This window comes from Falco cherrug, chromosome 14 (genome assembly GCF_023634085.1).
Source record: "Falco cherrug isolate bFalChe1 chromosome 14, bFalChe1.pri, whole genome shotgun sequence".
In the NCBI taxonomy this organism is placed as follows: Eukaryota; Metazoa; Chordata; class Aves; order Falconiformes; family Falconidae; genus Falco; species Falco cherrug.
In genome coordinates this window covers 8,233,092-8,377,270 of record NC_073710.1, presented here as the reverse complement: position 1 = coordinate 8,377,270, position 144,179 = coordinate 8,233,092, and the positions used below count along the sequence as shown (strand labels likewise).

General features: G+C 38.5%; 2 protein-coding genes and 2 long non-coding RNA genes across 8 annotated transcripts; 1 reads left to right on the top strand and 3 right to left on the bottom strand.

The window, feature by feature from the left end:
* Positions 1 to 35,610: 35,610 nt before the first annotated feature.
* LOC114017381 (uncharacterized) lies at positions 35,611 to 42,819 on the bottom strand. Its single transcript, XR_008735161.1, has 2 exons — positions 42,773 to 42,819; positions 35,611 to 41,496 (listed from the first exon to the last, which is right to left on the bottom strand). It is a non-coding gene; the product is annotated as an uncharacterized LOC114017381 (long non-coding RNA).
* Positions 42,820 to 42,860: 41 nt separating this feature from the next.
* LOC129737358 (uncharacterized) lies at positions 42,861 to 73,051 on the bottom strand. The gene is made up of 3 exons (XR_008735126.1): positions 72,825 to 73,051; positions 69,861 to 69,921; positions 42,861 to 42,880 (listed from the first exon to the last, which is right to left on the bottom strand). It is a non-coding gene; the product is annotated as an uncharacterized LOC129737358 (long non-coding RNA).
* Positions 73,032 to 116,255, top strand: LONP2 (lon peptidase 2, peroxisomal). Its single transcript, XM_055726766.1, has 15 exons — positions 73,032 to 73,320; positions 74,175 to 74,409; positions 75,191 to 75,322; positions 75,903 to 76,025; positions 76,703 to 76,863; positions 77,568 to 77,662; positions 79,650 to 79,908; positions 87,745 to 87,886; positions 93,843 to 93,993; positions 94,515 to 94,641; positions 95,707 to 95,840; positions 104,929 to 105,071; positions 112,453 to 112,660; positions 113,924 to 114,114; positions 115,875 to 116,255. Exons 1-15 carry the CDS (start codon positions 73,088 to 73,090, stop codon positions 116,094 to 116,096), a joined length of 2,556 nt encoding a protein of 851 aa, XP_055582741.1. The 5' UTR covers positions 73,032 to 73,087; the 3' UTR covers positions 116,097 to 116,255.
* A 2,408-nt stretch (positions 116,256 to 118,663) lies between these two features.
* On the bottom strand, positions 118,664 to 141,385 carry SIAH1 (siah E3 ubiquitin protein ligase 1). Of its 5 annotated transcripts, none has more exons than XM_055726768.1 (2): positions 141,238 to 141,385; positions 118,664 to 122,200 (listed from the first exon to the last, which is right to left on the bottom strand). In XM_055726768.1, the coding sequence occupies exon 2, from the start codon at positions 122,196 to 122,198 to the stop codon at positions 121,350 to 121,352; it is 849 nt and encodes a 282-aa protein (XP_055582743.1). In that variant the 5' UTR covers positions 122,199 to 122,200; positions 141,238 to 141,385; the 3' UTR covers positions 118,664 to 121,349. The 5 variants fall into 5 exon arrangements, with proteins under 5 accessions (XP_055582743.1, XP_055582742.1, XP_005444664.1 ...); XM_055726767.1 differs by lacking the exon at positions 141,238 to 141,385 and adding an exon at positions 140,810 to 141,082; XM_005444607.3 differs by lacking the exon at positions 141,238 to 141,385 and adding an exon at positions 125,438 to 125,790.
* Positions 141,386 to 144,179: the final 2,794 nt, after the last annotated feature.

Genomic DNA, 144,179 nt, shown 5'->3' with positions numbered 1-144,179 from the left:
CTAAAAATGCAGCTCAAGAAATTTATTTCAATACATCTACTGCAGGTATATGTATCTATATTAGCACACCATGATCTGTTGATGCTTACAGATGAGCACCTGATAAACAGTTTGCAGTTATAATTTTTTTTATGGCCAATCCTTGTGCTGAGTAATTTTTTTCCTTGCTAAGCTATTTCTTTGTCTTCCCAAATTCTATTTGAAAAGTTGAAACCACAGAAATAGGGGTACTGTTCCTTCTTTTCTTGTTCTTTAAAGGTTGCTTGTTATTTTCTGTTCTTAAGTACAAAAGCATGTTGGGGAGTGAATTTGGGATGAATTTGAATTGAAAATGCCTTGGTTGGATGCTTTGGCCTTATGTATTGCAAAGCCCTTTTATCCCTGTTTGTGGTTTTATATGGGAGATAATAATTCTGCCTTTATTACACACTTGAAAGGGCAAAATGCTCTTGTCACAGGGTAGTCAGATGCAAGGAGTATCTTGCCCCAGGACAGTATTTCTGCCACAAGGCAATATCTTAACAGATGGACTTCTCATTAGCTATTCATGTCACATCCACCAGGACTGTCACCTTTGGATCAAGAATGAAATTCAATTCTGGCTGCAGATAATTACTTCCTTACCAGACAGAACTGTGAGATCAAAGATCAGAAGTTGAAACTTCTCAGATACTTTCCCTTCTGTATCATTCCTTCTCCTCTTCTGGTATTTGCAACAGCCAAGAAATTATGCAAATTCAGCTGCATTTATACAACTTCATATAAATCAAACATATTAAAAATTTCAGAAGATAAGATAATGCCAAGTATTATCACAATCTAAATAATAAGGAATAGTGTTGGTATTAGGAAATGTTTATCTTGTTCCTTGCTTTACTAAGAACTTTGCTTCACTTGTATGAGACTTTCTCTTCTGTTCATCCTGTCAAAATATAAGTTTTTCATGCCTGGATTCTCTGTTACTTGTATATCTATGATGGAGACATTGCTGTGACCACAATGTAATGTAGCTCTGCCCAGACCAGATACCTTGTGGGTGTGTATATCTTATCTGTCTGTCTCACTGTACTGCAGCCAGAAACTCACTGTGTGCTGTTTGAGTACTTATTCAGCTTCATAGATTTTGCAGCTTGCACTGAGTTGACTGATCCTGTGCCTAGGTTGGTACTGGTGTCTAAGCAACCCAGTTTAAAGCTAGCTCGTGTAGTTTCGTACTGCAAAGTAGTCACAGAAGATAAGTGTTGCATCCACTCCATTAAACATTTCATTTAACTAAGCTCTCAGCTTAACAATATGTTAAGTCCAGACCTTTCTTATTGTTGTGTACTTAATAAATAGCAGCGATATCCCAGGCTTAGGTGGATTGAAGGTTTGGGCCTTTAATAAAGATTCAGTAGTCCCTCTTGTAGAGCAAATGCCAAGTCACATTGTGATTTCCTTGCAACAGCTATGAAACCACTTCTTCAGTCCTTGACACAGACAAAGCTAACATAAGTCCCTTGTTTGGGATATGTTTATTATTTGAAATGCAAATATGATTTGTTTTTCCTGTGCATTTTCTCACTGGGTTTTTATGAAGTTTTTTCTTGTTCTTCCTCTATTTATTTTGTCACCTATTGTTTTCCATTTACCACTCCCTCCAATCCAGATGATATGTCATTCATCTAACAGGTATTTTTCAAGGTTAAAAAAAAATATATGAAGTAACTATCTTTAAAACATTCTACGCTATGTCGCAAAGTGGTCTGGGGAGAGACAGTTATTCTTAGAAAATGTAGAAGCCTAAAAATAAGCATTAATTTGGCAGGAGTTATAACCTAATTTATATTATCCTGTACTAAATTCCATTGTGCAGCTGGCTGATCAGCTGTGGCCTGATGATGACTAAGAGGCACAGTGCTGTGCGATGGACCATATTTCCATCTTTTCCTTGAGTCTCCTCATTCTTTTTCAGAATGCTTTGCTCCTAAGGGACAGAGAAAGGGCTGTTCTTTTGTTTTGGATTGAATTTGCCTCTCCTTGGACTCCCACACAAGAATTAGATATTAGAGGATCTAACACAGTGATGTCAAGAAACCTGTAAACCTCCTAATTAGACATGTCTTAAGTGCGAAACGATCAGCTTGGGGTTCTGCCCACCTCCGGGGAGCAGGGAGATAGAGAAGCTGCTGTTTCGCCACTTCATTATCACCCAGTGAACTGAATAGGAAAACTCTTGTCGCCCAGTTGCTATAGCAACATCATCCTTGCTTATCTCTGTTTCTCTGGCAACAATCCCTTACTTTCTGCTATATTCACACTCTCTTTGTTACTATAAAATTCCTTCATTGTGGTTTGTATATTCACAGCTCAGGTCAGGTTGCTCCTTAGAGGCAGACTCAGTGTCTTCCTCATACAAAGAAATACTGGACTTCTATCATTTCACATTAATTTTGGTGGGCTTTGAAACTGGAAAAGAATACAAAACTATTTAGGAGGCTATAGAGAGGTGTGGTAAGAGTTGTTTGAAATGAAATTCCAATTTAGAGGGTATAGAATTTATTCAAGTCTGTAGGGTCTGTGTTTCATTTGGGAATTACCCTGCTTTGAAGTTAGAGACCTGGAAGTCCTTGGGAGAGTTTAATGTCTGGGTTCCAACTGGTTGGTCTCCCTCAGAAACAGATAAAATTGAAATCACAAGGTACTTAAAGAAAGCAGCCAGAAGTGATACTTATGGGCTAGGATTCTCTGAGGAGTTCCAATGTGAGTCAAATCAATTACAAGATAAGAATACTTATATAGAAATTTAAATCTGTAGCATATTTTAAGTTAGAGACCTCCAGAGGTCCCCATCTGTTCTAACCCCTTGCTTAAGGCAGATCTAAGAAGAAAAAATTTTTTTCACTGTTCCAATTTGTCTGTTGCATTGAACCTCTTGTCCTATTATTTGTGCACCTCCAGGAAGAGTTCATCTGTCATCTTTGTATCCTCCTACCAGGTTCCTGTCTCCCTGACCATCATGATGGCCTTCCACTGAACTCACTGCAGTATGTCTTGTACTGCAAAGCCCAAAACGGGACACATACTCCAGATGCAGTCTCACAAGTACCAAATGAGAGGGAATGGAAACCTTTCCTGGACCTGCTAGCTACACCATTACTAACAGCCTGGGATGTAGTTGGCTTGCTTTGCTGCAAGTGTTTCTCAAGCATAATCAACTTAGCATCCAACCAAGACTCCCAGCTTCTTTTCTGTAGATATGCTTCCTAGTCAGTCACCAGCTATATTGTTGCGTGGAGTTCTAGATGAAACGTTGCATTTGCTCTTGCTGAACCTTAAGGTCCTTGTCATCATATTTTTCCAACCTCCCTGGTTCCTCTCAGCAGCGACCCTGCCCTCCCAATGTGTCGATCACTCCCCAAATCTGTGGTCATCCATAACTTGCTGAGAATGTCCTCTGCATAGTCATCCAGGTTGTTAATGGAGACATTAAACAGATCCCTGGGGGAAGCCATTTGTTACTGGGTGCCAGCTGGACTTTGTGCCTGACACTTTGAGCCTGGCAATCCAGACAATTTTTGATGTACCTTGTTGTCCACCTAACTAGCTGGTATGTGACTAATTCAGTGATAAGAATGCTGTGTCAAAGACCCTGATAAAGTTTAGATACACATCTGTAGATCTTGCTTTGTTTGCAATACTTGTAACCTCATCATACTTAGCAATGAGTTTGAACAGGCATGACAAACAACTACCTCTGAACCAGAATGCTGCAAAACCAGGATCATTTGCTTATTTCTCTCCCCTTCTCTATTTACAGTATTCCATAACTGAGTATTAATATTTGCAATGAACTAATTATAATTAACTGGTTTGGTAGCTGAAAAGAAGGTAAAGAAATTTGATGTTGTTGGTAGCAGCTACTTTGGTCATCCCTTCCCAAAGGCCCATTTGATCAAGGACTTATAGAAAAGTAACCCTTTGCTAACATTCATGTGAGTCTTTCATGTAAGTATTTCTGTTAATTTCAGTGAAAATTTATCACTGTGTATTCCACAAGTAGAATTACAATCTGCATTGTGTCATGTATCTGCAGAGACAGACATGTTTATGTTCACATAATATAGCACAGTATTAATAATTGGGGAAGTAAAAGGAGTATTCCTAAAGCTCTTGTTCACAGCTTTTACATTAGCTTTTTTCAGGTTTATGGATTGATGTTTATGTATTGTGTCAGCACTGGAGCAGTTTATCATTTAACACTTACCTTGCTGAAGAGTAACAGGCTTTCTCCATATTAAGTAATTCTTGAAACACTTGTATGTAATAAAATGCATATACCATATAAACTTATAAAGATAAATTTGAGTGAGCTTCAAAATTGATTACTTCCTTTTAGGCAAAGCAACTACTTTGCTTTTTTTGCTATTATTGTTGCCTGATTCTTCAGTATTCTGTCAATGTATGATCGTTGTGGCCTGCATGATGGTATAAAGGAGGAAATATAGACTCATAAAATTATTTAGGCTGGAAAAGACCTTTAAGGTCATTGAGTCTAACAGTTAGCCTAGCACTGTAAAGTCCACCAGTAAACCATGTCCGTAAGCACCACATCTACATGTCTTTTAAATACCTCCAAGAATGGTGACTCCACCACTTGGGCAGCCTGTTCCAGTGCTTTACAGCCATTTTGGTGAAGAAACCTCCCTTGGTGCAACGTGAAGCCATTTCCTTTTGTCCTATCACTTTTTGCTTGGCAGAAGAGATTGACAGCCACTTCACCACAACCTCCTTTCAAGTAGTTGTAGAGAGTGGTAAGGTCTCTCCTGAGCCTCCTTTTCTCCAAGCTAAACAACCCCAGGTCCCTCAGCTGCTCCTCATTAGACTTGCACTTCAGACCCTTCACCAGCTTATTTGTCCTTCTCGGGGCATGCTCCAGCACCTCAATGTCATTCTTGTAGTGAGGGGCCCAAAACAACCACAGTGTTTGAGGTGTGGCCTCACCAGTGCCAAGTACATGGGGACAATTGGTTCCTTTGTCCTGCTGGCAACACTATTTCTGATACAAGAATTAACAAAAGATAGTTTGTTTTTTTGTTTGTTTTTTGTTTTTTTTTTTTTAATAAAATAGATACTTGCTATCAATGTATTTTTAAGTGATTGGTATCAGGTAATTTAACTACGCTAGAACTCCTCTTTAAATTTAAATACCTAGGTAACAGTTAGGGTTCAATATAAATACAGGAAATGAACAGTACCTTTACATAATATTCCTGACACTCTTTGTCTATAAATTCATAATGAGCATCTGAGGTCTCAGAGAGAGATCAATGTCATCTTTCCTTTGAGTTCCTCTTTGCATCATGAGAAGAAATGGACTGTACTTTTCCAATTTTCATTGTGGAATTAGAGAATTCAAAGAACAATTTAAGTGTGGGCTGGATATTTCTTGCTGATAAACTGGTTTGTTTTTTCATTTTTGTAGATATTCCCATGTTTGTGCCTGTTTCTCTCTTTGTGGATGTCATCACTGATACTGTATTTTAAACCACATCATGCTATTCCTGTTACTTCAACCTGTAGCTCAGCAAAATGCCAACCTAACTGTTGAGAGAAAATGAGTTGTGTAATGCCACCTTTGTTTTGTGACACTGGGAGTCGGGACAGTTAAGTTCTGGCCACCTCCTTTGCAGAGTTTATGTATCTGCCTTTTGAGATGCTTGGGTGAGATGGTATAGAAAACATTTCTTACATGCTTCAAATTTACTAAAAAACTGAAAAAGCAGAAAAAAGAAAGTTGCCATTGATAAATTGCTAGAGATGGCCAAGAAATGGATCAAATAAATAAGATTTTCTGGTGAAAATATGGGTTTATTTAGTAGTGAGAACAACAAGAATATAAAGCAAGTTGTAAATACCTTCAAAAGTAATGAGGTTAGATCATGAATACTTTGAAGAGGGTAGAAAATATGGGTTAAAGTTTGTAAAGCATGCACTTTTTCATCAATACAATAATTCTATAAAAATACTTCCTATCAATAAGACCTTAAAATTACATAATCTTGATTCTTATTTATGTTACATTTCTACATTATTCAATTAAAATGAGTACAAATGCTGTGGGAGTGGTCTATTTAGAGGAGGGAAGAAAGGAAGGATAAGAATTAGGAAATCCTATTGCTGATTTAGCATACGGCACTCAGATGTGACAAATTTGCTGTGAATTTTCACTTTCTAGGTCAGGCTTGAATCACTTGGCTGGGTTTTGTTTGCACATCTTGTTGGTGACCTGCTGCTTCCATTTAGCACATACTCTAGAATGCACTTAAAAAATATAGCAGTTTCCCATCTGCTGTTCTCACAACAGACTTTATAGCCCTGTCATATACTTGTATCTTTTAGGGAAAAGTAGTTGCCTGCATTCTTTTCTATTGTCACTGCTGTCAGAATTAACTGCTTGGGTTTCTTCTTCTGTCCCGTAAGAAATGGGCAATGCAGGCATTGTGAAATCATCTCCTTTTTTGTGGCTATTGCTGTTTTAAGGCCTGTTCAGCAATCAAGGAAATGTAATGTTAAATGCTTCTTGTTATCAAATAGATCCTGGTAGTAATCTCTGTTGTGGAAAAATAATCAACATATTTAAATATGGAATGTTTTTATAAAGAAACAGGTGACCACAGTTTATCAGCATATAAAACACACGAATCTCTTAGCATGCTAATTTTAGCATCTTTTGCTCCTTTGAGTCTATTTATGCAGTGTTGATGCACAACACCTATTTTATATTATTCCAATATTTTTATCAGTTTCTACATAATCTTTTAATGACATCAATTTATAAAAATAATCGTATTCTTTGTAGCACAAAAAACATTAAACTGATTCAATTCAACTTCTTTGTTAGGCTCTTCACCTTTCTGAAGAATATTATAACCTACTTGTTTAACAAATACATTTTTAAGTGGCTTGACAAACTTGGTAGTAATCTCTGGTGGTTCAGTGTAACAGCAGCCATATGGAACTATAATTTCAAAGTCCCACAGATCTCATTTAGTTTTATGCTATGTTGGATTACATGTCAAAATTGTCTGCATGCCATCTGTAAGAGTTCTTACATTCTAAATTGTTTTATTGTATTTTTACTGTACTGCTTGCTATCTAGAGATTCCTTCTTAACATCAGTTACCAACATTTGATTTCTTAAAGGTCCTGTACAGCTTAATTTTTCCCATATCATGTCTTGTAGGTCATGCTCTAGGAATTTCCTGAAAAAATCAAAGCAACTCTAAAGATGATGTAACAGGCATGTAAATGACTGTGGTAAAAAGCAGGAATTTATATGGCTTAGCTTCAACACTTGAGAGTGCTGTTTTGGTTGCTTACCTTTCTGTCTTGCTGTACTACACCAAGATCCCTTCCCTTTCAAGTGTAATTGCTTGGCCTTTCCTACTGAAAGTGTCTCCTAAGGACACCACGTTTAAAGGGAAGAGATGTGAGGAGAAAAAGAAAAAGTACATAGTCCTTAAAAGAAATAAGAAGTTAACTGCCTTAAATGTCATGTTTGGCTACCAAAAGAGGAAGGTTTTCTGAGCCAAATAGGTGGCAACTATGGCTTCTGTAGCCTTCAAGTTTTGCTTTATTAGCACAGTCTTTTTTCTTTTACATGAATGCCCCTGGTTGCCCACTGCAGTGCCTTGCTAGCTTTGCCACCTGTCCCTGCTTGTATGTGCAAACTTATTGTGGTCAGAGATAGGGTAAGAATTTTCAGACTGTTTTCCCTGTGGAACTGCTGCAGGCTACACATCATTTTGGAATACTTTGAAAAGGGCAAAGTGGGACAATCAAAACAAAATCTCAAGTTAGCTGTTTAGCAGATTTTTTAATTCTTGATTCATGGTCAAGTCTTTTTGTCCTTCAGATGAATATCTTCTGCTTTCTTTCCATTTCACTGTCCTCTCATCAAAGCTCCATTGAAAAAATTAAGCACATCAGCATACTAAGTGAGGGGTAAATTGCAGCACTATCATGACAATTAGAGCCCTTCCTAGTCCTTTAGCTTATGTTCTATTTTTTTTTTTATGTCTGTTTTTTCTGTTGGACTATTAAGCAAATTCACAAATGTGCTACATCTTACTTCATGTTTGTACAGCATTTGATACTGTGGGTCTCATGTCAATTACTGCCCTTAGATGCAGTTATAACACAAAAAATAACATCTAGAATTTGGCCTTTACAGTATCTTCATCTTCTTTTTTGTGTGGTTTTTTTTGTTGTTGTTTTTTGTTGGTTTGTTTATGAATGTTTTTTCTTTCTAGGAAGCAGTTAAGAGCATAGGTCAAACATAAGCAAAAACATTCTCAACAGTATTATCTAACATATGTCTGCATACATATTACCTCACTGTAATACCGTGTTTTGTAAGGTTTTAATAGTTCTTTTCACTTTTGCTGATAGATCTACCATATATCTTTAGTCTTACCAGGACTCAATAACGCTGTTGATACCATCACTTCCAGTGTTCAAGTTTGAGGGGTTTTTTTTGTGGGGTGGTTTGTTTGTTTAAACTTACAGGTCTTTTGCTTGTGTGTCAGCTGTAAAGGCACTATTTTAGGTTAAAGCTGTGAGACAAATAGCAACTTGTGGTTCTGGATGACTTATTTTTCTATTGCATTATATACAAAGCATTGGCTGCTCTAGGGGTTCAGTCAGGCTCTCCTGTTTGACATCTACACTACCCACAGTCAAGTAATTTATAGAGATAATATGTGGATGCGGTTTTAGGTTCTGAGATAGATAATAAACAGTTTTAATGATATGTAAATCAGCAAAGCAAAATAGTCCATGATTGCACAAGGAGAGGCTACGTGCCTACTGCCAGAATGACATAAGACTACTGATGTAATTTATAGCTAGTAAAACTACATGCATCAAAGACTTGACACATAGGGCAACCTAAGCTTGTGTAGCGGCCTTAATTGATACATGTTAATTCTGAGATCAATAACCTCTGTCTTGGGTTCTTCCTGAACTGAAACTTTGTCTAGAAGCGGATGAGGGATACCTTGTCACCAAAATTTAGGCCTATGCGTTACGTATCCTACTGCTTACACCACTTACAGAAGTTTCCTTTCTGGATAATGTTATATGTTAGAAGTCAGGTGATTCAGCTTAAACTGTGATGTATTCTGGTGGAGTTTTCTTTACCCTGTCATACTGGAGTCTGGTATCAGCTGTACCTCTAGCATGGCTTTTGTGGAAACTCATTTTTTCATAACTTGATGTGTTTTGGAGTGGTTAGAATAGCAAGATACACTGTGCGAAAGTAGGACAGACAGAATAATAAGGTCATTTAAAGAATTTGTACAATTTTTGTTTGTTTTACTTCGGTAAGAACATTTTGTAATACTTAAGTCAGAGACATAAAACCTAAACTTTCTTTGTTTTAATCCTTTTTTTTTTTTTTTTTTTTTTTGGTAAAAGTGAGAAACCAAAATTTTCATGGCTAGTTTCACTCCAAAATGAATATACCCAAGTGGTTACGGATACTGGTTTTGTTCTTTAGATAGACAAAATACTAGACCCTGCTGCACAAAAGAAATGTCAGAATATATGGGATATTTTAAACACTCCTGGGACAATGAGAATGGATCCAGCTTTATCTGACCGATAGCATTTAAAGAGTGGTACTGAAATCACTTGACTGTCATTTGATTTTTGCACTTTCACAATCCTTAGGGCTATCCTTTCTGTACTGTTTCAGCTACACTTATAATAGATGTTTTGTCTGCAATTGCAAGCTTTAAGCACTATCTCTAAATAACAGTATTTATTAAGAACAAACTTGGTCTTAAACGTCACCACTTTGTTAGAAATATGAACTTAAAATAAGCATTTGTAAAGCATTTAAATTTAGTCTTGAATTTACAGATATAACACATACATTTCTGCCTCACTGAAACAGCTTATTTCCTTTGTTTTGACAACTTGTTGAGGGGATACTATCTTGTTTCCCTTAACATTAGCAACAAAGAGGATAAAATGTTGTCTCCCTCTGCCCAGAAGGGTTTTTATATTTTAATGACAACAGATTAATATTTAATCTGACTCCTTGCTCTATGGGGCTACAGTATCACCTGGCACTGCTTTTTCCTGAAAACTGAAAAGGTATATTTGAGGAACTCAACAGGGATTTTCTGAGGAGTCTTGACCTATATGTGTCTATAGAACCAAGTGGGATGTGTCTGAGTGTGCTGGGAGAACTGGCGGATGTCATTGCAAGGCTCTGGGTATTGGGAAGGCTGGAGATTGGGGAAGGTGGGAACACATTGCCCAGAGGGTTGTGGAATCTTGGGAATTTTTCTGACCCAGCTATGAACAGACTTAAGCAACCTGGTCAAAATTCAATGCCTGTCTTGTTTCAAGGAGAATGCTGGACTTAGATCACATACTAAGGTCCCCTCTGTCCTGAAAGTTTCCAGGACAACAGATTTGAAATATCTATGGGAAAATGCTGGATTTTTTTCCTCACTCATGAGGTAATCATGTTTTATTTTATAAATTCTTTCTACCACTAATGCAAAAAATGAAACAAGACACTTACAGAATTATAAAAACATGTTATTGCCTCAAAATCTTGGTTTATATATTTGTCTTTTGGAGAATCTTTTGGGTGTGGTGTGGGGATTTTTTTGTCATCTCGACACACCCCCACACATCCACACACATACATCAAATTATTTACTGGCTCATTTAGGCAAAAGAAGATCTTGGTGTCATCTCAGATTTCTGTGATTTATAAAAGCCATATGTATACAAGGATATCTAAATGCAGATTAGGTACAAAACAAGCTTTGAAATTATAAGAGAAGAAAGTGAATACATAACTGTGGATTTGATGAAGTACTCTTCTTTCTTCACTTTATAAGACTAGGCTGAGAGATAATTCATCAGCAATCTTCTGTGAAGAGAATTATGAAGATTACAGTCTTGATGGTTTTAATGTTACACCATGCTGTAAGACAAGCTACTGTATTTGCTGAATTTCAGAACAAAACTAAAGATATTTTGAGTTGCAGAAGCCAGACACTAGCTAGGGATATAACAGGTTCCTGCCATATATATGTAAAAAGTGGAATAAATGCATACTCTGCACTTATTGCTGACTGATAATCATTAGGAATTTGTGCAATGCAATGTATGAGCTATCAAGAGTTCATTTGTAAAGTTACTGGAAGGAGGGGAAAAGTCAGAGGGGTCAGGAGGGTGAGTAAAGAGAACCTGTGTTTCAGACAGTGAGAATTTTAGAATCTTGACTGAGTAACATTCCTTCTGCTAATTTTGAGAACTTTGCTAATATTTTCCTTTCACTGGCCTTGGGTCCCACAGTTATTTCTAAGATATCAAGAATATTGATTAAAAATACCTTCACTTCATATGCCTGCATTACCCTGGTGGCTAAATGCATTACAGTTTCATAGCTGTCATGACTGTTCACTCTTGTTTCCTCCTGTGATACAGACAGTTCCTGTGGCTGTGTTAGAACGTGTGACCTCAAGGGTTCCTTACCTTTCTGCATTTCATAAGGTTTCATTCCATTTTTGTGTGTACTTTCATTGCTCTAAAACTATATTCACAGTATCTTTAAATCTTGTTTTACTTCCTCTAGGATTATTATCAGTGTTGTGGTCTAAAATCTTACCTGAAGCTGTATTTTTATCTTTTTACTAAGCTCTTGTAATACTTCATATTTTTCCTCTCTGAACAAACACTTTATGCTCATTGCAGAACCAAGGAACTAAGTTATACATTGATCAATTTGAAAAATAAACGCCTGAGGCAGTGTAAAAAGTATTTCATGAGGCTGAAAGCCAGCTACACAAAGGAGTTCAATTTATGGTTTACTGTGTGATATTTCTGCACCATGACACAGTGCAAAAGGCATTAAAGGACAGAAGATAAATATTTGTAAGTGAGTCTGCAATATATTTCAAATCATATTAGGAAATGGAGGAAATTCTGTTTCTCTCTGCTTCAATATGCATATATGTAATACCCATTGCTTTTTTTTTTAATTAAATGCTCAGTTTAAATTTTACATTCATCTTGTCAACTGCATAAATGTTGAATCTTTTACTACTGTTGAGTGGAAAACCCAATGACATTACTGAAAGTTCATTGTATTGAAAGGATGGTTTTTAAGTAATAATCTGAAAAGCTGCTGAGGAAAGGGAATATTCATTAAGCTGTTGCAGTGCTGCCATTTATTTTAAAGCACTGAGGAAATAAGGTGTGAATATATATGCATTCTGTATCCCTGGCTATGTATCTTCTTGCTTGCTGGGGAGTGACTAAATATCATCAAGATACTCACAACTTCCCCCAAGGCTTTTTTTTTTTTTTCTTCCCTCTCCATTTTTCTGTCCTGTCATGCTGCCTTAGCCACTTGCCCGCGGATCTATGGAGATAGCTAAATATTTGGAAGAGCAAAGAAAAGCATGGAGATCTGTACCATATATGCCTCTGCTTCTCCTGATTATTTTGCCATAATTTCAGTTTATTTGATTTTTTTCTGCCAGAATTCTGATGAGTGCCTCTAAAAATACAGAGAGCAAAGAAGTTTCTGCAGCAAATTTTGAAGAATTATACCTGGATGGCTTTAGAAAGGTAAATACTAATCCACTGACTGTGAGTTAATTGCTTTCATCATATGAACATAAAAGAAGCACAGACTGATCTCCTTTCACACTGCTCCAAAACCATACCCCTATTTATAAAGAAGATACTAGAGTTTTTCTACTGGTTTAAAGTAGAGAGATATATATCAGTCAAATGCTGTACTGTACAGTAAAGTGGTTAAAACAACACATTGTTCGTGAAAGGAGGGTTTGGAAGGGCAGCCAGCACTGCCTTTGCGTTACCAAGCACTGCCATGTGGCAGTTCCTTGAGGCAAGCGTTATTTTAAGAGTGCCTAGTTCACTGGCTGAGATGGAAAGAAATGGCTGATTGAGACATATCTGTTGGTATCCTTTAACCAGACACCTTTATCAAGAAGGATTTCTGGTAGTCCACAGGTTACTACAGCAGCTGTACCAGAGGAATTCTAAGAGAATGCCCTCTGTAGAGCTAGTTTTGCATCTGATATAACTACTGGCTATCTGATTGTAAGCAGTTTTATAACAGATTTCATAACAAAGAAAGGACTTGTATATTAATGATGTAACTGTACTGGCAACTTTGGCAACAGCTGTCATGATACAGTTTCTATGAATTCTGTGAATTATTATAGTAGTATAACTTTATCCTCAGCATTTTCTTTTCCTTTTGGAAGGCATGAACTCTAAGTTTCTATGGGAATAGGGACTTTCTCAGCTTTTAGAAAGCCTGCACAGGGAACAACTGAATCAAAAAATCAACAGTCAAAACCTTCCTTATTCTCACTAGACATTTGCAATCCAGTTGTGTAGTGCGCTCTGTAGTTTTATTAATAGAATGAGAGAAATTGACATAAAGGGCTTTGGATTTTTTTGCCTTTGGAGCATCAGCTGGAATCACAGGTAGCTGGAATGAGTATCAAAACAGTCCTGGTCTACATAACAGAACCCCAAGGGTATTGCTTTTTTGCTATTTGCTGTTTCAAGTCAAGTTGCTAATTTTACTTAGCTAATCAGTGAGATGTTTGGATGCCATGTCTCCTATACCACAGGAGGTAATTTTCAGTTTCTGCTACAAAGTCAATCTCTGTGGAAGCCTGGTATGAATTCAGTTCTGAGTTTGATCAGTGCATAAGACTTCTATAACAACCTATTGTTAATAAAAATATCTTATATGCAGAAATGGTAGAGTGGAAACATATTATTGGTTTCTCTGAATTTTATAATTACATATATAATCTTAAAATATATACGGGGGGTGTGTTTTCATATTCCATTTCCTGTCCCAATGAACATAAAGCATAAAAAAAAAAAGATAAGCAAGCATGTAGCAAATAATGAGGTACCATTTTCTTACAGCTTGGTTAGTGTGTTCCTAGGTAACAAAATGTTTGTTGATGCTTCTAGAACATCATAAATTGTAGACCAGTATTCATATCACATGATAAACAGAAAACGTCTAATATTCAGACAGAATAGCTATAATTGGATATGATTTTAAATAAAGGGATTTCCCCACACTTGCCTTAATGACCTTATAAACTAACTGAAAAATCCTATATACTTCCTAGATAGAGGTTTCCTGTGAGGTTTTAGGCAATGATTCTGCTCATGGCGCAAAAGAGAAGACCTGAAAACCTCAAAAGTATACTGTTTGATTCATTATTATTATTATTATTTCTAGCTCAACAGCTCTAGTGATCTTGGAGGTGGTTATTGAACATGATATCCTAGTTTCATTAAGAGAATGTCAATAACATGTCAATAGTCATATTGTCTTGGGAATACTTGCTAATTGATCACACCAGTTTTTAGAGGCTCAGTGTCTGGAGGCAGACATTCTGTGTATGTCTTCCCAAATACTCCAATTCCTGGACAAAGTTGGTGGAGCTCTGTCAGAAGTCTGTCAGGGTTATATTAAAAGTTGATGGAAGTTGAGTTACTTCAAGTGAACCTGCCTCAGTCTCAGTGAGGCAGTTTCTCATCAAAGCTGCTTTGTTGAAAGATTTCATATTGGGGTTTCCATTTGAGTATCTTCTGTTCTTGTATATGTGATACTTTTAAAGTGCAAGAACCGTTCAGATACATGATTCTGTTACATCTGTACAACATAGCATTATAAGGAAAGCAAGGAAGAATGGTATGAAACATAGGCAGAAAAATAGTATATATTAGCATATGTATGTCATGGTTTAACCCCAGCCAGTAATTAAGTGCCACGCAGCCACTTGCTTGCTCCCTCCTCACTCAGGGAGCAGGGAGGAGAATCAGAAAGGAATGTAAAACTCAAGGGTTAAGATAAGAACAGTTTAATAACGGAAGTAAAATAAAAACAATAATAATAATAATAATAATAACAGCAGTAACAGTTATAATGAAAAAGAAGGTGAAAGGGAGAGGAATGAAATCCAAATGGAAGGGAGAAAACTGGTGACGCACAATACAACTGTTCACCACCTGCTGACTGATGCCCAGCCAGTCCCCAAGCAATGATCCACTGGCCCTGGCCACACACCACTACCCCCAACCCCCCAGTTTACATGCTGAGCATGATGTCCCATGGTGTGGAATATCTCTTTGGCTAGTTCAGGTCTGTTGACCTGGCTGTGTCCTCTCCCATCTTCCTGTGCCCCTCCAGCCTTCTTGCTGGCAAGGCCCCAAAAACTAAAATGTCTTTGACCTAGTACAAACACCACCACCCAGCAACAACCAAAAACATCAGTGTGGCATCAACATTGGTTTTACACCAAATCCAAAACACAGCACTGCACTAGCTACTAAAAGGAAAATCAACTCTGTCCCAGCCAAAACCAGGACAACATGCCATTACAGATGTGACTTAAAACACTTTCAAATTTAAATGTTTGCCATGTTACTCAGCTACTGTTTTGTGGGTCTCTGTGGGTGGTGTTTTCCTGGGGATTTGTTCAGGCACTTAAAGTAAGTCAAGATAATTCTTACTACCACTGCGGTTCATTTAAATTGCTACCATCTCATGCAGGATGTTTCTGTTAGTCAAAAACAAACATATATTGGATGACTGACTTAATGAAAACTCCCAAAAGTGGCTAAGTGCCACATCTCCTCCCGAATTTCAGTGAAGGCTCCAATGCAAGAAACAGAAGAGGTGTAGGTTGCCATTTGCCTACAGCACGAAAGCCCCCTCCTGCCAAACCACTGTGCTTTGTTATATAAAATACATTGCTCCTGCTGTGTCTTTTTATACCAGACATTCCCTGTGGTTGGGCACACAGGCTTTAACTACCTTATCACAATTGCATCAGAGCAAATCAGCTGTGACACTACTTGCCTATTTTTAAATAAGCTCAATGTTGTCCATCTAATGAAATGCTAAAGCATATTCTGCCTGTGGGAAATGCAGGCTTTGCATGGAATAATAGTTTGAGAGAAGGTTTGTGGTTTATATTGAAAAAAACAAAAAAACACCGAGTATGTGTTCTGAACGTTTCAATAAACAGCCACTGTTTAACTTGAGTAAATCCTGAGTTGCTGATTTTTAGTTAGAATGGGTGACATGGATAATCTTGAAGAATTGTGTATAGACTGCGATAAATGTGCTAAGCACATTTGGGAAGGACTTCTGGAATTGTAAGCATAGAAGTTCTCGTTGTACATGGAAGTGACTATCTTTGTAACGGGAGCGTATGGAGGGTGCTGTAGATAGTAGGTTAATGAATATGTGAAGATTGGAAGATCATCACTGGTATTATGTAAATCGAATTTGCTTGATTGACATAGTATCCCATTTAAATGAATGATAAAATTTAATTAAGAGAAGCCGTGGTTTCTATTTAATTTAATGTTGGGTCCTGAGATCATGATATTTTTGCCTTCTTTACTGATGTCTGGGTTTTGGCTGCTTGAGATAATCTTATTCCTCTTCAGGTTTGGCAACTTCTTATTCTGTTTTAAAATATTTTTTTCATTAACCTTTTTATTTTGTTTGCAAGTCTACTGATAATCTGTCATAGAGTATGAACTCATTTCTCTCCCTGAGTACAGATCGTGCACTAACTGATTCAAGGACTACTTTTTGGCTGTAACTGATGCAGCTGACTGACATGCATGGGATCAGTTTGTGATAACATCATAGGGTATTCAGAGCACTTCACAGAAAGAAATGCAATCATGTGTTATATTTGTGCTGTTTATATACCTTGTTTTAGGATACTGCCTCAATTTGTGGTCATTTATGTTTGTAGAGAAAAAAGATGCAAAACTGATAATGGATCAGTAACTGCCCTTAAATTTTGTTATGTTAGAAAAAAGCATGTTGCAGTAAACAAAGTTAACTTTTTTTAAAAAATAATATAATAGGTGCCCTTTTTAGAGCTTTACAGATAAAAATTACAAGAGCAGTAATAAGTTCTCAAAATCACAAATATTTAAGCTACGTATAATTTTTAATGTGAATAAGTTAAAGCATATTTAAATAAATGAGACAACTGCAAGTCTTCTAAAAAGTCAGGTCAGACCTGGGAATAGAAAGTTTTTTTTCCCATATTCCTATTGTGAAGAAAGTTTTGTAGAACAGCATAGTTTTGTAGAATTACAAAGAAGGAGGAATGAATGATACTGGAAAGTGAATGCAGAGAGCCCAACCTTTTCATGGGCCAGCATACCCTAAATTACTTCATGACAAGGAAATATTAAGAGTATAATACATCACCATATTATCAGGAGTATAATAATATCACTATAAAGAAATTCAGTGTTACAGGCCCATTAAATGACCAGTATTAGATCTTCGGAAAAATTATTTAAAGTATTTGCAATCATCTAAAATAATGCAGCTTTGGCTTGAAGTAGAATGCAGACAAGAAGGTGCTGCTTGCCAGAGACTATGTCCTCAAGCTGGCCATGGCAAGAATGTCACAAGCAGAGACAGAAACAAACCCTTAGAACAATGACGTTAACAGTAACAGCCCATTGTTACTCATCACTCTATGTTCAGAGAATTTTTTCCAGACAGCTTCAGATTTTCAGATGGGTACATTCATACTGTTATACTGAGAGTAATTAAAGCTGTGGTGTGACAGCTATACAATCTAAGATGGGAAGTCTTTCATGTGTTCTGCATATAACAGCTGATTCTTCAAATTGTTGCACAATTGACTTGCATTCTTGACTGCCTCACTTATATGCATTATTTAGGCAGCTGTATGAAATAGTCCTTGGGTAGTCTTTGCCCTGTGAAAGTTAGACATGCATTTTGAAAGTCAGTCACCTGATGTTCAGTGTGCTTCTCTAAACGTGTCACTGATTTCTTACTGCTGCTGTGGCTAGATGGAAAGCTTAATTGATAAAGATTTATGTAATCGGGTGCAAAGCAGATGCCAGGAAGAACACTGAAAATTCAACAGGTCAGGCCAGAGATTATAATCATATTTCTCAGCTCATTAGTACCTTTATTCCAAGAGATACAGAGCATTTTAAACTTTACTTATTTTTTTTAATATCTTTGTGAGCTGTGAGTGCAGTACTAATTCTGCATTTTGTATGGAAGAAACCAAAGGAGAAAAAGATTAACAATATCACCCAACAAGCTGCTAAGCCAGAAACAAATTTTTTACTCCTACTATTCTTTAAGAAGTAGCCTAGCAGCTTTCAGCATGTGTTTGGAGACCTCAGAAGAAAGTGGTATTAGTGCCCTGTTCCAAAACAGACCATGACTCGTAAACAAGAAAACAAAGTGTATTCCTCTTAGGCTTTAGTTCACTTGATAGGATGCTACTTTTTCTTTCAGGAAATATTTAGGGGTCTGCAAACAGAGAAATATTGAATAACAACGAAGTAAGCTATGTCCAAAGATATTCTGGCAAAATTAGTATGCTTTATCGCAGAGTAGTTTATTCACACTCAGAGGTTTTATATTATGTCAGCTATTTTTATGGGAAAATCACAGCTTTTGAGACTTAAGCAGCTTGTCTTTTCATTGGTTATTCAGTCGCACTCTGTCCAGCTTGAGTACAGCTTTAAAAGCTACAAATGGATTTCACTAGGTAGCAGGATTCCACTAAGTATTAAAATTTCACCTAGATCTTACTTAACTTGGTACCTTATTTAGGATCTCTAGTATTACACTAGATGTAAGTATTACACCTGAAAAAAAATGCTGGATATGTCCTGCTACATCATCTTAAATCAATTATTCTTGTTTGGTTTACTTAATCATAAAATGGAATCATAGGATGCTTTGGGTTGGAAGGGACCTTTAAAGATCATCTAGTTCCAACCCCCTGCTGTCGGCAAGGATATGTTCAATCCAATCTGAAGGAAAGAAAAATATCACAGCTTCTAATAAAAGCCATTGTTAAAAATGTATAGAAATGAAATAAATGTATATGTAAAACACTGGTTATTGTAAGAGCTTCTAAATCTTCAGGTTTTTCTGATGCATCCTCCTTCACTTCCATAAAGACAAGTAAGAGTGTAGCTTTTAAAGAGAGAAATTATAAGAGATAGTAAAGAACTTTAAAAGATAAGAGTTCAGTTAACGGAATTAGTGTTTTCAACATTTCTTATAGTGAAACCCAAAAGTTTTACAGGAAAATCCCCCTCTTCAAAAGATGCATGAATATACTTTGCACTTTGAGACATCGGAGGAGTTAAAGTCTGAAAGGGATTAAAATGTCCTCAACTTACATTGCTTACAATGTAGAAAATGTTCTCCTACTGTAAAAAAGATCATATAGATTCTTTTTTAGTTGTTTCTGGTTTGGGGTTTGTTTTTTGTTGTTTTGTGCTTTGGGTTTTTTTTTTATTTTAACTGCCTGTATTAAGACATATGCACAATATTTTTTCTTTACCTGTTACAAGAGATGTGTGTATTATATGTTGGGCCAACATATAATTAATATTGTGTGTGGTGGCAGTGTTAATACACTGGGCTACCATATAGGAGTTGTGGATATCATGATAAGGGGTAGATAAACTGAAACGAGATGAAGAAAATAATAGTATTAAAAAAAAGAGATGAGGGATGGGTAGAGAGCAAAGAGAACAAATGGTAAATGCTGAAAAGTGCTGGGAGATTCAACAAAGGAGGAGAAAAATACAAAATAAAGAACAGTATAAAATAAAGAAAGTATTGAAACAAATTTTGTGTTGAGATCTTTATATAATCACGGAGTTGATGTTTGATGTCAAACATTTCAATAAAAAGATAAGAAACCTTGTGCAATTAATTTGCTGTTGTTAAACTGAAATCTTTAGGAAAAAGAACTCTGTAATGGTACTTCTGAATTTTACATCACTCTCGTTCTTTAAAGCGGAACATTATTTCTGTAAGTAACATGTGTTTTCCAATTCTAACCTTGCTACCTTAATTCCTACAAGAAATTTAGAAATGTCAGTTTTGCATGATTTGGAGTCGCGAATGGTTGGTTTTATTGACACAAGCAGTAAAGTTTGTGCATTTTCCAGAATTGTTTACTTCAGTGACTATTTCAACTGAGTGAGTATATTTTTCTTAAATTAAGAAGGGCAACTGATTTCGTATAACAGAATAGCTATGCTAAGTGTTTCAGACTTTCCTTGAAAAGGAAGCCTTAGTTGTTTCTTTTACCTAATAATTTGGTAGCTGAAATCTGAACTGATACTACTGTCATAGTAAAATTTGTTATTAAATTGCTACATCAGTTAAGAAAATAATTTAACTACAAGTTTGATAATGCTGTAATGTTGTGCATCCTTTGGATAGATTTGATTTATTACTGTAAGAATAAATGAAAATTAATGTCATCTAGTAATATTCTGTAGAATTCCACTGCAGTTTTTCACATGCCAGTTGATACCATGAAAATAAGCTTCTTATTAGAAAAAAGTTGCAGTATTCCAAGAAGCAAACCATTTATTTATAATCATAATGATTCAGAACATTTAGAAAAGTTTCAAAACATTCCTTAGTAGATGCATGTATCAAAAGCATATTCAGATGGATTATAACTAGTATTGCGTTCGGATGTTAGTGCACGTCATGAATTTACAATGCATTTGTGGGTGAATAGTGTGTGTGTATGCTGTTCACAGTCTGTACAGTTCAAACAAGTTTTCTAAACCAAATCTGTGTGCCTTCAGATTTTCTAGCATAAAACAGTTTCAGTGTTTCTATCACAGTGTTGGTTACAAATATTTCAGATATTCTTTCCCCTGCTCTTTTTTTCAAAGCAGCACAGTGACTTTTAACACGTTTTTGTAGTTACTTTTACCAGAAACACAATTACAGAATTGGGTTGGGAAACGTTCAAGGAGTCTAAGTTTCTGCTTTGATATTGTGGGGCTGAGTTTTTTAAGAGAATGATTCTGTTTTTCTGGCTTGTATTTTCTTTTCATAATTTATTTGTATTAAAAAAAAAAAAAAGTGAAAATTGCCAAGTGGCATACATGGAGAATACGCATCACATCCTTTTAGGAAAGTTATCATCCCATCTAACATACTTATGTTCCCAACCCCTGTTTTTGTTTAAAGTTTAGGTTTTGGATGTGTTCAGTGAAAGACATAGTTGGACTTACCTTTCTTGCAGCAAGTCAGTGTTAGCTGAGGGTGTAGAATGAGTACCAAGTTTGTCCCTCCACTGCTGATGGGTGTTAAATGTAAATTATGGGATATTGCCATTGCTTAATAAGAGCTAGATGGTGAGCTCCAGTCCTGCTCATGTACAGCAGACTTTTTCTTCATATGGGAAATACATCTTATTTTCAGAGTACATCCGTCATTCTTTTTGAAAACAGAACTGAAGAAATAATTATATATCAGGCAACAGGATGAAATACACATATGCAGACATAGCAAAAATTGCTGCAGATGAACACAAAATCTAGTCAGGTGTTTGTTTTGCAAACAAACTTGGATTCAATTTTATCCTTTACATCTTGCAGATTCACACAAGTAGTATTTTGTGTGGTGTTCCCTACCCCCACCCCCCCAAATTATATTTAAAATTGAAGGCTAATGGGAAAGGGCCTTGTATGTTTTCTTTGTAAACTGTATATGCGGAGAATCCTTTCTCCACCAAACTGCTGTCCTTGTCCTTTATCTGACCAGCTCTTTGCATTTTTTAAAATTGTCCAGCCTTTTTCTAAGACTTGAATAGACTGTAGAGTTTTCAGAGCATGGCCCTTCTAGTTTTCTGTGCCTGGCACATTTGTGTTGCTATATAAGGGATATACTGCTATGGGATATACTGCTATGACTAGCTTCATTGTTGAAGGACAAGACAGGGATAGACTAAGAAGATAGTTTCTGACACAGGAATTAGCAGATAAGGTGATGGAGATGAAATAAGTACAGTCTACCCCAGGCTTTCTATTTTCAGAGCCATGGAAGGCCCCTCCTTATATTACAGTACATCTAAATGCAAAGATTTCAGTCTCAGATTTTTTTTCCTTCACTCCCTAGAATGTATGTTACATGTACAAAGGCTGGTTGAAATGGTGTTGTTGGTGTGAGTTTTTTAAATTTGCTCTATCCTGTGTAGTGACTCTGGATGAGACTGCATCAGTGGTAGAGCGATCAGTGTTGCCTGGTCAGTAGCTCTGTGATTCTGCCAATTACTCAAGAGGGTGCTTCAGTGATGTAAAATAGAATATGAATTCTTAATTGTTGTTTCTCTTGCTGGTACTCTTTTTAGTGCAGCAACCAAGTTATTCACAAAGAACCTTGAATCCCAGTAGACAGTGGAATTTATTCAGGGTGTGCTGTTTATGAACAGAAGAAAATAATGTTGTATGTGTTTGTTTTAAATGTGCCCAGATATTTTACAGAGATGTATAAAAGGCCATTAAATTCTCAAGAATCAAACTGGTTAATTATTGCCTGATATCTTTCTCGTAGACATCTAACATTTAACAGCTTTAAGGACTTATGTGCATACACTTAAAGGCATAACCTGGACCTGTTATGTTTTTCCCACTTCTTCAATGCCCTTCATGAATGTTGCCAATGAATGGCTCTGTTCTGGGAGTATGCTCATACTTTTATCTCTTGGGTTTGTGTTCCCAAAAGACTAAAGCAAGCTGTTAAATTAGTGTATGAAGTATGTAAATGGCAGCCTGATGTAAATTAAATCCTGTAAATATTTATGATATATTCTATGCGACTATTTCTGCTTTACGATTAAGTCTAATTTGAGACCTGTGTTGAAGAAAGAGCTAAGCCACTTTTTTTGCTCCACAAATTCTGAATTCTGGTACTACATACTAGTCCAGCTGCTGAAGGATGCAGATTTAGAGCGGTGGATAGTGAATTTGGCTGGCTGTTGGAGGTGTCAGAATTCTATAGCTGCAGGTTAGTCCAGCTACACTTGCAGGCAGCTTCTAGGGGATCATTAGCTGTACATTTATATTTAATGTGGATCTCCTTGTGCTAGGTTGGGACAGTCTATGTAAATAATCCTGGAAGAACATGCCTTTTTTTTTTCCTTTAATGTGTTGCTTTGCCTGTTGTGATTGTAAGTCCATCAGGAAGCCCATATAATACAGTAAGAATATTGCTCAATAAAGTATTCTGAACATTTTTTCAGAGATACTATATTTTTAAGCTATAAAGTAACATCAGGAAAAATAGAAATAGAGACATTCTTCCTTTTAGTTCTGTGAAGGGATCATTCACTGTGCCTCAAAGAAAAGCAGAAAAAAACATTCAACAATTTTGATACAGTCTTTCAGTGTATGTCCATATCTGGTGCTCAAAAGGTTAACATGTTTGAGGAAAAAATAATCAGTGTGGAGGATTCAGTTGTTCTAAAACAGTGCACTTTATAGGCGAAGCTCTATGCCCTTGACAGAATTTTCCAGAGTAAAAAAGTGAATTTGATGGTATATGTTCTAGCTGAAGGTTGCAACATTTCAAAAGTTAATCACTTCTGCTTTAAAAGGTGACTTTTTCTTCATTCTTTCCACACACTAAACTCTTAACTGATCCAGTCAGATTTCTAAATATTATATGCACACGTGTAAACATTTTTGCCTACAGATTTCCTAGGCCGATTTACAAATGGGAATTCTGTTCCTGCTCTACCCATCTCAGTGTCTGAAAAAGCATGGGAACTTGAACATATATATAAGCAAATGATATAATTAGCAACATAGACTGTGAGTATTACTGCAGTCATCATGCTTTAAAAAAAATCTTGAGGAAGGAGTTGCCTCTTGTCATAGTTTACCATCCTAGAAATGTAAAGTTGGAGGTGATTTTACATGGTGTTTGCTTGGAGACAGTTTGTGTGTGCCAATACTTTCTTTGACAGATGTTTAATCTAGGTGATCTTTAGCAACCCAACAGTGAAGGAAGATGCTTTGAACAAATCAGTTAATTTGACCAGTGCCTTAATTTCTCCATCTGCAGTCATCTGCCTGTCTTTAAGTATTTTGTGAATTACTAGAGTGAATGCAGTAATGATTGAAAAGAGGTGTTGCTGTGCAGGGTCCCAGCCACTGGTCTCATTCTTCTACTTTATGGAGGGAAGTCTTTTGTGACAACTAGGTCATATTACTGCATCTTTCTTTCACATCACAGGGAGCTACAGTAAATTGTGCTGTTCCTAACCAACATGCATCTTCAGAGTCTTTTGTTTTTTCTGTCATCTTTCATTCTTTTATCACTCCAGACAGTTGTAATGCATTTATGGCTTCTTCCAACTCAACAACTGTACTGTAGCCTATCTCCAACATTGACACTGTTTCGTTATTCATTTTTGGATACAGGTAAAAATTATACTTCTTGTGATTGGAATTCTGTTGTTTTATTCCAGTCCAGTTTACAGATTCCCTCACTTTCTCTTTCCTCTGTAATTCTCTCTGAGATTTTTCTCCTAGTCTGTCACTACATCTTCTTTGTCTGTGCATATCATTTTCCAACTGTACTGTAAAAGGGAAGGTAAGCCCTTATACACCTTTGTATCACAACAGTTTCACCTTGAATGTCTAATCTGAAAACTTAATGGTGTAGGATCATGTCTTGATGCAAAGTTCTTAAAAATCAATTATTTACTTTGGAGTATGCTTCTGTCTGATGCTTTGAACATATCACATAGCAGTTCCCTCTTCTTGTTTGTAAAATGTTTACTATTTATCTAGATAAGGATACAGAATGAATCATGGTGTCCGTTTACTTTGCAATGGCTGCTTTAATGATGGAGCACTACGTAGTCTGAGTTATCACAAACTAGATTCTGTTATACATCCTACCACTAAGCAGAGTTTTACCTTCCAAATAATCATATAAGCAGGCTTTTCATGTAGCATGCAGACTTAAGGACAAGAGATTCAGGAACAAATTGTAAAGCTCAAGATCTAACTTGACTATTTCTAATATCAAAGCACCTGATTTTTAAATAGAATTCTCCAGTAGTATTTTAATACAATGATTTCAACCTTCATGTAGAATTTAAAAAAATAATTGTTTAGTTATAACTAAAAATGTAATGAGCTATGTGTTAGGTAAGATCGTTCTTTGGTTAGGGTTGACAGGGGAGGAAAGTCTAGGGCGGTTTTAAATTTTCTTGGTGTGATTAAAAACAGTGACCAAGCAATTCCGTTGGAGGCAGTGATGTGGGACACATCACTTGAAACTAACCCCAGGCTGTTACTGGATATTTTCAACAGAAAACAGGAGATTAGGGGAAACAGCTCCTTTAAATTGCTTGCATTTGTACCTTTTCCAAATGATTCTCTTACTGTTGCCTCCGGCTAGGCAGTTTCCTGAGATGTGCACAGACTTTATGGAGGTCAAAATAGTTTAGAAGGAAGAAATAATTTTAACAAGAGAATGGGCTCTAAGTATGTAACTTAACTTGAACTAAAAACAGCATTCTGGAGTACAGAATTGGCCCTTCCTATCTGAAATGAATAGCATCGAGGTTGACAGAAAATTTGGGTTATCCTATCAGATCATTAATTCGTTTGTGCTTCACAAACATAGAAGTGATCATATTAAATTTATCTAGTAATAATGCAGGGCATAGAGATTCTCATATCCACACCACCCCAAACACAAGCCAAGTATTTGTAGAGGTACTAGCTGCTTAAACAAAGTTCAGCTGTTGACAATCTGCATTTTATAGATATCCTTTTACCTAAAGGTCATAAACATGAGTTCGTGTTCTTTCTGTGTGCTTGTCTTCTGTGCAAGAAAGAAGTATAAAACACCTTTCTCCCTCTTTGCCTGACCTTTTCTTTTGCCAGTGGAGTGCAAGAAAACCACCTTTTATTGTGTTTCATGGAGTGTTACAGACACAGTGTGACTGAAGGACTAATGCTACCTTTAATGGATATATACAGTGAATGCCTGAAGCCCTAAATGTTTCATAGTTCTTATAATTTGCACAATTTTGATTATCTGATCAAAAGAGCAGAAAGTAAAAAAAATCTAAAATTAGGATTTATGGATTTTAAGTGCACAAATATTAATTTATTAGATTATTAATTATTAGGGAGGCTTTATATTAGTATGTAGCTTTTAATTTGAAAATCTAAGCCATCTAGATTTGGATGAAATTACCTGCCTCATGTCTATGAATGCTGTCACTGTTGTTTTAAAAAAAAAAAAATCTCCTGTGTCTCTGCTACCAGCTGTTTTCCATGCTTTCTTGTGTGCTCATCACAGGCTTGAAGGCAAATGTTGGAAAAAGTGGATCGATGAGGTGAAAATCTTAAGTTACAAGTTGCAATCAGCAATTGCAGATGACTTCTAGGGATGTTTCTGGGCTTTCTTATTTGTTAATGAGCCTTCGAAGGGTCTCCAGTTAGTTACTAAATCAGCTCATTGTTTCTCCATTTTCTTCATCTTGTTCTTGCACTCAAAAGCAACAACCCCCCCTCCCCAATCACCAAAAACCTGGTTTAAAAAAAAAAAAAAAGCTCATAAACCTCAGGCAATGGTACACGGAGACTGGGAAATACAGATCATTTTGACCATGAGCACCAGTGAAGCTGGATGAGGCCAGTCATGACAAAAGCTTAATTTTGTAGATGTGCTGTTTATTATTTTGTATAAGGGGATCCTGGAAGCAGCAAATGGTTCTTTCAAAAACTCAGGGTAGAATGAACTGCTTCAAATTAGACAGGGGCAGGGGCTTGAAGGTAGAGTACAAGAGATATGCAAGAAGGCCATCCTTCTCAAGTTCTGGCATATTTAAAAACACCAAACAAAAAAAAGCACCCCAAAGAGGTAATGAGATTAAATCTCAAAATCCACATTGTTGTGTATTTTGGTGAAGCAGCCAGGAGAAGAATGAGGCTTTTTCCCCAATAGGGCTTTGTCATGTTCATTTTATTTTATTACCATGCTCTCAAATACATGTAATCCTATATGGGTATAAGAACACGACAGATCCCTCTGAGGCATCCTTTGTAGAATGGAATGTAGACGCTAGGAAAAGGAAGCACTTCATGGAGTCCCAGACAGCTCTTTCCAGTTTTCCTCTCCAAAGTGGATGGAGCTGCCACTTCAACATAATGGACAAGGATAAATAAAGTGATAAAGCTGTCTGCATCCACAGCCATGTGGTTCCTATTCCCATAGGCTCAGCAACATCAATCAAAGGTGAATTAGAGAGACATGTTATACTTCTGTTGCATATCAGATAGTTGCTCAGGCGTTACAGAATGTAAACTCATTTTAAAAACTTGAAATGAGGCAAAAGCCTGGTAACAGTGTATCTGAAAACTGTCTGCTGTGTCCTAAATTAAATGAGTGTAACATGAGAAATGTGCCACAGCTCTTCCTCTTGCAGTACAAGTCAGTGGCAGATGAGGGGTGCTTCAGGGGTGACTGAAAGACAAACATTGATAGTCAAGTTATTTGAGAAGTTATTCACAGTCCTCTAGCTTCAGCCTTCGGTGTGACATGCTTATGCATCCCTGGTGGACAAAGCTATCTTAGCAGTGATTTATTTAGCTGACCATCAGATAATTTTCCTTCTGGAAAGTTGTGCGGACACAGCATAGGTATATACTCTGCTGCTTCTAGTTTACTCGAGAATGATGGTAGTCAGGATTCAGGTAAAGGCTTGAAGCAGCTGCCTTGGATATCCTGAAATGCTCTAAAGTTGTTCTTGCCTGGTACAAACTTGTCTCTTCTTGAGAGAGAAACTTGCAGAATTAAATTGGCTGAAGTTCTGCTCAGAACATGCTCCAGGTCTGGCTTCTAGGAACAAACACTCCAGGTAATTTATATGCTGAAAAAACATTTACAGCTTTCTAGTATTTGATTGTGACTTTTTAATCTAAAACTGTGTCAATGCTACTGGGTTGCTGGTGTACTAGATCCCATAGGATCTCTTTTGTGGATTCAGCATACCAGCAAAGTTGTAATTTATATTGATATAGCAAAACAGATCAGTGAAAACTCACTTTTATTAATATATAAGTGTATGAGCATTAGGGGCTTCTACTAGCACAGATATGCATTGCAGAAAAACACCTAACTGGCACGGATTTTTGATGGCTTTGTTTTGATTTGGGAATGAGGCTGCTTGTCTTTGCTGTTGCTTAGAGGGTCTACCCAGGTTTCATGGATGCTAACCCCAAAGCATCCAGTTAACATGTTACAGTTTACTATATAGATGTACAGTTACTGTAAGTATACAATCTTGGCAGAATATAGCTCCCAGGCACAGCATTACTATTTGTTTGCCCACCTTTATAAAATGAAATGTTAATCTCCATTTTGGAAGATATCGTGCATTTCAAGTGATTAAATGAAATATCTTTGATTGGTTTCTGCACTGTGCTTCACTTATTTCTAATGAAGTAGCAAGGATGGTACTGAATGCAGTTCCCATACAAAAATAATTACATGGTGTCCTCATTTAATACTCCTTCTGTTGCTGTTATTTCTACTTATTCCTGATGCTTGGCTGGTTGCACCCTGACATTTTCTTCTCCTGAGCCCAAAATGCAGTCTTAAAATAAACTGGTGACATGCACAAGCTCGTCTGTAAGAGCCACAAACTGTAATATAGTTTTAGACTGAGTAACAGTGGACAACATTACTGTCTTTACAACTCTGTTATCCTAGAACATTACAGTGGAGTTATATTTAGGTAATATACAGAAATATCTGGATTTGAACTCCCATGGAAATGCAAGGTGAGGCAATAGCCCATGAAAAAAAACAACACTGAAATATGTGGCACATAGGGTTTGTTTGCTAATCTGTAAGGTAATTCTTGGCCATTTACTTCAACTCTTATTTTCTTTCATCTATTTCCCTTTATCTGTGTTTAGTTTAGATTGTAGTTCTTTGGGCAGGAACAATCCCCTTTTTAATGCCAAGCCCTGCCAGCCTGTGGCCTCAGTCCAGAGCCAGGTTCTTCCACTTTGTACAAATTGGAGTAGATTTAGAGGAGCCTAGCACAGATGAGAGATGATTGTGTGTTATCATCTGGATTCAGAGTGCTATTGATCCAATATTAGTAGGAATTTTCTCATTTTATGCTGTATTTTGTTTTAGTTTTCCACACACTAAATGTATACATAGTAAGGTACACTGTGAGATCCAAGGACCAGTTACTCCAAATGTAAAGACTGTGAAATTTGGATTCACATCTTAGTTAATATACCTGATATGTCTATTCTGATAAGTATGATCTAGCTATTTAGATAGATAGATATACACATTATTATATAAATCTATGCATATATATATATATATTGATGCATCCTTATTTGGGTCTCAGATTTAAGTTATGGCCAGTAATTTAAAACTATAATGGTAGAACTTACTTTTACACATAAACAGGAAAAACCTCCCAAATCTGGGGAAACACAGAGGTGTGATACCATTGGTGTTCATAAACAAAATGAAAATAGTGTATTTTGTTTCTAGTACAGAGTCCCAGGTTTATTTCATGTGTTTTACTTTATTAACATATATTTATTTTTTGTTTATGGAGCAGTAAGTGCTTTCTCTGAGGTGATTATTGGTACAGGTGATTTTGTTCTCAGTGCCAAATGTGGAGCTTGATTTTTGAGATATGAATGCTGATAATTGCGTATGAAAAAACACCACTTATCTAGCTTTCTACTGTACAATTTGGAAGGGACAGGTGTGTGAAGGTTCTTCATCAAAAGACAGAACTCATTTGACAACATCAGGAAGACAATGAGAAACATTTGTCTTCCTTTTTTTTAATTGTGTGGTGGCTTTTTCCTAGAAAAAAATGTTACATTACCTATGCTCTTTGCCAATTATTAAATCTGTCATTTTTCTGTAGATTCCCTAAGACTTCCGATAAAGCAAGAATATTATTCTTTTTATGTACAATGAATTCTAACAGGGAAGATTTTTGCGATGAAAAAGTCAAGAAGTTGGAATGACATTACAGGACTTCTGCTGATTTTACATAAAAATTGAAACTGGCAAGAGATAAGAAACTACTTTAAACTGCTTTTTAAAATAAAGTTATATAATCTCTGAAAGTGCTGATCAGGCTGGTGGATTTTTGCTTAAAAACTCAGTGCATACACAACCGCTAAGTCCTTTAAAATATGGGAATTCAATACAAGGTTTTTTTATATATATAAATATTTTTGAAATATAAAATTCAATATAATAGTTTTACACATTGCAATGCAAGCAAGCGTTAGAGCGCCGTCAGGTTTCATGTCATCGTTCTTAGCACCTCATGAAAGATCTGTCACAGCCTAGACTAAAAGAAACCAGTGGAAACAATCTTCAGTCTGAACCTGGGGTAAAGTTTTTAAAGAAGCTGTTTGACTAAGGAAACAGGAGTAGACAGTGAATACTGGAACTACACGTTCATGTCATGAAACGGTCACCGAGTTCCCTTTGTCGTGGCTCTGGTTTGTTTCCTCTAACGCGAGCAGCACCTAGCGGCTGGCGCGCCCCACCTCTGCCAACACGGCCGGGACCTGGAGCCTGCCTGGCCGGAGAGACACTTCCTGATCATGCATGGAATAATTCCCTAGCAATGACTGTAGATTACTATGGCTCACTTAAACGCTACAGTAATCTACATAATTTTTTCTGCTGAAGTATCTTAATTTTTTTTTTGTTTGCGAACAGCAAAATAAGACTCGTAGAATCTTCAGCTCACAATTTCAAAACACGTTGGGACAAACCCGAAGCATCTAATAAGCACTTTGAATTCAGTGATATTTATAAAATAAAATAAAAAAGTAGCAGATGCTCAACATGGTTTAGGATTTATCTTTTCTATGTAAAAATAGATTAGGTTTGAAAAGTGATGTTTAAATATTAAAATATTATTTCATGCTTGTATTCTGCCTTTGGCCTTTGTGAAAAATATACAACAGCTCTATTTATAGTTTGAAACCAGTATTCACTTTGATCCTGGAATATCTTCCTTCCCTTTTTCAGTTAAGACAACATTAAAATCCAGGTGCTTATCTGTTTGTCTAGATATTATGTTTGTTTACAGTAAAGATTTGTAATTTTGTAAACTGTTGTGCATCAGTTCTGCACTGGAATGCAGTCAATGCAGTCACTATATACCTCTCTCAAACTCAGGACGATTTGAGTGGTTGTACTGGGGGAAGAGTTGGAAAATGTCATTTGTATCCTATTCCTTTATTTGCTGCTTTTATCTGATGTGACGGAGCTTGTATCTGCTTGAGGTTGTAGAAAGTCTTGCAGATTTTCATGTTAACAATTTACAAGACTAAAAAGCAAGACCATTTCAGTCTGTTTTTATCTTGGCAGCTTCTAACACTTTAGCAAGATAGAGGACTAGGAATAGATTATTTTTTTTCCCAAAAGAACTCAGAAAAAATCATACGCTGAACTCTTAAAGACCTGGCATTGACTGTCGCAGTGGCAGCTGATGAGTTAGTTGTGGAAGTTTGACTACAATTATATGTTAAAGTTGAAACCAAGGGGTTTCCTTTTTCAATTTATTCCAGTTGTATATACATGAACATAGGTGTCAGTAATTTTGAAAATATGACCACATGTGAAAAAAATAGAATCAAGACAGGATTTTGGGGCTGCATTAGATTCCTTTTTGAAATTAATTTGCTAATGAAGTGTAGTCTACCATATTGGTTATTAATAAGGAAAAAATGAACGTATCAGTATTTATTTCCTTCTTCAGCTCAACAGTGATTTGTTAAAGGCTCTTTGGCATTGGTCTTTTCTGAAGGTTTGCACAATTACAGTTTTGTGCACTATAAAGAAGTAACTGCTTATTTACAATCCTTTTTGAGGGAAATTTACATTTTGAGTAGTGGAATGATAGCTCTTGATCTACTCTTAATTAACACCGACATTCACATTTATTCAAATACAGCTAAACACAGAGATGCGTAATTTTTATGCCAATTAGTCTGGTCAAGTGAGGTTAGTTAATTAAAGACTATTTAACTGATAAAGGAATTGCATATTTGTTTATTTTTTAAAAAAGTCTCTCACAGTTCAGCCCCTTGCATCATTTTAGAACATGCAGCACTGATTACAAACAATATGAAGGTGCTACACAACACATATCTGGAATCTTGGGGGAAACCAGGACACGGCAACAAACCTGCTTTATAAATTAATGGGAACATAAAAAAGGTCTTTTTAATGCCTAGTGGCTAGCCAGCATTGTATTACTGTTGGTTCTAGTTGAGGAGAGGTCTGGTGTTCTCTGTAAAAGCCTGAGAATATGGAATAGGTGTAGTTGTCAATTTTGATTATAAGCAGAGGAAAACTAAAGAAGCAGTGTCTGCTTGCTAGAACAGTGGGAGAGGCTTGGATGTTCAGATTGACTGTGTTAGTGTTTTGTCATAAGACATTGCCTCAAACTTAGTTTTTGAGAATCTGTGCCCACAGGAATTATTTAGAAAAACTGAAATGTGGAGAATGATCATCCACAGGAAAGCAAAGGACTCAGTATTCTGGATACTTGGGGTTGAAATTAACTAAATCTGGTCTGTGCCATTTGTCAAATTCTGGAAATGCAGAAACTAAGACAGAATTGATCCAATCATTGTTACACAAATTGGTAGAGAAATTCAGCTTTGTGTGTGAGCGGGACTCAGGCTGATAAATGGCAAAACCTGTCAGTAATATTCGTACATATTATCTGTGTGCCATCTGGTCACATCAGTCTGTATACGTGTAGCAGGTTTCTAGCATTCATGTTTGTCTTTTGGGGGGCTGATTTGTAGTTAAGGAATGTTCATTTTGTTGAAATTTGACTTTTCTTCCATAACTGCTAATGGATTGATAAAGTGAATTATTAAGTTACATGTAGCATACCTTTCAGGTGATTCGTATGAGTAGAAAACCAAAAAATAAAACTACAGTGTTAAACAGAAGTGCATTAAAACAATACAGCTGGCTTTTGAAATCTAAAAGATACATTGTACATCTAAAAAGACTGCCTCCACAGCCTTATTATAGTTCAGAGACAAAATTAACTTTAACTTTAAAAAAAATATATATCTATTCCTTGCACACTACCTCCTGCTCTGTATCCAGCAACAGAGATCTGCTTCAACGGTATGTGTACCAGACTAGAAATGGTGCCACCTTAATGAACATGAGTAATTTGCTGTTTCCCAGAGATGGTAATACTGTGGGCTGTTTGCCAGGCAGCGCCATAGGGAAAAGCCATGCTCCACTTTGGACTGAAGTACTAAATATCAGGAGAAGATTTCAGATGTTCAGTGGAGGGGGCCTCCCTGATCTGAAGCAGACTGTTCCAGCTATGTCTGCTGAGGCTCAAAACTTGAAAAGGGCTTGAGTAGCCCTGAGGGAGGATAAGGAAAAATCAGAAGAAGAAATGTAATAATGGTTCTGTTTGCACGGAGTTTACAGGCTGCACAGCTGCATGAAGGGAATATAGTTGGAGGCTTTGCCGGTCTGTGTGTCAGTTTGGTTGAACAAATGTCCTGTAAATAAACAAGAAGCCCTAGAGAGCTTTTGCTAAACCTGGTTTTCCTATGAGCCCTCTTGCTAGCTGCTCAGAGCATGACTATTACTGTCTGTGCAGCTGATGGGGGCTTGGCTGGTAATCCATGTATCCCAACCATAAAAGAAACAGGGCAAATATTGGCATCTGGAAGCATTAAGAGGATTTGGAGCAATCAGCAGTGAATTTCAGTTTGATTAAACAATTTTCATATTTAAGAAACTTGTGTTGTATAATTTTAATCCTACATAATTCGTGCAGTTTAAGAAAAATACTGTACATGAGGTGATAACCAGTGCTGCAACACTGCACACCTTTCAGTGTGATTAAACTGTGGAATTATATGCAACATTGATGTGGAATTTGATTTGAAGCTTCAGATATTTATAGTGGTCAGATTTCTTACTCAAATAAATTCAAATTCTCTTCAATTACTTTTGCATTTTAAGTGGTGCTTTTGCCAGGCAAAGTAGCTGCTGTGCCCCTCCATTTTCAATAGCTGATTGTAGGTTTCCTGGCAATTTTAACAACTAGAGTGTGTTTAAAAAAAAAAAAAAAAAAAAAGAAAAAGAAAAAAAGGCAGACTTTTTTAATGTTCTTTTTACTGGTTGTGCTCCACTGTGTGTGTGTTTGATTTTATAATTTGTTGTGTCATATATCTCTAGCTATATTGTACCACATAAAAATGAAAGGAGGAAAGCACATTTTGGTTATAGGATACTCACACTAGTGAGAGTACTCATTCAATATTGTTGTTATAAGCTTTATGAATAATTATATGGCACAATTCATTTTAGTACATTTATCAGAAACTAAACTCTCTGAAATCCCAAAATACCTCCTGTATCTTTCATAAAAGTTCTTTGAAGTGCTAGCCAGATCTGATCATCTGTACAGTCACTGAAAGGATCTGAACTGTAGCTGGGAGAGAGTGCCTTTACAATAAGTCAAAATGCAGTATAGTAGAGCCAGATTGCTACCAATTATCTTTGCATATTTGTTGGCATGGTTATTTGACCAGTCATTTTAACTTTTATAATGCAGTATTTTCATTAACATTTTTCTACCCCAAATTTTTCTGTTCTCAAGTACTTACAGAACCTAATAGGGGAAAAGTCCTGTTTTTCCAGTGTCTCAGTATAAACACTTTGGGAATCATTACTATTCTAAGGAAAAAGCTATATTTTTAAAAAGTATACTAGCTTCCTATAAGCAATCTGGCTGCGTTTACCTGTTTAATTATTTTTCCGAAAAAGATGGCGTATTATGAAGGTAGATTTACAAAGGTCATAATGGTAACTTTGTTAACAAATTGCGTAGGGTATTTCAAGACTAAATAATAGTATGAAAGGTGACACTGATTGTCTTGAAAATGAAGTGGGTACTGAGGGTAACTGGAGAAGAGGTTAAGGAAAAAAAAACCCCAAACAAAACACTAGTAAGTAGAGACCAGGCATTCATTAATTCATTATGTGTTCAGATGCTTTACTCAGGGTTCAGGAACAGTTGTGCTCACCCTGAAGCTACTGAAAAGAAAAGCCAGAGATTGTGCTAGAGTAACATTTTGGATAGGCTAGTACAGTAGAAGAGTGAGCATCCGTTGTAATGGGAAAAAAGGCTGCTAGAGAAGATGTGAGAACTCAGTTTGAAATAATATCTATTCACCCCAATTTTTTGTAGTACATGGTGACATATTTCTTACTGAAGAGAGAAATCTTTTTAAAATGGTTCACTCATCCATAATTAAAAGAGAATTTCACTATTAAAAAGAGGTTATTTCAAATATTTTAAAATAGTTTGTGCTTTATATAGTTGTCAAAAAATGTAATGCATTGTGGATGCCTAGGCCAATTGATCATGAGATTTAGGTATAGTTTCCAGTTTTGTCTTGACCACATCACTTGATCTGTCCCTGTTTCCAATCTGTAATGAGAATTAGTACTTCCTTTCTCCAGCCTTTTATTTGCTTTGATTTGTTTTTTCACACTCAGTCTTCATCTTAGAACTGTGTAAATGAGTTTGGATCTCAGTGTTAGCTGAACTATTAATAGAAAAAAAAAATGGTACTCACATCTCAGAGTTTTAAGCTTCTTTAATAGCAGTGGAAATTTTAGCATAAGATAAAAATATAATATTACAAATGTTTGTATTCCTTTGGGAAAAAATATGAGTGTTTAATCACAAAACCAATTACCTTATTGTACCTATGAACAGAATGGCGTATTGAGGAATGACAGATGATCTTGTTCTTAGGTCTTGCAAAGTAATTGTACAGACGTTCACAACCAGCAGTTGGCTCTACTAGTCAAAGCAATGCTTACACATACTGAAGACTTGTCTGCAGGAAATATGTAAAATATTGTTGTAAAATATGTTATATAAAAAATAGTTATTTCTAGCACACACAGGCCATACTTGGAGGGCAGCTACGCTGGCAGACCTCTGACTCTGTATCTGTGCTCTGTTTCCTACAAATAGACTATAATTGGCATGACTGCAAGATGTTAACATTTATGTCTCTTTGCCATCCTATCATTATGACACATTGATCATTTGGAATGTGTGAGAGGCATGTATGATTTAAAGGTGTATGAGATTTGTTCATGCTACTTATTCCTTTTGGGCTCTCTGAACATGTTAATAAGTGCACTAGTAATATTAAATATGGTTAAAAATAAGGACATTCTTTGAAATTTTGCTGAAAGTTACTCAGAAGGTTTCTAATTTTAAGAACGGAACATTGATGTATTAGAGGACCAATGTAAAAATTGACCCTATCCAGTTAATTCTGCTGTTACAGGACAATTTACATGTTGGATTAGCCAGTTTCACTACTCATAGAGTTTATAAATGTCCATGAAAATGCACAAGTTCTTAAACTTTTTTTATTAACCAAAGATAATAAAACCTGATTTAACCTGTGATGATCATTCAGCTGTGAGTGGACAAACAAACACCAATGTGCTAGGATAATCTTGTTACTTGCTGAATAGGCAACATTCTTTGTGGTTTGCATGTGATTAAAGATGAAGCTTCTAGACTGAATGTTATTTAAAGCATGCACAGTATCTTTAATAATACTATTACTTTTTAACAGAATTTAAAGTATCTGTATGAACTGTGGTCTTGCTGCTACATCTACATGTAGGTCTTGCCAAGACATAATCCATTATATCTTCAACTGGAGTAAATTTTGATTCTGTCTCAGTTCCTGTTCTCACACACACACCTGGAGAACTCATAATTTAACAAGAAAAAAACCCACTGATATAATTATTGGAAAATCATCTTTTGATCTTTTTTGTCTGTAATGGCTCTGTTGAGGAAAAAGAAGTGACTAATCAAAGTAAAAGGCTGTTTAAGAATGAAGCAATACAAAAGCTCATCAACAATAGAATTCAGTGATAGACCCAGAGGCAATTTCTAAGCTATTAGAACTGCCTGTGGAGACTGCCAAGCTGCAGCAGCTAGGAAAGTATCTTTCACAGTTTGATGTGAAGCCCTGTGTTTTTCTGGCCTCTCTTCTCATTTTAAGGAGATATTGCATAGTTATTGAAGGCAATAGACAGTTTACTGTGAAATTTTAAGTAAATATATGTATATTGTAAGAACACTGACAATCAAGTAGTAATGCTACTATAGTGTGTTCATTTCTCTATGCTAATTTTGAGTAGGTGTTTGAATTTTTATTAATTTTATATGGAAGTAAGACAGGTGAAAAAAGGCCAAGATAGAAAAAATGCTTATTGCATATCAGGTTGTTATTATGATTTGAAATACTTGCAGACAGAAAAAATATTAAAAAAAAACCAACAACAACTCCCAAAACAAACCCTAAAACAAAAACTGGAAAAACCTCAACTTGAAGCACTAACCTGAGACTGTACAATGATGATGATGAAGACAAAACTAACACACTTTATTTATTTTGAAGGAAGAATTCTAATTCCTTTTATTCAGTGAAGCAAACTGAGATTCATATTTTTCTTATGCATTCTAAAAATATCAGTTATATTTACATGCACTAAACATCCATGTTTAGAACAGCTACTTTTTTTTTTTTTTAGCAGTACACAAAGTAATCAGATTTGCGGCATACTGTACTAAATGTGATACAGATACAAAAAGAAAATACAGTCTTTGCATTATCCTTAGTGAAATTCTTCCAGGCTCATTTTGGGAAGATATTACAAGTGAGTTTAATAAGCTATAGAAGGGCATTAATGTGAAATGAAATATATATTCAGTAACAATGGCATATACATTAGCTACATGTATAACTTTGTGTTGTACAAGAGCTCTCTGCAAAGTACAGACTTCTATACCCCTCCTTTTTGTTGCTGTACCTTGGCATGCCTGCAAAATGCTGTCTGAATATAAGTAGGATAGAATGTGGCCCAAGAGAATTAAAGTCTTGAACTGCGTGGTATAAACAGTGGTTAGAATAAGAAATTACATGTGACAACATAATTTAACAGCAAGGTTAACCTGTGAATAATTTGTTTTACCTGGATGATATAAGGTAATGTCAAATATTTTGATGCAGCACTTAAAGAAGGAGAGCTCCAAGCAAAAACAACAAATAATGCCACAATCAAAGTCATAAAGCTCACCAGGTTATCTGTTTTAACTGCAAACCAGAATAATGCATGGTTGAATAACAGCATGTGTTTGGCATTTTCATTAGCTAACTTTTTAAACCTGAAATGAAAACAAAAATGTACATTCAGTTTTACATAAAATGGTTTTTAACCTGAGTAGAAGTTTCATGTCAAATGTTCAAGTGCTGATTTTTAAACATAAGCTTCATGAACATTTTCACTCAAAATACTGTGCAAGCACCGTTTACTGAGCAGGCATGTTGGTTACGAACTTACGAAGAATTAGCTTAGATTGCCACATTTTTGTAAGGGAAGTACTAAGTTCTGAACAGAATCTGGCAGGTCAGGTGTTCTTACTACTGTGCTCCCTTATGATGAAGATATTTGCATTAGTATGTGCTGCTTGGGGAATTTTCTGAAGGACACTCTTTGTTTCCAGCTAAACCAAACCAGTTTGGGAGGCATTCTTCTTGGGCATACTTGATCTTTTCTCTTTTTACCGAATGCAAATGCACATGTGGAAGACCAATATTTAATGTGGTAATAAACCTGTTGTTTGCTAAGTCTGGCAGACAGGTGGGTAAACTTCAGTACACACATTGAAAGATAAATTCTGTGCAAGCATGGAAATCAAAGCTGAAGTTTGTTCAAATGTAGGAAAGATAATTATGTAACTTATTTCTGTCTCTGTATACAAATTCAACAAGAGGTTAGCCAGGGACCTCTGGAGAGGGTAAGTTTCGTAAGAATGATCCTGTCTTGCTGAAATTGTTACAGGCCTCTATAAATTTCACTTACACAGACAGAAGTGCATGTGATATCTTCACTGTATTTGGATAGGATCCACAGTTCTTGAAGGGGCAAATAGTGTACAAATTTGAGATTTTTACAAGTATAAAGGACTACAACTGAATATAATAATGCAGTTTAGGGTCTTTTTCTTATTTCTGAGAATCAAATTTCTGCATGGATGTGAAACTACCCTGTGTAACATATCTGTCAGATAATGAGAGCACCTCTGATCTGCACAGCATACCTTGGCTGTATTGATATCTCACTGTTTAGAATCCTGTTAGGTCAGCATGTTTTAATTAGCCTAATGATCTCTGGTTACCAGTTTAAACTACAGTACTTTCTCTACTCCGTTATGCTGGGTTCTGGACAAACCTTCTTACTATGCTTTTTTAGATAGCTTCCCTGAGGATACACACAGCAATACCTGTTGCTTTAAGAACTCACTAATGAGAGTCACTGAACCTTATCTTTTTAAAAGGGTTCTAGAGATTGCTTAAAATTCAAAGGTAAAAGTATGTACTATGTTTAAGAACTGGCACAGTGAGATTTGATTTAATGATGTTTGTTGAATTCTTTTGAGGGTCTGTAGTGAAACCAGCAGCATTCCTGTGGTTGCTCGTTTTCTAAATATAAAAAGCTCCAGGATCTTTGCTGTTTGTGGCATGGTATCTTTGATGGAAAAATTCTTTTATCACTCAATCAAGGTTTCATCAAAGTCAGTGGAGATAACAGCCTACAGCATCCACAGCTGAATTTAAAGGCACCTATCTAAATAAGAGCAAAAATGAAACAAAGAAAGTTCAGTTGTCTGTCTTACTGGTTGATAGTTCTCTTTTTTGTCATGAATGTGAATTACACTGAGACCTTGCACAGAGGAGGCTATATGAGACAGCAGTGGTGATCTGCTGATTTTTGTTCTTGCTAGTTCTTGCATAGTTCTCAGAAGAAAACCTGCAACACAGTGGAAACACAAGGTACTAATTCCATGTGTCATTAAAACTCCTGTGTGTGAACCTCAACTGATAATTTAGTAAAGGTACTGCATCATGCAGGTGATTTGAACTGAAACTTTGCAATCTGTGTACAGTGACAGTTCTCGGATGATTTGTGCTGTAAAATTGTGCCTGAATGTCCCAAGAACGCAGAACTCTATATATTCTTCCAGCCTCCGCTTTACTTTTTCTTATCAGCTGAGTTCTGCTTTCAGTTTAGAGCAAACTGAGTCTATGGGCTTATCTCTCTTACTTTAAAAAGATTTAATCCTTTGAAGGCTACAAGAAAGTAGTCCCTATATTTCCTGAGCAGAGCAACAACAATTTTATCTAGGTTTGGCATAGTAGTAGAAATTTTGGACAGCCTTCTGACTTCCACTTTCAACAAACACCTGTTTTAGGAGTCTAGCTTAGGACATCTTTAAAAGCCTGTTTGAGGGAGTAGCTACCAGTATTTGAAATGGTTGCCTTTAGGTTATCTCAGGTCAGTTGAAAACTCTGGCCACACTTGCTATTTCTGTACCTACTTTCTCCTCAGGTCCTCCCTGAAGGTTTTGGCATAGAAAAATATTACTAATACATTTTTTGTGTTCAGAATCTCCTGTCAAGTTTCGGTACTCATGATGCATTAGTAACAAAATAACGCAAGGCCCTCTTTTGCAAAATTGCAAAATCTCTCTTAAGATTATTTTGTGTCCTTTCATTAGTGATGCATTATTAATATTGAAGTATGACAAAACATACATGAAAAACAAGGAAAGTGCTTTAATTGGTACTGGCAGAAGGGGAAAGAAGCTTGAAGAATAGCTACACATCTAATCAAGCATATGCCCTTCAAAAAAACCCTGGGTTCTCTGGGGAGCTGGTTGAATGTGAGAAAGTATCTTTGAATTTTCTAAATTCTTGCATTGCTGGATACTCTCTGTTAAGTGCTACAGCAGCGAATTTCCAGTCACTTCAATTTGCCATTCCTGCTAACCTGGCCTATTTCTGGATCTTTGCTAGCTGTAGGACTCTGGGTGAACAGTAGTGGTTGACATGTACGTCTGTAATCACACTCTGCACAGATAAAGAGACTTGGCTACATTCAGCAAAAAATGGTTTTACCAAAGCCTGAACGCAGCACTTTATACAAAAACCACATAATAATTGACAGCTTGCCATGCTGGATGTGCTTGCTATTTAAGATACTTCGTTCTACAGTTCTCAGCTTCTGATAAGCCTTTATAAAAGAATCTGCAAAATTGGAGTTTAAGAATAAAATACAAAAACATACACTATGAATCTCTGTAGGTCAAAAAAAAGGGTAATTCAAATCGCTTAAAATATCTTGAAAGAATAGTATGTCAACTTAAAAAGAAAAACCCAGAAATAATAGCTGTGATAGCAACTGCAATTAGCAGAAAAGGAAAAACAAGGGCTATTTTGGCAAGAATAAAGAATTGAAACTGCTGCAAAAAATTCCCAGCATGAAATGGAAGGCTTACATCCAGTTCATCCATATTATTAGAAAAAAAGCTTCATTAGTCTGCCAGTGGGAGTTGTATCAAAGAAACTCATTGAAGTCTGTAAGATCTGTGGATAAATGGAAAGAGCAGAATCATATGGTAGTCTTTGTCTTTTACTGCAGTTAGAGTTTATGTAGTAATGTATACAATAGCTTTAAACTTGCCTAAGGTTAAAATATAGGAGTAGCAAACAACTTTATTACAGCTTGTACAACATCAGCATTTATAAAGCAGCTTTTACAAGTAACACTGTTGAAAGTAAAATAAATTTCTTAAAGTCTTTCTGTTGTTTTCCTAAGTAAAGCAAAAAAACCCCAAAATAAATGCATGAGAGTCAGGATATCAAGGATTTGATGATTTCATAGCAAAGCCTACTACCTCCACTCAACTCTGTGACTTGTACATGAAAAATAGCAACTTAAAGCAGATTATAGGTGGTGTTACAGATTTAGGTTACACAGAACAGCAGTTTTACTTAAAGACCTTGTCAGAGGTTTTTGACATTTTATGAAGATTAACTGATTAAGGGGCTTTTATAGGTAGTACTTTTTGTAATAAAATAGAAAACCTGATGTAAAAGACCAAGATTCGTATAATCTGCTTCACATACTTATAATGCAGGTGTCTGCACCCAAGCCTTTTACAAACAGTGGAGCTAACTACACACTTCTAGAGGACTGTTCATCTGACACGATTCATGCATTTTATCTCAGGACAGGACAAATCTCACTTGAGTTGCTGGTTTTCCCCTTCAGTTGTTAAGGAAATAAAGATAAATATTAAATAACTATTCCCCACTAACTGTAAAGAACAAAGTAGTTGCTTTACCTTGTAAAATAAATTATCAGGTAACACAGTGTCCTGGTTTCAGTTGCGTTAGAGTTAATTTTCTTTTCAGTAGCCAGTACAATGCTGTGTTTAGTGGATTTAGTATGAGGATACTGTTGATAGTGCACTGATGGTTTTACTTGTAATGTTTATACCAAGTCAAGGACTTTTCAGTTTGTTAGGTCCTTCCAGCGAGAAGGCCGGAGGGACACAAGAAACTGGGAGGAAATACCTCCAGGACAGCTGACCTGAACTAGCCAAAGGGATATTCCATACCATAGAACATCATGCTGAGTATATAAACTAGAGGAGTTGGCTGGGGCCAGGCGATCGCTGCTTGGAGGCTGGCTGGGCATCGGTCAGCGGGTAGTGAGCAATTGTATTGTGCATCGTTCGGGTGGCCATTTTTTCTGTTTGTATTTTATTTCTCTTTCCCTTTCTCCTTTTCATTACAATTGTTGTTATTATTTTATTTCAATTACTAAATTGTTCTTATCTCAACCCACATGTTCTACCTTTTTCACAATTCTCCAAGGGAGAGGGGGAGTGAATGAGCGACTTCTGTGTGTTGTGGTTTAACCCCAGCTGGCAAATAAGCACCATGAAGGAGCCTTTAATATTGCCTTTGTAAAGAATAAAAGAATAAACCCTTTAATGATGCTTAGTATGATCATAGTCACTCTGCTGATTCCATAGACAAAAGTATGTTATAGGGTTATATAGATACTTTCTAGCACAACAGTTTTTGTTATCCAAAATGTTGTAGTTCTCCTTTAAAAACACAGGAACAGAACCATGATTTAAATCTTCACTGATCTTCACTCATACAATGATAGACAGGAGTGGACAAAGACAGGACAGCTGAAATAGATGGCACCTCTTCTACACTGCTTTATCTTTCTTCTCCCCCACCCCCCCACCCCCCCCTTCTTTTTTTCTTTTTATTTTAAATTGGAAAATGGGTCTGAGGAAGACTGGTGTTGTATAAAGCAGTTTTAGGACATCTCCTGTAGTAAATCCTTCTGCTTCATAGAGAAAAGGCTTTGGAACTACAGGCTTTATGCAAGGCTCTCTTGTATCACACAGATGCCACCTTTACTGTATTGAGTTATAAAACTTTTGTAACAATTTTATTGGTGTATTAGTTAAGTACTGTCTATAAGTTTTTATAGTGTTTAGTTTCACTGTCTGAAAATTGCATTTTGACCCTTCATACTCCCTTCTTCTTCTAACACGTCACTTTCTATTTGATATAACTTTCAATTTTCCTTTTTTTAATGCTTTCAGACTTTTGTTTTAGGTTTCTGGATAGCTTGGAAAATTGTAGCTGCACTAAACAGAATTACGTTTTTTCACAGGCAGTATAAAGTTAAGTTACAGAGTATGATTTTCTTGAGTTTTTCAAGGTATGTCTGAGGTCCATATTATTGTAACCAGATTCAGGTGACTGTGATGTGCTTCTTGTTGGTACATCTCTTCCTCTAGAAATAATATATTTAAAGTTCCTGTACCCTCTATGCATCTGTCAATTCCTTGGATTGGAAGGGACCTTTAAAGGCCATCTAGTCCAACCCTGCTGCAATGAGCAGGGACATCTTCAACTAGATCAAGTTGCTCAGAGCCCTGTCCAGCCTGACCTTGAATGTTTCCAGGGGTGGGGCATCTACTACCTCTCTGGGCAACCTGTTCCAGTGTTTCACTGCCTCACTGTAAAAAAATTCTTCCTCATATTTACTCTGAATCTACACACTTTTAGTTTAAAGCCATTACACCTTGTCCTATTGTGATGGGCCCTACTAAAATGTCTGTCCCTGTCTTTCTTCTAAGGCCCTTTAAGTACTGAAAGGCTGCAGTGAGGTCTGCTTGGAGCCTTCACTTCTCCAGGCTGAACAACCCCAACTCTCTCAGCTTTTCCTCATAAGAGAGAGGTGTTCCATCCCTCTGATCATTTTTCTGGCCCTCCTCTGGACCTGGTCCAGCAGGTCCATGTCTGTCTCCAGAGATGGATGCAGTAGTCCAGGTGGGATCTCACCAGAGCAGAGTAGAGGGGTAGAATCATGTCCCTGAACCTGCTGGCCATGTTTTTTTTGATGGGACCAGGATATGATATACATATCTTGAGTTAAGAGTTTTGCATGGTTAAAGCTCTAGGTGTTTTCTAAAACCCACACTTGATCAATTTAAGATATTTACAGTTAAGATAGAAGTCAGAATTGTCACTTTGATTCTTTGGGAAAAGGGGTAAAAATGTTGCAAAGTACATGAAATATTTCTTAAAATTAGTGGTTTAGAATTCTCAGTTTGATTAGTGTAGCGGCTATAGTAACACCAGTGGTTATTGTGAAATGAGGTTGACAAAGACAATAGAAGAGGGATGTGCAATTACTGAGATAAGATGAATAAAAAGGTAATCTGCAGGAGGATTTGAGAACAGGATTATATGTCATAATTCTCTAATAGTCAATATATTATAAATATGCTAAATCTGAGCTTTATGGCTTATATACTTCACATGTATCTACAACTATCCCTCTAAGAATCAGAAATGAACTAGAATATTATTGATATACTTGTGCATATACCTCTGAGTGTTGCTTTACCTAGGAAGTCAGCCACCAGTTGCTGAAGGCTGAAGAGCCCATCGTCAGCGCACAAAAGGAGTATTACAAAACACAGTGAAACCTAGAGATGGAATCTTAAGAACACATTGAGGGAGTAGAAGTAATTTAAGACATGAAATATGTTTAATGTGCTGTGTACCTTCTGAGCAAGGGCATTACTACTTAATCCTTACTTGGTTTTCATTCCTCATAGGTACAGAGCATATGGGAATGGAGAGTATAATTGTTTTTTAATTAGTGACATTAACGTAAACTTGGCCTAAATAAAATTGGAGTAAGAACATCAAAACTTAGTTCCTATACAGGGGAATATCTAGCTTGATGTTTAACAGCAACATACAAAAGGGGAAGATTCACATTAAACAAAATTATTCCTGTGTAGATATGTCTCATGCATGATGTCTGAGTGACTTTTTATTAAATTAATGAATGAGAGAAGACTTATTATGTGTTTATAAAGAGGAACGACTTGAGACTGCATAAACAATCTGGACCTTTTTAAAAGAACTGGCATTCAAACAGTCAGCAACACACATTGGGCATAAATCCAAGAGGGACTGTAAACATTCTTAATGCACATGTAAAAATTTCGGTGGGTCTCAGCCCTTTTTTTAGAGAGTGATCAACAGAATAAAACTATTGATAAAGGTATAAAACAACAACAAAAAAATTCCAATAATTCTAGAGAGCAATTGCCATTAAAACTAATCTTTTATTTAAATAGCCTGGAAATGCCCCCACCATTTCTGAGTTCAGCTGCTGATTTCTTTTGACAATGTGCTTAACAGCAACCAAGATGTTCCAGATTTTCTAAGTCTAAAAGCCTAGTGAGATCCCCAAGTGTTAACTGTTTTACCTGCACTTTGTCTATACACTGTTCCTTTTTTCTTTTCTTTCTTTCAATGATTTTCTCTACTAAAAAACTTTTTGAAGAGGAAAAGGAAACAATCTGCATCTTTAGCTTGTAAATCTTTCAAAAGTTTACTAAGTTTTGTTTTTTAAAAAATACATTCTCTAATGTAATGCCTTTTTCTCATTTCAAAGTTAAAGCAGGGATATTTATCTGAAACAAAGAATAACTCAGTCTGATACTGTGCACCTTAGTTTTGAAAGAAAGGAGGAGAACTCTTGTTTTTCCTCTTTGTGAACAAGCTGGTTTATAGGAGCTGCAATACAAATTTCTTTGTAAGACTAGACATAGTCATTTTTGTGCTAGCATCAGCCAATATTGAGCATGTTTTAGCACAATAACCAGACAAAAGAATCTTTGTGTTAGTTATTTCACAGGAACGTTTTATCAAATGTGCTTAGTTGTATGTTGGATCCTTGCTTTTGCGAAATGCTGCTGTATGGCAAATATTCCTTCCAGTTTCATAGCAGTTATTGAATGACTAATGAATTGTGACAAATTAGATGTACTTACTAAGAATGATGAGTAGTTTTTAGGTCTGCATACAAAGCTGTATTGATATTCTATTTTTCCCTTTTCATCCTTGACAAAGCAAATTGTCAATAGGAAGAAATGCAAAACCCGGATTTTGCACCATGAAAAAGTAGTTGTAAATCCATACACCTCAGTCTTTTTTCTTTTTTTTTTTTTTTTTCTGAATCGAACTAGGAGGGCAGAATTTTTATAGATTAAAAAGTGATTTGTCATCTGTGAAATGAACCTTCAAGCTATAAAGAAAATAACTATGTGATGGTGTAATAGAGATCTGCAAAGAAGAGAATGAAATAGAGATGATGGGTAGGAATTAGGTGGTCAGTGTCTAATACGGTAACTGGGATGCCAAAGATGAAGCCAACTGAGCCAAGGGTAATGGTTCTTCATACCATATGCAGTAAATCTGTACAGCTTACTGTGGTTACTTTACATGGTTTCAAAAGTAGACTGGACAAGTTCATGAGGAGGAAACCTTTGAGGATTACTAAATATTCAGAAATTACAATTAGTTCAGGAATTTCATGACATGACATTTAAAGAGTTAAACTCAGTCCCACTGTCTGTGTCATTAATGGAAATGTTAAAATAATACTGGTCCCAGCTAAAGACTTGTAGGGCTTTTTTGCCATAGGAAATTTGAAGTAGATGAAGTTAAAGTATGGTTCTGCATGCCCATTGGGGCTGTAGGAGTTTGAGTCCAGGAGTGTGGGGGACAGGAGGAATCGGGTCAAGTTAGTACACTAGTTCAAAAGAAAACAGCGAAGACAATTAGCTTAAGCCTTTGCTTAAATTGTTCTGGAATGTTCATTGGGCAGAACCCACATAGATGATGCAACTATTAACTATTTGCTGTTATTTGGAGACCTTCATTTACATTGTGGATACAAGATAGTTAGTTAGCTTGCAAAAATAAAAAGTTTCTTTTTATGTGATGATTCGCAATTATTTACTTTTCAAAACAGTTGGGCACTTAGATATTTATACATCAGGTAATATTTTTTTATAGCCACTCCTTGTATTTCCTGAAAGGCACTTGCTCTTAACAAACAACCAACAGGTTCCCAGTCTTTAATGCTTCTAAGAAAACTCAAAATCAAAAGAAAGAAATGTAAAGGCATGCAAGTTGGTCTTTTTTTTAGATGAGACTGACAGAATTCATAAGCTCTGTTTATCTCAATAGATGGTAAGTGTGAATTTAAAAATTATGTTTTAGTGTCAACATTATCTTGCTACTGATCTTCATAGCGGATTTGCCACAAAAATATCTCTCTCCCCTTGAAAACATAGTCACTTTATATTTACTTGTTTTTACTTCTTTTCTACCCTCAATGCACCTACAATAATCTTTAGATGTATTGCTCATTTTCTGTTCTATTTCTAAAAAGCAAGCAGTGTCCTTCTGATACTTATTTACATATATTGTTTGAATAATTATTACTATTTTGTAAAAATTCATATATACATTTTATACTACAGTATTCATAAGTGGAAGAAAAAAACCCTCTATTTTACCTCCTGTAGTTGATGCATTACCAACAGTATTGGTTTTTTTCCTTTAAGGGACTCTTTTATGTATTGTTAAAAAATATGCTTTCCAACATGTGCGTTAGCCACTGGGAGGGGATCATCCAACAATAAATATCTTTGTTGCCATAAACAACAGGCACAAAGATGATCCTTTGTTTCTGATCACCAGAAAGAAAGTTAGAGACCTCTTTCATCCATTTAAGAGAGAACTACATAAATTAGAAGACAGGCACCTAGACAAAACACAGGATTATAGAAGTTAGCTCTGCATTCATAATTACAATTGTTTCATAATTACATTGATTATAAGACTTTTGCTAATCGGATAAGGATTTACTTACCTAATATAGTTTTAGCTTTCCATGGAGCAAAAACATCAAATCACACACAAATTCTGTGAAGCTTGATTCTGTGACTGTCTTTTCTGAATTAGTGTTGCAGTTGCTGGCTTTCACACATTATTCACTCACAAAGGTAGGCGTAACCTGAACCTTCAGAGAATTTGTAGCAAATTTAGGCCTCTATTTCATCTGTTTTGTTATTTCAGGTATCACAGTCCAAGTCACTGAAATGTTTTTTTTTTAACTAAACAAGCCATATGTCTTCACTACAATAAATTCTGAAAAAAAGGAGTGTGGCTGTATAAAACCACTAAAGGACTATCCTAACTAAGGGGGAGGAAAAAGGTAGTATGGAATTTTGTGTACAGTAGTAACTTGTGCTTAAAATTACTTCAGATCCTTCTACAAAATGGCTAAGTTGCTAAGCAAACTCCTATGTATTTACTAAAATTCTGCATGTTGTTGGTCTGTTTCAGCTGAATTGCATGAGTTTTTTAGTTTTCTAAGTGGGTAAGTCAGTGCTTTTCTGAGATGACCACCAGGTGGTAAAAAGGGCAGAAACAAATTGGGTAGAAAGGTTCTTCATGCTTTCAGCTGCCCCCCAGATTTAACATTTTTCTGGCTACAGTATAGCATTTGATCCCAAATCTTTCTGAAGAATTTAATCCTGTCTTTCCCAAATCTGAAATAAGAATTGCAGTTATCAACAGTTTAACCACAATGTACACCTGAAGAAATTAGTGTATGAGCTTCAATGGGTAGCCAAGAGGAGCATAAATTTATAAAAACGTCTGTTTAAATATATCCTTCTGACAGCTACTTTTCTAACCAAGGAAGAGAAAAAGACCTTTCTCAGAACAGGTCAGGTCAGTGAATAACTGATCTATTATAAGCTGGCATAGAGATGTTTCCACTTGTGAAGTTTGGAAGTGGGTCATTCTCATTCCAAGATTTTTGAAAGAGGAGAATGAAATCTTAAGGGGAACAAAGTGACTGTGTAACAGGGTGCTCTGACTGCATCATCTTTGTGACTGATCACATTATCATTTGCTCTGATTATTAGGAACAACTATATGATTTGAAATGCATACCTCTGGAGTAGCTGAATTAGCTTAATCAGTTATAGTATAATTTTCTACCATAATTTTTTTCATCTGCATTTTGAATCCCTAAATGCAGATCACATTAAAAAAGAAATTATGACTAATTTCAAAACATTTGAGAATGCTCATTCTTACATGTATGATCAGAAAAAAAAAAAAGGACATAACTCAGTAATTAAATCACCATTTGGAAATAACTGACTTAAACACTCAGTAACAGATGCTTAGCAGTTATAATATAGTACAGCTTCATTCACTTCGGTCTACCCCTGCTGAGACACTGGCCCTTGTTAATGGACTATAAATGACTCGCACACAGTAACCACACTGAGATGGCAGAAGACAATACAATAATTCTCCTGAGTCTGCTGATGAGAGTTTCTTATTATAAAGACGTTCAGTGAACCTCTTCATATTTCATTGTTTTACCATCTTGATTTCTTAATCTGATAGGATGTAATGTAGCTTTTCTGACAAGCGTATAAGAAAAATATTAAAAGAAGGTAAAACTTGTAGCTCTTTATATGCAGTATTAACTCCAAAAGACATATATACCAAATAGTTTATTTGATTTTTTTTTTTAGAGACAAACCCACAAAACCAAGGAAAATATATCACAAAGATGATGTGTGCTTAGAACATATGCATACACACAAAAGGCATGTTGAATCCTTAGGCCTAGTAAGATGGCAAGATCTCTGACAAACTAGAGTCAGTTCTGTCTGAAATTGACTTTGGTGAAATTGAACATGTGCTGCTGTGCAGAATTTTTTAGAAACTTAAGTGTATAAAAGAAAACCTGGGATACAAAGTGAGTGACTATGTTTAAAGCCTTTTCTTCTGAGTAACAGTTCTTCGGGTTAATTGTGTTAATAAACTTGCTATAGTAAGATTGCTCCTACCATACAGTTTTGGGGTTTCTCCACCTAAAAAGATATAAGCATTTTACAATCTAGTCTTTCTTTTTTATTCTTTCTCCCTTTTTCTTAAATGACAGCATAATTTCTTACATTTTAGTATGAATTGTAATACTTACTTCAGTCGTATCTCCATGAGGAAGAGTAGGGCGATAAATAGCATTGCAACACTTGACTTCAGGAGAGCTAACTTTGGCCTCTTCAAGGACCTACTTGGAGGAATCCCTTGGGTTAGGGCTCTGGAAGATAGAGGGTGGTCTAAGAGAGGTGGCTAACATTCAAGCATCACTTCCTCCAAACTCAAGATCGGTTTATCCCTGTGAGTAAGAAATCAAACAAAAGGGACAGGACACCTGTGTGGATGAGAAGGCACTTCTGTCAAAACTCAAATAGAAGAAGGAAGTTTACGGGATGTGGAAAAAGGGACAGGCCTTTTGGGAAGAAATAAGGGTGTGGTCAGAGCATGCAGAGAGGTGATGAGGAAGGCTAAGGTCTATTTGGAATTAAATCTGGCAAGGGATGTCAAGGACAAGAAGAAGGGCTTCTTCAAGTACATCAGTAGGAAAAGAGCGACTAGGGAAAACATGGGCCTCCTGCAGAATGAGGTGGGTGCCCTGGTGATGAAGGACACAGAAAAGGCAGAGTTACTGAATGCCGCCTTTGCTTCAGACTTCACTGCCAAGGACGGCCCTCTGGTTTCGCAGACCCTCAAGGCAAAAGAGGAAGCCTGGAGAAAGGAAGATTTTCCTTGGTCGAGGAGGATCGTGTTAAAGAGCACTTAAGCAAACCTGACACCCACAAATCCACGGGGCCTTATGTGATACGCTCCCGAGTGCTGAGGAAGCTGGCAGCTGTTATTGCCAAGCCATTCTCCATCATCTTTGAAAGGTCATGGAGGACAGAAGAGGTGTGTGAGGACTGGAAGAAAGCCAACATCACTCCAGTCTTCAAAAAGGGCAAGGAGGATGACCCAGGAAACTACAGGCCAGTGAGCCCCACCTCCATCCCTAGGAAGGTGGCAGAACAGCTCATCTTGGAGGTCACTTCTAAGCATGAGGAGGAAAAGAATGTTATCAGGAACAGTTAATATGGATTCCCCGAGGTGAAACCATGCCTGACCAATCTGATAGCTTTCTATGATGGAATAAGAAAGTTTGCTGATGATACAAAACTGGGAGGAGTGACAAACACACCAGAAGGCTGTGCTGCCATTCAGTGAGATCTTTGGCAGAGAGGAACCGAATGAAGTTCAACAAAGGCAAGTGTAAGGTCCTACACCTGGGGAGGAACAACCCCATGCACTAGTACAGGTTGGGGCTGACCTGTTGGAATGCAGCTCTGTGGAGAAGGACCTGGGAGTTCTGGTGAGCAGCAAGTTGCCCATGGGCCAGCAGTGTGCCCTGGTGGCCAAGAAGGCCAATGGTACCCTGGGGTGTGTTAGGAGGAGTGGGGCCAGCAGGTTGAGGGAGGTGATCCTCCCCCTCTACTCTGCCCTGGTGAAGCCACATCTGGAGTGTCATGTCCAGTGCTGGGCTCCCCAGTTCAAGAGACGGGGAGCTACTGGAGAGGGGCCAGCGGAGGCTGTGAAGGTGATCAGGGGACTGGAGCATCTCCCGTATGAGGAAAGGCTGAGAGAGCTGGGGCTGTTTAGCCTGGGGAGGAGAAGATGAGAGGAGATCTTAGCAATGTCTACAAATACCTTAAGGGCGAGTGTCAAGAGGACGGGGCCAGGCTCCTTTCAGTAGTGCCCAGCGACAGGGCAAGGGGCAACAGGCACAACCTGAAGTTTGTGGAACAGAAGTTCCTTCTGAATATGAGGAAAAACTTCACCTTACTCCAGGCTGCATACATTGGCTGCATAATTGTATTGGAAAGTGAAGAGTTCAGTGTTTCTCATTTTTCATTATCTGGATAGAATCCCATGCATTTTTATTAATTGTGGCATCTGTGCCACAAACAGTACTTTGATCCATACAGATACATGACTAAAATTCAGCCCTTCATCTAGCTCTCATGTTTTCTCTCTGTAAAATGGCAGCTGTTTCATGTTATGAGACCTGTGTCATTTTCTGTAGTTCTTATATGGTATTTTTTTATGAGAAGAATTAAACTGTTGTACTTTTTTAGCTTAAATCTTGGAGAAGCAGCACTGCATCCATGAAATTTTGAGTGGTTACAGACCAACAAGTTATGGATTTGACGTAAGATTTTATTGAGGGTATACACTGCACAGGATTTTTCTTCTCTAATAAGCCAGATTGCCTTAAGTCAGGATGCAAATTTGCCAGGTTGATTATTTGCCTGTTCCATCACATTTTCACAGATGCTGTTACCTTTGTTCATTGCCATAAGCCAATATGGGTATGCTAGTCAATTCTATAAATTCCACTTTATTTTTATGTATACGGCATATTCAATTTTTCTTCCAAGGTGAATCCCTTTCTACTACTTTCTTTCATGTTTTTAACTTTTTAAGTACAGGTATATGAATATCCTGTTCGCTCTGTGTATATACTAGTTCTGCTTTAAACTTAAAAACTTTTAAATGAGAGAAGTATTAATACCATCCTTTCCTGCATATTCCCTGTTATATATCATTCTTTATCAATCCACTGAGTATTTGGCACTCCATCCCATTTCAATGTAAGTAATCATATTTGCAAGTGAATACAAATTAATACAGGCTGATCCTGTCACCAAAATTTTGAGGCATAGTGTTTACTCCTGAGGAATCATACATTCAATACCTGGTATCTTCCTGTAATTTAGAAGAAGTTGATTCCAACAAGACTGAGTTGCTCGTTATCGATCAACGTTTCAAGATTGATGCTTGATAGGGAAATTAGAGTAAATTTAGAAAACTGCATGAAAAGTGATTTGGAGAGTAAGGGAATAATTTATGAGAAAAGATTAAGCAAGTTAAATATGCATGTCCTAGTTGAAACACCTGTGTTGTTCTGTAGACTGTTAAAAGCCTACAGATTTAACAGATATAAACATCAAGGAGAGTGTGACTGTAATTATCAAGGCTCTGTCAGTCATCTGACTAGAATAAGGAAATTAAGTGTGTTTTTTCAAGTGTTGTCTGAAAATCAGAGGAAAATAAATGATACAAAAAATTAAAACTTTGGGCCAGCACATGTAACCTTTAGCATGCTCTGAGATCAGTCATGAAATGATAATGTCTGAAGATTCTTGGCAATTTGAGACTGTTATGACATATCATTATCTATCATGGTTTTTAAGACAGAATTTTGATTTTAAAATGGTTGGAATTACAATTATAATTAGTTTAAGTGCTTGGAAAACTTAAATTGGATGTGAATCAAGTACTAGATAACATATGCTAGGAAAAATCATGCATTGGGAAAGCATTAGCATAAATTACTAAGGTGTTTTAGGGGGGGGTTGGTGTTTTTTTTACTCTAGGAGTAAAATTGTAAAAAAGCCCCCAGTGATTTAGAAAACTAAATTCAGAGGAATGGAACTGTGAAGAGAAATCTATAGTACCTGAATCTCCGCTATTGGCTTTTCACATAGTAGAAGATTATTTCTAGCTGATGCAGAGGACTTTTGTTCCTCTGGGATGAAGCAAAAAGAAATACAACTCTCTTGAGATAATTTCTGGTATTTTGTTCTCTTTGATTCTTATTAGGAGAGAGAACTCAGAAGAGGAACATGTAAAGATCCTTCCAGAAAAATTGTTGTAGAAACTACAATAATTCATATTGTCTCTGTGAACTCCTGATATTGGAAAGTAAACCACAATTACAATTGTGTTTGCTACTTCGAAATAATAATTTTCTATACCTTAGGTGGTGGTTGTAAAAATTATTTCCTAGTAGTACTTTGAAGTCAATTTGATGTATGTTAAAATCTCATTCTTTATTTGCATACGCTTATCAGTTTCTGAAATTGTTGCTTGTTGAAATTCAGTTGTGAATTTAGCCATCTTCATCTTTAATCAAGCTGTAAAAATCTTGTTAAAACATTTCCTTAATACTAAAATACCTGACAAAAAATTAACAGAAGCAGTGCTTACTTATGAGTGTTATAAAGTAGAAATGTTACAAACCATTTGCCACACTTTAAAAAGTGATATTTGTTACCTCTTTTTACGTTTATTTTTTCAAGCATATATGCTTCCACATTCCCTACTGAATATTCATTTATTCTTGTGACTTCTATTACATGTTATTTCTTATTACAGTATTCTGTTGCTCACTAAGAACATTACTCAACGTTCCCTTTCTCATATACGTTGTTGTATGCTAGCAGATGAACATGGGAAGAAAGCTTTGAAAAAAAAGTCTAACTGAAGAGCTCTATTTTAATCACTGCTTGATTAGGAGTATATATATATAATCTATATAGAGATATATATGATATATTAGAGATATTTATGCTTTAAAAACATAAAAAAGGACATAGAAAAAGAACTTCTGAAATATGAAGTGATTCTTTGCACATTAAGTTCTTCTTTGTGTTCCAGAAATTTCTTAAAATTTTATCCTGCATCTTATTCTTAACTGAAGGGGTTGTCTAGATATTTGATGTAACTGGCTACAGTGCCTTTTATGACCCAGTTGAGTTTGTTGTATGTTATTGACATCATCTTTGTTGTTGCCCTAGAGAACAGCTGACATGGGATTAATTGCTTTGACAGATATGTGAGCATTTAATAAATAGTCTGGTAAATAATCATATTCAAATCATATGATACAGCCTGCCTTTTAATACTGTGCAAAGTTTTAAGCCATGGAACAGGATTCCTTTGATTTAGCTGATGCAGTCACTGTGGATCAAGTGGAACCTTTAAAAGTGCTGCAAAGCACGTGTAAATGCTTAGGTGGGCAAAAGAGTATTTGATTAACAACACATATTAGTGCCTCCTTTCTTAGTAAAAAATAAAGATTATATACTCATATTAAATAACAGAAGTTCCATTCTACTGCAAAAAGCTTTATAAACTATAAATAAATAAAATATGTTCTTTAAATGAAAAAATATAAGCATTGGAGTATAGCTTAATTTCTTCAGAAAATTTTTTTTTTGCTCCTACCTAAAACTTTTGCAGTGATGTGAAGCTGAAGAATTATTTTCCTCTGACTATTGTACCCAAGATCTGGCCGCATCTTTTCTTCAAATTATCTACTCCAAATTGGATGTGAGGTGGATGAAAGTGGAAATCTCTTGGTTCACTCCTTACAGAATTGTCCCTAGTTGCCATTGCTGAGTATTAAACATTGTTCACTTTAGTATGAAAAAGCCATCTATTTCTTGGAAAGACATTTTTATTTAGATTCTTTCAGATGTTGTAGGGAGGAATAGATCCATGAAAGGACTGGGGAGGAGAGCAGTCACTGAACTCTGGGAAATGCAGGTACTGAAATTTTGTTCCTGGCAGAGGAGGCATGCCATGGGTTTGCCTTTTCCTGCTCATTAATCAATTACAGTGGCTGATGTTACCAAGCAGCTAAGTCATGATTGATGCCCACATTCTCTTTGTAAGACAACACCAAGCAGTTTTCCCTATGAATGATCCATATATTTTTGTGTGGTGTTTTTACCTGTTTGTAAGCTGGTGCTAAGCACAATCATTCTTCTGAAACATATTATGTCCAGTCATTAGGAGCAAATTTGCTATTTTTCCTTGGTGAAATAGACGTATACAAAAGCATTCATTTTCTAGTAGAAATACTGAAGTGAAGTTTAGAGAAGGGTTCCTGTGGCACCTTATACAGATAGTGGCATAGGAGTTATTCTTGATTCAATTATTATTACTATGTATACCGAATGTTTGATAGTAACTTCAATAAAAATGCTAAATGTCTTTTATAAAAGAATCACATGAAAACTTACAGAAGTACAGTAATTATTATATTAATTTTTAATAAATTCAGGGGAAACTTTTTAGAAGTTACATGCAGTATAATGTTTTACTAGGCTTTTATTTTTCTAGCTTTTTGAGTTATAGTTCTTTGAACTTGAGCACTTCAAATCAGTATTAATTCATCAAAGAAATGGAATGTTAACCCTATACTTAGTTGCCTACTACTGCTGATCTCTGTAGCTTGTAATGCTTAAGTGCCTTTGAAGAGCTGGACATCAGATACTGTAGCAATGTAAGAAAGACCCTTTTTAGGATTAAAAAAAAAAAAAGTACTGCTAGAGCCTTTGTGAAAACTGTGCTTTAACATTAAAGGTTACTTTTCATTCCCATTGTTTGGTCACACATAAAATACAGACATTCTGCATGACTGAAGTCCTCACTGGTCCTCAATCTGCCTGTTAAAGAATCATATTATGTGTTTTTAGAAATCTTCCTTAGATTTGGACTAAAACACCAATTTTCATTCATGGCTTCCATATCATAACACAAAAAAAGACTTTTGTAATCTACAATGAGATGTCACTTTATGGAAAATGTGGAGAAATAGATTTTTTATTTTTTTTTTGTTCAGGGCAATCCCAGGCTTCTCTCTTTACATACACCTTCCACAAGACCAGGTTGCTCAAAGCCCCATCCAGCCTGGCCTTGAACGCTTCAAGGGATGGGGCACCCACAACTTCTCTGAGCAACCTCTTCCAGTGTCTCACCACCCTCAGAGTGAAGGATTTCTTCCTAATAACTAATCTAAATCTACCCTTTTTCAGTTTAAAGCCATTTCCCCTTGTTCTATCACTACATGACCTTCTAAGAAGTCCATCTCCAGCTCTGTTGTTGGCCCCCTTTAGGTACTGGCAGGCTGCTGTAAGGTCTCCCCAGAGCCTTCTCTTCTCCAGGCTGAACAACCCCAACTTCCTCAGCCTGTTTTCACAGAAGAGCTGCTCCAGCCCTCTGATCATCATCGTGGCTGCCTCTGGGCTCGCTCCAACAGACCCATGTCCTTCTTATTATGTTGGGGGCCCCAGAGCTGAACATAGTACTCCAGGTGGGGTCTCATGAGATGATGTAGAGACAAAGATACTCTCAGCATCTGTTTTCCACCATTTCATGTAGACTTAAGGAAACGCTCAGGTTAACTGAGTTGGAGATTGAACAGGAGGGCCTTTGCATCAATTTGAATGCATTGGGGGTTTTCATATTTATTTAGTTTTGGTGGTATGATGTGGTGTAAAGCAGGCAGGCTGAGAGATGGACCATTTCTTTGTGGAGGACAAGCAATTTGCGTTCATATAGCTGAGGAAACTGGAGAATACTCAATCTTCTGTAGTCTCTGTATTGTGGTCTCAGTCCATACATGAGAGCAGATGGGCATGTGGATAAGAGAAACTTCCGTAGAGCAAATGTTTCTGTATTTAGTGGTTTGAGGTTATATTAAGTGGTCAGATTCTAGGACCATGAAAATACGGAACATTAACTCAATTTTCACGTGAGGTTCAGTTTCCTATAACAATTCTGCAAATACATCTGTGGAAAAATGAAGGGTAATTATTAAGAAGTGAACAGACACTGGAGGACATGTTGGGACAACATTTCCCATTGTGCTGTTATTTATTCATCACAAGTGTGATATATTCATCTGTGTTGTTTGTCTTGCTATTGCTTGAGCAAACCCTCAATTGTAGCTGAGGATAATATTAATCTACAAGAAAAAAACCCCTGATGTATATTAATATTCATTCCTAGGCCATATAGTTTACCTTTCCAAAAATAGACTGTATTTTGAAGGTTTAAAATACCTTATTTTATGTGGTACTGAGGTATATCATGAGAATATTAGTTACATTTTTCATGAATATGAAGTAGATTTTTCAGGTATTAAAGCAGAAAATGTAATGCTAACTAAACATGTTACGTTATCCACCAAAAGTCTTGTTCTTTGACTTGTTCCATATGACTTTGCCCAAAGAAGCCTTTTTCAGGCCCAACACTTGCAAGCTGTACTTTCCAAAAGTGTTGAAATTTGTAAATAAACAAGTAAATTTCCCTAATTTAACAAGTGAAATATTTAATGGAATTTTTTCCAGTCCCAAAAATTCGTAAGACGCTTGTATAAGAAACTGCTTAAGTAACAAAATTCACCCTCTTGCTCTGTCAATCAGTTTATTTGAAGAAATCTTTAGAAGTAACATACAGAGCACATTCTCACAGAACAATACCTCATGAAACAAATTTATTATGCAAAATGACTCCTCTAGCAAATTATTAAAACAAAGCATTAATTGAGAATTTGTTTCATGAGGACAGTCTTAATTTTTGAATGTAGACCACAGGGGAATAGGATGAAATCATAGGTTTTTTCAACCCCTAGAGTGAAGCCAGAGTGTTAACATTAAGTTGAAAAGAATGTGAGCTTCTAGCACAAGAAACTGGAGTTTTATGGGGTTGTTAATACCAATTGTAATACTCATTTCTTTTTCACAAAGCTTTGGACTGGATACTATAAACTTCTGAGCATTCTGACCCCACCCTATGGTGAACATGAATTTAAGGTTATAAATACATTTTACAGTATTCTTAAGTATTCATGCTGATCATGAGCAGAACATTTGGATGGGATTCAATTTGAAAACATTTGCAGTTTTTGCTGGTTTTTGGTTGGGACTGTACGCTAATTTGGCTGGAGACACATGCAGTTTGACGAATTTTGAGAATAATATTTCACAACTTTTTTCATTTTATGGGTGAAGACTATATCTCGCATAATGTTTAAGGTGGGATGTAGCAAATCTCTATTTTTGCTTTTATGTTTGTTTCTCCGTTTTTCTGTATATCTACACAACTCTACTTTGATTTTATTATCTGAGAATCACGTATGAAGTTAAACAATGGGAACAGCACAAAACTTTCTGCAGCTAAGAGCTATGTCTATAACCTTTCATCATTAAATGTGAAAGTCAAGAATATGTAGCAGATGAGAACAGCCTTGCATTGTCCATTGGATTAACAGCCAACCCAAGGGAAAAGAGGAGATACCGTTATGTACTCACCAAGATCATTTTATAGTTTTTGGACTGACCTTACAAAAGTTAACTGTAGAAAATTATGTGTTCTGAAGCTTATAAAGATTTTTTGACACTTTTAGACAGAGATTACCATGCATTTTTTAGAAGCATGCGAGACAACCCGAATACACCACTTCCTAATAAATCGTAAGTTAAGGTCACACTCATGGGCTAGGAATGAAGCCCTTCTTTCCAGTGAATGCTGTCTGCTCTGTTTCTGAGCCAAAGGAGACTGCCCTTGAAGAAAACTGGCATTTGCTATACATAACCAGTATCCTCCTCATACTGCTACAGGGCATGCACAGAGTATTAGGACATAAGTTCACATTACCTTTCAACAACGCTGAAACATCATATTCTGTGAGTTTAACTCAGCTCAGGTTGGGGTTAAATATTATCTTGACAACATACTGACCCAGTTAAAAAAGCAAACTGAAGAAAGACTATTCCATAATAATGTAGCTAATGAAATTTCAACTGTCCTGTATGTTTCTGCATTTCATTTTTCAGTTACAAACAGATGTGACTGACTTTGTTTTGATGTGGATAGGAATAATTGTTTTTAAACTGAGTTTATATTTCTGAAGCAAGGAGCTTTTATTTAATTGTCTCTGCCTCATGTGGTGCTGAATTAGTCATTATGCCAATATTCCATTTCCACAGTTTCTTATCCCTGTTCAGACTTTTCTTTGGAGCAAAAATTGGAACAGTTTCTAATTAGCTTTTACAATTTTCAAGTAATGTTTTAAACATGGTGGCAAACTCCCTGGGATTTTTCCCGTCATGACAGAATGTTATCATTGGAGATAAACATGGAAAATGTTCCAACTGGGTATATGCATGTGTGTGTATATGTTACATCTGCGTATCTTGTGTATATGTTACATCTGTGTATCTTTGCGTGTATTGGGGAATTAGAAATTACAATGATGGGAAAATTCTCAGAGGGCCAATAAATAAGGCCAGCTGCAAAACAATACATTTATTAGATTAATTTTCAGTAACAATACACATTGCCAATGGTTAGTTCTTAGTCACTGTCAATCATTATCAACACACGTTCAAGGTATTCTTAACAATCTTGTGAACTAGCTGAGCATAAAAAAACCTCGATACTGTGTGGTTACCACTGATGGCTATAGTCCTTGATGGTCTTGGTCACAGAAATCACGGTGATCAGAGTTGAGAGCTCTTCAACAAGGAAAGCTGGAACTGAATAAGGCTTTTTTTCCCTGCAGCCTTTCCTCTGTCCTTAGTATTTTCTGCTTCTCACACCATCCTGTCATAGTTCTTTTTATTTTAGGGTCCTGGAATTCTGACTTTTGCCAGGCATGTTTCTTGCTTATTTTGCAGGATTACAGTGGTTTTATGAGACACTTTCTGCTTTTTCAACTGACTGGGTAATTTTAGTTTCCTTGGACATCTTTCCTGCCTTGTCTATATCCTTTGCCTTTCATGCATATTTTGTTGCTTGCAGATGTTTTTCTCATTTGTGCAGCTGTACCACAAATCTCTGTATGCCCCTTTGAGGTATGTATATACATACATACATATAAATATATATACACTTAGTGGTGTTACAAAAATGCTTTTTGCTTTGTTTTGTTATTCATATTGTTAAAATGTTACAAAATCCTTATGTACTCATAGTGGTAAGGCTGGTTTAGTGTTCTAGGTTTAGGTCTAGGTTTAAGACAAACAAATATTAATTGTATCTTGGCCAGCTTCTGCTCTAGGGATGCGTCAGGCCTCTGCTTGGCTGCAAAAGTCTATCATCACATTTGTTTTCCCCCTGCTTAGAATATGCCATTATCACACTGATAAAAATTAGGAAAAGCATGTAAAGGGATATAAAGGGTGTGCTTTCCCTTTGAATTTTGTTTTTCAGTACAATTATTTTTTTCTTTACTGAAATATAATATACTTCACATTATCATCACAGTTTTCTTGAGAACTTGCCCGTTATGGTGTCCAACTGAGGCTAGAGGAGCTTAAATTTAGGAACTTTTAATCTGAGAGAATTTAGTCTGTTTGCATGGTTAATATTTCCAGTGACATTCTCTGATGTTATCGAACCAATGCCTCATTGGTCAGATAAAAATGAAAAAAATTTCTGCAAAGTCTGCCTTTTGTGTCTCCTGTGTTTTGTTAATCTTTTTATTTTGTATTTGATATTTACTTGACACAAAAAAATGTTACTCTTTTTTCATCTTGCTGCTCAGAATGTTCTTATTTCTTGTCTCTGTTGTCTTTGTGTTGCTACACCCACATCATGCCCTAAAACATCACCTCAGTCTCTGAATGATGTACACTTCAATTGGAATCATTGGGACTTTCTCCCAGCAGTGCTTTAGAATTAAGCCCTGAGTCTTTTTCTTTGGGTTACATTATCTCATTTTTTTATGTGGATTTCTTTGCTTGATTTTTCTGCTCAAGGTCTTCAGACCGTAAGTAGAGTCAGCTTGTGTCAAAACAGTATTTTAACAGCTAAGGCGTGTATGCACATAGTTATGTGGGTGTATACATATGTGTCTACATATGCACACAGGTAGTTCATATCTCTACAGCGTATATCTACATGTACACACACACGTATTTACAAACACTGCGAAAATCCTACAGTTTCCTACTTGGTTCCCAGTGTTTCTTTGTCACTATAATTCTATTGTATCAAGTGCCATCTCTTTTTCCTCTACAGAGTTTTAGATCACCTGCATATTTGATCAAGGCACAATGCAGCTCTTTCCAATCTTCATAAATATTAATGATGTTAATTAAATATTAAATCAAATAGTAAATCGTAATTAAAATTAAAATATTAAATATTTATTGAAGGAGAACTAGCGTTGGTGATTCTGAGAGCAGATATCCAGAAACTATCTCCTAGTTAGTGTTGTGCTATTTATAATTGTTATGATAATGGTCCGGCAGCCACTTATGTATTTCAGACTGCTATATTCATGTTTAAGTCACATTGTTCTTTCTCCTTAAAATAAATTTGTTGAGCTATGTTGAAATCACTGATAAAATTTTAGCGATAAATTTACAAATTTACAGCTTGGGAACAATGATTATAGTACAAGACCTGAGAATTACGCTGGTGAAAGTTGACACTTGCTCCCCAGCTCAAAGACTTCTGGCCTTGCAACTTGGTCTTTGAGTAGTTTAGAACATAGTGAAAGAATGCTATACTTTAGACCTAATCATCACTTGGGGGTGGGGGGTGGGGACTATTACATCTCTACACTTTTTCCTAATCATGATTTCTACTCTTGGGATTCTCACAATGGAAAAGACGATTTAGCACTTTGACTAGTAGATATGGTTTTAGCATATCAGAGCTCGCAGGTCTTACTTTACCCTGTGTTCAGTGCTGTGAAAAGGACTACTGGTCTTTCTCTGTTTTCTGCTGAAAAATTCTTCAAGGCATGTCACCTGGTCTTGTATGTTCAACTAAATTGCCAGTATCTTGACAGTTCTGTAATCTTACTAGATCATCATTAAAGCTAAACTTGTAGCATGTATTAGCATGAATTAAAAAAAACAATTTCAGAAGTTAAAAATAAAATTTATATGCTACAGCTAGGTTCCTTGCCTTTGCTGCATGTTTTCTGTAACAGTATTTTCTGTATCTTTTCTGCAAAAGGTTGATTACTGGGGGAATTTGAGCTGTAAACCAACTGGGGCAGAAGAAAGTCCTGTTTCCAAGCTGCAGCCTCCCACTCTGTCATAACTGTCAATCTGTTTTTTCTGTGGGGATCTCTCGTTCATCATCTCAGTAAGGAAAAATAGCTGCTAATTGGGAGAAGGGAGAGCACTCAGTACTCCAAAGATGTTAATGTTCTTCACCTTGGTTTCATGCTATAGGAAGGTTGCGTTAGGAAGGTTGGGCTCCAGTAGGAAGAGGGTTGCAGATCAAGGAGGTGATCCTTCCCTTCTACTTGGCACTGGTGAGGGCACATCGGGAATTCTGTGTCCTAGTTCAGGGCTTACCAGTACAAGACAGACACAGACATACTGAATTGTGTCTGGCAAATGGACACAAAAGTTATTGAGGGTTTGGAGCATCTGACATACAAGGAGAGGTGCTGACATTGTTCAGCCTGGAGAAGAGAAGCCTTGGGAGGGGTTGTTAACAACATGCATAAATACTTTATGAGGGAACGGAAAGATGGAGCCAGACTCTTCATGGTGATATCACGTGTAAGGAGGCGAGACAGTGGGCAAAACTGAAACAACAGAGATTCTGTTGAAGCAGAAAGAAAAAAAAAAAAAAAAAAAAGTACTGTGCCGTTAACGAAGCACTGAAACAGGTTGCATAGAGCTGTTGCAGAGTCTCCAGCCTTGGAGGAGGTATTCCAAACCCAAATGGACATTGCAACCTCTTCTAGCTGACCCTGCTTTAGTCTGGAGGTTTGAACTAGACGGTCTCCAGGAATGCCCTCCAACCTCAACTATTCTGTGATGATATGTTTCATACCCCGCATGTCACAGGAGTTGGCATTTTTAGTGGAAAATTGACCAGAACATGTAATGATGATAGCATGGAAAAAGTCAGGTTATTAATGCCTATAATGTTTACTTTTTCTTCTGTTTATGATGCTTAATTTGAACTGCTTATAATTTTCACATATTTAACCAATTTTCAAATATTCAAAAAACCTGTCTTAGATTATTTTCTCTAAAACAGCATTTGGAAGAAAAGTGTAAAGAGCTTGCACAGTTTCTGGAAGCATTAGAAGCATAGTGCCCGATATGAAATTCTGCCTCTCTTCTTTTTCTTCCAAGTTTAAAGTGATAAAGTGTACTTGAAACCTAGAAATTCAGCATGTTTGAAAGCATTTATTTTTTTGTGGAACAGACTAGGTATCACAGGCAAATTTGAACAAAGCACTTGAAACAACAGGCCGAGTACTGAATATGCAATAAATAAATGTGAGCTCTTTTTTCGTGAACCAGGTCTCAGAATTACAAATATCAAATATTTGACTATCCTACCCTGAGTCCTCAATATCCCAAATAAAGAATATCTTAAAAGAAATAGGGAAAATCTGGGGTTTTTTTCTGTGTTAGTGTTCATAGGACTTGGGTTTTATTTGCTTTTATTTCTGCTGGTATTTTCATCCCCCTATAAAAATGTTATTCCACTTGAAGTTGTGGAGGCTGAAATAATAATAATCAGCCTAGCACAGCTACCTCTTTGAAATAGCTGATCTAACAAAAAATGAGGCTGAAAAGAATTGGAACATGTAAGTTTCTGTTAATTTTTAAATTGTGCTTTTGTAATTTATCAGCTGCCACTATATTTTGTCAGTTAATTTCCTGTACCCTAATATTTCCTGAAAAGCTAGCTTGCTGTTTCTCCTCTTCTTTTTTAATGTAGTAATTAAGAATTAAAAATAATTATCCCTTTAAATTATGTCAAGATATTTGCTTTTCACCAGTTGTACTGCAAATGGTTTTAAAACTACTATGGCATTAAATCAGAAATATGGTGAAATACTCATACTGCAAATAATACCTGCGCCACCTACCGTTGCACATTTTGATTGATACTAAAACTATATTAAACTACATTATATAGGCTCAACCTTTATTAATCTAGTATAGGTATTGTTTAGAAATATGTTGAAACAGATGAGACTAAAGGAGAATACTGCCTCTATCTGGACTAAAGCAGTCAGGTGTTCCATTTGTATCTATGTGGAAACTACTTTTTAAAAATTCAAACATAAATCGTCAATGTTTTGTGAAAAAAACAACAGGCAGTAAAAAGAGATCTTAATTAGTGTCTAAATTAGAAGAAAGATAAGCAGAAGTCTGTTGTTTTATGTCTTGCTTTGCAACGGACTCTTGGCTATCAGTAGCCAGTTAGTTTGCATACAGCTGCAGACTGAGCAAAGCGCTCGGTGAGACTGTTCTCACTGGGCTACCTCTCACAGCTACATGGACTGCTCCAGAATGTGCAAATGCATAGCAATTTAGTATTCCCTAGATTTAATTAATGGATAAGGACAAAAATATTTCTGTCATTAATACTTGCATGTCACAGTGACTTGGTTAATCTCATGTTTTTAAATCACAGAAAACTCTCAGCTATTTAATGTATACATTATAACGTTTAATGGTACTCTCTTTTCTACGTGTCCTTATTCACAGCAGTTTTTTGTAAGACTCCCAGTAATTTTTGAATGTTGATAGGCATTTTTAATATTTATAATAGATATGGAAAAGAAGTTTGTATGCACAGAAGTTTTATGAAGAGGCAATAGGTAAAAATAAGTGTACCTTTATTTGCCATGTTTTGTATATTCTCTATCATAATATTCTACCAGAGAACCAACTGGATAAAAATGTAAAAATTTAGATGCTGTTGCACTTATTGAATACAATCATTTCTATGAAAAACAAGGGGGTTTAAACTTGATTTATGTATGTTAGTGAAATCAACATGAAGTAGCAGTGTTGTTGCCATGTACATGTGATAAGTTTCTGCTATGGAGATTTCAGAATTTCAGACAGTGAGGTCAGTGGCTACCTGACCTGAATTTAGACAACCATATTAGAGAGGAAATTGGTTCTAGTATATAATTTCCTGAAACATCCTCAGGGAGTACACAGTTATGATTACTTAGTGGCTTTTAAATCAATGCAGCTGGAACAATATTTGTAATATTTGGCACCTTAAAAATATCTTTAAACATGAAATTATGGATAACATTTTGATTAATTACTCCAGTCAGTTTGTATCATGATCAAAACCAGTAATGAAGAGCTGCATGGTTTTGTGGCACAGATTCTACCAAATGGCAGTGTGGAGGTACAATAACAATGAATAACTAACTCAGAGATAGGTAACTTCTGTTCAACTTTATTTTTTAGGGTTTTGCCTCTGGAAGATGGAATAATGTAGATACAATTTGGCTGAATAACTGAAAGCAGAGTAGGTCATGCTTCATGCAGGGAATCATTATCCTGCAGATTTGAAAAGGATCAGGTAGGGAAACATTCTTGAGTTGATTGACCTTCAGTATGCAGTTAATATGCTATCAAACGGTTTAAAACAGGGAAGAGTGACTAAATCCAGACCAGTCTATTGAGAGTTCTTGCCTGAACAGATATTGTAGAAAGTACATTATGTTGCAAAATGAAGAGAAGCAAATACAGAGGGAGAAAGAGCAAAAATATAATGTGAGCCAAAGAGAAAAGGGAAGTAAATGTTCAAGGCAAAATACAAGGAAAGACTGAATAAGTCTTAAATAAGGACTGTTAAACTTGTTCCTTGGAAGTTTTAGGTGTTAGAAGTACCTCTGCAACCAAATGATTAGGGTAAAAGAAAATGTAGGCAATAAATGTGAGTGGAGTAATATTTGAACAAGAATACTGCAAGAGTGGCTTAAGGAGTAAAATAACTAAAGTTGAAGGAGATCTTAAACTGAAATAAGACTGCAAATTGGGAAAGTATTATACTAGTAGTTTATCACAGTGAACCAAGGTAAACTTGCTTTAGTATTGATGCAACCCCTGTAATACCGCACAGAATTGAGTTAATAAAATAGACTATGTACAAAAAATAGCTATCAAAAATGTTTTTGTTATGTGACTTGAATTTGAAAATGCAATTAGATTGTGATCTTGGAAGCATTAGTAAAACAAGGACAGGCTAGCAGGACATGTAATGTCAAAGCTCTCTTACTCTGTGCTGCTACCGTGAAGAGCCGAACCAGGTTGTCCCCCAGCAGTGCAGAGGTGGTGTGTTAACTTTCCTGCTTCCTATGAAAAATTAAAGGTCCCCTAGCGCATAGATGATTCCAGACTGTTAGAATGGTGGTTTATGATTATAACTATTAGATAATAATAATGTTAGAGTTAGGAGAGCTGTAATCTCTTTTTTTCTTATGTTCCTTAAAAAGGAACATGATTCCAGGGTTTACAGGATCTCTAGGATTTATCATTAAATGAGACTAGAGGAATGGAGCATTAATGGTTTCTTTTTATTCTAACATCTAGCTTTAATCACAGTCTTTTTACTTCTTGGTATTGTCAAAATTAGAAGTTGCACATGTCTCTTTTTTTAATTAAAAATCAATTAATAAGTTTTTAGATTAATGTTAAATCTGTTAAAAGAGAACACTTCTATTCTCATTATAGACATGTAAAAATATAATATTCAGGCTTCAAAATTGCTGAATACCACCAGTCTGAGACAGTGGAATAAGCAGGTGCTCAGAAAATAGCAGCAGAATTTGACAGTCTGTAGGAGGTGCAACAAAAGGCACTACTGTTTATCATCTTTTCCTTTTCCTCTAATATTGTGTTTTCATCCTTGGCTTAATATTTACTCTTTCTGCTTATTTCTCCTGATGATCATTTCCCTTACCTTCTGCCACTTGCCATTTCTTCTGCTTTTTTACTGTGTATTACACTGTCCTTTTGCTCTCCAGCAGTCTAGTTAACTGCCACTTTCAACTTGCAAGAAACTTCCAACAGTGTTTCCTTCCATCCTGTTAAAGAAGCACTATCCCCATTACTGGAGGCAAAAGCCAGAGCGAACTTGATTTTTTTTATGCTGAAAATACAAACTAGCTACATGACACAGCCAATCATCCTCTTTTGTGGTAGGACACATCAGTTTGGGGAGATACAGTTCCTCAACCTATGCTGAAGTCCTCCAGAGACAACACATGTAAAAATACAGGAAGTCAACTTTGTTAGTAGCATCCTGTATCAACAGCATGAGATTGATTACTTCTATCTTAGAAGGTAGCAAACCTAGCCTGAGAGCATTTTAGCATCTGTTCTGGGAGCCATGGAGACGTTCAGGTCGTCTTCTGTAGTAGAGTATTAAGTAGTTGCTAAGAAGCAAAGGCAAAACTCACATCCATCTCAAACTTTAACTGCAATTTTGTCTACATAATAATTTTGGAAACAGGCCTGAGGATTTTGTCCCACAGACTATGTGGACTTTCCTCAAGATCAAAGCCAGAACTACACCAGAACATTAGCATACCATTTTTAGGTTGCAGTCAGCAAATTTCTTTTGAACTATGGAAAAAATAAAATGTTCCCTCTGGTAAGAAAAACATAAAAATGTGATTCTGTAGCTCCTTCAAACCGTTGCTTTGTTAAAATATAAACTACAGATATGATTGAGTTTGATTCAGGAGAGTATTTACTTCAATGAGCTGTGACAGTAACTCCGTTATTTTCTGCACGTTTCTCTTCTTTGGTGGCTATGTCCTTGATATCAGGAGGAAATTTACTCCTTTTAGTTACAAGCCCAACTTTTTCCCCTACATGAAATTAACAAAAAGGCAAAGCTTACAAAACCATACTAAAGGTATATGAGCCTCAAACCTAGCCCTTTCAGCTCTTTCATTCAGTTACGTTATACTAAGGAAACATAATTTTAGCTCTTACTAGCAGTTCCCATGAAAAGGCTGATTTGGCAGTACGTAGATTAAAGAGAGTAAAAGAAAAATCATATTCCGGGTAACGTGACATTGTGTGCAGCAAAACTATGTTTGAGTGAGATTCTCCTCATCTGAGCATTAATCAGCACAGCTCTGCTGATGGCATTTCTTTGATTTCCCCTGGATATTTTGTGTCCTTCAGAAGTTCCTCTGAATCCTTATTTTTGTGGCATGCATCTGGTGTGAAAATCCTGTCTGGCTAGGCAAGACAGGCAAGAACTCTTTCCTGGCCCATGCTATCCTTGCTCAAGTTTCAAATTGGAACAGTAAGTTTTAACTTCTTTCTTTTTCTGTATACCGTGTGTCGTTCACCCCGCCCCCCGCCCCTTCCCCTCTTCTTGGAGCTCACTCACACTTTTGAATAAAAGGTCAAATCTTTAAGTTCGGTTGCTTTTGTGAGGTCTGTTGGCACTTACTCCCAAAATGCATTTTACAATTGCCATGAAAGAATTCTACATACATAAATTTCTGAAAGGTCGGTAATGTGCTGCCAGCAATTCTTGGCATGTGTTCCATGTGCTGCACTTAGATAACCAACTGGTAGCTTTTTAATCAAGCTGGATGTGAAAAAACCAGAGATTCTTTTGTGTGAAGAAAGAATGATTGAGGATATGTAATACAAAGCATACATTAAAAAAATCAGATTTTAAAATTTCCACTACAACCCTACAGTGAGTGCAAACAGTAGACATTAAAATAAATGAACTTTAAAAGCAGTTCAGCTATATTATGACATCCTTTGAATAGGTTTACATAAACTTTCTTCCTAGTTATGGTATTTTAAAGATTTTTGGGGTGTCCGTGATGCATGCCAAGACTGTAGGAAGCAGCAGAGTGCATTCAGCAGTTAGGGAAGAAGAAATATTATTGAGGAAAATATTCTAATGAACAGACAATTTATCGTAGTCTATCGTGCGCACAGGGGATTGACCATGCTTTTGTATAATCTCTCACCTCAGAAGACTGCAAAATATATGTTTCATTATCACATGTATTGCAAAATCCTGACAGTAAGTCCCTTTTATATTACACCAGTGTCGCACGTTTTTTATTGGATGTCTCATATTTACTATGTATAGAAATACACCTTGAGTCAATTCAAAGCATCTTTTCACAGCATCTTTAAGCATAAAGTGCTTTGTTGTGTTTGAAGCCAGATAATGTGTTTGATAAGAGAGAGAATTTGAAAGGAAAATGGACAAACCTCTTTTTCTCTTTTGCTTACAGACATAGCAGATGAGACTAGAAGGACATAGTTCCTAAAGAACACCATTGCATCAAACGATCTGTAAGTATAAAATAGAGCCAGTATGAGAAAGGGAAAGTTTGATGACAGATTGAGTGTCTTGTCTTATAAAATACTGCAGAAGGTAAAGTGAGGGCTTGAGAACTCTAGGGAGTGCCAGCAAGAAGCAGAAGAGAAGTGCATGCACGTCTTAGAAGAAGAGAATTGAGTTTAGCGAGGCAGATGAAACTTTAATAGGCTAGGAGTTTATGCATGGAAACATAAGATAATGTTCTTGGTTCAGAACAGCATTTTTAATATTCAAAATGTCCCACTCCGTAGGCACTGTGAAGTACCGTTTTAGAACTCATTTTTGCAAACAAGTTCAAATGAGTGCTGGGATTGACCTCTAGAACTTCATACAGGTTTGAAGCTCCTACCACAACCCCCCAGTTAAGAAACGTATCTTCAATATATGTAGATTGGCAGTTGCAAAAATGACTTGAACCTCTTTTACTAAGTTTAAAAAAGACAGGATCACTTCAGTCTGCCCTCAGATCATGTGCCTCTAGGAAAGGCTAATACCATGTAAATCAAGCCTTCATTTTTTAGGTAGCCAGAGTCAAAGCATTTGTATTGGGGGAAATTCAAGGTCTTAAAACTATGATCTGGAATAGAAAGACTAAAAGAATTTAGTAGCAAGAATTAACATCTAGTAGTGAAAAATAAACCTATCAAATCTGGATTAGTGAGAGCTAGTTAAGGATTTAGCAACTCTACAATCTGTAGCACATCAAATATGCACAGTCTTAGTTAAACCAATCAAAATGCAAAATGGTTTAACTGTGCATCTGTAAGAACAGTATTTGCTATAATTGTATTTTCTGTCTTTGTATTAAATTACTTCTGCTTTAAAATAATGGTAGTATTATTTCCAAACAATAACAGTAGGTGCGAAATAATAGGTATATACTTCAAATGAAAAAAGATACATGTACAGCAAGTATATGATATATTTAATTTAAAAGTTTTTAGTACTTTAGAATGGAATTTTCCAGAAATATAAAGTAGATTAATAAGAAAGAAGTTATCCAATTTTTAAAGGAAAACTAAGTAGCATATATTACCTGTCAAATCTTCCCAATCCTCACATTTTAATAAATTTTGAAGATTTTCTACAACATTTAACAGTTTTGAAGATTTCAAAGGCATTGAGCTGATATGAATATGGGCAGAAGCAGCAGCCAGACAGCAGAGACCGACCCTATTACTCTCTTTCTGGGAAAAAGTAGGGAGAACTGAGCCCTTGTCAATAGTATTTGACATCAGCCAGCTACTGATTTAGCCTGCTTGGTGCTGCAGTTGAGCTCCCCTCTCTTGTGCTGTTTATTGCTTGGCTGTTTGGTGTCCACCTAGATAAGAACTCGGAGAGGAATCCAGGAATACTTGGTAGGAGGGCATAGGCATCTATACCTGCCCATTAAAACTCAAAGAATGCTGGTCCTGGAGAAAAGAGGCTCAATTTTGATACCACTGTGTTCAAGTTTGAATATAGCCCTGTGGTATCGCACATTAGTACATGCAGTAAAATACAGGCCTGGGTGTTAAGAGTTGTTCAGTAGAAACTGGAAGGAATTTTAAAGTGATCATTGAGATTTTTTGATACAGCTCCAGGATGAATTAAGAAACTGGTTTTTAATCACCACAGGGACTAGTAATCTCTGAGGGAGGGGAAGAAAACTGTAGTCTGGAGAACGAAACATGATGCGATTGGTAGATTGTTTTCATGAAAAAACTTAAGAGAAAATTCATCAATAGATGTGATGAGCAAGTGTTTAACCTTTAGGTTTGGTTTGTGTTCACATTCCAAAGTAGTACAGTTAGAGATGTTTAACTATTTGTGAGTGTTGAACATATGTTTACAGAGCAATTATATTTAACATCTGGAAGTTCACAAAACACTTTCCATATTCTTGTGTTATGTGCCCTTTTGTATTGATGTTTTATAAATGTCATGTTGAATAGCATATTAAATTCCAGTGTCTTTCTAAGGTACCTGAGGTGGCTGCTTTAGAAATTTTTGCAGCTGTAATAACTTCTTGCATTTAAACATACCTTGCATTTTCCAGTATGCCAACAAATTAAGGTATTATTAAAGTGCATGATTAAGCAATTTTTTTACTGTAGCTATACCTCTGCATTTCTTATTGTCAGTTTGCTGCTACTGAGATTTCCCCTCTGTGCAGGATTACCTTTGCTCGAAACAAATCATTCAAGTCAGTGATTAACAGGGGATTGGCTAATGTCGTTCCTTACATTGTGCAATTTTGAAATTGTACCTCTTTTCACTAGTGGGAAAAATAATAATAATAAAAAGGAAAGTTTCTTGAGATCTGCTTGTTTAACCGACCTCTCCATGGGGCCTGAGTGCTCAGAGCCCTTTCAGCTGGGCAGGCTTTTGCAGGACTGGGCCAAGGAACGTTACAGATGGTAGCAAGCAGTGACCTTGGCTGACACCTCCAGGTCTGCTGAAAATGCCTGTGCTGCAGTGAAACTCCCGCAGCATTTGCGAGCTGCAGGCCCCGCACGGGCGGGGGACAGGGCGCACCGGCGGGGGCTTTGCTCTTACAGCCCCCAGCGCTGGGGGAAGGCTCAGACCTTGGGTCCCCGCCCTGCAGAGGAGACGTTGTGTCCCGCATTCCCCCGCTGGGTGCCGGGCTGCCCGGAGCGCTGCGGCAGCCACCCCCGTTTAGCACCGGGCCGGTGCTGCGCGCCCCTCCCCCGCGGCGGCCGTGCAGCGCTCCCGTCCCGGCTCGCGCGGGGCAGGCGGCCCGGGCTGCGCGCGCCAGCCCGCCACCTGCTGGCTGAGGCGGGCAAGGCCGCTGGGGAGCAGCGCCCCCGGCTGGTAACAGAGGGGAAAGACCCGCAAATCGCGGGAGAAGCAGCGTGCGAGCGGTTGGTTACCTGTACGGAGTGCCGCTAGCGCCCCGTGGGACCGGCACGCTCGGGTTCCCCCCCGCACGGCGCGGGTGGCCGTGCGCCTGTCCCTCCCGGCGAAGGCCGGGCCCGCAGCCCCTGGCGCCCCCCGCGCCCGCCGGGCTGGAGGCGGGAGCGCGGCGCGGGCTGTCCCTGCCGGGCGCCCGTAGCGGGGCGGAGCCGCGCGCCCAGGCCGCCCGGTGCGCCGGTGTGTGGGCGGTGCGCGGGGGAGCGGAGCGGAGCGGGCGGCCATGGCGGCGGGCAGCGCCATCCAGATCCCCAGCCGCCTCCCGCTGCTGCTCACCCACGAGGGCGTGCTGCTGCCCGGCTCGACCATGCGGACGAGCGTAGACTCGCCGCGCAACATGCAGCTGGTGCGCAGCCGGCTGCTGAAGGGCACCTCGCTGCGGAGCACCATCATCGGCGTCATCCCCAACACCAGCGACCCCACCTCCGACTGCGACGACCTGCCCTCCCTGCACAGGTGCGGCCGCGCAGGGCTCCCCCGGCCAGCGTGCCCGGCTGTGGGGGCGCCGGGGGCCCGGCCGCGGGGCGAGGCCTTTCCGCGCAGCCGCCCCGGGGCAGCGGCTTCGCCCTGCCGGGGCCCTGGCTCGCCGCGCTGGGCGAGCGTCCGTCGGCGGGGCCCGGGCCCGGGGCTGCGGGAAGGAAAGTTTGAGGAAGGAGGCTGAGGTGGAGGGTTTGAAATAGGGTCACAGAGCTTAGGCCAGCAGCGTTACAGCTTTTAAACGATAGCGCTTTTCACTTAGTAAGTAGCACAGAAGCGACCTGCTTCGCATAAAATAAAAACCAGTTGTAGTTCTGAGAGGTGACGCGTGACTAAAACTAACGTGCTGTAACCCTTACTCTCGAAACTATTGCATCAGTAGACTTAGTGAGGTCTTGCAAGCATATAACTTCTGTTGGAAATCTGCGTGAATAGGTACAGTGATCTAAAACATCGGCTAAGAATAAGGCTGGAGAACTGTAAATTGCAAACACTCAGTTTTCCACTGAGTGTAGTTCAAGCAGAAATGTCAGCGTTCCTGTCCACAGCAAGGTCCTTAACATTATTCATGAAAAAGCCATATATGTTTCTAAATCAGGTGACTGTAGCATATTACCTTAGTTTTTCGGTTAGCTTGTTCATTTTCAGGTTTTAAGGTTTGGTTGTGTAATCCGTGTTATGAAGGAAATTGTGTAATTTGGTTGCCTTCCATGATAAGAAACCGTGACACAGAAGGTTCTTGCAACCTATAGCTCAGTTGCTTCTTTGATAAGGGGCACACAAAATGTTCTGTGGAAGGTGACAAATAATACAAAGATGTGATCTGTTTTTAGGATTGGCACCGCTGCCTTGGCAGTTCAGGTGGTTGGTAGCAACTGGCCCAAGCCACATTATACGTTGCTGGTTACGGGCCTCTGCCGATTCCAGATCCTGCAGTTGCTGAAAGAGAAGCCGTATCCTGTTGCTGAAGTTGAACAGTTAGATCGGCTTGAACAGTTTACTGATCAGCATAAATCCGAAGAGGAACTGGGAGAGTTGTCAGAACAATTCTACAAGTATGCAGTCCAGGTAAATTGTTTTAATCTGATGTATCATATATTGATGTATTTATGCACATGTTTGGGGCGTTGGTTTGTTTCCTATATGCCTTTTTCTTTCTGTAGTTCTTACATTTTTCAGGGACTAGTTGAGTTCCAGTCTTTCTGCTACAAAATAAGCATTTTTATTATAGCTTGAAGTTTCAATGTCCGGTTCCAGGGTGTCTGTACAGCTCGTTGCATATGTTAGTGCTGTGGTAAACTGGTATTATTTCATATGTATTGATACACAGAATATACGCTCATAAAAGGAGTACTTCCGATTCTCTTTTCCAAGATTTTTATATATATATATATACACACAATGGATTGGTTTTTTTGTGAGGGTTTTTTTATAATTATTCAAGGGGGGGAGGGAACGACACACACCTCTGAGCCTTGACTATAAACTGATGTACCTAGCTATAAGAATTTGAGTTTAAAAGATATGTAGAAAAAGAGTCAATGCAGTGTTAACTGTGAAAGTTTTTAATGGGAAGGGGAGAAGAGATGTAAGCATTGAAAAAAGTGCTACAAACGATATTTTTTAACTTCTCAAACAGGTAGATAGCCTAAAGTCTTGATTACCCGATGCTGAGTTAGTGCCTCTTCTGTGATTTTTATTTATTTGTTTATTTCAGTAGCTTTTTGGCAAGGTACCTAGACACATTTCATACTGAAAGATGCCATCCTTTTTAGGTCAGATAGTCACTTAAATAATTTAAAAAGAAACATAGTGACCATGATTATTGTTCATTTTGTGTTCCTTACAGCTGGTTGAGATGCTGGATATGTCTGTTCCTGCAGTTGCAAAGCTGAGACGTCTTCTGGACAATCTGCCTAGAGAAGCTTTGCCAGATATACTGACTTCTATCATCCGTACATCGAACCAAGAGAAGCTTCAGGTATTATGGTCTTAAACTTTTTTAAGGGGAGTTAGGTTTTTGCTATTTTTTTTTTTTTTAGTTACCCACTTTTAGATAGTTTTGAAATTACTTACACTTGAGACTTTACAGTTACAGTGTTGTGCTAAAAGTTATTTGTGTTATAACTGAGCACAAATACTTGCAAAGTTTTTATGCTGCTGTTTAAAGTGTCTTTTGTGGGTTAGCCAGGGACATCATGTTGTAACTTTTTAGAGGGCTACCTTTTTCCTGAGGCACAGTAATTGAAAAATATAATGCTGACAGATGTTTACCACAGAAAATGCAACTGAAACGTTAAGACACTTTAAAACCAGACAGCATAAAAGACTTTTTTTTTTTTTCTTCTATTTTGGAGTGCTTTGTAGTTTTGGCATCCAGACCCTTGAGGTTACATTTTGTGTGCTCTGTTCTCATTGCTTTTCTTGTTACCTTTTTTCCTAAGCCATCTATTCTATGACTCTGGTCAAAAGACAGTAACAGTAACCTCTGTGTTCCCCTCCCCCAAACTGATGATCCGTCAGTGTGAACTTGTTGACTAATTAAAACAACTTGCTTTTAGATTTTAGATGCTGTTAGGCTGGAAGAACGATTCAAGATGACTATACCATTGCTTGTTAGACAGATTGAAGGCCTGAAGCTGCTTCAGAAAACAAGAAAGCCCAAACAGGATGATGATAAAAGGGTATCGACCTTTAAATGTGGGGTACTTAAACATCCTAAATAAGTATAAAGATGCACTTTTAGACAGGCTAATGAACATGCATGATTTTAATCTGTACAAAGTTTTAATTTGTAGTCATAATGTTTCATGTTCTGTCTGGAGCTGCAGAGAACACACAGCTGGCAACTTTGGATGTAGATACTTAAAAAAGAAAATATTCTTTTTAAACTGCTAGGCTTTATTTTTTATTATTATTATTATTTCTTTTTAATCTGAGCACTTTCAGACATTGAATAAATGCTGAAGTTCCTTTAAAGACTCACTTGATGCCCAATTTACTTGCACTGTATGCACACACGGAGATTTGTCCTGTGCAGTGAAAGGTGTATCTTTTACTAATGGCATTGGAGGTGAATGATAGCTTCCGAAATACAGATAAAGAACGTGTGTTGTTAAAATGTAGCTTGCTAAGCTAGGGCAGCTTAGACTTGCTGCATCTAACTATACTTATGCTGTTTAGTAAACGTGAAAAATGTAAAATGAAAAAAGCTAAGAGAGAAGACTTACCCGTTTTGTAAAGATTAGGCTTATTCTGCTTAGTGTGATGGGCTGTCATGATATTAAGGCACCTTGCATGTTTTTGTCATGGTTTCCATTCAAAGCCAAACTGCTCTCTGGCTCTGTTTTACATTTCATAGATTGTAGCTATTCGTCCTAATAGAAGAATCAATCACATGCCAAGCACTACAGAAGATGAAGAGGAAGAAGATCACGATGATGTTGTCATGCTGGAGAAAAAGATTAGAACATCCAGTATGTCAGAACAAGCTCTTAAAGTTTGTCTTAAGGAAATAAAGAGGTAGGAGACTTTCAATTGGTAGTTTCTTCTCTTATTTTATTTTTTAAAACAAATTTTACATTCACCTTTTCTTATTTGGTAATAATGTTTCGGTTGGCTGTGTTTGAAGATTATTTTTAAAAATTTAGTAGAATGCTTGTTTTTTGCTTATAAATTTAATTATTTCATCTTTTTGGAACATCAGAGGTGATGACAAAGAAATATTAAGTGTTCTAGATACAATTTATACATTAATATAGCATTAAACTGTAAGCTCTAAGCCTCTGTTTGAAGTGAAGATCTAGGGGAAAAAAACCACTAAATAAATAACACCACGGTTGTTAATAATTAATGAATAAAACCGACCTAGTTATTGAGTTCTTTTTCCTCTGTTTTTCTTTGATGAGAGGGTAACTGTGTGCTATCCATGGCGATATGATGGTTAACAACCTCTTTTTCAGTGGGAATGCACTCCTTGTGTATGCATAGGGAACCGACTCTTTTTTTAACTTCTGTTTGTATCCTATAAATATCTTACTATTATGCAAAGACAATCTCCTAACTGACAGAGTAGTGAGTTGCTCTTCTAGTATTATGGTTGTCAGAAAGTAAGAGTGTATGCTGATGACCTCAAGTTTGCTAAATATCTGTCTTGTGGTGCAGGAGAGTCTTTCTTTGCAGTTAATTCCTAGTTAGCCTTATGAATGCTTTGTATTTATTCCCAGATTAAAGAAGATGCCTCAGTCAATGCCGGAATATGCTTTGACAAGAAATTACTTGGAACTGATGGTAGAATTGCCATGGAACAAGAGTACAAAAGGTAAACCCTTCTATTGTTGGTGATTGCCTCTTACACAGACATTTTAGGACAAGTAGCCATCATTTAAACACTGTGTACTTTGTTCTGTCTTGCGAATGTTTGTCTCGTTGTCTGATTGTGAAACTGTCATTAATATGTTACTGAAATCTTAAGGTCTGTCTGGCTTAAAGATCTGTATACTCAATAGCCTGTGTAGCTCAGCTGTACATCTAAGAATGTGAATTTTAAAAGTATTAGCAGTGTCTGCACAGAAAAGTGAAGGTGTTGTTACTTACAGTCTCTGCTAGATTGTATCTCGAATAATGAAGAAGAGAGCATCTAATTACTTTTTATACGTCAGACAAAAAAGCCTTTATACATCTCTGAAGCATTAATCTTCCTGGAGAAGGTTCTGGTATGTCTTAAGTTAATCAAGTTTGGTAAGGGATGAAAGGATGAAAAGCACAATTGTAGTTTATTTTAATAATTACAACTTCAGGTACAATAGAAAAACTGAGTATCATGTTAGCTTTGTACCATAGTTTTCAAAAGTTGTGAGTAGAGTGATGGTATTACTATGGGAACAGTATGCAAAAATGGACAGCGCGGGAAGGGCAGAAAACCAAACATGACTTCTCCTACTGACCAACACAAGTGAGCAAGATGACTTCCCAGAAAGTGTACTTTTGAACTCCTTCTAGCAGCTCCTGAAGAATGAGGCTTTTGAATGGCCTTTAAAAGAATCTGTTTTTAAAAAGAAATTTAACATACCACACCAGCAGAAACGTCTTATCTTTTGCCACCTTAGTATGTGTAGTGATGAATTGTGGCCATTTTGAACTAGAGCCTTAGCTGTTTATAACTCTTCTTGTAAATATTTTATTTAATCATCAAATTGTAAAAAGAGCTGCCTGCAGATCTTTGCAGACATCTATGGTATTATGCAAAGAATCCCAAAATGAATAAAATATTTGTTGACATTCATGTCCTAGCAGAATTTTTTTTTGGTGAAAGTTACTCTTGAATGTTGTAAAAGTGTGCCATGTCACATTTAGTTTGAAGTTTTTAATTCAAGCAAAGTCGCAGAGTTTGTATTCACATTCATGTGAGTAATGCTTTGGACTCGCTACAGTGAATAAAAATAGAAAATCTAATAGAAAATTATGATCACTAGTGAATTTTTTTTTCAGTGGTTCATGACAAAAAGTTGCACAGTTGATGATGAGAATTTAATCACAATTGTCTATATGTGAAATAACTGGTATGAGGGGTCTGCATCTGGAATGCGTAGAATTTGAAGGGTGGGTGTGTGCAGACTTGATAGACTTCAGCTGCCTTCTGCTTACTCTCTTCACTGTAGAGCAGAGAAGACAGCTGCTTTGGGCAAGAAATTCCTGCTCTGTGTAAAGCATTAGTTAATGTCCATCGGTGTGGCCTGACCGTTTATCTCAAATTATGGCAATTGCAAAAAACTAGGTTTTCCACTCCTGGCATCACATGAGGGTTTTTTTACAGTGCCAAATCACCTGAAGTCTTGTATAGCAAATAAAGGCTGCCCTTAAAGCCGATAAGATCTTGCTCTGTGAGATAGTTATAGAGCCTTATCGTAAGTAGATGAAGACATAGGGATGAATTTGGTACAGGATCAGACTTATTTCTGTGGGAAAGCAAATGCTGATAAATTTACTTGCCATTGAATTACTGTTCTAGAATAGACACCAAGTTCATTTAAACCAGATTTCAATGTGTGACACAGTGAAAAGATGGGGTTTTTAAAATTTTGTTATCAGTATTATGATCTGTCTAGCTTACAGCTCATTTCCTTATTAAAGGAGGATTACAGTACCTTTGTTTTAGGAAAACATTGTCTGAAGTATGCTTATGTCAGGGGGATTGCATTGATGTACATGCTTGAGAATATGTTTGTTTCTATTACATTGTAGAATGAATTGTATCCATTTTTAAAGGTAAATGTACTGATATCTTTTCTGTTGTCAATGATTGATAGATCGCCTTGAAATTCGTGCAGCTCGAATTGTTTTGGATAACGATCATTATGCTATGGAGAAGTTGAAGAAGAGGGTTTTGGAGTACTTAGCTGTCCGACAACTTAAAAACAACCTCAAGGGCCCCATTCTTTGTTTTGTGGGGCCTCCAGGAGTTGGTAAAACTAGTGTTGGAAGATCAATTGCGAAGACTTTGGGCCGAGAATTCCACAGAATTGCTTTAGGAGGAGTCTGTGATCAGTCTGATATTCGAGGCCACAGGTAACTACTACTTCCTTTCCTAATTGCAGTTGTTTATTTTGTTTCATACAGAATGTATTGATTATTTTCATTGTTTAGCTAAACCACGAAAAATTTTGCTTATTTCAAACTCAAAAGTATTCAGTGGTATTACTCAGCAGAGAATTTAAGTAATGGGAATACATGTTTAGTGTGGACATACAGCCTTTATTCTTTCCTTCTGCTGCTGCCCTTTATTGTCATGGGGGAGAATGGAATTTCATCCTCAGTCATTTTAGCACTTTGAAGTAAAATTGAGTAAGAAAGTCTTAACACAAACTGTTAGATATTGGATTGGATTTTTCTAGTGTTTTAAGAGGGATGTAAAGTTATACAAAGTAGCCTATGAATGGCAGTGCATGACTTTGTTGCTAAAACAGGAGAAACTGAGAGTGGTACTTAAAAGTTGGTAGAGGATGGCAACTGAGTTACTTAGTATTGCAAACTTGTTAGTTCCTTTCAAAAGAAAATTTATACAAGGACACCTAAGCTGGAATCTCAAAGGAATTTTTTGGGGTGGCTTTCCTTAGGACATTTTTGATCTTGCATCTCTTTATGTATCTAGTTCTTAGTCTTTAAAACCATTTGTTTATATTAGTCCATTCCCCATTTCTTGCAATTGGAAGCATAATGAATGGGTAACGTAGATAAATGCCAAACATCAGTGCAGCATTTTTGGTTTCATTAAACATATTTTATGCTTGTTGCATACAGTGTAGGAAATTTGGAATAATGATTTTGTTAGTGTTCTAAAGATCTGTAAAACCATGTGGTTGGTTGGGGTTTTTTTTAGTCATGTTATTGAATAAAATTTGTCCTTACAGCAGTAGGGAAGTTACTGTGGATTAAAGCTATCAGTTATTTCTTTGATGGCACGTAGCAGATAATTTTGCCCAGTGGCTGTGCTGCTACTTTCAATCATCAGAATACACCATAATTCTTTCTTCAATTCCAGGTTATCCTGTAATTTACTTTTGTTTTCAAGCATAAGAAGGATCTTGGAATTCTTACCACTTTCCTATGTCATTTTAATGAAAACTTAAAAGAAATGCCCTACTAAAAGTTCATTTTGTGGTATCAAACTTCAGACTTCTGTGTGTGTAAGCTGGTTGCATGTGTGAATACCTTAGAGGGGTGGGAGCTCACAGTCCCAACTGGAAGGAACGTGCTTGCCAACTGGGAAGTCTTGTGCTAAACATATGCATAGACTTCTAGGAATCTGGAGTATAATGTATTTCTAGGAAGCTAGACTATGATATACTACGTCACTAGACTAGAACATGAGACATGAAAAAGCAACAAAATGGTGGTTTTGTACTTGATGATGACTTGAAAATACAGGGTTGTTTTGTAAACCTTTAGTTCAGCATCCTTGATAAAATAAGCAACATGCGCTTATTCCTGTGCACATTCTTCTATGGCAAATTTGCAGGAGTTTTGTTTTCTGGAGTGTTTGACACTTGCCTAGATTTTGTAGCTTGAAAGAATCATCTATAAAGTTTGGGGGTTTTTGTAGTGTAGGTTTGGTCAACATAGCCAGCAGCCACTGGGGTTTTGTAGATAGATTTGATTTAATGCATTGTTTTTTACTGCACAGCAGCACCCTGTGCCTGCGTCTGACTGTTTTGTAAACCTTCGTAAACCTTTTCACCCATTTACTTACACACTCATGGAAAAAGAAATGAAACTCTGTCACCTTCTTTCACTATGTATTATTCCTATAATTCATAAACTGTGTTGTTATTCACCGTTTAATATGTAAGAATTCTGATGTTTTCAGATTACTTATGGTGTGGATCCTAAAACCAATTTAAAATGTAACAACATGTTGCTATGCGAACTGAAACCACCAGAGGCTGTTGAATACTAAGCGTTATAGAGCTGAGTAACTTTACCAGGCCACGGTAGGACTGAAGCCTTTGTAACAGGGAAACCATGTCTGTGTAACTGACAGGAACTGTCATCAACTCTTACTCAGTTGACAGTAATTCCTTACTAGGTTTTTTTGTTGTTTGGTTGGTTTGGTTTGGCTTTCTATCTTGTGCTTAAACCTAATAAAGACAGCTAGAGCCATGTGATAATGAGGCTTTTAGAAACTTTTAAATTCAGGTGTTTGTGGCTGCCACTGTAGTATTTTTGAGAGCGTTATTAAATCACTAATACAGGTAATTTCTTGTAATTAGCTGATGGAAAGTATTTGGTAAGACGGTTTTTCTCATCTGCAAAGTACCATCTAGAATTAGCAAGAGTATCATGTGGTTACTTTTCAACAAACAAGTATGTAGTTTAAAAACAAACTTTAGAGCAGTTGATAGGAGTCCTTGGAACCAATTGCTTCTGCAAATTTTTTGTAGGTAAAATGAAAACCCAGCTGTTGCATACTATTTTTTTAGTTCTGCAGCCTATTTTTCTGCTTCTTAGAATAAGATTTAATCAAATTAAAACCACAGCTTTTCTTAGACCTCTCTCTGTAATGTCCTTTTGCGTGAATAAATCCTTCAAGTTATTCTCAGTCAAGTAAATCCATATTGTGCGTCTGGTGGCAGTTGTGGAGAAGGATTACAGAGGTGGTCTGAAAGTGAAGGAGACATAGGCTCCTGTTCTCTGAATGTAACTGTTAAGTAGGCTGATTTTCTAATATTACATGTTAGGAGCCATTCTTTTTCTCCTAAAAGCTCCTTATTAGGCTTTAAGGCTGAAGTTAAGGATTCCATTAACGTTGCAGAAGAATGATACTGCATGTACTTACTAATGTACTAAACATTTAAAGAAATGTACTAAATGTACTAGAACATTAAGAAAGAAACTGTTGTTCGGTTTCACTCACAAGCAAATACTGCCTGAAATAGCATTCACTTTGGCTGCTTATTACTGTTACAAGATGCTGACTGATAGATTCAGCAAGCGAAGTCAACTGTTAGACTGCAGCAGGGTAGGGAGGGGTGTTTCAGTACGTGTGCAGTTCCATGCGGTGTGTAACTAGGGTAGGCAGAAACACCTAGTTTTTGCCATTTCCGTGTGGATCGTGTGCCTGCAGCTGGGGTTTGTGAATTTTTTTATTTTATTTTTTTTTATTGGATGAAGAGTACTAGCTACTGTTCTGCATTCCCAGAATGAAATTGTCTTGGTGCAAAACCAGAACTGCTTTATCAGACAACCTCCAGCTGTTGTTTGCATTTACTACTCATTTGTACCTTATGGTAATGTTTGCAGGTTTACATTTGTTGTTAACTTGTATTTAAAAAAAAAGTAACCAAAGCACCCTGAGGGATGATTTAGAACCTTTTCCCCGGAAGCTTACTGCATTTAAGATCTCAGTACTGATGCTTTGTTTAATACAGGAACTATATGATCTTCTCTGCATGTGTGTGTGACTTTCTATTTTTAAAAGGGAAGATGTAATTGCACCGTTTATTTATAGTCGTGCTGATGAGATCACTGTAAGGCTCTTTTTTCACTCTCTCACCTCTCTGTGCAGCACTCTTTCTTATATTACTGTTGCTTTTCAGTTTCTAGAAGTTTGGATAGTTTACTTCTGACTTAGGTCTGTGCTGAAGACTTGTTCAGGTGCATCTGTGTGAGAAAAGGCGTCGTTCCTCGCCGGTACAGCTGTGCTAGCAGAGGTGGGGCACAGGGCCCTTGTTGCAGCAGGGAAAAAAAGCAAACCTCGCAGGGTTTCACCTGTGAGAGCAGTAGCTGTGTTACACAAGTACAAAGCATAGATACATTTGTAAAGCGCTTGAGTAAACACAGCCTCCGTCCTTGCAAAAATATAGCCTCTGACCTTGTGCAACTGTGTTTAGAAATAGTTTCTTTGGTGGCATTAACTTTGTTATCTTTTCCTACAGCTTGAAAACAGCTGTAGCTAAAAACAATTTAAAACTTTTTGTCTTTAGAGCGGTACAAAGAAAGTGAGATGTGTTTTCATTGGTAATACTGGTACTGCTTTAGGGGTTCTGATTCAACACATTCCCAGTTTACACTGGGAGGGCCAGCAAGGTTAGATTTCCCAGCTGTCTTTTTGCATTTTCTAGGATACATAGCTCCTAACGACATGCTGGACAACTCTAGCATAGCTCCTAATGACATGCTGGACAACTCTAGGGTTTTTTAAAGGTACCTTTTCACTGATATAAAAATAAATATTACTAAACTACAGACCTTTTGTGGCATGAGCTCTTAAGGATTTTTTTTTTAACTTGTTACTACAGAAGTGAGATAACCAGGAAACTTATCTGTGCTTCCTGTTTTGAACGGAAAGCAGCTGACTCTCTAGGTTTAATGCACAGAGAGAAACAGTGCATCAAAAAATGAGCAAAGCCTCATCATGTCATCAAAAATGCTAATGAAGAATATTGGTTTTCCTCCTTTCAGCTCTAGCTAAAATAATGAAAGTTAATAACATCACATTCGGTGGCTACTGTTCACAAACAGCAGTTTCACCAGTTACAAGGCAAAGGTTAATGTCCAGACAGATAAATGGCCATATCTGCTTGTAATTTTAATATGTTCTGGTGGTTTTATATGTAAATATCTGCAGGGTGTGTCTTACCGAAAGCTCATGTTGAGATGCGTTCCATAATAACCATTTAGAAATTAAAACAGGCTACCTATGTTGGTATATTGAAGGTATAATACTATGCTAGTGTTCTTTGTCATCCCACATATGATATTTGCATTAGCATTCTTTACTTGCCTTGGAGATCTTGAGTCTTTGAGTAATAGTGTAATAAAATAGGTATTGATCTGTCTCTAATAAATGAAGATGTATTGGAGATTTAGACTGTTACACGTGGGAAGAGTGAATAGATACCTAAGTATTTGTTATCCTAAAATTTGTAGTCATAGTTTCTGTTTTATGATACCTGATCAAATTACTTAAATAAATTTAAGCATGCTTTTATTTGCAATTTAGTGCAGTAATTAAACATTTATATTAGGCTTAGCTGTTTAGATTTGCCAAGTCTAGCAATGATTGAACATACAAATGAGAAGACAGTACAAGAGGGGAAGACTGAGAACAGTCAATTGTCAGGTAGTAAAAGGAAGAGCAGAATGTTTCTAGCCACTGTCCGCCTTTCTCATCTGTTAACCCTCATTCTGTGGATTTTGTGGAACTGCTCCATATTTTCAACAATAGTTCCTTTGTTTTTGACCTTTGAGTTTCCTGAAGAACTCCTGGGCTGTATAGGGAACCATTTAATCCTTTTCATAACACTGGATCCATTTCATTTGGACTGTGGTTTCTATTTAAGTGTTTTATACGGTAGCTCATGACCCAAGGCTTACTTTGGACAGGGTGCATAAAAAAATTTTAATGATTTTCTGTCACTGCTAGAGTGTTTTTCTTATTGCTTGCTTTAAAAGCTGCTTAATTTTTATACTTTCAAAGTTGTATTTCTCCAAGGTATTGATCTCACTTGACTTGTTGTAAGTTATCTTGAGTATTTGCTTTTTTCTGCTTTTTCTTCACCACAGATCTTGATCCACTGTCCTTCAGCCTACCTACTGTATGGTTTATTTTAAAATGTCAAGAAACTTGTGTACAACACTTAAGTCTTACTGGAAGATCCTGTACCTGTGAGAATCTTCCACATGTGTAAATATGTCATTAAATACCCAAATCTACTTGAATCTAAAATGACTGTGACTTGAAGTCTATTTTCAGGGTTGTTTGTTGCGGGGGAAGTATTTCAATCTATTAATAACAGCTTTTTTTAATCTCAGGAAAGAAGAATCTCTTCCTGTTTTGTGGTGGGTTTTTTTAAGTGCTTCTATTTGGAAAAACTCCCAAGAAAGTTTTTAAAAGTGGTATATGTGTGTGCATGGGTATAAACAAACAAATTTATTATTCAGAAAACCTTTTGGTACCTAACACTTATTATCTTTTGACCTGTGCAATTGGATGGTGCGGGGAGAGAAAGAATGATTATTCACACTGCTTTCCCTTGACTAAAGAAACCCAGTTTACCTTCATTTTTTTTTATAAACCAAAGCTGTTTCTTAAAACTAGATGGAACATAGATATGTCAAAATTTTGTAGCATTCAGATAGAAGTTTATGTATATAAAAACACAAACATTCATTAAGAAAGTGTACTTTCTTTAAGCATGTGCATGAGAATGATGTACCAAGCAAGAAAGAATGTGTAATGTTTACCTAATTATGTTATCCTATTACTGGCATAAATAGAATATTGAAAAAGTCAGGCTGCATTTTCTCTGAAGCATATAAAATTATTTACTTGTGCAGTTAGCGGCTTTTGTTAAAAAACAAAACCAAAATAAATTAAAAAAAACCCAAACCAAAACAGCAACAGAGCCACCACCAACAAACAAAACCCAAAACAAAAAAAGTAACAACAAAAAAACCAAAAGCAACCACCAGATTGCTACAATGATTAATTTGGTTGCACCAGTAGAAGGTTCACTTCTGTGAACTTCAATTCTTTGGTCTTGTAGTTTTCTGATTGCATTTAATAGAATCCTCTCATTCTTTTGGCAAGGTCGACAGTGTGCAGATGGAGAGTGAAGTGGCATGCTATTATAATAGTTCTCCCATGCAGGTTCTTGATCTGTAATAAATGTTATATAGTGCAAGCCTCAGTGGAGAGGAATCCACTCGCTGCAGAGTAAGACTACACAAAAGCAGTGAGGTGATAAACTATTGCATGCTGGCTGCACCAGTCATTAGCAACTGTCTTATGAAAGAAGTGATAGGCAAACTGAAATTCTGTTGCAATTCTGGCTATTTAGAAGATCTTAAAAGCTTTTATTTTTGCCTAGATCTAGAATTAAATACAGTAACTGCATTTTTTTTTCCTTCAGTGGTTAAACGTTACGTGGAACTAACACTATTGCTGTGTGGTTTGAGTTGTTTTGTTGTGTTTTTTTATATTTAAAGTCTTCTCTAGCATCTTTTGAAATTACTCCCGTGGCATGTTTGGTTTTGTCTTTTTAAATGTCATCCTGCTTATTTTGGATTGTATTAAAACAGATCATATGGCAAAGCAGGCCTGTTCTGCATATCTGCTTTGTGAGGGTCATGAGGTAGGTACTGTAATTCAGCACTTTATGTGCCTCTGTCTTCTTGAGTGAGTGACCAGCATTTCACACTCTTAATTATATTATCTTGTTTAGTTAGGCACAAGCAAAAAAGGCTGTAATAAATGCAGCAAAGAAAGAATAAATATGCATGTAAAATGTAGTTGCTTTTGCATTGTGTAGAAAAGTTTTTTCTACCTTTGTTGAATAAATTCAGACTCATAACTTCCTTGTTCTGTTGCACTGTTCTAGTTTTTCGTTTCATGTTGAAGTGTCATAGTAAATACAATTACTTTTTGTATTAATTAATGTATGATGTATATCTGGGAACATCGACAATTCAGCATATTTGGAATTTTATCCTAATTTGTAACATGCTGTGTGAACTCTTTTGTGATGACAAAACCCCAGTATCATCCTTATTAAAATGTTACTGTTAATGAGATTCACAAATCTGCTTCTGCTTGTTCATACAGTACAAGGATGCTTGTACTGGATCATGTAAAATGCCTGCAAACCATAAAATTTAGATAAACTTTAATGCGTATGTTTTATCTTTCCAGACCAACTCGTGCACCATGGAACTGGAATTTTCATCTGCTGATAATTGCTTGTATTAGTTCAGATGCATATTCCATATTTTTATCAACTAGATTTGCAAAAAAGCAAGAACAGTTACAAAGCTGCTTACTCTTATGTTTTCCTTTATTTTTTATGTTTCTACTTCTGTTACGTGTCTGGCCCCTCTCTCCCCATATACATTTGTTTTTCACAGGCGCACCTATGTTGGCAGTATGCCTGGCCGTATAATCAATGGACTGAAGACTGTTGGGGTTAACAATCCAGTATTCCTGTTAGATGAGGTTGATAAACTGGGGAAGAGCTTGCAGGGGGATCCCGCAGCAGCCTTGCTTGAGGTAAGTGGTGTTAAATTACAAGCATTCTTTCTTTTGTAATAAAAAATAATTAAAATACTGGAATAGATACGAAGCTTCACTGGACAAATGATAGCCTGACAGTGTCAGCTTTTTTTATTTAAGTACTAGCTACTATGTTTTGACGGCGGATTTCTGTCAGTTGTGCACAATACAAATGCCTTTATAGTATGCCAAGTAAGATATATTTAACCAAAGTGATCGGCACTTAAACACAAGGATGTATTTTTGCTAAGTGTTTTCTATATTTAAAGACTGTTCAAGCCCTAATACTTGTTTGGGGAATTTCAAGACGTTGATTTTTTTTAATGACCAAATGCTGTTAGTTATAAGAAAGAGCTTTAGAGAGCCAGACGGTAGCTGGACTTTTCCAAGGTTTCCCTTTCTTTCTTGGAACAATTTGGGTATATTTTTTAAGCTTTTGATGGTACAAGCTTATGTTGGAGCTGAGCGTTTTACCTAGCATGTAATATGGAATAGCTGCATGTACTTTTAGCAGCATTTCTTCAATTAGTATTGTAATTCTCTGAACTTAAGTTTTTAATTTAAGTCACAGATCCCCATTTCTTGACTGATTATGATGTGGTGAGTGTTTGCTTTCCATGGGAGTCAGTTGTTAAGTGTGTTTTTTCTGAAATTCTGGGACTCAGACCAAGATAGAAATGAATCCAATTTTGAAGCATGTGGTGCAGTTATTTTATCACAGAGAATTTAGAGGTGTTAAAGCTGACTTGCTTAAAGACACAAGTAAAATCTGGGAGACACAAGTAAGGACTTTGGTGAACAAGATACTGTTGGAATATTTTGTAAATCCATCAACTGTTGAGATGTTATTTATTAGGTTAGTTGTTGGGATTTCAGGAGGCTAAAACTTGAGCGATTGTGAAGAAGATGAATTGAGACCTAGGCCTTGCAGGCTTCATCTGTTAGAGGAGTCTGTAGCAGGGAGCAGTGATGAGTTGCCAGAACCCTTTTTTTCTCTGGAGTATGACACATGATGATATCCCAGTACGATTCCTCATTCCACTGATTTGCATATTCAGCGTTTTTTTTCTAGCCATTTGCTGAAGAGAGGAAGGAGCCCATCTCCTCAGGTAGGGGGAAGTGACAAAGAGCATTTCCCTGCTCTGGCATCTTACTGCAGAAGGCTGTATACATCTTCCTGTGCTGGCATTGATGATGAGGGAAGGAGGGGACAAGGAACGTAATGGCACAGCAAGGCTGGATTAGGCTGAAACAATTGAGGTAGTCCGGAGCAGATGTAGCACTAGCATGCTTAATGGTTTTGGTGTTATGCACGCTTAGAATTTCCTTATACTGCTGTATTTTACACTCTCTACATCTCCTATGTTTGCTCTGGCTGTAGGGGCTACCATCCTATCACTGTTTCAGCTGAACTACTTCTGTGATTGTTCCTTACCTGTTTCAGTCAAAAGTAGTTGGGTTAATAAAAAATATTTGTCCAAATTTTTTGAGCTAGCCTGGCTCACTTTCACTGAAATGATTTAGGGCATAATCCTAGAAGCATCTCAGTTGTCAGGCTTAAGGTGTGGTAACTTCTGTAGCTGGGTAGTTGTAGGTGGGATGAAAGTGGTTCTGGTGATATTTACTTAGTGTCATTCTAATGGCTCTTTTTGACTGACAGTGCTTAATACAGTGATCTGAATATGAAAAATGCTACTTAAGGTGTCATGAGCTCATCTCTATGCTGTATGACTTTCTGCAAATGAAATGTCAATTGACTTTCTACAAATGTCATTATTTTGTTCCTGCTAGAGAGTGTAAAATTACTGTTTTGACAAGGCCAACTAGTTCTTTGAAAATCAGTGTATGAACAGGCAATGGTTTGAGAGCTCTGTTTTGATCTTTGCATGTTAATGTGAACTACTAATAATTTAAATAATGGAAGATGCCATGGCTTCACCTTTCTAAGTTTTAAAAATTATAGTTATGGTCCTTTACCTGTGTGTTTCTCAAGTGTGTAGTACACATTTCTAGGGTGCATGAGAAGTTTCTAAGTGCCAGAAGAAAAAGTAGGGGAGTGTCACAAGTATTCAAACACATTTCCTTGGTACTTTTCACTTACAGGATTTTATTTACTCTTTGCTGTTAATGGTAATGAGCTCTGTTTCCAAGATTGCTATTTCTTCTGTCATTTCTCCTTTAGATATTGAACTAAGTTGGCCTACATCTTGTCAATGCATGGATGAAAAAAATACCTGAGAATGAAATTTTGTTAGCTAGCTGACACTTATTTGCCAGGCAGTCAAAATTAGTAATGAAGCAATTATTTGGCATTTCTTGAAAAGATCATAACCTTTTTTGGAAGTGTTCCAATCATGAATCCAGATCTGTACATTAATAGTGTTAATTTATTCAACTTTTGCCTCTTCTTTTAATTTATTTTTCATACCTTGTTTTGCAATAGAGAATTAGCATTTCTGTTCTGTCATGTCAAGTGTGTGATGGTAAATGAAATTAATTTATTTTTTAGTTATTTGTGTTTTGAATTTTTTATGCTTTGCTGCTGCTTTGGGATGTTTCTGTTTTCCTCATTTTAAAACCACATTCTCAGTGATATTCCACTCGGCTCCTGCCATGGGTTTTTCCAGCTGAGACTGGTCAGGTTAGCTTCCAACTGTCTGCTGGGGCAGCAGTCTTCATGTAAGTCATTGCTAATTGACCATTAGTTGCATCTGGAGAAGTAATTGCCCTATTAACCATGTCTGGGCTGCTCCCATGTGAGATCTGTATACCTCTCTACTGCTGTCTAAACATCCTGAAGCAGGTGCTTTACCTCTTCTAATGGACAAGTCATGCCTGGACATAACAGCTTAATTTTCATCTGCTTTTTGTGGTTTACCTTGTTGGAAAGTCCATCTGGAATGAGCAAAGGTGGCTATTATGTTGGAGAGCAAACAATAGTAAGTGGTCACCTAAATGGCACGTTTGTTTTTCAGCCTGTTGCTGCTTGTTTGGTAAGTGCCGTCATTAAACATAAAAGACACATCCTTTTTTCCTTAATGTGTAGGTGTGTTAAATTCTCACTGACTGTCTACCATGGAATATATTCAAGAAGAAAATTGCTATGCCCTGTAAGCTTGGAAGCAAAGCTTGATGTTTTATAATTGCCAGATATGTGTTTAGTTCTAGTGCTTCTGCAGAGTTGTTGCTTAAGCAAAACAGAATGTCTTCCTATTTCCAGTTACTGTTCATCAACACGGGAATATTTTAGTCTAAATTTAGATGACCTCTGTTTAAAACAGAAGAAAACAGAAATGGATCCAAGTGCCTGATAGTGAGTATTTGTATGCAGGGAAATTAGACCAGGAGCATAGACAGGCAATTAAATGTTAATGGAACTTATTCTGGATTTTGTGGTAATAAAAAGCTGGTACAGAGAAGCCTTTGTATGCCTGTGAGCTGTTGGCCGTAAATTAACCACGTTGTTTTGTTCACTGAATGTTCTTTTTGTACTTGATAATTTTGTATTAGTTGAGTATCTTTGAAAACTTTTGAACTTGACCTTTAGCACGGATACCTAGCTGAAGAGTAGCTCTGTTTGCTTTGGAAAATGCATATAGGCATGATACTGGTTTATGTCTTATTCTAAGAAATTGTTACCACGACAAAGAATTATTAGTCCAGAGAAACTGTAGCCCTTGTATCTCAGATAATTCACTTTTTTAGATATAATCTATGTTGGGTTTGACTAGTTTCCTTTACCTCTGTTGGATACATGCTCATTGTTTGCGCATGAGTATGGCATCAGTATTTTATATATCTTTGTAAATAATATTGTAAACATCAGTTTACCACGTAGTGGGATTCTTAACTTGCAGACTAGAAGGAGAGAAAAACATGCACTTAAGATAAATGCGACAACTTGGTCTGAGAGAATACATTGTTTTTCAGCATCTTTGGAAGTAGTTGCAAGTGCTTCAGCTAGTAGATGGGAAATACTGTGTTACCAGTGTTGAAAAAAAGAAGGGTAAATTGGGTTAGGATTTGCTGTTTAAATCAGTTTTGCAAGAGTGGGCTTTGAATGGGAGACTAATATTTCCTGTAGATCTGGTTTCTTTGAAGACAGTTTGTAGATGCTATGCTGGATACACTGCCTGTTGTTGAGTCCCCTTACATTTTAGGGCTAGTTTGTAGGATTAGTGGAGGTAAGAAACATCTATAACTGATTGAATTATGCATCAGTGTACTTGGCTAGTCAGGATACTTCAAGGCCTTTGCCTTCCTCGGTAAAGAATGGAGTAAATGATAGCAGCTGCTTGCTGGAGAGGGTAAGCAGTGAAGCTTTGAATAGCTTATAGCCAATGAACAATGGCATTCACCGAGTTCCAACTGTAGTTTTAGAATTTAGGCATATGCTTCAGTACGTTTTAAGATTTCACTATTAAGGGGAACGTATAACTTTTGTTTTATTACAGCTGCAATACACTTCCAAATAGTAGTCTCAAATCTGTGGAGTACTTCAAAATAAATCAGAAATTGTTCATTTTTTAAAAAGTTCAGCACTGTTTCTGGCATTCTGTGAAAAAAAGTATTTTGCTGGTTTGTTGTGATCATAAAACTTCTGTTCTAAAGATTTTTAACTTTTCAAAGACTGAACAGAATTTAAGAGTAGTGAAAATTCAGAATAGTTTCTTTCATAACCAACTAAGAAGTGCCCAAATTCCATTTTTTAGAATTATCAGCACTGTTCTTGGCTATAGTTCAAGCTGCTAAGACAAGGGGTGCATTCATTTGGGTGTAGGAAGATGAATTATTTTGACAGCAGGGCGCTATTTCTCAGGAGATGCATAGGTCCCATTATTTGTAACGTGAGAATTTTCCATGCCGGTGTAGCATAGGTAATTCATCATTTGGGAAGGAAAAGTGTGGCCGTACGTCAAGGTGGGGTGGAATGGAGGTGGTTCACGGGTGGTGATGTAGAAGCAAAGTGTAGATTGCCATGTACAATGAACTTCCAATTTTCAGTACTGTTAAAAAAACCCCACAAGACAGCACCTTAGTACACTTGCGATCCACATAGATTATTTATGACCTAATGCAGAAAAACAGCTTATTCAAGTAATAGCTTAAATATATGCGCCTGTTACATTAGCACACATAAATAGTACTGAAAGCAATAGGAAGACAATGCTGTTATTTAAGCCATAGTTCTACTCTGTGCAGTAAATTTTTTAGTTTGGTCAGACTGTGGTGTCGTTCTTCAGTGCTTGTTTAATTTTGTCTCCATTTTTTAATTGCAAAATTTGGGGAAAAAACAAAAATGCAAAGATTGTGTTGGGAAAGCCAGGGCTCCCCTAGAGTCAAGACTTGCATGGGATGTCATGGGTAGTAAGAAGAGCTACGATTAGGTTAGTAGTAAACAGCTGGAGAAAGCTGAATGAGTGGGGCAGATAAGGCTGTGATAATCTATGTTCTTCCCCTTGGTCTTCACGGTGAGATCTCTCAGGTTGGTGTGCTTAGAGCAGGAGGAGCTACCAGCAGCAGGTGAGGGTTGGAGTTAGGGATTACTTGAGAGAATTATACAAGTCCATGGGACCGCATGGACTGCTTTTCCGAGGGTGCTGAGAGTCCTTGAAAGGGCCACTCTGCCATCTGCGAAAGGTCGTGGAGTTAGCTTACAGGAGGTACTTGATGACTGGAGAAATGCTGCAGCCGTCTTTAGAAAAGGGTAAAAAGAACTAATGGGGGAATGACTTTTTTTTTCTTTTTTTTCTCTTCATGGGGTGTGGAATGTAGTTACAGAGTAATTGGAACAAGGCAGGATATTCAAGGTCAGGCTTTATTAATATTCGTAACTCATTTTATGAATGTAAAGTCAGATTTGACAGATCCAAATAAATATAATAAAAATGTGCATATTTTATTTACTTCTAATTGAGCAACTGCATCAATTTTGTGTTCTTTCTTGTTGAAGGTCTTGGATCCAGAACAAAATCACAGTTTCACTGATCACTACTTAAATGTAGCCTTTGATCTGTCCCAAGTCCTTTTTATAGCTACGGCCAATACAACAGCTACCATCCCACCTGCTCTGCTGGACAGAATGGAAATTATTCAAGTTCCAGGTAACACTACAGTGTTTTCATTAAATGGCTATTGCAAGGCCTTAAACAGTGTTGGGGTGTTTTTCCTGAAATGAAAAGCAGTTCTTTAGGGTAAGCCTGCCGGGAAACTAGACTGAACAGCCAGAATCGTTAAAACATTGTCAAGATGCCTCCACTATGGCCTCTGCCATGAGAATGAAATTTAGCATTGCACTTCAGAAAATTCAGTTCCAGGTATATGGAGGTACATTGTGTAATTTTCACTAATTGATGTGTTTGTATTCTAACTGGCTGTTGGCTGATGCATCTTTGTAACAGAGTCCAATAAAGAAAGAGATCTCTGAAAGACTAGAATTCTGTTCCTCTTGATCTCATGAAGTTATGAATAACCACAAATTCTCATACCAACAGCCTTTTAAATTATAGCTGGCTTTTTTTTTTTTGTTAAATTCAATCAGGTAGGATTAAAAATGGTAAGAAATTTGATTGTATCGTAGCGTATAAGGAAAAAGATGAGTAAACATACGCTTTTTCCTTTGAAGGATACACACAAGAAGAAAAAATTGAAATTGCACATAGGCACTTGATTCCTAAACAGCTTGAACAACATGGCCTGACTCCACAGCAAATACAGATTCCACAAGTAACCACTTTGGACATAATTACCAGGTAAATCTGTTATTCACTGCTTTAAGTTTTAATAACTATTTTTTCTGGTAACTAGTAAATCATTTATAAAGTGATAACCTAAGATCTGTTGGCCTCAATAGCTTCAGAATTTCAACAACTGCTAATTTATGGAATTGCTCTTTCCTGAGCTCTGTCTGGCTCTGCTGTCTAAACTAAATCATCCTTCCTTCTCTAGAGAATTCCTTGCTCCGGCTCTGCGTGTGGCTCACCGTCAGTTCTGCTGACACAATTGGCAAGGCGCTATGAATAAACGGAAACACTTGAAGCTAGTATTGCTGCGTGTTCAGTGTGCCAAGCTATGGTGGCAGCAGACAACCTTTATTGTAAAAAATGACGTTTCTTTTCTGTCATTTTCATACAAAAAATGGAAATTAGCATTTTGATAGACCACGTTTGTCTACAAACTGGAATTGGGTTAAAAAAATTAAATGGGGTGTGTGTTAAATAGCTTGTGTTAATTAGAGCTACTTTTTTGTTGGATGTGAGAGCAAAGATATTGATCACAACATCTTTTGGACTTGAAACTAGCTCATTTTCAATGGAAAAAGTGTATTGCTGTTCAGTGAATTGAAGTATTTTATGACCAGGAACAGCATTTTGGCATTTAGTGAGTGTTATTGTCTGGTGTTTCTTTTTAATTTGTAAACTAAAAGAAAATACTCTTTTCAGGCAGTTCCTCAACTTTCAGTGAACTCGATTTTGAGTTTTAAAATAGTTCTTCCTTATAATTTTTATGCATCTGTGAAGAGCTCAGTGCTGTTAGAGCATTGTTTAGCATTTCAGTAAGGTTTGACACCAGGTGTTAATCATGTCTTCTTTCCACTTGGTTGTTTGTGTGTCTTTACAATTTTATCAGCAAACCACAATTATTTTGATAAAGCACATGACATTTTTTTTTTTTCCGGTTTATTCGAGTAGTCCAGGCTCTCACTGCCTTTCAAATATCATTTTATTTGGATGTATTTAAAAACAAAAGTGTGATTATTTAAAAGAAACCTCTCTTAGAAAGAATGTTCACCAGTAAAATAATTGTCTCTCTGCTAGATACACTAGGGAGGCAGGAGTCCGTTCTCTGGATCGGAAGCTGGGAGCTATTTGCAGAGCCGTGGCAGTGAAAGTGGCAGAAGGACAGCACAAAGAAACAAAGCCAGATCGTGCTGAAGTGGGTGAAGGAGAAGGTGTGTATCTTTTGCATGTTTTATCACAAAGGAAAATTCTAATATAGTCTCTAGGAAGCTGATTTATCAACTTTTTCTCCCTTTTTATGCATCTTTAAGGGCTGTTTTTAAAAGCTTTGCAAATAGAGTAACATTCTTATTATGCATGCTTCAAGTCATGCTGAATTATGGCTTGGGACATAAGTAATTTCAGCCTACCGGGCTGGTACTTGAGAAGTGCAATGGATCTGTTTCATATCTTACGTATGCAGTTATGATTTGTGTATGTTTCTATGTCTTCCTAGGCTTTTTTATGCAAATCTTTCACTTCTTTTCCTTTAATGAAAGACTAAGCATGGCTTTAGTTATTGTATTTTAAAAGATTCTTTAACTGTGCTATGCATGCTCTACCAGCTCAGAACTCAATCTAGTAATTTTGTTGTACTCTAAAATAAATGTCTGCTTTAAGAGCTTTAAATTAGAAAGGTTTAGGGGTTCTTTTTATGTGCCTTTTAAGACTGCACTTATTCTAAGCCTCTTGGAGCTTTGGTAACTTGTCAACTTCAGTAAGTCTGTTCTTCTTTCCCATGTATACAGACAATAATGACAATCATTCCCAGTTATCCAGCAGACAGAATGAAACCTAAACATAAAATTCTCAAACAGCAAAAGTGCTCAGGTAACTTCTTCACCAGTAAACGCAGACATCTTGCTAGTCTTGAAATAGAAGGAGGGAAGTAAGATGTCAGGCCCATAACCCAGTTCATGTGCAACTTGCAGCTGGTGACTGCTCCCTTTTTCATCCCCCAATTAATGTTCTCTTTAATAAAAATGAACATCCGTGATGAGTTTGCTGAAACATACCATGCAAAGCATAGGCAACTGTGCTTTTATTCCAGCCAGTTGCTGATGCAGGATCTCGCTGTACGCAGCGGCTTTCTGTTGGAGGCTTCAGAGTGCTCGTTGCAGCACTAGATGCTGCAGGAGCCCTCAGTGCAAGGTAGATGAGAAATGGGAAAGGACAGAATCTGAACCCGAAGTTGAACTTCTAAAATGTGGGTAGTCCTTAGTCTCAGTAAAATCCAGCAAGCAGGGTGTTGGGTGTTTTGTTTGTTTTTTAAAGACTGCAATGAGTCCAGGTGACACTTTCTGACAAGAAACGCTGCCAGTCTGTCAGAGAACAACTGTGCCAGAGGACACCAGAAAGCAACACCTGCAGAATGGCTGCTTGCTTTTGCTCCAGAATACTCACAAACTTAAAATGCTAAACGGACCCCTGTTGGTTTGATATTGTGAAAGACTGCACAACTTGGCCAATGTGGAAAAAACCTTTACGTTTTAACATCTGTATAGAACTAGAATAGTTCTGGACTGGTTTAGAGGACAAGTAAGGAGACTTATTACCTGTTCCTTTAAAATAAAGCCGTGTACAAGCCTGAACAGTGCCCCTCCTCCTTTCAGAGAGTAAATCCTGGGGGAGGAAATAAAACCAGTATTTATACAAACAGTGGTACTAATTAGAAGAGTAAATGAAGAAGAGTTTTACCCATAGCAAAAACTTGTGTAATTTGTCTCTGGAAACCTGTTTATTGATGGTCTTTCAACTTTACCTTGCTTTTTTTCCCTAACTCACTATTTCCCATCTGAAAATTAAATCATCTTTCACCTTGCAGAGTTTTCTAAGATCATAATGCCTGTGGAAGCTGTAATATCAGCAGATTGAATTTGGTCTACAAATCAGTGTTCTCTTAAGTGGATTTTCTTAGAAAATGAACTTTCTTTAAGTTTGGCTTAAGGAAAGTGAACTGTCACAGTAGCAGTGGCTGTGCACGTGGGAATGACTGTGCAGTTTGAGTTGTCCCATCTACATTAAAAGGAAGAGCTTTAAAGATGTATTTATTAATGCTTTCCATTTATATCATGTGTGTCTTGTCTACCTTCTCTCTTCTGTGCTGGATGTATTTTTTCTGAAGTCGAACACTGAGTTTGTCAACGTTTCTGTGATACCTTAACTTGCTCTTGAACCAGAACCCTGAGCCTTTGGGCTGTGGTGGCCAGGCTTATTAGCATCAAGCAGTATCAGAAGCCTTTGCTACTGTCACTTTTTTTGATAGTAGTTTTGACAAGTCATATTTTTAAAATATTTCTCTGCACTGAAGGGTAGTGTATCTAAAATGTGCTTTAAAGGTCTAATGTGATTGCTGAATAAAGTGTGTCGTTCTGCTCTTCAGGCCTTCTCATAAAAGAAATAAAAAGTAGGTTCAGAGCACAACTACCAATACTATAAGAAGAAAACGTTTTGCCATTAAAGCAAAGAACAAAAAGGAACTGTATTAGACATCGCAATCCAGTGAGGGAGGTATTTACATTGTTAAAATTAGCACTGGACTTGCAACTTAGATATTTACACTGTTAAAATTATACACTGTTAAAATTAGTGCTGGACTTGCATTTTACCAAAGCTAAGTGAAAACAGCAAGCTAAGTGCTTTAAAAGAGGGCAAAATGCTAGCATTTTAGCTTGACACACAATTTGGAGTAAGTCCAGAAGAAATGAGCTATGAAGAGTTGCCTTTGTACTTCTGGAATTGAAACTGTGCATAAGAAAAAGCTGTATTAATAGGAGTCCAAGGCACAGGTGGTTCTATAGTTAAACTTCAGTAGTATGAAGGCATGTGTAGAATTGTGCAGTCTGCAAAGTGTGTTTTATTTTGTACTAATAATGCGCTTATACCCTGCTGTATTTTTAGCAGAGTATTGTCACTTGTTGGGAATGTATGAGAGCAGCACCCTTTTAAAAAATATTTTGTTTAGTTTTCATTCAGTCTGTTGGAAACAACCAAGTATTTAAAACAAAACACAGAAATATCCCCAGACTCTTGGAAGTTGACGCAAATAACGGGATGTAGCCTATATTTATATCTTTGGAAATATTTTTTTTTTCTGTTGATTACTGGACATTTGTGCAGTTGTGAGTAGTGATGATTAATTTTTATTTCATATAATGAATGACTCTGGAAGAATAGTTAATCAAGTTGTCTCTTAATAGTTTCATTTAGAATTATTTCTTGATTATTTTTTTTCCTTTATCTGTATAAGAAGACCTATAATTCATTTTTGCTTTACACATTTGTCAGTTACTAGTGTGGGATTGAGACTACATTTAGTACATTCATATGTCATGACTTGTGAATAAGAGAGAGCAAGTTACAAGCTTGCTTTGCAGATTCTGACTTGCTAAAGCACAATTTGTATGATTTGTAGCGTATCAGAATAGTGACATGGTGCGTATTGTGTTTATTCAGCTGAGTGCCTTCTGGCTTGTGGGTTTGTAATAAAAGTTGAAAGCCATTAGGTGGTAGAACCACAAAATTTCCATCGTTATGTTGAGTAAATCAGATTTTTAACTCAGAGGAGCATCTGTTTTCAAGGCTTTGTAAGCATCAGACTTTTTTGCACTGTTTGACAGTAGGCTCTAAAAATTGAGGATACCTGCCACAGCACAACCGATGCTAGGAGATATGCTGTCAAGCCGTGTTTAGCACTTTCCAAAAATGCATGACTGAAATACAGTGGCAGCTTTGTATTGCCTTGCTCGCTGCTTTGACTCCAGAGCTTTATGATGAAGTTGGCAAGTGGAGGAGTGTTTTAGTTTGCGTCAGTCATTGAATTTGTAGAGTGAACTTCAGCAAAAACAAATGGAGTAATTTTTCAGACCTCTCCAGGGAGTCATCCTCCTGTACAGTAACACTATCTGATATTTTACTGAAACAATATCTAAGATTTATGAGACATTAATCTAGTCTTTGACACTAGAAGAAATTCTAGGAGTCACAAAAATATGTGAAAATCTCCTTCTATTTTAGTGCAACTGCCTTGAGAATACAATGCAGCAACTGTGCACATCCTATCATGATACAGCAGTTGAAACCCAGAGTGAAAAATGATTTGTCTAATTCAGACTTGAAAGGAGGTTTAGGACAGGTACTATGTAATAACTAAAAGTGATTAAATGAGGATTCTATCCATGTTGAAGCCAAGGCTTTGGAAGTATTTAAATATTCCCATAACCCAGTAATACAGTACAGTTTGTTCTACTCCTTGTGGATGGAAACAACCCTTGGGTTTGAGTTTAAATGCAAGTTTGACTGAAATGGTCAACGTGAACTGAAACATGTAGACCCTATTCTCCCTCCCCCAACCTGGGCTTAATGCATTTTATTCACAAAACTTTTATTATGCATGACTGGGGGGGAGTGTGTGTGTGCTTTTTTTTAGTATGTATAAGGGCTTTAATAGCTAGGCCAACGTCACTACTCATGCAAAAAGTGACCTGTTCTATGTTATAGCTAAAACTCAGCACTTCCAGCAGCACGGGATCTCCCATAGCACTGGGAAATGAGCTGATGAAATCTGATCAGAATAAATCCCACGGTGGTATGACTGTAGGCACTCAAGTTTGAGCTCAGCTGTGCCAGCATTAGTACACTTATCAGCTCTGCAGACAGTAATATGCGGTTCTTTCTAAAAATTGTTTGGAATGTCTTTGCTCTTTTAGGCCAAAGAGACATAAATGTTATGAAGAGTTGGGTTTATATGCAAACTTATTTTTTATCATGTTAATTTATCTAAATATTCTTGCATGAAAACCTGAAATTGAAGTTCTTCAAATACACATTGTTATTCTAGATCAGAAGTGTTGGAACGGAATTATTTTGTGAGAAGAGAAATTTTCTGATCCTGGGGGGGGAAAATAGGCATAGCATTAAATTTAAGTATACAAGTGTTTAGTAGAATTGAGGTCCCAGGAAGTTTTTTCTTTTGGAAAGGAACTCTTCTGAAAGTAACACTTCCCAAGTACCTAGTGCATAAAATTTAAGTTGAACGATGGAAAGTTGCTTTTAAGAGGTAGTTTCATGTTATGCCTGGCTTTGAATGCGGACTCTTGTCCACAAGGGCAATCCCATCCTTTCCTACCTCAATGTAGTTTTGCAGAGTGAGTTTGCTAGTTTGGAGGGGTTAAAAGAATTCTAGGTTGGTCTGTTGTGTGCTGAAGCATCTGCTAGTAAATCAGGTGAGAAAAGAGAACACGTTATGTTCCCTTTAATTGCCTGCACACTTGAAGCCTCTTCTTCCATGCTTATGCTCTTCCATATACCTCTTCATAGCAATTTGGCAAAAGAGGATATGTTATGTTAAAAGCTGTGTAAAAAATTGAGGTTTCTATTATATTCTTCTATCTTGGCCAGTAAGTATGGCTAGAAATCTCTAAGACTTATGTATTACTAGTGTTTAAGTTTGGTTTGTGAGGAGCTGAGAAATTGCTACGTGTTGAGAAAGTTTTAGGCTTTTTTATTCACTCATTTCCATAATACCTCTAGAAGAAAGTAGCAGTCTTAAATTCTTGAATCTTCGTCTTTCTGCTATGGAATTCCTTTTTAGATTAAATCCGGAATTATATGTAGCATTTCATTATCAGTATGTTTTCTTAGGAGTCCATTTTCTTACAAATCCAGTATTTACATGCAAGATTTTGTTTTGGGCATTTGCTAAGGCAGATTCTTGAGGAACATTGTCGTGATCTTTGCTGAGTAGCTGCAGATTCTGCTCTGAAAAATTTGCAAACACAATCTTTTTTTTGTTGGTTCATCCTTTTTTGAATTTTGTTTTTGTTTTTATGGAGGGGTGTTTGGGGCGGGGGGGATGTTGCTTGGTTTTTTTTGTTATTGTTTTCCAATTTTTAAATGTCAAAACAACTCATTACCATGCTGCTTTTGTTTAAGCAGTAGTGTAATAATAAATTGCAGGTGGTTCCTCCAGTGCAGTGTGGAGCTCTGTTAAGGGCACTTTGACTTCGTAGCTTATTTCTGCAACTGAACTCAAAATGTAAGATGATCCAGCTGTTGTTCTAACAAAAAGTTCTGTTTCTGGTAACGTGAATGTGTCATTTAACTTGTACTGTGGTTTATGGCTGTTCTGAAATAGGTAGGAAACACGTATTTGTCATCATTAATGGAAATCTTAATTACTTGCGTCTTTATAGATTCTCCGTGGTCAGCACTTCTTATAAAGGTGACGAAAGATGATGGCTTTTTCCTTCAAAGAAAAAGTTCATGTTTGTAATTATATTTTGGAACATCACTGTATGCTTTTATAGAAAAATAGATAATGTCGGGATTTAGGTTAATATTTTTAGAAAAAGCCTGGAGTTTGTTGTTGTTACAGATTATAAAATGGGGGCGACTCATTAGGTTATATAAACTCAAAGAAAGAGTTTCTGGTTCTTTTAATAGGGCAGGTGGCCTCAAAAATTGCCTACTGATTTGTTTACGAGAGTCTGTCTCCTTCAGCTGTGTATGTAGAGCTAGATGAAATAAGAGCAAGCAGAAATGGAGAATTGTGTGTGTTAGGTAGTACAATCTTGGTACAGAACAAACCCGGTTATTTTTAAACTCAGTTTTGTTTTAAAATAAGAATTGTCATATCAAATTACACAAGTTTTGAAGATCCATTGCATTGAAATTGCAGTCTGAGTTGCAAGAATAGCATGCAGGGTGACATTTTCTAGACTTGCTAGTATTTGAATTTATTATGTACAGAAATAGTAGCTCAACAAAAATATAGAGACATGCTGGAACAACAGGAGGGCCATCCGACTAAGGCAGTGTTTACAGTAAAGGAATGGGGTTTATGCATGGAGCAATGAGTTGTACAATGGACAGATTAGTGGTTGTTGGATAGTAACTATTAGATTTGAGTCCTGAATGAAAGCTGAGTTGATGTTATTATGGTAATCGTGATGTAGAATGTTTTCCTTGATACTGTATGAAGGCATTAGTGAGAATTGCAGTGCAACAAAATGAACTGTAAAAAGCCTTTTGTATATCAGGATTAACAAAAGGATAGTTTGTGTGTTGTGAAAGGAGACGTTCTCTTTGCATCCATTCTGAGGATTCTGCAGCACAGAACACCTCTGTTATATTAAATAGATTAGATCAGTGATTTGTGTTTTTTCTATAACTGTTTAAATTCCTGGAGCTTCATTTATTGTGTATGCATCAATAGGCAAAGGAAGACAGGGGTTTTTTTCCTCAAAAATAAAGAAGAATTCAAAGAAAGGAAGCAACAGCAGGTAATTTCCCAAAAAGTGGTGCATAAGTCTTGAAGCTCAGGATACATTCCTGGGTAATGTAGACTATTGCTTTAAATGTATCTTAGGCTTGTGTTTTTGGGGTGAGAAGAAATACCTTCACTACATGCATGTGTGCAATGGTTTTCTTAATGGCAGCCTCAGGGCAGGGAGGCACTGCCATAAAACTGCCATGGAACCTTAGAAACATCTGGATTGTTCAAGTATTTTTCATTTCTCTGATATATGTTTCACTAAAATGTTGCTTAGGGCATTTGACAAAATGGTAATGAGCCTTATGCATCTGGATCAAATTCTGTGGGGAAATGATTCCCTGCTTACATTTTCCTTCTGCATACAGTTGCTTAAGTAGATGTGCAGTGTAGGCCTAATACAAATGATGTTTCAGTTCTTGAGCTTATTCGTGCAAACAACCGGCTGTGTAGTCTGGTTTAAAACAATTTTGAGGCTTTGATATTTATATGATCCCTATTACAGTTCACTTTTGTATAGGAAACACATTTGTAGAGGAAACAGAAGTTTTAAGGAAATTCTGCAAAGGAAACAATTGTATAAGTAAGAAATACAATCATACTACAAATGGAGGAAGGAAGGAGCACACTTTTGAATCCATAACTTATTGCTTTAATTATGTCATCCCTTCTTGATGATACTTAAGTATATTGCATTCAAATGTGTCAGGCTAACTGGGTTTTGTGGCCCTTCCTGAAGGGTATGTTACACCTGTAGGTATTTCTGAAAATGCCTAATAATTTGATCTTTGAGGATTATTTTTTTTTAGTTGTTATTGATCAAGGCACCTTAGAAATACCTCACCCAACAAAGAAAAGAGCAGAGCCCTGTGTGTGAGTGCAGTATTTCAAAACAAAAACCATAGATGAAGATGTTACGCTGAAATTGCAGATAAATATGTTACACCAAAATTGTCTGAGGTTCTCCCCCCGCGCAGACTGTGGACGCTGTGTTCTGAACTGGCTGTTGAACAAGCAAGGGACGTCAGTTCTGTGAATTAAGCTACCCTATCTAGTGAAAGATGTCCCTGCCTGCGTGGGGGGTTTGGACTAGATAATCTTCAGAGGTCCCTTCCAACCCAAACCGTTCTGTGCTGGAGTAAAGCCACAGTAGTCATGAAGCGAAACTCCAAGTAGGACAGGTAAGGTCGGAGTATGTGCTGCGCAGGCTGCGTCCGGGTGGGCTGTGCTGCGCTGGGGTGGTGGTTCCACCTGACAGCCTGGAAGGAGGCAGCACGCCAGGGCTCCCCCACTGGAGCTGGTTTCTCTGCGATCTCTGTGTAGCAGCTTCTGTGCCTGGTCAGCTGGCGCTGAGCACCAGGGTGTGGAGAGAGGCAGTTACAGGCAGTAAGTGTTGGATACTGTGGAGTGAGATGTTACTGAAAGTAACGCAGGCTGGCGGTAAGTCACACAGGCATGTGGCAAAGCGATGTGTAAATCTGGCCATTTGACAGAACTTACTAGTGTCAGAAGTTACGCGTTTAAATCCTTGCAGACAGAGACCACAGAGAGCACGGTTGTAAATGTGCATAAAAAGAACAGCAGGATTGCCACATTCGGCTCCAGAGTCTGTATTATGCTACATTAAATGTGATCATCTCCTACAAATACTATTTTTATGCACAAATCTGATGAAAAGTGCAAAGGCCTAAATGCACTTAACGTGTTTTGCTATTTGACCTAGTTTCAAATGCATTTAAACAAGAGAGTTGCATCTCTGTCAGTGCTCTAGATTTAATGTTATCTTTGCTGAACAGCTGGAACGTGTTTAGGCTTAATAATTGAATTTGATGCCATCTTTAATTTGGCAAGATTTTTATGAAAGATGGTTTAAGCCCACTTTCATGAACAGAATTTCTGAGTTGTTTATTTTTCTCGTCACAAGTTTTTTTTAATTCCTGTGTGAAGAAAGACTGCTACAAATCCTAAATTAGTTTTTCTTCTCTTAGATTGCAAAGAGCATGTCACGGAAGACGCAAAACCAGAATCCATCAGTGACACAGCTGACCTGGCTCTGCCACCTGAAATGCCGATTTTAATTGATTTCCATGCTTTAAAAGATATCCTGGGGCCACCCATGTATGATACGGAGGTAACATCCTCATTTGTTTCTGCTTGACTCCTGTTTCTGTCTGGTTTGACTAGCTGCCTCTTTTATTGCTATTGATTGAGTTTATACAATATTAGCTTTTTAAAAAATGTTTTAGTAATGGAACTGTTTCTTTGTGTTCCACCAAGTGGGGTTTTTTTCACCTAAAAAAGGTTTTGTTTTGTTTTAATTCAGGGTACATAAATAACATAATGGCATGACTTTCTCTTAGCAGAGATGCCTGCAGCAGTGCTTAAGAATGTGGTGGTGGTTTTTTCCGTTTATAACAACTTTGCTTTTGTTTGGGGGATGTTTGGTGGTCTTGGGAAAGAAGCCAAAAGTAGAACCCAGGAATCCTGTCTCTGAGGAGCTCTTTAAGGACTGTCCCGCTATACCTCCTTAAAGCCAGTCAGCGTTTTTGGGGTATTAAAACCACTTCAGTTTGCACCAGAAGTTCTCAGACATTCTTTAGATTAATGTGACGCGTAGCTATTAAAAATGTTTTATGATCACTCGGGTACCTCCAGCTTCCTGGTACCAGCTCTGTTCCTCAGCAGGCATATTCCAGAATTCTGTCTTGCCCCCATCTGTATTTTGCTACATCCTGTGAAAATGCCATCAATTGAAGTAGTTTGTTAGTTTGGGATTCTCTTTTCAGCATTTACACTGCAGTTACTCTCTGCTTTACTTCAGGTGAACCGATTGAGCATAAGTAGTATATATTGCACTGTGACAGGAAGCCAGTTGTTGATGGAATGCTAAATTCTTCTGTCTTTATCCATCCTGGAGAAGAGATCAGTAAACCAGTAAGTTATGGAGAAAATAGAAATCAAGGGACAACTACCAGATGAGGCAGAATTCAAACTTTTAAGAACTTTCTTGTGGCAATACTTCTCTCCTAGATGAGAGAACAAGACTCCGGTGGGATTTTGAGGATGAAATATGCAGGGGAAGCAGGAGAAAATGAGCGATGGTTAAGAAATTAGTCAGTTTTTAGACCTGAACAGAGTTTTTTGCTTATGAAGATTGTATCATGGAAGAGATTCTTAATAAAGAGACAGAAATGAGAAAACAAACTGAAAGGTGACAGCACTGTTGACTGTGTTAGAGGATTATGGTGGTCCAGTGGAAGCCGGGGGGAATGGGAAGCAAGGAAGACCTGGTGGCTCACTTGGCTGAGTTTTTTCACGTTGGTCATTTGTGTTCTGACTTATTTCTTTTTGCTTTTGGAAATTAGAAGAGATTGCTCTTTAGGCAAATTGCTTTATTGTAAGCAACTTGCCTTCTTTATTTTCAACCCTCAGAAGCCACTATACCCAATAATAAAATCACACGAGACAGTTCAAGGCCATTTTAAGTAAGAAGGTAGTGTGGATGCACTTCAGCGTGATTTGGAATGACTGTAGCCATCAGATCATTTGTAATACTCCTATGGAAATTTTTCCCCGTCTGTCCTATCTTTTTCTCACTACGTGACTTTTAGAAACAATTACTGGAAAATAGCATGTGGGTTTTTTTCAGAATTTTCATTTCGAAGTATGTTATATACTTGAGACATCTGGTCTTTGGAGCTAGACTGCTGCAGGATCCTTTGGCTTTTTAGTGCTTGAACTGCAGATGCACATAAAGCCATTGTGGTAAATTGAACTTAATAATCAAGCCAGTACTCTGATTTCTACAGTCTTTATTAGTTTCATAAAGGTGCTAAAAAATAAACTGAATTTTTTTAAATTTGTACAAAAGTTCTGGTCACTTGCAATGTACTGCTAGTTCCCAGTCACGAGTAGATTTTATTCAAGTAAATATGAATTTTGGTCATACTTCTTAGAAATTAGATTGTAGGCCAAGAAATATGCTAATACGTAACTATCCTTAGATGTTCTGCCTAGTTTTGAACTTTTTCTGGAGTTGATTATTCGTTCAGGTTTGGTAGCGTGGCTGTGTTGGCAAATAATTTCTGCTATTTTGTCCTTTTTTGACAGGAGTAAGTAGCGCAAGTAAAATTTTTAAAGTGTGGTTCTCAGTTCCAAATATACGAATAACATGAGTGGTGGGTTGGGGGTGGTTTGGCATGAACAGTTGCCATGAATATGCATATAAGTATTTCCTGGGTCTGCTGGCCTGTATAAGCTGAAATAAGACTGACTGAAGCTTTTGACCTGTGTCTCAAAGGTTTTTTAAATGTTCCCATATTTAGCAGGCAAATTAAGTAGTGCATAAATAGAACTAGTGATGAATCCCCACAGCATCAATTCCTGGAGCAGCTCAGGATTTATTTTCATGTACTATTTGCTGTATTTATTAACGAGTCAATATTTTTCAGTACACACTTTATGATTTTTTCCATGTCAGTTGCTCAGATAGTCGCGTAACTCCTGCTTTAATGAATTTTCCCAAGTAACCTATTATTCCTTTAAATTTTCTCAAGTGCACCCAAGATTCTTTCAAATGAAGATTGCGGCTCCTGCCTCAATGCCAGTCATCTCAGATTGGCTGCTGGTGTTTTTTCCTGGTTTTCTAGTGTTTTGTAGTCTTCAGTGTGTGTCTCTTCCTTTCTGTATCTGGCCTTTAAAGCTTTACCTCTGACCTGCATTTGCTGTTTATGATTAGCTGAAATAAAGATACAGGGGAGGCAGCCACCAGATCAGTACTTGGATGAGACTGAGCAAACAGACCTGAAAACATGACGTGACTTAATTGATCTGTTGTCCTTCAGGGAATGCCTAAAAATAAGTGATTCAGCTTTCAGCTTTTCAGTGTGTTGCCTGTATATTTTCTGCAGAGGTCTCCCAGCAGAAAGGCATGGCAGAATATTCAGCCCATACTTGCGGGATTAATTCATTTATTGCAAAGAAAAATAATCGTATGTATCACCCTACAGAACAAATGTTGGAATAAATCACGTAGCAATGCTTTGGAAGAATAATCTTGACATTAGTTTAAAGTGTAAAACATTATTGGCACCACAGGAAGGCCCGTCAGAATTAGTCTGTGTCCTCATAATGTAAGTGGAGTTGAAGTGACAGAAGCTGCAGGTCAGTGAAATTACCTGTTGTAGGAAATGAAAATGCAGATGCCATAAAAGAATAGCTCTATTCCACGGGACACACAATTCTAAGGAACAAATGAGGGTATCTTCTAGAAGCAAAACCTGTACAAAGCACAGGTTTAGATAGGCATTTTTATCTAAGAAGTATCAGTCTTGTGGTGATGTTTCTGGGAAATCCTCTTCCCTTAAAGGAAGCTGCTGTTACATAGTTTGCCTGCAGTGGTTTGCTAGGGAATGCATCGGGTGGGTAGACGAGAAAAAAGGTTTGTACAGTCAGGTGGGCAGAACCTGTGGAAGGACAACAAAGCTGCTAGAGGCCAGCAAGTAACTTAGGACTGGTTCTCATTTCCCATTATGAATCAGTGACTTAATAGCTTTTTGTCAGTTAACGCTGACTTCCAAAGTAGCTCCAAAACTGCAGACTTGCGGATGATGTCTCTTCTTATTTATCTTAATAAGCTTGAATATTTTAAAATAGATGACTGAAGTAAATTTTAAGACTTTAGTTTGCAGTGCCCAGGCAGCTAAAATGTTTCTGACAATATTTCATCTACTCTGATTACAGCTGAATTGTAGCTGAGTTGGTCTCACCTAGAGAAATTGTCAAAGGACTGTTCATGTAGGTCAGTGACCTATTTTGCCATCATCTGACAGACATGACCAGTCATCAGCTGATCATAATAGTCATTTTTATTTGAAGTTGTTTAAAAAGTATAAGTAAGGATTTTTTCCCATTTCAATTCCTCTGACTTTTTGTGAGAAGAAATTACTCAGAGGTGCCAGGAGCGATTGAGTCTTGTGGGGCTCACTGTAACACTTCATAGGTACGTTTAATGTAACATAACGTGCTTTCCTCTAAGTATTGTATGCTTGTGTGGGGTGTTGTGTGTATTTTTAGGGATTTTTTTTTCAGAGGTCTTTTCTGAAGACAGTTATCAAAGCTGCCAGGCATTTGGTGTACGTATGCCTGTCAACACGGACCAGTTGGCATTCAGGTGAGGAGGCTGCAGCAGAGGTCGCACAGTCTCTAGCGGTACAGCAGAAGTTGCTGCCTCTTAGTCTGCCAGTTAGTGGGAAGAATGATGGTTGAAAGGTGATTAACACTTACTACACGCCTGGTTTCCCTTACCAGATCTCAGCTTCCTTACGAAAGGAGGAGGTCCCTACCTAGTCCGAGGATAGAGGAATGTGTTTATACTGAGATAAATGACGAATCTTTAGAACCATTTATTTTTTGACCTTTAGTCATGTTTGCTTTTTTCTGCCCCTGTGCTCTCGAACAGTGGAATTAGTCTGTAAACTGTTTTGAATTGATACAGTTAGAGCCAATGCTAACATCCAGTCCAAAAAAAAAGGAAAAGAAAACAAAAAACCCTGAACCAACAAACCTGGTGATGGCTGCTTTGGGATGGGAGAGGGTATGGGTGGTTACTTTTGTTTGTTACAGCTGAAACGTTTGAAACCACGACAGGCTGCCAAAACACAAGACTGTGTCAAGTGTAAAGGAGAAGGCTTCCGTGTTGGGGTATTTCAGTGTAACCAGGAAGAATTGATTTTGTTAACCTGAGTTACTAGGCAATTGCTAAGCTAATCAGAGTAAGTCACTGTAACTAATAAAACAGGGAGTGGATGTAGAAACTGATGTTAACAAAAATGAAGACGTTTGGTAAGGTGAGGCATTTTGATACAGTAAAAGTGAAATACTCTATTATGTACAACTTTTGTAAATGCTGGAAAAAGAAACGTCCATTCCAGCTAAATTATGCTATTAACAGCACGCGGCGTGATGTCGTTCAAAACACGCAGGTAACTGAGAGCCACAAGAGACCCAAGGAGAGGGGCTGTGTGGCTTCCTTTGCTTTAGCGTGCAGTAAGTACGGTGACTAACTTACCTGGTCAGCTAGATCCAGGAGCGCAGCAGCAGTCCCGCCGGCCGCTCTGCTTGTCCCTCCTGACAGCTGGAGTGCTGTGTCCGCCAGGAGCTCCTGGCCCAGCACAGCTTTGCTATAGTCAGCGCTGGTGCTGCTGGCACTGTGCCTCTGCCGTGTGCCCATTTCCCTCAAACCAAGAAACGGTGATCCTGAGCGGGGGGCACATTTCAAATCTTAGTTGTCAAACTTACAGGATGATAGCGCTTGATGGTCCATTAGAGCATTTAGCAAAGCATGTAATACAAAATCAGAAATTATAACAAGAAGCATGTATGTTTAATTTCATTTTGTAGGCCTTTAAAAGCTTTTCCATGATTAACTAATTCTCTTGCGTGAGAAACTTGTTTCTGTCATTTATCTGCATTGTCTACAGCTACAAGTAGTACTACTTGTGTGTTTGTAAATGAGCATTATTTTTTTTCAAATGTGCACTCTTTTTTTGGCCTGTAACTAGAGGCAGCAGCTGTAGAGTGAATAGTTGTTCACTCTTACGGCACAAAGGAAGCAGTTTTCTGTTTGTGAAACAGGAAGGAGGAACTGAGCATTAACAACTTTATGGTCTTGATTTTGATTCTTTTCTTGTGATGTGGATGGATTTCAGCCTAATACTGAAATGTTAATGTTTGTCTCCCATTTAGAAAGGGAATTCTTGTTCTGGTAGTCTCACGGAAGACGATATTGTTCTGCTTAGGTAATCCACTGCTGCTGTTTGACTTGGAAAACTTCAGGCCTGTGTACTGCTCGGGGACTTCTTGCAGCAGCATTCCCAGTGGGCTTACAGAGTTTCAGTAAGGGGCTGAGAATACTTGGCAACTTACTGTCTTTGGAGCTTAGAAATCAAAGTATTTCTAATACGGCCAGCCCACGGCAGGGCTGTACAGGTATTTCTGCCTCTGGACCAAAGGCACGCGGTTGTACCGCCTTCTGTACAGGTTTTGCTGATTTTGCAGCTGGGCTGATGGTTAAAAGCAAGTCAGCTTCGCACGCACAGAGCTTTGCCTTTTCAGCGTCGGTACCAAGCCTGGTTAGTTTACTTCTCTGCTAACTCTTGGAAGGAAGCAAAATGAAAGCGTAAGATTCTGGTAAGTTGTGCAGGGCAGAACGAGTTGATGCTAGAGGAAAAAAACCCGTCTGTTGCTCCGAATTTGCAGGTAGTTACAATGGAATGTTAATTACGCTTAGAAGGGACAAAAGTAGTTTGGCAAATTTTTATGCAACTGAAATGCAGATTTCAGAATTGGAATTCTTTTAGTATGGTTCTATTGTGAGGCTCCTTTTGACTGGTTTTCTATCCAAGAAATATTTCTTTAAATTCTTTAAACAGTTTAATGAAGGATTAATCCCTTTCAGGAATTAATCAAATGGACTTTCACTTCTGCATTTCAGTAAGAGACAAAATTATTTTGAATCGGGTCTATCGCTTTATTTTACAAAGGAGTGTTTGTCTTTTGCTCTAGTCACCGGCTGGCACAGTAAAAATTGATCCAATTTCTTCTCTGCCTTGTAATAAATACATAACTTAGTACTTCAGAACATGCTGAATAGCTGTGTCATCTTTCATCGGGGTTTCTTCAACTCCTTGAAGCTCAGGAAAACAAAAGGACTTTCTGTATATTCTAAAAGAATCTCTCAGACAAAGGGAAAAGAAAAAATCAAAACCTGGAACTTCCGTGGAAAACATCCTGCCTCTTTCCTTCTCTTAACACGGCAGAGTGGGGTTTGGAGGCCTCTTACTCTCAGCAGTAGCTGGGCATAGGCAGACTCTTAGATAAGTAGATCATGGTCTTGTGTGGGTAGAGCTTGCTTAACTACTGGCAATTACTAACGGGGGTTAGCCGGATGTCCCATCCTCTTTCATGTCGAGCCTGCTCGCAGACCCGTGTTTTCATGATTCAAAACTTTATAAATGTTTGCAATGAATAAAATCAGCGCATTGTCCGACAGTAACTTGGGCAGTGCAACCACCTTTAAAAGGGCTTTTAGGTAACGTTTGGGAGCAAAGCTGGCTGGTTCCTATAAGTAACAGAGTCGGGGCAAATATACCTCTAGCAGATGGATTAAGTCATGTAAGCATTCGGTCAGGATTGACTGAAGTCCTTGGAAGAGAAAGAGTCTCATTGAACTGGTGGGGGTGGGGAAGGTTTCAGGAATGATATACCCAGATGTTTGCCGTTGCCTTAAGCTAAGCAGCCACATACAGCTCTGATTCTGTAATTAATGTTTACACATAATGCAGAATTACTGCTGCATTAATAAAAAAAAATATAAAAAAAGGAGAGATCACTTAGGCTTCACTTTTGTGTTTGAGCGGATACAGTTGCTTTGAAGGCAACTGTGAAACTGTTTTTGCAATAGTTTTGTTACAGTTGTTTTCTGAACTGTTTCCTGTGTTGTTTTCCTTCAGGTGTCTGAACGCCTAAGTCAGCCAGGAGTAGCCATAGGCTTGGCTTGGACTCCCTTAGGGGGAGAGATCATGTTTGTGGAAGCAAGTCGCATGGATGGAGAAGGGCAGCTGACTTTGACTGGTCAACTCGGAGATGTGATGAAGGAGTCGGCGCATCTTGCAATTAGCTGGTTGCGCAGCAATGCAAAGAGATACCAGCTGACCAACGGTAGGAGGGGGGAGAGGGCAGGGTAGAGCTGTATTGCATTATGGAGACTGCAGGGATGCACGTAAAGGAAGCATTAATATTGCATGGAAATTAAATGTCCTAAAACTTGGTATGTTCAATAATTCAGCAGGTTGTAACATCGCTGAGTAACAGCGGAAGGTACTTGTACTCATTGTGGAAATGTATTAAGTGTTGCCTTAACGGAGAAAGGGTTTTCCAGCCATCAGTGCTACGCCGAGCAGGAAAGCAGCTCTGGAGCTCCTGGTTTGTAGCTCCTTCCCTGACTGCTGGCAGGCTGAGGCGTTAGTGGCCCGGCACACGGGTCAGTCGCGGCGGGGTATGAGCTTCTCTGCCGATTCTCCCTCCCTGCAACAACCCGGAGGGCTGGGGACAGCCTGTGCCCAGGTGCTGCTCCTTAGCTGTGGCAGACGCCACCTCTTACTCATTCCCACTCAAGACACACAAGGCTGTAGTCTTCCTCTAAAATTAAGATGACATTTCTGTTAAAGGAAGGTTTTCGTGGTATAAGTTTTAGTATTTTGAGCACTCGCTGGCTCTGTACGGTAGCCGTTAACGGCAGCGCAAGAGACTTTAGCAAGAAACTTTTAACTCTTGGTTTTTGCGTGAACCCCCCCAAGAGTTCTGGAAACTTGCTTGCTGGTTTCACCGTCAGCTGGAGTCAGAGAACCGTCCAGTATCTGTTGTTCCTTGTGGCAGTTCAGACAGGTGAGCCCAGGCTGAGCCGCTGTAGGAAATGCTGCTGGCGTAAGCTGTGTACACATGTACCTCCAGTCTGTGCTGTTATGTCCTGCAGGGTCAGGTAAGGTGAAAAGATCTAAATGAGAGATTTACGTGATAATATTGGTTAATGCTGCGTTTCTGGGGAGTGCTGATTTGGCAGTATGTTCTCTGAAAATTGACATTTATGATTTGGGACATTAAAAAAAGCCTTACAATTATGGGTAGAGATTCCTTGTTTTCTACATTAATCCCCACTCTGAATTTCCCAGTGCATGCAAATGCCAAGCTTATCGGTTAACTTGTTACGGTTTTGTCTAGGAACCTGGATGGAGCAAAGCCGCTTGGGTTTTCTTTTTGTTTGTTTTTCTAGGGCTTCTGCAATAGAGTGTTTTTTCAGCCTACTGTTTAAAAAATAGGGCTAAGACTTTTAGTTCTCGGGGGGGCTTTTGAAATAAAGACCAGGAATAAAATGGGTTTAGATTTTTCACATTCAAACCCTTCTTTTTTTTTTTTTTTCTTAAGCTTCTGGAAGTTTTGATCTCCTTGACAACACTGACATCCATCTGCACTTCCCAGCTGGAGCTGTCACAAAAGATGGACCATCTGCTGGTGTTACCATAGTAACCTGTCTTGCTTCACTCTTCAGTGGGCGGCTGGTGTGCTCAGATGTAGCCATGACAGGAGAAATTACACTAAGAGGCCTTGTTCTTCCAGTAAGTATCATCTGAGTAAAGACCCAAGTTGTATTAATTCTCCCTGTTCTGGATATAAAACCTGTTCGTAGCCAGCTACAAAAGCAAAGTCTTGCTGGATCGTTCCTTAGCAGCAATCCAGTCTCTTCTGGTGCAGTGGTAAGAGGCTGAGGGCAGCCAGCTCCTCCTCCTGTACCGCTCCTCCCTCTGCTCTGCATTTCACAGCAAAACCATAGCCCTGATGCTGTTTTCAGGGAAAGCACGTTAAAAGGGCTCGTTAGAAAGGAAATGCGGACATCTTAAAATTCAAGATGGTTCCAAAATAGGTATTGCAATTTCTAAACACGCTTTCTCAAACTATTCCTACGGCAGTCTTTCCAGTTTCGTTGAAAAGTTGTTTCTTAAAGCTTTTACAATCGTGTATAGGTGATTCTTGAAACCATCTCTATATATGTATTTTTAGATTTTGTTTCCTTGTATCTAGTTCAGCTGAACTGCGTTCCCATAAAGATTTTTCAAAGCCATGAGGGCAAAGGACAATTTTCAAAGAAATACCCCAGGCTCCATTTGCTCCTCAAAACTAAGTGATTAAGCAGATACAGGAGTTACCATCTCATGTCAAATGATGGACAAAGGAAGGATAATTTGGAAATACTTTGTTTCATGCAGTAGAGTAAACCAGCGAGAACATGACACGGCAGCAGGCTAGAAGCACCTCTGAAATAACCAGCGTTCTGCTAGCAGTTAAGACTGACAAGACCACCTGTTGTTCAAGGGTCCAGTGAAAAATAAATGCAGCATTAAGTGATCGGTGCAAGTCTGCCTTCCCAGTAAACCACCTGTATTGCACCAGTGACCAAATTCTGCCTGTTAAGGCGGGTGCAGAAATGAGGTACCTGCTCAACCAGGTTTGCCTTCGTTCGGAATGGCGCCTGGAATCTCGCAGAGAGCATCACTTCATGCACGCGAACGTGCCGTTAGCCGCCCCTGCCGCCTGGCAGCCGTGCGGTAAGCGCGCAGCATCGCCCCGCCTGGAGTGGCCAGCGCAAGGACTTGCCGTTCACTACTACCTCGTGTTACCGCAGCCTAAATCTTGCCCCTTGCGCTGTAACACACGGCTTCCCTTTCTGCTAAAGCCTTGTAAAATTACAGGTTCCTTCTGTAAGGTGGTCTTCACCTAGGATTAGAAAAGAGTTCAAGGGGGAAGAAGCTACAGCTGATGACTAAAAGGGAAAGTAATTTAAAACCCCTCTTTACATCTCGTTACAAACTCACACAGGTGGCTTATTGCAGTGACGCCTGGTTTTCTAGCGCAAAGCCCTCCCTGCGGTGTTGGAGCACGGGTCTGCAAGACCATTTTCCCCCAGAACCTATTACTGCCTCTGTCTTGAAAATTTTCTGTTCTAACGCAGGTACAGGCTTTCAGTGAACCATGTGAAACAACTGCGCTAGGAAAAATGGCCTTAAGGGGAAAAAAAATCCTGAAAAATAATGACTCTTCCATTATTGATACTCTTGTATCTGCATTGCTAGATTAATAACAAGAGGAAAAAAAATTAGAATGAAGTGTTACAGAAAGAGTACTGTAACTTATTAACATATTTTCCTCATTAAGCATATAATGAGCTAAAACTATGGCTGCATTTTTAATTGCTTTCCTAAGTGACTGGGGGAGGGAGAACCTTTCATTAAATTTAACTCCTGATGTGATTTGTTACACTAATTACTGTATTGGATTAGTGTCTTGCCTTTTTTTGATGTATATTTCTTCTCCTTATTAGGTTGGGGGAATTAAAGACAAAGTCCTGGCAGCACACCGAGCTGGCCTGAAGAGAGTTATCATTCCTCGAAGAAATGAAAAAGATCTTGAAGAAATTGCAGCGAACGTACGGCAAGATCTGACTTTTGTTACGGCAAGCTGTCTAGATGAAGTCCTTAATGCAGCTTTTGATGGAGGATTTGCAGTTAAGCCCAGAGCTGAGCGTTTGAATAGTAAACTTTAAGCAGACAGCCTGAGATTTCTTCTGTATCAAATGTAAGAGATCAGTAACAATCAGCTACATATGTACGAAGCAGAAGTATGAGCTAAACTTGATTGTTTAAAATGCGGGTGTAAATGCAATCAAAATAAAACTACTACTTCAGCAGTTAACAACCCCAAACCACGTTTTACCAGCATTTGCTGCTTTTTGCTATCGTCAGCAAAGAATCTTAAAAGAAATACTAATTTCCTGGTAGGTTCAAGCATGAGAAAGCTGAAGCCATTGAGAAAGTATTCCGTAGCTTACTCAGCGTAACGTATAGAAATGCCAGCAGCTGACAACATCCTTAAAGAGGACGCACCCAGGGGAATGCAAACAGGGAATGCTGTGCAGCAGGGAATGCTGTGCAGCCCCGTGAGCTGCATCCAGGGAACACGCACTGCGAGCAAGAGAGCCTCACCAAGGGGGCTGTTACCGAAAGCCATTTACTGCAAGGGGTTACTTACTTACTTACTTAGTGAGTAACATTGTGTGCTCAGGAGCAGCACGGGAAGAGCAAGGTTTCTGAAGTCTAAAAAATACGCTCGAGTGATCTGAAGAGAAGCAATAGGGTCTCAATTAAGTCCTTTCAGCGCTCAGTTCTAGTTTGTGGCAAGGTCAATGCAGACATCGCTTTTCAAACCTAAATACAGGAAGCAAGTCCAGAAGAACTGAAATGTACTAGTTCTGCATAGAAAGGGGGGGAGGGGGGGTAACACCGGAGCGCGTGTACGCACAGTTGTACTTACCGCCCCAGAGGCGGGTGGAGCGTATCTGGCAACTTTATGAAAAAGCCTGGTGACGTTTGGGAGGGACACAGTACGTACACGTCCTTCCTTCTTGCCTGACACAAAAAGTTAAATCCATTGAAACAATGCCAAAAAATACTGGATCATTAAACTGCATTAGGCACTGCATACCGGGAATAACTGCAGGTTTAAGAGAGTCTGTGGGTGTCCTATCTCGGGTGACAGCTTTGCCTCTTCTCTTCCCTTGAACGTCAGTGAAGAAGTTTAAACTTATCTAATGTAAGATCTTCGAGTTTTTCGTTGTTTGGTACAAGGGCCAAGCACAAGAGAAAACCCGGTATGTTCTGTTCTCTTCTTGCTCATTGGTTCCAAAACAAACTCAAGTGTGCTTATGAAATGCAAATCGTGTCAGTGACAAAAGCCTATTACAGAAGCAGCCAATAAATCAAAAGTAGTAGTGTGGTTTGCTTTCCTTTCTATAGATAGCAAGCTGAGTTACCTGGAATATAATAGCACTGACTACTAAATTCAGTGGGTATTTCTGCACCTGATTTACAACAGATTTTACGATTTCCACAGAAGACTTCATCTAATAAAATGATAAAAAACCCAACCCTTTTGTTTTGCTATTTTAAGAATTCTACTCTTAGTCATTCGCTGGCCAAGCTCCCAGAGTAAGAGGCAACAAACACAGCATCTCAGAACACTTCTGCCTTACAAAATACTCGAACGTAAAAAGCGCACAGAAACTAGACGATCAGTAAGACACCAGAAAGGTATGATAACTGATGCACTGCTTTGCCTTTAATCAAAAACCAGTAGAGGGTAAAAAAACCCTTTACCAAACTCAATGCAGATCCAGCAACAGTCCCGCACTACTTTGCACTAGTGAGAAAGCAGACGTGCATGGAATTACAGTGCAGTGTTTATACATGTGGAAACAACCTGCATTTTTTTGAAAGACATTTCCGTAGCAATTTCGCTAGAGAAGAACAGGGAGCTGCTCCTAAGAAATGTTAAGCAATGACTTTGCCTGCCACACCACTCCGGCCCCTAAGTCCTGCCCACAAGGACTGTGAGAGGTGAGGGCGGTGATGCCGTTCTGCAGCCATGAGCGGGCATTTACTGACAGCTTTCCACGTTCCCGCCTGCTGGCAGCGCTGGCTTGGTTATATTACTTTGTTGAAATTCTTTAAATAAAATTTGAGCATTACCCAGGAGATCTGGACAATCTGCGCAGCAGCAAGCCACAACCGTAAACAACTTTTACAGTAATTTCAATACCTTAGGGACTGTTCTGCTTTACAACTGACAGTTAAATGGACCCGGTATTAAATGTGCCCCTCAGAATATTCCGTAAGAGAGCTAAAGCTTATCAAAGCCAAGAGGCAAGCAGCAGCGGCTCCTTTCCTCTGTCCACACTACAAATTGCTACGGATAGTAACTATCCCACTAGTGCAATTCATGCTTTAATCACAGTAGCTCTGAAAGGATACTGGATAATACAACAGGACAGGCAGCAATACAGGACAGTTCAGCTGCTTTAATTGCAAAGCGCTACTGCAAACAAGAGCTACACGACGTGTCGAAACAGAACCCAGACATTAACATCCACATTTGTCAAACATTTTCCTCTTAAGGCTTTTTTTGAAGGGCAATGAAAAACAACGGAGGTAGTGCTAGTAGACGAATGCAAGATCTACTGCAGTTCATCTGTTGAAGACAAATTTGAATACTCTTTCCCAATACACCAAAGTAAATTAGTACTTTCTAAAATAAATAGCTAATGTTAAGACAATGCCAGGCTTTAATACACCATTTATTTTAGATACGGTAGTAAACTGTACAGATTTCTAGTATGTTTTCTTATATATAACAGAGCATAGTTGACTTACCAGATCCTCAAACTCTTTCGAGGAGATCCACTGAATCAGGCTTCTAATACTTTTGAGGATCTGGACCTAAGTATAATTTGTTTAATCATTCCGTCTGATGATGGACATCAAATGTTTTACACTGTGGGTTTTTTTTAAACACCAAATGGAGTTTTTGTTTACAATTACTTAGTTTACATTGCAGGAAGTCAGCATACATTAGTTATGCTATAGCATTTGTCAGCTGTAAAACATGACAAGAACTGTCTGACCATACCAGTTAGCTTCTAAAGCTCATTACGAATGCAAGTTTTGAAGTCCCCTTCACCAGTAGTCTTGATCTTCAGCCCACTCTAGCCTGAACGAAATGACCGTGGATCAGTGCAACAAGGTTTTAAGATTCACAGTTCTTTCGGGGACGCTACGCAAGTTGCACCATTCCAAGTACAGGCAGCAGCAAACAGTCCTACACAGTTTGCGTGCTTACGCAGCACTGCTCCTCTCTCATCCCAAGCACCAGACTGCGGAGGGTTCTCACAGGCTCCTAACTAGATTCTCTTAACCGAACTGCAGAGCTGAAAATCAGATAACAGCAGGCCAAGCCAGCCAAGCACGAGTGAGCAAGTGAGACTGTGAGTCAGTGTATTACTCTAAAAATATCTGAAATATTTAGCCAAGTTTCTGTCAAAGACCAGAAGATAAGCCAGAGGTAAATGCAGACAAGCTTAATTAGGTGCAAATAATTGCTGAATTTAAAAGACTGCAAACAATTAGTTGTACGTTCATAAGGAAAAAAAATGCTAGATTGCAGGATTTTTTTGAAGCATTTATCTACCGTCACAAGGTACCGGTACATCTTTTAAATGAGATCTGTGCACAGTTCAAACAGCCGAAATACCAAATTTTAAGAATTGAAACTTTCACTACACGAAGCCAACTATTTCCGTAATATTTTATTAATCAAACCTGATGGATCTTATGTTCCTTACCTGTAGAACTACTTACCTCATCATGCATCAAAATAATAACAAGAGTTGTCTTTAGAGATCAACTTCAGATAAGAAAGACAGTGCACAGTAAATAAACTATTTTAATGTGTTACAAAAGCAGTTCATAGCCAGCCTACCTCCCCAAACAGATGCCCACTACCGCTACGTTTGACAAAGATTCCTTTCAAACAGCTTGAGGTGAAACAGCTTTTCACCTTACTCTATTGTGTCTCTGCATCTATGTTTTGCAACACAAATACCATATACATTCATGGTGAAAATTTTCACATACAGGCAGTCTGCACAAAGCCCGATATCCTTCAAAATCCCTTAGGGCTGGTGAATCACACCTGCGAGAGATTATTTGCATTGTAATGTGGATCATGTCACTAAAATGATATACAAAAATCAGTTCAAGACAGTAACAACCCAAAGACGGGAAGACAAGAAACTGAGCAAGAATATCAATGTGTCAAACTTTGAGCTAAAGTTGTGTGGTTTTGGTTTCGGGGTTTTTTTTTTTTTTTTTTTTGGATTTGCCAGGTATTCTTTTAACGACAAATATAAAAGGAGTTAAAACATCTCATTCTGGCTGCCTTTAAAAAAAAAAAAACCAACAAACCAAACCCAAAAACCAACAAATGGTCTGGTTTTATAATTACAAATACTGTGTAAGACAATACCTTCTTTGCACTGCAAAACCAACAAATACAAGGATGCAATCAAGTTTCTAAGCATGTCTAAATTTGAAACGTGAATTTTTTTTAATTCAGAAAATTCTTAAGAATTGTTCTTTTTTGGTAGAAGATAACTCAAAGTACAACAACATCTAGACCTGTTTTTAAAGGAGCTTTCTTTCCTGATACATCTTTGACCATAAGTACTCCTTGCGAGTTCAGTACATTCACAAAATAGCTCAATTAAGAACAGTATCACCAATGAATTGACTACTGGAAAGAGACAAAATTTACCAAACATACAGAAATGTAACTTGTACCATAGCAATTAGGCATATCAAAAGATGACACCTGTAATTAATTTTAAAAAGATACAAAAAAGAGAAAAACCTGAATTACAGAAAAGAAAGTCATATTTATTTAATGAAAAACTAGAAGTTAATAAAAATTAGCAAATACACAAAAAATATACACAAACAGCAGCAATACTATGTAGTGACTTACAAAGGGGGGGTGGGGGGGAGGAGGGGAAGCAGCGGCCGGAGACCAGACTGCTCAACATGGCTTGTCAGTCAAAGGGGAGAGGAAAAAAACACAAACAAAAACACGAAACAGTATCCTTTTCAACAGTACAATCAATCTACAAACATGTTTTTAGAATTATTTTACAACATTTCCTGTAGAATCAATTCTTAATACAAAAGATGCCCATTTTGGGTGTATATATATTTTCAGTGGTTTACTGTTGACTTATTTTAAATATATTAGTGTTACTACATGCAACTGCTTCCTGTAATTTAACAGCCTTTCCTTTTATTTACCTTCATATATGTCTACCCTCCATCTACCAAATAATTTGTCTGACAGTCAAAGATGGTTACCCTAGGTTCTGCTAAATTAAATGCAACGGTTTTAAACACTGGCCTGAAGAGGTTTGATTGCCATTTCAACACATGGATATAGTTACATTGATGCCTAAATTGCCATTTTCTGCAAAGAGCTGTGCAATGCTGGTGTCAAAGACTAGACAGTCACTATTCATAATGGCTGTTGCAATTCCCTCATGAATAGATCGAGGAGTTGCTTCCCAAGTCAATCGCCGCCTATGACCATTTAACTCAAGTCGATAAGCAAAGTTTTCTGCTTGCTTGCGTGTTCCTATCAGCTGTACAATTGCAAAGAACTGCTGGTGACCATCATATTTCTCCTGTTTCTCCAATACTAGCATGAAATGAAAGCCAAAACAAGACTGCATCATAACCCAGTCAACAGCACCAGGAAGATTAATGTCTGTAGCAAGGAACACTATATCTTCGCCCTGAAGTGTTGTAATGGACTTATGTTGATGCATCAGGTGTGGCATTACAGCATCCAGAGAACCTTGCCATTTACATGAAGCACCGGGACATGGACAGGAATAAGGCCTAAACTCACACAGCTCCTCATGGTCTGCCTTCTCTGTGTGTGGCAAAGTTATCTCGCATCCGGAAGAGGCATATTTACATGGGAATAGTACAGAATTGGCAACTTTCTCCATAGCCAGGTTACGAATGGAGCCCAGCGGGCCTCGGCAAGTTGGGCAGCACGTAAGTTTGGGGCGACAGTTGCTACAAACAAGGTGCCCACTCTGACACTGAAGAATTGGTGGCAGCACATAGTCAAAACACACAGGACACTCAAAGAGACTAGCCAAGTCATTATTGGAAGCTGTAGTGCCCGTCAGGGCAGGCACCCGCTGTGATGGCGTACACTTTGAAGTACCTGTAGGTAGTGCTGTAGCAGTCTGACGGCTCATTTCTGTAACAGAAGAGAGAAAAAAGAATGAGTATCTAAACACATGTTGTTTTCCTCTATGTACAGTATTTCTTGATTTACAAAGAAGCCTCAAAAGGAGACAGATACAAATGAAAATGAACCATGTAATGCAAACTGTCAATACGTTACGTGTAGGATATCGATTGTGCCGCATACGATACAGACACTTGTGTGACACGCAAGCTTAACAAGTGAAGAAGTTCTGCTAATCACTCTGAGGTGGAATGCAACTATTGGAAGCTGCAAGGGAGACGAGTAAAGATACGCTACAAATGTAACTGAAATCCTCAAAGTTTGTTGTTCTTGGTTGGGTTTTTTGAATATTACATTTACGAAACGCTCCACCCAGATCACTTGTGTGTAACAACTGGAAGCACTATGGAACAACTGTACGGCTGAATTTTAAGTTGCTGTGTATTTAGTGAGATGAGAGACTAGCCATTTTTTAATGAAAAAATGATCATCCAGGTATGACCTTCTCGGTAATCATGTTTACTGGGAGGGGTGTGGGGGGGGGTTGTTAAATTGAAAAACAATAGAAAGGAAAACCACAGCAAAAAAGGTTACTTCACTGCTTTTTGCCCAGGATGGGACAGTGACTCTGCATTTTCCTTAGACTGTTACTATAAGGCCCACAGCTTGTAAAGCTCATCCACTGCTTCAGCTTCCTGAATGAAGCCATTTGTGAAGATAACATTAAAGGGGGAAAAAAAGCAATTGCTTTATTGAATTTCCCAAATAAGACCAGACATTCAAAAGATTAAATTTGAGAATTTTAACACATAAGTACACAAACATTTCTAGTAACTTGAAAAGGCACTGCTGATGAAGTTTTACATTCAGTGGAGTTTATGCTGAAGTTCTGTTCTTTTCAACATCCCCAGACAAAAGTTAACAGCTGTCTGAGCAAACAGCTTGCTCAAGCATTCAACAGATGCAGTGAAAGTACCGTATTTTTAATGTTATGAATGCTACACTTTTTCCTGCACCCCCTAACTCTCCTTCTTCTTGTGCAAAAGGAATTACTAGTACTACGAGAAAAAATAAACACTCCATTTTGAGAAAATAAACCTTACCTTCGTAGGTTAAGGAAAGTCAAGTAAAATGCTATCTAAAATTGGCTTCTGTTACACAGTCAAATTCTTAACCACTTCAAGTGCCTCTCTGCAAGTACACCAGCTCTGGTTCTGTCACGGATGTATAAAGCTCTCAAAATAAACCTCATCTTTTGATTTCCTTGCTACTTGACATGGAGATATCAGGCAATAGGCAAGCTTCCCATATTTAAAGTAGTTTCACCCATAAACTTACTCATACTTGGACTAGACACCTCAAAGCAGCATACTGTGCATGCTTTGTAAGACAGGCACTGTTCAGGGCACAAAGCAGAGGAGCTAAGGGATCCCAATATGCGATAACACTTAGCCCCTGACATTCGCAAAGCAATCATAGGTAGCTTCTAATTCTTCTGCAGAAGCACCTCTCCCCAGTCCAGAGCTAGAAAAACATGAGCGTCTAAGATTCGGTGTTCAGTCACTGATATTAGGAGTCTCACATGCCCAGTAACAGCATCATCTCATCCCCCCCCCTCGTCCCCCACCAAATCTGTTTATCTTGGGCTTGCTGGACTAGAAATATCCAGTTCCCATCTTCAGGAAGGAAAAAAAACCCAGAGTGGTTTTCAGTGCTGGGCCTTAACTGTAGAGATACGACAGGACTGTTTCTATCTTTTGGCCTTATTTTTCTATGTAAGGCATTGCAGCTTAGATGAAAAGCTTAAGATGTTTAAGATGTCTGTGACAAATCAAATATATGTTCTGGGGAAGTGATGCCACACCAGCTTGTTGCAAGGGGATTCAAATAATAAGGCCTCTGTGACAACCGAGCACTGCTGCTATTTTTCCCCAGCACCCGTAGGTGGGAGGCTCGTGATGGCACACTGCAGTTCTATGCTCTGGAACAAATTATACACAGAGAATAACTGCACATAGGGGAACAAATTCTGATCACACTGTTCGCTTGGGAAGAGCTTAGAAATCACATGCATATTCATATGTAAAATTCTAAAAGTGTTTCCCTTCAAATATTGTAAACACACACGTTTCAGAAAAGTTTGCATGTGCTGCTCCTTACCTGAACCTATATGTCCTGATCCAGGGATTCCCAGTAACCCACAGATAACACTGCTGAAAACCACTGCGTTAGACCAGTTCCCTAGGCAGTCTGACGAGCTGGGTGAGCTCTGGTTTCTTTAATTACACCTCTCAGAGCCCATTCAACAGTTAAATTAAGCAACCTACAAACTTTGCAAGAGACCTTATGCGCAGACCTGTTTCCCACTTAAGCTTTCTAAGCTACGGATGCACTCGAGAGAAGAGCTGTACAGCCCTGCTTTATCACCGGGTCTGTATGTGACCAGCCCTCACGCAAACCCTCCGCAACACAGGACCGTCCAAATGAGCAGGGCAAGAAAATGAGGAATCTGTGAACCAGACCATTGAGATTAGCACACAAGAAAGAAACTGGATAAAGCTAGAAACTGTAATTTAACAAGCCTAAACCTGCCCAAAGCCTACATTTTCATCACTCTTGTTACCACAAAGATGAATAATAATACATCATGACGGAAAAGCCAGAGTTCATTTTTTATAGCTATCTTAAAAACTACAAGTCAATCACAAGTAAAAGCATTAACAGTGTAATAATACAGTTAATCTACCAAACCACCAAAAACGTAGTTACAAACCAAGCAAAAACAACTACAGACATATTAAAAAAGTTTAAAGATATTTTTGGTTACAAAAACTTTACTATGGGTAAAAGTCCCTATATGCGATATTTGTTATTATGTTATCTTTGCACACGCCGGGAATACGTCTCAAAGCAACAGTGCTGAACTAAAGTATGCCAGGTGTCAGCTTCAAAAGTATTAGTTTCTACAACACGAATTACTCAAAAGATTGTGCAAGTTTGAAAAATTTTAACCAACGGAGAGAGTGAAAAGGCAAAAACGTATTTTAATGATTTCCTAGTTCTAGATCAAGAAAAGCTCTGTCCGTGATGGCATCAGGACGCACCGACCTGTTGAAGCAACTATTCTCAAGGCGGTGCTGGGCACACACACACACACGCCGCCGAGATCTCCCGAGGGACGCGATTTCCCAGCTCCTACAAAACCAGCGTAAAACACTGCGCAGAACGCAACTGAAGAGTCGCTACCTTTCCCCTTCCTGGTGTTACTTCCCGGCAAGCACGCCCACAGGACTCCCTTCCAGGCACACAGAAGACTGGCGGCCGCTCTCCCCGTCATCGGCCGCCAAGGGGCTCATGGCGCTTCCGCGCAGCGCAGACGGGCTGGGGGCTGCGGGGCGGCTGCCGGGCGCTGCCCCGGCCACCCCCGCCGCGATCCCCAGCGGGACCCCGCGCCGCTCCGCGCGCTGCTGTCAGCACCTCAGGCCCGAGCCCCCCCATTTACGGCCGCGCACCCCCCGCATCCACCGGCTCCGGCCGAGCTCCGGCCCGGCGCCCCAAAATGGTTCCCCAACGTGCCCCCGCCGGGCCGGCTCCTCCCCGCCCGCGCTGCCCCGCGCCCGGCTCAGCGGCTCCGGCAGAGCGGCCCTCCCGCGCCATTGGCTGCCCCGGAGAAGGGGGCGGGGCCGCCCGCGCCACTGGCTGCCCCGGGGAGGGGGCGGGGCCGCCCGCGCCACTGGCTGCCCCGGGGAGGGGGCGGGGCCGCCCGCGCCACTGGCTGCCCCGGAGAAGGGGGCGGGGCCGCCCGCGCCACTGGCTGCCCCGGGGAGGGGGCGGGGCCGCCCGCGCCACTGGCTGCCCCGGGGAGGGGGCGGGGCCGCCCGCGCCACTGGCTGCCCCGGGGAGGGGGCGGGGCCGCCCGCGCCACTGGCTGCCCCGGGGAGGGGGCGGGGCCGCCCGCGCCACTGGCTGCCCCGGGGAGGGGGGCGGGGCCGCCCGCGCCACTGGCTGCCCCGGGGAGGGGGGCGGGGCCGCCCGCGCCACTGGCTGCCCCGGGGAGGGGGGCGGGGCCGCCCGTCGCTGCCCGGCGGCGCGCAGTGGGGGCGCGCAGGGGGCTGCCATTCGCACTCGAGGGGACGGCCCGGCCCGGCCCTGCCCGGGGCACCGGCGGCCTCCGCCTGGCAGCACCGCCCTGCCCCGCCAGCAGCGGCCCGAGGGGCGCCCGGACCCCGCCTCGCTGCCGGCCCGGAGCCCCCGTGTAGGCGGGCCCCCCAACTCCCTTTACGGGTCACCCGGACGCCATGCAGAACCAGCGCCGTTCGTGCTCCACACGTGTCACACCGGTTCTTTTTCAGCTACTTGCAGATCCACCGATCTGACCATCTCCCCTAACGAACTGTTTTTAGGAGCTATAGATTCCATTCCAAACTCTTCTCGGCCATCAATTCCCTTCCTGTTCCTGCTCTTTCACGGATACCTCACTTCCCACCATGGAGCTATGAAGTACCCATCCAACGGGAATCTTCCTCCCATTTGTATAAAGATTATTCAATTAAGCAAAAGCATAACCTCAAGGAAAAGACCAGCAGATTTGAAACAATGTGGCACATTCAAATATCCTTACGGACTATTAAAAAATTACAATGGTTATGGACAAGGGAGTTGGAAACCAAGCCAACGCGCTTGCACGATGCACACGCTGGGCTCGGCAAAGCTTTGGCATCACAGAATACCGATGATGGACGGTAAGACCACATCAATAAGTATGTAAGTACGAGTTTCAGTGGAGATAACAACACACTACGCTAAACTGTTCCGGTCACATAAGAAGTAAGGCTACAGCACCCGAGCAATGAAAATTATCTTTCAAAATGCTTTCCTACTACTACAGATTCAAGTCCTGTTGCAGGAAGGCTGCGGAAGCTTGTAGCAGCACTACAACATGTACAAGGAACGCCCGGTTACTGTTAACAAAAACTGCAGACTCAATACAAGGCATGCTCCTGCTTAACCCCCAGATGTGCAATACACAAACAGCCCCACCAGTGAAAACTCAAGAAAGTTTCCAAGCAAAACAGCAAAGCTGAAGAAAACCAGCGCTAAAATGGCTTTTGAGAAACTAAGAGCACGTTCTGAAGTGTCCGAAACATGCCCTAGGCTTTCCCTCCCGCACCAAAGCGGCTGTCCCCCAAAACATGACCGCAAGCCCTTGGCCAGGTTAGCTAATGCTGTATCTCTCTGCTACACTGCGACATAAGGTACAGTGCTTGAAGAAAGAAAGCCTTTGAAATCCCAGATGGGTAAAAAAATGACAGAATGGGTAGACACAATCAATTCACTGTTTAAAAGGCTCGGCTGAGGTGCAGACATAAGGAAAGCAGTTTCAAGCATTCAAAAAGGTGATGTACCTCACAGGCCACGGAATTAACGGTATGTGGAAATAGATTGATACCCTTTTAGCTTCTCATCTTGCAAAGGTGTTAGCTTCAGACACCGTTCTAGAAATCACATCTCCTGCATTTCACTGAAACATGGGACACCTTTGACAAATTCAAGTGAACACCCTCCACTTCTCCAAAATCTTCACTCATATCAAATGAGATTAGACTTTGATTTAACACTGTAATTCGCTTTTGAGAAGGTAACTGAATATTAGTTTTAGGAAAAAACCCACAAAACTTCTGTATAATCATCTTAATGGCGGGGGGCGGGGATGATTATATAACGCTGAAGAGTGGTGCAAGGACAGAAAACAACGCCTTATCACCAATATCTGTGTGTGATGCAGTAAAATCTTTTTCTCAACAACATTTCAGAAGTAATTGAATTCAGAGATTTCCATTCACAAAGCATTCTTATTGCATTACAGCCACCACCAGCAGTACAAGATCTTTCAACTTTTTCAACTGTATACAATCATATCTGAAAATGAGACTTCTTAAAAAAAAAATACCCTGTTACAGAGCACTGGAAACATATGAAAAACCCTGACAGGTTACTTTTTTCAAGATGCGACGTAAGTCAAAGAATGTCAAAACCCAAAAGCTAAAGGACCTGTTGAAAGTACTCATTAAACAGGTGTAAATAAGAACTTAAAAGAAGATACAGAAAGATTAGTCAATATTGTCAGATACTTGTACAATCCAATATTGGTAACTTCTATACAATATTATAAACAATAAGTACTTGGTAAAATATTATAAACAGTAAATTGAGAAGATTAAAATGTTACCAATACTTCTTCAGTGGCAGAAGGAAGGCTTCATCAATGCAACAGAAAAAAAAAGAAGTGTGTGTATAGCTAGAAACAAGAATGGGGTGTGGCTGTGTGTACACATATCCAAGTACACACAAAGTACCTAACATCATGACCAAGAAACTGCAAGTGTTACTGATACAGAAGGCCCAAGTGATTACTACCTTGAGAATGAAGGTAATTAAAAAGCACATTTTGTTCTGACTAAAAAGGGGTACCAGTGTTTTTTAAGTAGGGAACTTTCTCGCATTTTCTGAAGTAGCAATAGGTTAACTACATGTTCAAAATCCTTAGGATACCGTATTTTTGTACCATAGATGCTTATTTATGAGAAGTCTTGAACTTCCGAGGACAACATCTATAGCGCTACTACAGAAACTCAAGCTTTTCAATTACATGTACTTACTGTTTCTGAAAATAATTTTCCAAGGGATCTACCTTTCCTCTGTCCCCACTTGCACTCGTGATCATCAATGTACAGCAAAAGAGAAGGGGAAAACGTTTTAGCAGACTACCGAAAACATGACATATTGCCCTTACTGTCACCAATCTTACTACACACCAGCAATCAAACACGTATCACACTAAGAGTATTATGCACAAGTGTCTCAGAGACTAGCTTGCGACTATTCTTAAAAATTAGGTTTTTTTCATTTCTATTTACATTTTAAAAAGACATTCTAGGGGCCAAGGCTTTTCCATTTTGAAGTCTATCAAATTATGTCTCTCAGCTCTTGGGAGATGTCAGATCACAAAGACCTGGCATGGTCAATACCAAATGCACATCGGCTCCTGCAAATCTGACAACACTGGACAGACAAATATACATCCCTGCATACACACAGCCTCTCCACCTACTGGCCTACTTCAAAACTTTTAGGAAACTTCATGACATAAATTATTAATCAACTACATAACACAATTTAGTCTCTACACACTCTGGTTTTGATTCGCAAATTATAAATTTTTTCAATCCTTCCAGACACTTGTTTTCTTTAATGCCCTTAACTATATACTGTTTGTTATTTCAGACACCTCAGGGTTTCTCTTTTCCTACATAATAACTAAAAGCCAGAGCAATCCAATGTAACACAATATTATAAAACAAGAAAAAAAATTTTACAAAATTGAGACAAGTCTCATGATAATTTCCTTTTCCAAAATGTCATCTATCCAGTTCATCTCCTTTTCATACAAAATTACAACGATTTCCACTACCTTGTAGTGACCCAGCCTGCCTGAAATTGCAGGTAGTAGGTTTTTTTCTTACACCTCAAGCCACTCCCTACTAACCCTTCTTTCCAATCATCAGGAAAGGAAATCCCAATGGATTTATAAATCATGGAATCAGTCATGCTCTTCGTGGCTACCTCTACAGTGAGCCACCAGACCTTAATGCTCAATGTTTCTGATGCTATCATATATGTTCTCTTGTACACCATACAATCACCAATTGAGTCATTGCTAGTGGGCAATCCAGATCATCTCCAAATTCACAGCACCATGCAAACACAAACAATGTTATTACACCCATCGAATTATAGTCACCTCTTTCTAATCCAACACAAAAACTTGAGCCTTGTCTAGCACCGTTTGCCTTCTGCTCCATCACTATCACTATTTCACCTGCTTATCTATGCCAGAATATTAAACATCAACAGCTATCAAAGATTTTCTTTCCAACACTTTGTAATGTAAAATTAAGGAGGAACAACCACCACATAAAAATTGTATCAGCAAGCAACTAGTACCATCACTATCGAGTTAATTTTTAAATGCAACAAAGAACTTCCCCAATTTAAAAAACTGAATAGCCGGTACTCTAGCCCACCGGAATTTTCCACATTCTAGAGAATCAAGATCCAAGTTAGCATGGAATATCAGAAACTATACTGCTATGATACTCCATTTTTGCAAAGAAAGCCAAGCTGAGGAACAAAGTTCAGAGAAAAAATGACTAACTGATAAACCATCAAATTTCGTTCTAGAATGAAAACTAGAAATGTCTGATCAATAGCAAAAAATTACGTTTGGTTCACTCACTCTTTTCTACATAATCAGAGAACATCTCAACTTTCAAGTCTTATATTTACATGCAGCATTAAGTAAGAAAATAGGCTCCTTTGTGAATTCAGATCAATAATTCATAAAGCAAAATAGGATGCTTATCTCCCCCATCTTTTCAGCTTGGGAGGAGAGGAATCAGTACAGAAAGAAAAAGCTAGGGGTAATATAAAGAAAATTCAAGCTATACTAAAACCAATTTATCAAATGCCACCACTAGAAAAAAGAAAACACAGCAATACAGTACACAAACTGGTATAAGTAACAATAGCAAAAACTGGTGGATATTTGTTGATCTATTATAATCAAGTTAAGCTGCAAACTAGCCAGTCACACCACCTTTTCCATTATATATAGTTAAACAAACACACAGGGGAAAAGATTCATTCTTTAAATACAAATCAAAACCAAACACTTGCATTAGAAAGATCATGGACCACTTCCAAATTGGACTGTACCATATTCTTCCTTTTTAAAAACAAATAACTTATCCCCTTGACACTGCTGAAGCCCACCTACTACAAAGAGGCATGAAGATGGTGATACAGAAATACTGCTCGCTCGTGCTGGACCTAAAGTGGTGCTCTGTGACAGAAGTCTTCTCTTTTCTACATTCTTTAGTTCTGTATCTTCAATGCCAATATCAGCAGCCAGTCAATAGCCAGAACCTTCCTTGGCACAGGACACCTGAACCTCCAGCATGCCCACACATGGAACCTATAGCATGATACACTACGGTATGAACTCAAAATCGGCAGCTGTCCCACACTAGCCTTCTCAGATACCAAGCCAAACGTGCCTTTCTGCAGCCTGCCATAGTTTGAGCACAGTAAAGTTAACTGAGCTAAAGCAGAAGTACAGGTTTCAAAATAAAGATGTCAGAAACTACACAGCAAATTAAAACTGCGTAAGAAATACAGACGACTAAAGAATAAATAACAGAGAAAACAGTTTTTATTTCTTAGTAATATCTGATTTCCTTTCACTGTGCACAGAGTACACTGAACTCAGCTGCATCAGGATCATCTTCCAACAATTCAGCCCAGTAATTTCTATGAACACAGGTAGACAGTCACCTCTTACAAAGTTCCAGACATAGCATGTTGCAGTAAAAAGTAAGGCAGGCATACAGGACGATCAGCTACAAAGTGAATTGTAGTAACAGCACCAGAAAAGAAAGCAAATTATTTTTCATTCTACCACATACTACCATTCAGAAGTATCTAAAGCAGGAGCATTTAATTCTGCTCTACAAAATATCATAGATGAGCTCTGTACCCAATTACACTTTATGAGTAAAAAACCAACCAACCAACCAAAAAACCCTCTGTAAATGTTAACAGCAAATCCTACCAGTGTGACAATTTGGGGGCTGTTTCTTTCCTCAGTCTGATTTTGCAAAAATTATATTCTTCACTGCATACTGTAATTGCCAAGCAATATTGCATCACCACCCCTGTGTTTGTGGCAGACACAGGGAAGAGGGTGTGGCATGGAAGCGCCTACCTTAATCCAGTAAGGCTAAACTAAAAGAAGTACCTGTACTCTGATGCATCTCTACAGACAAAGCCTTTCTGTGATAACTATTCCAATTCAAATTCAAGACCTATTTTATGCTCAATAGCTTCCGTGCATAACTAAATAGTACTAGGGAGCAGACCATCAAAACAACCAGACCTGATCAAGGAGCACCTGGCCTATAAAAGAGACTGAGAATGACACAAAAAGACTCTGTAGGAGTTGGGACAGGACTACGTACATCGACTATTTTTATAAAGATCTCTCCATCTTGTGCATTGCTTAGGTTCATACATATTTCCATGTTAAATAATAATTTATTCTTGCAATCCTTCATTTGTTCTGTATTCCTGTATGCAGTCCTGGTGACAGTGGAGAAGAATGGCAATCTGACCTGTGGAGAGTGAACGTGTAAGGGAAGGCTCGGAGAACTGACACACTGATTCCAGAGTACAGATCTCGGTGCCCCAAAGTATGTCAAACATGAAATCTACACAGAAGTACAAAGTACATCCAGCATCACGGAGCACAGAGTGGTGACACTGGAAGCCTAACTTTTAACTCATCAGAAATTAGTATTTTCAGAACTTCTAGCGCTAACCTACACAGAATCTCTAGTCATTTTGAGGAAGAGCTTTTACAAGTTGTGGGTTTTTTTTTTAAATCCAGATAGTTAATCTTCAGAAGCAAGAACATTTAGCAGAATGTCAGATAAAGATGCCTTTATATTATCGCACACATGCAACACAAAGAACAAAACACATTAATGCTTAAAATGTAAAGGATCGAGTCCATATTTTTTAAATGGGCATTTCTACATTTTGGAAGTAAGATTTTCCTACTATGGATAACTAATTCAAAAGGAAAGCTATGGAAGTCTAAGATGGGACACAGGTTTTTATATTTTGTTGGTATACTGCAGGCAGAAAACAAAGACCACTGAAATTATTTACAGTGCAACCAATGTAACACCTTAGCAAAAGAAGTGCAAAAACACAGTGGCATTTTCACACTTCCCATGGTTCCAAACTTTTCAGTACTTGATTTCTTTAAACTCCCATCTTCTTGTGTTTCTAGAATCCATTCTTTGAGGCGTATGTACCTCTATTAAAACCAATACATTTAACTGACTTAAAGGTTTTCCCCACTCATCAGTTCTGAATCAACTGTTTCCGTAACTCTGCTGCACAAGTATTCAACTACCACCATTAAAAATCTTTTTTTTAACTGTTACTACAGTGTTGCTCAAACCCTCAGACTTGGCTACTGACAAGACAAGGTCACACTCCTGCACAAAGCAACAGATCTACTGCTTTTCATGAAAACATGTGTTTTAGAATGTGGCTTTATCTCACAAATAAGAGCACTTTTCCAGCAAGTATTATCAGCCCGAGGTGTAACAGAAACGGGTTGAACTGCTGACTCTACAGACCAACATGTTATATGCAAAGATTAAGCATTCCTTGAAACCTTGAAAGATTAGTGGTACTAGAGCAGTAGTCTGTGGCATGGGAGACCTGCGTTTAGTTCCTGCTCTGTCACAAGCTTCTGAGTCACCACAGGCAAGTACTTCCCTGCCTTTTACAGGCTTTAAAATACCCTGAGTAGCTGTGAGCCTCAGACACTAATGCAAAAGGGAATGAAATAAATTGGTAAGGATACTGAATTAACTCTAGACCCTGTTCAAATTTAATTCACGTTAGTAATAACTAAATATCATTATATGCTAAAGGACACTATGTTAAGTTACTTAACATCTCAGTTTGTACAGTCAGCAACTGTCAAACTTCACTGTTTACTTTCCAACTCCTACTCACAGGATAACTGCCCTCTATCCATTCATATTCTGTACATTAAAAAGACGAATTAAGGAGACACTGGCTACATCCTTCTCCCTAATTCTACTGTATTTAATCTGAAGGCCTCCTGTGACATCAACAACATATTGACATTTCGTGGAAAGCAAATAAAATAACATTTCTTCAGAGGGATCCTTGTATTAAAAAAAAAAAAAAAATCCCTCTGCTTGCTTTGTGAAGATCCAACTACCCAGCTTTTGAAGCAAGTGATTCAAATTCAGCAGAAAAGGAGCTCTCAGGCAAGAGAATTATATGTTCTTTTAGTGCCATTAAATTCTGATCAGGTATACCTCAAATGCTAAGTAAAACGCATCTACTATTTCACTTATTTGTGTTGCTTCGGAAATGCTTCATGACACACAAAATTAAAATTCAACCATAATCACTCTGAAGTCAGGCCTGAGTCTGCATCAGAAAATAAAACACAAGGTATTATACATGGTTTGGATGTGACAGGAGTAGATGTTACCCTTCTGCTACTTAATGCTCTTTATCAGCACCTTCAAAATACAGTATCTATCGTTATGTCTTTCTCTGCAAAATATTGTCCTCTCTTCTGTTATGTAGTTAAATCGAAACCTGAGTCTATGCTGCAGTGCTGAATTTCAAACACGAAATTCTAACAGTGATTCACTATCTAGAGCACAACTGTAAACTTCAGTACTTATTAGCCTTTTCCTTTTACAGGAGTGTCACAAAAACACATTAGGTTGGAAGATCAAGCATTCAAAAATCAGGAAATAAAAAATCTAAAGTTTCACAGGCAACCCTAAGTCTACTTCCTCATATGCATATTAAGAATCAGCCTTCACGAAATAATCTTTTTTCACACACTCAACTCCTTTAGTAGATGAGCACCTGTACATCCATGGAAGAACTATGATTGTACAAGGAACAACAACTTTTCCTTAAATAGAACACCTGACTTTAAAATCAAGCTGTATAGGGCAGCAGCTGGTTTTAATACGCATAAAAGTGCTTTTAAAATTATTACTTTACAGGTGCTGTTGTAGAAGAACGTCTGTCTCAACTTCTATTATGAAATGCATACTTTTTATTTGTAAAATTTCCTTTCTAAAGATTATACTTGACCAAGCACGAAGCCAGACTAAAAATTTATAGTACATCATCAACATCTGCCAGCCAAATCATTCCCTAGTCACACCTATGCAACCAGTCTTCAAATTACATCCTTAAAGTACTTGCATAATCACACAGATATCAGCCACGTAGAGACGAACCCCACACAAGTAACTCTGAAGCGTGTTGACACCTTCATGCACAAAAAAGGGGAAAATTCCTGGGAAAGTCATTTTTACTCTAATGATTTTACATATATAATACATATATGTGAATATATATTTCAAAATAAACATTCAGAAATCAAAAGATTAGTTGAGCAGAGCATTTTCACAGCTTTTACACGACAACTGCACATGCACATAAGAAGGAAAGGAAAAAGACTTAAGGCTCATATATAGGCAAAAGTGAACAACTTCACATGAACTTTCAAAATAGCTTAAGTTAAACATGAGAAGTTCACACCTGAAAGTGGGGTTATATATGCTTCAATGTGCATTTGTTTGTTGATGCGTGTTTCAAACATGATTTCCAAAACAACATTAGATAATTTCAGATTAAAATATCGGATAATAAGATTGTTGCAAATTCCGAGTCCTATTTCTAGTCAAAAAAATGACAGGAGGTAGTGACATTTAAAAATAATAATAATAATCAGAGAGTCCATTTTCACAGATCTGAGGGCAGGATTAAAGTCTTGGTTCTAAACTGATAACACAAGAGTTATAGTCATTACCTTTCAAAGAGAAAGTAGCAACATTACATGTGTTAAAAGTTCTTCTAATAGCACTTTTAAGAAATACTGTAACTGAGCAATTCTTAAGAGCTTTTGGATACCATTACAAACAACTGAAGAAAATGGTTCACCCATAGCACAAAGAATAATCCACCAGATACAGGCTCCACAACTCCAAGCACGCACGCTCTGTATGTCAGAGTGCAATTTCACCATTTCTAAAACAAACAAAAGCAAGCTGCCATCAAATTGAATGGTTGCGTTGCCTGCCTTTTACCCATTAGTTTTTTTTCTCTTTAAGGTAACACACCCAGCAAGATCAGTCTTGCACAACTCCAGGAGCGCTTACATTGGCACACCAGGTAGACATCAAAAACATGCTGGCAATGGAGGGCGCGACTATTCTCTCTTAGCTGTAAGCCTGCACTTCCAGTGATCCCCAGCATTCCCACAATGACAGAGGATGACACCTCTTGCAGCAGCAGTGGCTCTTACGTCACCATGCAGCAAGCTTCTCTGGGAAGTTGGCCATATAACAGTTACCCATTCCTCACAGGCCATTAAGTTTTCAACAAAACTTGGGACAAAACTCAGTGCATTTCTCATGCACACTGGTGACAGCAACACTGCAAGTTATCACTGGTAGCCTGGACAGAAACTGTCTTTAGCTACTGCAGAACTGTAGCCTGGACATGCTATAGCTTGTGAAATGCTACATCTTCTGTAATGTCTTCTTTCCTAACACTTGATGAGTTAACAGCAACTAATCACGTATTTTAGAAACAATATTAACTGACTTTTAGAAAAATCACAGGAAAAACTAACTTTTAAAACCCACTTGAAATTAGTACCTACACATTTCAGCATAAAGCAACATGTGCCAAGATTTAAAAAAAAGAACTCAGAAACCTCGTATTTCAGTTGTCATCCTCTTGCAAAATACAAGAGACACAGAACTTTCCCTCATGAAAGATCTGTAATACAGAGTAAACTGAAACAACAAAGATAAGCCTTTTAATACACCTATATTACTAAGCTAGACAACAGCTCTACCAAGTTTTACATAAAGGAATTTATTTTCAAGCTTTCCTTTTCTTAATTGCACACTAAATTGTCTTAAAATACTCATGCTACAGTGAAAGCCTTTTCAACCTTTTGACAACCTTTACATTAGCAAAATTTAACATACAATTTTCCTTCATATATAGTTTTCCTTTGACATATTTCACATGAACACATATTTGAAAATAACACTTAAAAAGTGTGGCATTCAAAATGCTCCTCCTTTACAGCGCTCAAAAAACCAAATACAAACACTGACAAACTACTGTGGTCTTTCATCAAAGACTAAATGAATTTTTGCTGTGTTTAGTACTGTATGCAAGAACTGTAGAAAATAACTTTATTAACTTAAAGACTTAATGCCACACAAACCAAAGTTCAAAGAACTGCAGTTTCACTTTGGAGGAGCTGATGACTAATTCTCTAAGCAGCAGAAGTTATCACAACACTCTCCTCGGTTTTCTTCATGTCTCAGCAAGGTCATCAATTGTTACAAGAAAACATACAAACCTGTTTCTAGATAAGGCAAGCAAAAAAAGAAATGGTCAACAATTTTCTGTAGATGAATTTGCTGTTCTTTTTACGTCTATTTCCCTGTAGGCATATATCCAGAGTAATTTTTTAAAATGCATTTCCAGATGCAAAAGGGCAAACACAGTCTTCACCATTCAAAAAATATTTAACTTCCCCACTAAAAACACAGCCAACCTCAGCTTCTGTATTCAGTTTCTACAAACAAGTGAAAATCAGAAGCACACCATTTGGTTAGCTTATCTTTTTTATCTAGCACTTTATCTGATTAAAGTACTGTGGAATTAGTAACCAAATCTCTCATTATTCCTGTGGTATCACAAAGAATTGCCATTTTTTAGATTAATTCAAACAGACATATATTTAAAACACTTCCCCTGGGCATTACAGAGATGTAGTATGCAGTCTGGATTAGAACTAGAAAATACATACGTATATTGTGTGGCATAAAACTGAAGAGTATTAAGAGGGCATTAATGCTAGGTTTTGTCTTCTTTCTTTACCTAGCACAGTTAACAGCTAAACACACGATAGCACGGTATAAAACAACCCCAAGTCAATGGCTTGTGAAGATTTTTGTTACATGCAATTAAGTCCTAACAGGAAATACTCAGGTAAACCTGCAATAACATCTACCAGTAGCAACACAGTATACAGGCACATCTCTCCATTTCTAGTCCACGATGTGACACTGTACACAGAAGACATGTATCAAAATTGTATTTGTCTCATGACATTGTACATTTAAGACATGAACAGTATGTACACTTCGAAAGGGTAGACTGCTTACCGCCTATTTTTTTTTGTTAAAGAAACAAAACATTTTATTCAAGATAACAATATGTCTCTGCCTGTTGTGTGCTTCTGTTAAGAGTCAAAAGGGGTATCTCTTACTATCCTTTCTTTAATCACAACTAGTTTACACTTTTCTAAAGGCTCATTTTCCCTCAAAAACCAAAGCAACACTTTTAAAAACCCAGTAAAGACCATCCCCTGCATTTACAATGTTCATAATGTTTAAGACTCTAAACTTCAGAGAAGAGATCCTAAGCTTTAGGCCCCAAGTGATGGTTGAACTAGAGCTTGCCAGCATCCTTACTTCACTGCTAGTGTTTCTCTGCAGCAGGTAGCACTTAACAGCACCAACCAGGGCTTCAATTCAGGTAACTTCAGTCAGCAGCTGGAAACAGAATTTTCACTTTGGCTTTCTGCAGACTGGGTACATGCATCATAACCTCAGAACAGAGTTCCTCACATGTGTCCAGAATTTTCACATACCATTCATTTACCTTGCCTATTCTGGTTCATCTTAGCTCCTGAAAATATGACAACCATTAAAGCAAAACACGCACTGATAACCTTTTTGGCAAAACTCAGTCCAACTTTTAAAGCTGACAGTTACAAGAGTACAAACACTATTAGAAGCAGAAATATAGAGCAAAGTGATTCTAACTCAAAATTAAAAACAGCACGTTTCTCATAAAAGTTGCACGTACAGTCTTCCAGAATGTTTCATGAAAATACCAGAATTCATAAAACTGTCCTACTTGATTTCTTTGAGTTTTCAGACCCGAATGAGCTGCTTCCTACGTGAATATGCACACGCTTCCCCCTCTTCCACATTAGAGGCAGGTGTCTGACATCTGAGCAGTATTCTCTTTCTCAATTCACACTGAACAGACAGCAGCAACTGTACTCAAACCTAAGTATGGAAAGTACTTGTGTTATTTAAAATATTTACTTTCCTCAGTTCACACCTACTTAGCTGGAGCCACTGAATTTCTGGGCTACCTCCTCTAGTACAGTCTAATTAGACCACAGCATTAAAATCTTACCAACAGAAATAAGAGATTAATGGACAAGAAACTTACTCATGACATGCACTTTCAGTACCAAAATGCTCATCATTTTATCAGTTTCAGAATTCTTGGGTCACAACAGATTGCTAAAACTATACCACTGATGGATGACTCTTATCCTTCTGCTTTCCTTTATAATTTTTCACCACTATGAAAAGCGCTAAAGCTATTTAAGGACATGAGCTTCCACTGAAGTTAATGCAATTATCATTTCTAGCACTCAATTTTTACATCAATGTTACAACGTGGAACAAATGATGAAAGTAGAACTAATCGATTTACTATGTAGGTATACTCCCCAAAGTTACTTTCTGCAACAGATGACTAGTCCAGAGATCCAAGTTTTATCCTAAAAGCTTCTGTATTAGTCTACCTGTCCTCAAACAGCTCACATCTTCTTGAAGACCAGCTTAAATAGCTTAGGGTTGAGAACAGCCCCTTCCACTATTCCTCCCTCTCTGGAAGGCATCGCATTAGCCTCATTAGAAGGGACATAAACAGACAACTGAAACCATGTCCCACGTGTGGAATATCCCACGTCCTTCATGACCTAGTCCAATTAGCTATGAGCTTCCTAACATCCACTCATCTGCTGCGTTCAAGAAATTAAGTCACTTTATCTATATGAGTAAACTGCTCATTACGGAGTAAAGGCAGTATTTGCCCAGACTGGTTGGAACAGACTGAAGAGAGAACACGGGAGAAATATTGTATGTTTACAAATAAAATGCGAGCTTATAATAGATGTGCCACCAGTTCACCACCGGAAAAGAAACTTGGTTCTCCTCCTGAAACAACGCTTCCAATGCTTTGCCTTACGCTACAAACGCTATTGTTTCCTGTCCTTTTAAACCACAGAAAAGAAGAAAACACGTCTCCAGCCCTTTTATCTGGCGGGGGAACCCGTAGGCCGAGCGAGAATCTCCCCCACTGCTTGCTCTCACCGGATTAGAGCAGAGGGAGACGGCAGCCTTCCCAGGAAATGTCACAGAGGGGCACCCAGCGGCCCATCTACTCCCGCAACCTGTTTCCTGCGGCGGCTGGGCCCGCCAGGACGCAGGCGGCGAGGGGCGCCGCGGGGGCCCGGAGCCGCAGGCCGCCGCCGCCTCCCCCCGCCGCCGCGGCCCAGCTGACCTTCGCCGCGCCGGCAGCCGGCGCCGGGCCCGCTCCGCTGCCGCCAGCACAAAGCGCACGGCGCGGCCGAGGCCGAGCCCACAAAGGGGCAGCCCCGCGGCCCAGGCCCGCGCGCGGCGGGCCCTCCGCAGCAGCCGAGCCGGGCCGCCGCCTCAGCCTGGCGCACAATAGCCCGGCGGAAGGGCCCGGAGCCGCCCGCCGCCGCTTCCCTCCTCCGCCTCCCCTCGGGACCCGCAGGCCCGGCCGGGGAGGAGAAGGGCCCGCGCGCCTCGCCCCCCTCGGGCCGGGCCGCCTCAGCCCCCGGCGCGCGGCCCGGCCGCCAGCAGGAAACCGGCCGCCCGGGCTGCGCTTAGGCCGCGGCGGGGCCTGGTCCCGACTCCCCTCAGCGGCCGCCGCGCCGGCCCCGCGGCCGCGCCGAGGCCTTCCGCGGGGTGGGGGGCGCCGGGCGGGGAGAGGGCCCCGCCGGGCCAGCCGCTCTCGCCCCTCCGAGGCCGCTCGGCCTCCCCTCCGCGACGCGCTCACCTGTGGGCGCTGGGCTGGGCGGGACCCCGCTGAGGCGGCCTGGCTCCCTCGATGGTGCGGGCTGCGGGGCGACTGGCTGCGCCGCTCTGGCCGAGACGCTCGGTGCCCGGCGCGACCGCCCGAACCGACCGCGCGCTCCGTGCCTCTCGCTGCCGGCCGAGGAGACACCGCCAGGGGGGCGCGCCAGCTGCGGCGGAGCTCTCCTGCCTGCCAGGCGCGCTCCCGGGGCAGGCGGGCGACAGCGCGCGGCCGGCAGCGCCCTCGCGCACGCGCACCCGGCAGCGGCGCGCGCAGGCCGGGCCGCCCGGCTCCCGGCGCGGCGCCCAGGGAACAAAGGCCGCGCCGCCCCGCGGGGAACCCGAGCGCCCGGCCGCCCCCTCCGCGCCGTCACCCGTCCCTTGGGGCCGGGGGGGGCGGTCGCCTCTTACCTGTGCCGCCGCCCAGCCCCGCCAGGGTCCCCCGCGGCCCCCCCAGCGAGCGGGCCCGGGGCGGGGAAGAGGCCACGGGCCCGGCCCTCGCCCTGCCGCGCCCGGTGTGCCGCGGCGCCGGCCCCCCCGCGCTTGCAGCAGGCGCCTTGGCACGCCGGCATCTGCGGGGTCGAGGCCTCGCAGGCCCGGCTGGGGCTGCCGCGAGAGCTGCCGATGCCCTTCCGAAAGGCGAAGCAGCCCCGGGAAGCGGCGTTGTCTCACAGGGGCCGGTAACGTCCCGCACGGGAACGTTCCGGTGATTTTAAGGGACTGCTAACAACAAACCCCTCCTCCAGTCTCTTCCTCTTCAAAGACCTGCATAATTCAGGTTAAGCCCCCGTCCAGCGATGCCCTGAATGCATCCGTAACTTCCAGCACACGAACTGGATGAAATCAGTGTCACTACCAGTGTGCGTTCATTTGCTGTGCTGGGCTAGGATCCCGTCCACCTGCTGAAGCTATTAGAAGCTCGCCAGAGGAAAGCCACCGTTTGTTTTCAGTAAAATATGTATTATGTACCTGCTAGCTTACGTCAGGTTTTGAGTGACTGAAGCATTTTCTGGGCTAGTTGGTTATCCAAGATGGTTCTCACTATCCTCCCCATTCCTTTTGATGACCAGAAAGCACTTCTTTTTGTGTAACATTCTTACGTTGAATCTGCCAAGTCTGCTCTTAATCACAGATTTTTGAGATAAGTTTTAAGGCAGCTTCTTTAAAATACGTCACTGTAGTGATGCAGTGCAATATGTACCAAACCCACTATTTAAGAATCCTCCCAAGTATAGATAATGCCAATTGTTTATCGGCAAAGGATGACAACCATAGGAGCATAACTGCACATATTTTTTTCCCTGCACAACTTGTAGCTATGCAGCGATTATTGAGCCTTTTCCTTTAAGTAATCATGAGGAGTGATACACACGGCAATGACAGCCCACCCGTAGTTGGGTTGACTTATGGAATGCTTAAGGAAAAAGGTTATGGTGAAGTATTATTTTTATCCTGGATAGGAAGGACACAATCCTGAAGCAACATGTCATCAGTATTAGAGGTTTTTTCCACCCTTAGATTTTAGTACAGAGTAGGGCCAAATATTTGATATATTTTTAAACACATGGAAGTCTATTTGGTAGTGGAAACATCAAAAAAGGTAGTCTTCATAGACAACAAGGAAAAAAGCTTCTATAATAGCAGGTAGTATTTTTAGATATGAGAACCAGAATGCTTATCAGTTCCAGTAGTCTGTTTGGCTTCATACAAAGTATCTCTGTGGTTAAAGCTTTGATCTTGCAAACACACACTAACTTTTTGCTAAAAAAAAAGGCAAGTTGACAGAGTCTTGCAGTCCTGGATCAGATCAGTGCATTGCTAGTTGGTCAGTGCTACTAAGCGTTTGCCTTTCACTGAATAGAAGCTAGTTCCTTGAGCAGTGAAAGTAACTAAGCCTAGTTTCTAATGAATTTTTTCTCCTCTCTATCCTCACCACAGGAACCTCCCACTTCACTCCGGTGTTCCTGCTAACCTCACCTCTGAAATGCCTCCAGCCTGCCCACGTGCTTTAACTTTTTGTAGCACCCCACCACACTCACACCTGTAACTGACAGGGCCCGAGAGGGAGCACCCAACAGAGCACAATCCCAGCTGTGTGCATACACCCACTGCTCCATCCCCCAGTTCACATCTTCAAGCTCTCCAGCTGGCAGACATGTTTCCCTGCCTCCCTCAATAGGGCTACTTATCTCGGCTTCCTTCCGCTACCCACCACTACACTTTTCAAGAAAGTTACAGGAACTTCAGTGTCTTTGAGACTCATTCCTCCCTTAAACGGGTGTGAAATTAGCCCACAGGCTCAAAGTTAGTAGAGAGGGCTGACTGGAACAGACCCCTAGCAAGATCTCACAAGCTTAATTACTGTGGGAAATGAGTGTTAAAAGGCCTGAAAGACATGTTAAGAGGTCACCTAATCCATCCTCCTGCTCCAAGGTAAATCAGCTATGCCTTTGTTATTCCTAATGTTTGTCTAAACAGCTCGTAAAAATCCTCCTGCAGTAGAAATCTTTAAATGGTCTTCCAAAACCTATTCTAGTGTTTTTCTGTCCTTACCATTACATTGTTTCACCCCATGATATACAGCCTAAGTCCTCCATTATAGTTTTAGTCCATTCTTGAAACACGTCAGTGAACACAGAATCCACAGAATCATTTTTTTCCCTTCTCTGTTTCTGAAAACCTTAATCTTCAGTAAATTACATCAGTTCCTTTCCATCCATAGGTCACCACTGCAAGGCCTCCGATCATTCTTGTCTTTTCCCTCCACATACTCTGCAACCTCTGCTTTTATTCTTTTTTGACTGCAGTTCTGGGAACTGAACACAGCACTCCGACTGAGGCGCTTTTAAATGCTGAGTAATAAAGGCTGACGCTATGGGGATGCCATTAAATTAGCAGTATCTGTCAATATAATAATTGCAAACTGGAGTTAGTCTTTTTAACATCAAGTTTTACTAATTCTTAATTTATCAACATTACTTTTGTATGCATTGTTTACTAGGATAAGAACCTACTTGCCACCACAGATGCATAGAATAGCACTGTGGTTGATAAAGTTATATGTCTATGTAGGCCTATAGTTTAATGGGATGACTGTGTTTCCTTACTGGACAGTAATATCTATAAGTCTTCAGTTTCATATTAAAATGTAATAAAACACTTCTTTCTCCTCTAAACTTTAGGACAGTATTACTCATTCTTAAAAGTACTATTAATTCCTATTCATTTTGTAAAAGGGATAGACTAGTTCACACTGTTTATGTGAGTTGCTGTAATATTTTACAAAGTTCATATGTATTATTATAGTATATATGAGATTTTAAGTGAAAAGTCATTAGTGATATTTTAGGTTT

Bases quoted from the DNA above. Each gene is read 5' to 3' on its own strand.
- LONP2 (XM_055726766.1), top strand. From the start codon at position 73,088: ATGGCGGCGGGCAGCGCCATCCAGATCCCCAGCCGCCTCCCGCTGCTG. The intron at 74,410-75,190 runs GTAAATTGTTTT...TGTTCCTTACAG, and splicing joins TCTACAAGTATGCAGTCCAG to CTGGTTGAGATGCTGGATAT. The intron at 94,642-95,706 runs GTAAATCTGTTA...TCTCTCTGCTAG, and splicing joins ACTTTGGACATAATTACCAG to ATACACTAGGGAGGCAGGAG.
- SIAH1 (XM_005444607.3), bottom strand. From the start codon at position 125,528: ATGACGGGGAGAGCGGCCGCCAGTCTTCTGTGTGCCTGGAAGGGAGTC. The intron at 122,201-125,437 runs GTAGCGACTCTT...CTTCTGTTACAG, and splicing joins TAACACCAGGAAGGGGAAAG to AAATGAGCCGTCAGACTGCT.